The 121,896-nt window shown below is 39.4% G+C and overlaps 1 protein-coding gene across 4 annotated transcripts; it reads right to left on the reverse strand.

The window, feature by feature from the left end:
* Positions 1-20,775: 20,775 nt before the first annotated feature.
* Positions 20,776-121,508, reverse strand: tanc1b (tetratricopeptide repeat, ankyrin repeat and coiled-coil containing 1b). Of its 4 annotated transcripts, XM_041056934.1 has the most exons (26): positions 121,376-121,508; positions 110,317-110,410; positions 90,917-91,123; positions 81,275-81,379; positions 67,853-67,986; positions 65,027-65,216; positions 60,936-61,268; positions 51,509-51,631; positions 48,944-49,225; positions 48,541-48,695; positions 44,466-44,697; positions 43,986-44,152; positions 41,461-42,068; positions 39,652-39,760; positions 39,287-39,409; positions 35,811-36,047; positions 35,396-35,581; positions 34,553-34,631; positions 27,210-27,343; positions 26,846-26,969; positions 26,572-26,747; positions 26,241-26,373; positions 25,322-25,413; positions 24,671-24,817; positions 23,502-23,602; positions 20,776-23,387 (listed from the first exon to the last, which is right to left on the reverse strand). In XM_041056934.1, the coding sequence occupies exons 2-26, from the start codon at positions 110,375-110,377 to the stop codon at positions 21,800-21,802; spliced, it is 5,826 nt and encodes a 1,941-aa protein (XP_040912868.1). In that variant the 5' UTR covers positions 110,378-110,410; positions 121,376-121,508; the 3' UTR covers positions 20,776-21,799. The 4 variants fall into 4 exon arrangements, with proteins under 4 accessions (XP_040912868.1, XP_040912869.1, XP_040912870.1 ...); XM_041056935.1 differs by lacking the exon at positions 81,275-81,379; XM_041056937.1 differs by lacking the exon at positions 20,776-23,387 and having other exon boundaries at positions 23,498-23,602.
* Between the last annotated feature and the right edge of the window lie 388 nt (positions 121,509-121,896).

Raw genomic sequence — 121,896 nt, forward strand, 5'->3', positions numbered from 1 at the left:
CATAAAAAACGTCATAGTATAGTAAGGCGTTTTTTTCAGCCAAAAAAAGTCAAAAATTTATTTGACCTCCAAAAGTCATAAAAAACGTCATAGTATAGTAAGGCGTTTTTTTCAGCCAAAAAAAGTCAAAAATTTTTTCACCTCCAAAAGTCATAAAAAACGTCATAGTATAGTAAGGCGTCAAAATCGGACAAAAAAAGTCAAAAATTTTTTTCACCTCCAAAAGTCAAAAAAAACGTCATAGTATAGTAAGGCGTCAAAATCGGACAAAAAAAGTCAAAAAAAATTTTCACCTCCAAAAGTCATAAAAACGTCATAGTATAGTAAGGCGTCAAAATCGGACAAAAAAAGTCAAAAATTTTTTTGACCTCCAAAAGTCATAAAAAACGTCATAGTATAGTAAGGCGTCAAAATCGGACAAAAAAAGTCAAAATTTTTTTTGACCTCCAAAAGTCATAAAAAACGTCATAGTATAGTAAGGCGTCAAAATCGGACAAAAAAAGTCAAAAAAATTTTTCACCTCCAAAAGTCATAAAAAAGTCATAGTATAGTAAGGCGTTTTTTTCGGCCAAAAAAAGTCAAAATTTTTTTTCACCTCCAAAAGTCATAAAAAACGTCATAGTATAGTAAGGCGTTTTTTTCAGCCAAAAAAAGTCAAAAATTTGTTTGACCTCCAAAAGTCATAAAAAACGTCATAGTATAGTAAGGCGTTTTTTTCAGCCAAAAAAAGTCAAAAATTTTTTCACCTCCAAAAGTCATAAAAAACGTCATAGTATAGTAAGGCGTCAAAATCGGACAAAAAAAGTCAAAATTTTTTTTCACCTCCAAAAGTCAAAAAAAACGTCATAGTATAGTAAGGCGTCAAAATCGGACAAAAAAAGTCAAAAAAAATTTTCACCTCGAAAAGTCATAAAAACGTCATAGTATAGTAAGGCGTCAAAATCGGACAAAAAAAGTCAAAAATTTTTTTGACCTCCAAAAGTCATAAAAAACGTCATAGTATAGTAAGGCGTCAAAATCGGACAAAAAAAGTCAAAATTTTTTTTCACCTCCAAAAGTCATAAAAAACGTCATAGTATAGTAAGGCGTCAAAATCGGACAAAAAAAGTCAAAAAAAATTTTCACCTCCAAAAGTCATAAAAACGTCATAGTATAGTAAGGCGTTTTTTTCGGCCAAAAAAAGTCAAAAATTTTTTTCACCTCCAAAAGTCATAAAAAACGTCATAGTATAGTAAGGCGTCAAAATCGGACAAAAAAAGTCAAAAAATTTTTTCACCTCCAAAAGTCATAAAAAATGTCATAGTATAGTAAGGCGTTTTTTTCGGCCAAAAAAAGTCAAAATTTTTTTTCACCTCCAAAAGTCATAAAAAACGTCATAGTATAGTAAGGCGTCAAAATCGGACAAAAAAAGTCAAAAAAAATTTTCACCTCCAAAAGTCATAAAAAACGTCATAGTATAGTAAGGCGTCAAAATCGGCCAAAAAAAGTCAAAATTTTTTTTGACCTCCAAAAGTCATAAAAAACGTCATAGTATAGTAAGGCGTCAAAATCGGACAAAAAAAGTCAAAAAAATTTTTCACCTCCAAAAGTCATAAAAAACGTCATAGTATAGTAAGGCGTCAAAATCGGACAAAAAAAGTCAAAAAATTTTTTCACCTCCAAAAGTCATAAAAAACGTCATAGTATAGTAAGGCGTTTTTTTCAGCCAAAAAAAGTCAAAAATTTGTTTGACCTCCAAAAGTCATAAAAAACGTCATAGTATAGTAAGGCGTCAAAATCGGACAAAAAAAGTCTACATTTTTTTTGACCTTCAAAGGTTATAAAAAACGTCATAGTATAGTAAGGCGTCAAAATCGGACAAAAAAGGTCAAAAAAAATTTTCACCTCCAAAAGTCATAAAAAACGTCATAGTATAGTAAGGCGTCAAAATCGGACAAAAAAAGTCAAAAAATTTTTTCACCTCCAAAAGTCATAAAAAACGTCATAGTATAGTAAGGCGTCAAAATCGGACAAAAAAAGTCAAAAAATTTTTTCACCTCCAAAAGTCATAAAAAAACGTCATAGTATAGTAAGGCGTTTTTTTCGGCCAACAAAAGTCAAAATTTTTTTTGACCTTCAAAAGTCATAAAAAACGTCATAGTATAGTAAGGCGTCAAAATCGGACAAAAAAGGTCAAAAAAATTTTTCACCTCCAAAAGTCATAAAAAACGTCATAGTATGGTAAGGCGTCAAAATCGGACAAAAAAAGTCAACATTTTTTTTGACCTCCAAAAGTCATAAAAAAACGTCATAGTATAGTAAGGCGTTTTTTTCGGCCAAAAAAAGTCAAAAATTTTTTTCACCTCCAAAAGTCATAAAAAACGTCATAGTATAGTAAGGCGTCAAAATCGGACAAAAAAAGTCAAAAAAAATTTTCACCTCCAAAAGTCATAAAAAACGTCATAGTATAGTAAGGCGTTTTTTTTCGGCCAAAAAAAGTCAAAATTTTTTTTGACCTCCAAAAGTCATAAAAAACGTCATAGTATAGTAAGGCGTCAAAATCGGACAAAAAAAGTCAAAAAAAATTTTCACCTCCAAAAGTCATAAAAAACATCATAGTATAGTAAGGCGTCAAAATCGGACAAAAAAATTCAAATTTTTTTTTCACCTCCAAAAGTCATAAAAAATGTCATAGTATAGTAAGGCGTCAAAATCGGACAAAAAAAGTCAAAAAAATTTTTGACCTCCAAAAGTCATAAAAAACGTCATAGTATAGTAAGGCGTCAAAATCGGACAAAAAAAGTCAAAAAATTTTTTCACCTCCAAAAGTCATAAAAAACGTCATAGTATAGTAAGGCGTTTTTTTCAGCCAAAAAAAGTCAAAAATTTGTTTGACCTCCAAAAGTCATAAAAAACGTCATAGTATAGTAAGGCGTTTTTTTCAGCCAAAAAAAGTCCAAAATTTTTTCACCTCCAAAAGTCATAAAAAATGTCATAGTATAGTAAGGCGTCAAAATCGGACAAAAAAAGTCAACATTCTTTTTGACGTCCAAAAGTCATAAAAAACGTCATAGTATAGTAAGGCGTTTTTTTCAGCCAAAAAAAGTCAAAAATTTATTTGACCTCCAAAAGTCATAAAAAACGTCATAGTATAGTAAGGCGTTTTTTTCAGCCAAAAAAAGTCAAAAATTTTTTCACCTCCAAAAGTCATAAAAAACGTCATAGTATAGTAAGGCGTCAAAATCGGACAAAAAAAGTCAAAAATTTTTTTCACCTCCAAAAGTCAAAAAAAACGTCATAGTATAGTAAGGCGTCAAAATCGGACAAAAAAAGTCAAAAAAAATTTTCACCTCCAAAAGTCATAAAAACGTCATAGTATAGTAAGGCGTCAAAATCGGACAAAAAAAGTCAAAAATTTTTTTGACCTCCAAAAGTCATAAAAAACGTCATAGTATAGTAAGGCGTCAAAATCGGACAAAAAAAGTCAAAATTTTTTTTGACCTCCAAAAGTCATAAAAAACGTCATAGTATAGTAAGGCGTCAAAATCGGACAAAAAAAGTCAAAAAAATTTTTCACCTCCAAAAGTCATAAAAAAGTCATAGTATAGTAAGGCGTTTTTTTCGGCCAAAAAAAGTCAAAATTTTTTTTCACCTCCAAAAGTCATAAAAAACGTCATAGTATAGTAAGGCGTTTTTTTCAGCCAAAAAAAGTCAAAAATTTGTTTGACCTCCAAAAGTCATAAAAAACGTCATAGTATAGTAAGGCGTTTTTTTCAGCCAAAAAAAGTCAAAAATTTTTTCACCTCCAAAAGTCATAAAAAACGTCATAGTATAGTAAGGCGTCAAAATCGGACAAAAAAAGTCAAAATTTTTTTTCACCTCCAAAAGTCAAAAAAAACGTCATAGTATAGTAAGGCGTCAAAATCGGACAAAAAAAGTCAAAAAAAATTTTCACCTCGAAAAGTCATAAAAACGTCATAGTATAGTAAGGCGTCAAAATCGGACAAAAAAAGTCAAAAATTTTTTTGACCTCCAAAAGTCATAAAAAACGTCATAGTATAGTAAGGCGTCAAAATCGGACAAAAAAAGTCAAAATTTTTTTTCACCTCCAAAAGTCATAAAAAACGTCATAGTATAGTAAGGCGTCAAAATCGGACAAAAAAAGTCAAAAAAAATTTTCACCTCCAAAAGTCATAAAAACGTCATAGTATAGTAAGGCGTTTTTTTCGGCCAAAAAAAGTCAAAAATTTTTTTCACCTCCAAAAGTCATAAAAAACGTCATAGTATAGTAAGGCGTCAAAATCGGACAAAAAAAGTCAAAAAATTTTTTCACCTCCAAAAGTCATAAAAAATGTCATAGTATAGTAAGGCGTTTTTTTCGGCCAAAAAAAGTCAAAATTTTTTTTCACCTCCAAAAGTCATAAAAAACGTCATAGTATAGTAAGGCGTCAAAATCGGACAAAAAAAGTCAAAAAAAATTTTCACCTCCAAAAGTCATAAAAAACGTCATAGTATAGTAAGGCGTCAAAATCGGCCAAAAAAAGTCAAAATTTTTTTTGACCTCCAAAAGTCATAAAAAACGTCATAGTATAGTAAGGCGTCAAAATCGGACAAAAAAAGTCAAAAAAATTTTTCACCTCCAAAAGTCATAAAAAACGTCATAGTATAGTAAGGCGTCAAAATCGGACAAAAAAAGTCAAAAAATTTTTTCACCTCCAAAAGTCATAAAAAACGTCATAGTATAGTAAGGCGTTTTTTTCAGCCAAAAAAAGTCAAAAATTTGTTTGACCTCCAAAAGTCATAAAAAACGTCATAGTATAGTAAGGCGTCAAAATCGGACAAAAAAAGTCTACATTTTTTTTGACCTTCAAAGGTTATAAAAAACGTCATAGTATAGTAAGGCGTCAAAATCGGACAAAAAAGGTCAAAAAAATTTTTCACCTCCAAAAGTCATAAAAAACGTCATAGTATAGTAAGGCGTCAAAATCGGACAAAAAAAGTCAAAAAATTTTTTCACCTCCAAAAGTCATAAAAAACGTCATAGTATAGTAAGGCGTCAAAATCGGACAAAAAAAGTCAAAAAATTTTTTCACCTCCAAAAGTCATAAAAAAACGTCATAGTATAGTAAGGCGTTTTTTTCGGCCAACAAAAGTCAAAATTTTTTTTGACCTTCAAAAGTCATAAAAAACGTCATAGTATAGTAAGGCGTCAAAATCGGACAAAAAAGGTCAAAAAAATTTTTCACCTCCAAAAGTCATAAAAAACGTCATAGTATGGTAAGGCGTCAAAATCGGACAAAAAAAGTCAACATTTTTTTTGACCTCCAAAAGTCATAAAAAAACGTCATAGTATAGTAAGGCGTTTTTTTCGGCCAAAAAAAGTCAAAAATTTTTTTCACCTCCAAAAGTCATAAAAAACGTCATAGTATAGTAAGGCGTCAAAATCGGACAAAAAAAGTCAAAAAAAATTTTCACCTCCAAAAGTCATAAAAAACGTCATAGTATAGTAAGGCGTTTTTTTCGGCCAAAAAAAGTCAAAAATTTTTTTCACCTCCAAAAGTCATAAAAAACGTTATAGTATAGTAAGGCGTCAAAATCGGACAAAAAAATTCAAATTTTTTTTTCACCTCCAAAAGTCATAAAAAACGTCATAGTATAGTAAGGCGTCAAAATCGGACAAAAAAAGTCAAAATTTTTTTGACCTCCAAAAGTCATAAAAAACGTCATAGTATAGTAAGGCGTTTTTTTCCGACAAAAAAAGTCAAAAAATTTTTTGACCTCCAAAAGTCATAAAAAACGTCATAGTATAGTAAGGCGTCAAAATCGGACAAAAAAAGTCAAAAATTTTTTTCACCTCCAAAAGTCATAAAAAACGTCATAGTATAGTAAGGCGTCAAAATCGGACAAAAAAAGTCAAAAAAATTTTTCACCTCCAAAAGTCATAAAAAATGTCATAGTATAGTAAGGCGTCAAAATCGGACAAAAAAAGTCAAAAAATTTTTTCACCTCCAAAAGTCATAAAAAACGTCATAGTATAGTAAGGCGTCAAAATCGGACAAAAAAAGTCAAAAAAAATTTTCACCTCCAAAAGTCATAAAAAACGTCATAGTATAGTAAGGCGTCAAAATCGGACAAAAAAAGTCAAAAATTTTTTTCACCTCCAAAAGTCATAAAAAACGTCATAGTATAGTAAGGCGTCAAAATCGGACAAAAAAGGTCAAAAAATTTTTTCACCTCCAAAAGTCATAAAAAACGTCATAGTATAGTAAGGCGTTTTTTTCAGCCAAAAAAAGTCAAAAATTTGTTTGACCTCCAAAAGTCATAAAAAACGTCATAGTATAGTAAGGCGTTTTTTTCAGCCAAAAAAAGTCCAAAATTTTTTCACCTCCAAAAGTCATAAAAAACTTCATAGTATAGTAAGGCGTCAAAATCGGACAAAAAAAGTCAACATTCTTTTTGACGTCCAAAAGTCATAAAAAACGTCATAGTATAGTAAGGCGTTTTTTTCAGCCAAAAAAAGTCAAAAATTTTTTCACCTCCAAAAGTCATAAAAAACGTCATAGTATAGTAAGGCGTTTTTTTCGGACAAAAAAATTCTAAAATTTTTTTGACCTCCAAAAGTCATAAAAAACGTCATAGTATAGTAAGGCGCCAAAATCGGACAAAAAAAGTCAAAATTTTTTTTCACCTCCAAAAGTCATAAAAAACGTCATAGTATAGTAAGGCGTCAAAATCGGACAAAAGAAGTCAAAATTTTTTTTCACCTCCAAAAGTCATAAAAAACGTCATAGTATAGTAAGGCGTCAAAATCGGACAAAAAAAGTCTACATTTTTTTTGACCTTCAAAGGTTATAAAAAACGTCATAGTATAGTAAGGCGTCAAAATCGGACAAAAAAGGTCAAAAAATTTTTTCACCTCCAAAAGTCATAAAAAACGTCATAGTATAGTAAGGCGTCAAAATCGGACAAAAAAAGTCAAAATTTTTTTTCACCTCCAAAAGTCATAAAAAACGTCATAGTATAGTAAGGCGTTTTTTTCAGCCAAAAAAAGTCAAAAATTTTTTCACCTCCAAAAGTCATAAAAAACGTCATAGTATAGTAAGGCGTCAAAATCGGACAAAAAAAGTCAAAAATTTTTTTCACCTCCAAAAGTCAAAAAAAACGTCATAGTATAGTAAGGCGTCAAAATCGGACAAAAAAAGTCAAAAAAAATTTTCACCTCCAAAAGTCATAAAAACGTCATAGTATAGTAAGGCGTTTTTTTCGGCCAACAAAAGTCAAAATTTTTTTTGACCTTCAAAAGTCATAAAAAACGTCATAGTATAGTAAGGCGTCAAAATCGGACAAAAAAGGTCAAAAAAATTTTTCACCTCCAAAAGTCATAAAAAACGTCATAGTATGGTAAGGCGTCAAAATCGGACAAAAAAAGTCAACATTTTTTTTGACCTCCAAAAGTCATAAAAAAACGTCATAGTATAGTAAGGCGTTTTTTTCGGCCAAAAAAAGTCAAAAATTTTTTTCACCTCCAAAAGTCATAAAAAACGTCATAGTATAGTAAGGCGTCAAAATCGGACAAAAAAAGTCAAAAAAAATTTTCATCTCCAAAAGTCATAAAAAACGTCATAGTATAGTAAGGCGTTTTTTTCGGCCAAAAAAAGTCAAAAATTTTTTTCACCTCCAAAAGTCATAAAAAACGTTATAGTATAGTAAGGCGTCAAAATCGGACAAAAAAATTCAAATTTTTTTTTCACCTCCAAAAGTCATAAAAAACGTCATAGTATAGTAAGGCGTCAAAATCGGACAAAAAAAGTCAAAATTTTTTTGACCTCCAAAAGTCATAAAAAACGTCATAGTATAGTAAGGCGTTTTTTTCCGACAAAAAAAGTCAAAAAATTTTTTGACCTCCAAAAGTCATAAAAAACGTCATAGTATAGTAAGGCGTCAAAATCGGACAAAAAAAGTCAAAAATTTTTTTCACCTCCAAAAGTCATAAAAAACGTCATAGTATAGTAAGGCGTCAAAATCGGACAAAAAAAGTCAAAAAAAATTTTCACCTCCAAAAGTCATAAAAAACGTCATAGTATAGTAAGGCGTCAAAATCGGACAAAAAAAGTCAAAAAATTTTTTCACCTCCAAAAGTCATAAAAAACGTCATAGTATAGTAAGGCGTCAAAATCGGACAAAAAAAGTCAAAAAAAATTTTCACCTCCAAAAGTCATAAAAAACGTCATAGTATAGTAAGGCGTCAAAATCGGACAAAAAAAGTCAAAAATTTTTTTCACCTCCAAAAGTCATAAAAAACGTCATAGTATAGTAAGGCGTCAAAATCGGACAAAAAAAGTCAAAAAATTTTTTCACCTCCAAAAGTCATAAAAAACGTCATAGTATAGTAAGGCGTTTTTTTCAGCCAAAAAAAGTCAAAAATTTGTTTGACCTCCAAAAGTCATAAAAAACGTCATAGTATAGTAAGGCGTTTTTTTCAGCCAAAAAAAGTCCAAAATTTTTTCACCTCCAAAAGTCATAAAAAACTTCATAGTATAGTAAGGCGTCAAAATCGGACAAAAAAAGTCAACATTCTTTTTGACGTCCAAAAGTCATAAAAAACGTCATAGTATAGTAAGGCGTTTTTTTCAGCCAAAAAAAGTCAAAAATTTGTTTGACCTCCAAAAGTCATAAAAAACGTCATAGTATAGTAAGGCGTTTTTTTCAGCCAAAAAAAGTCAAAAATTTTTTCACCTCCAAAAGTCATAAAAAACGTCATAGTATAGTAAGGCGTTTTTTTCGGACAAAAAAATTCTAAAATTCTAAAATTTTTTTGACCTCCAAAAGTCATAAAAAACGTCATAGTATAGTAAGGCGCCAAAATCGGACAAAAAAAGTCAAAATTTTTTTTCACCTCCAAAAGTCATAAAAAACGTCATAGTATAGTAAGGCGTCAAAATCGGACAAAAGAAGTCAAAATTTTTTTTCACCTCCAAAAGTCATAAAAAACGTCATAGTATAGTAAGGCGTCAAAATCGGACAAAAAAAGTCTACATTTTTTTTGACCTTCAAAGGTTATAAAAAACGTCATAGTATAGTAAGGCGTCAAAATCGGACAAAAAAGGTCAAAAAATTTTTTCACCTCCAAAAGTCATAAAAAACGTCATAGTATAGTAAGGCGTCAAAATCGGACAAAAAAAGTCAAAATTTTTTTTCACCTCCAAAAGTCATAAAAAACGTCATAGTATAGTAAGGCGTCAAAATCGGACAAAAAAAGTCAAAATTTTTTTTGACCTCCAAAAGTCATAAAAAACGTCATAGTATAGTAAGGCGTCAAAATCGGACAAAAAAAGTCAAAAAAATTTTTCACCTCCAAAAGTCATAAAAAACGTCATAGTATAGTAAGGCGTCAAAATCGGACAAAAAAAGTCAAAAAATTTTTTCACCTCCAAAAGTCATAAAAAACGTCATAGTATAGTAAGGCGTTTTTTTCAGCCAAAAAAAGTCAAAAATTTGTTTGACCTCCAAAAGTCATAAAAAACGTCATAGTATAGTAAGGCGTTTTTTTCAGCCAAAAAAAGTCAAAAATTTTTTCACCTCCAAAAGTCATAAAAAACGTCATAGTATAGTAAGGCGTCAAAATCGGTCAAAAAAAGTCAAAATTTTTTTTCACCTCCAAAAGTCAAAAAAAACGTCATAGTATAGTAAGGCGTCAAAATCGGACAAAAAAAGTCAAAAAAAATTTTCACCTCGAAAAGTCATAAAAACGTCATAGTATAGTAAGGCGTCAAAATCGGACAAAAAAAGTCAAAAATTTTTTTGACCTCCAAAAGTCATAAAAAACGTCATAGTATAGTAAGGCGTCAAAATCGGACAAAAAAAGTCAAAATTTTTTTTCACCTCCAAAAGTCATAAAAAACGTCATAGTATAGTAAGGCGTCAAAATCGGACAAAAAAAGTCAAAAAAATTTTTCACCTCCAAAAGTCATAAAAACGTCATAGTATAGTAAGGCGTTTTTTTCGGCCAAAAAAAGTCAAAATTTTTTTTCACCTCCAAAAGTCATAAAAAACGTCATAGTATAGTAAGGCGTCAAAATCGGACAAAAAAAGTCAAAAAATTTTTTCACCTCCAAAAGTCATAAAAAATGTCATAGTATAGTAAGGCGTTTTTTTCGGCCAAAAAAAGTCAACATTTTTTTTGACCTCCAAAAGTCATAAAAAAACGTCATAGTATAGTAAGGCGTTTTTTTCGGCCAAAAAAAGTCAAAAATTTTTTTCACCTCCAAAAGTCATAAAAAACGTCATAGTATAGTAAGGCGTTTTTTTCGGCCAACAAAAGTCAAATTTTTTTTTCACCTCCAAAAGTCATAAAAAACGTCATAGTATAGTAAGGCGTCAAAATCGGACAAAAAAAGTCAAAATTTTTTTGACCTCCAAAAGTCATAAAAAACGTCATAGTATAGTAAGGCGTTTTTTTCCGACAAAAAAAGTCAAAAAATTTTTTGACCTCCAAAAGTCATAAAAAACGTCATAGTATAGTAAGGCGTCAAAATCGGACAAAAAAAGTCAAAAATTTTTTTCACCTCCAAAAGTCATAAAAAACGTCATAGTATAGTAAGGCGTCAAAATCGGACAAAAAAAGTCAAAATTTTTTTGACCTCCAAAAGTCATAAAAAACGTCATAGTATAGTAAGGCGTTTTTTTCCGACAAAAAAAGTCAAAAAATTTTTTGACCTCCAAAAGTCATAAAAAACGTCATAGTATAGTAAGGCGTCAAAATCGGACAAAAAAAGTCAAAAATTTTTTTCACCTCCAAAAGTCATAAAAAACGTCATAGTATAGTAAGGCGTCAAAATCGGACAAAAAAAGTCAAAAAAATTTTTCACCTCCAAAAGTCATAAAAAACGTCATAGTATAGTAAGGCGTCAAAATCGGACAAAAAAAGTCAAAAAATTTTTTCACCTCCAAAAGTCATAAAAAACGTCATAGTATAGTAAGGCGTCAAAATCGGACAAAAAAAGTCAAAAAAAATTTTCACCTCCAAAAGTCATAAAAAACGTCATAGTATAGTAAGGCGTCAAAATCGGACAAAAAAAGTCAAAAATTTTTTTCACCTCCAAAAGTCATAAAAAACGTCATAGTATAGTAAGGCGTCAAAATCGGACAAAAAAAGTCAAAAAATTTTTTCACCTCCAAAAGTCATAAAAAACGTCATAGTATAGTAAGGCGTTTTTTTCAGCCAAAAAAAGTCAAAAATTTGTTTGACCTCCAAAAGTCATAAAAAACGTCATAGTATAGTAAGGCGTTTTTTTCAGCCAAAAAAAGTCCAAAATTTTTTCACCTCCAAAAGTCATAAAAAACTTCATAGTATAGTAAGGCGTCAAAATCGGACAAAAAAAGTCAACATTCTTTTTGACGTCCAAAAGTCATAAAAAACGTCATAGTATAGTAAGGCGTTTTTTTCAGCCAAAAAAAGTCAAAAATTTTTTCACCTCCAAAAGTCATAAAAAACGTCATAGTATAGTAAGGCGTTTTTTTCGGACAAAAAAATTCTAAAATTTTTTTGACCTCCAAAAGTCATAAAAAACGTCATAGTATAGTAAGGCGTCAAAATCGGACAAAAAAAGTCAAAATTTTTTTTCACCTCCAAAAGTCATAAAAAACGTCATAGTATAGTAAGGCGTCAAAATCGGACAAAAAAAGTCAAAAAATTTTTTCACCTCCAAAAGTCATAAAAAACGTCATAGTATAGTAAGGCGTCAAAATCGGACAAAAAAAGTCAAAATTTTTTTCACCTCCAAAAGTCATAAAAAACGTCATAGTATAGTAAGGCGTTTTTTTCAGCCAAAAAAAGTCAAAAATTTGTTTGACCTCCAAAAGTCATAAAAAACGTCATAGTATAATAAGGCGTTTTTTTCAGCCAAAAAAAGTCAAAAATTTTTTCACCTCCAAAAGTCATAAAAAACGTCATAGTATAGTAAGGCGTTTTTTTCGGCCAACAAAAGTCAAAATTTTTTTTGACCTTCAAAAGTCATAAAAAACGTCATAGTATAGGAAGGCGTCAAAATCGGACAAAAAAAGTCAAAAAATTTTTTCACCTCCAAAAGTCATAAAAAACGTCATAGTATAGTAAGGCGTCAAAATCGGAAAAAAAAAGTCAAACATTTTTTTCACCTCCAAAAGTCATAAAAAACGTCATAGTATAGTAAGGCGTTTTTTTCGGACAAAAAAAGTCAAAATTTTTTTTGACCTCCAAAAGTCATAAAAAACGTCATAGTATAGTAAGGCGTCAAAATCGGACAAAAAAAGTCAAAAAATTTTTTGACCTCCAAAAGTCATAAAAAAACGTCATAGTATAGTAAGGCGTCAAAATCGGACAAAAAAATTCAAATTTTTTTTTCACCTCCAAAAGTCATAAAAAACGTCATAGTATAGTAAGGCGTTTTTTTTCGGCCAAAAAAAATTCAAAATTTTTTTTCACCTCCAAAAGTCATAAAAAACATCATAGTATGGTAAGGCGTTTTTTTCAGCCAAAAAAAGTCAAAAATTTTTTTCACCTCCAAAAGTCATAAAAAACATCATAGTATAGTAAGGCGTCAAAATCGGACAAAAAAAGTCAAAAAAATTTTTGACCTCCAAAAGTCATAAAAAACGTCATAGTATAGTAAGGCGTCAAAATCGGACAAAAAAAGTCAAAATTTTTTTTGACCTCCAAAAGTCATAAAAAACGTCATAGTATAGTAAGGCGTCAAAATCGGACAAAAAAAGTCAAAATTTTTTTTGACCTCCAAAAGTCATAAAAAACGTCATTGTATAGTAAGGCTTTTTTTTCGGACAAAAAAAGTCAAAATTTTTTTTCACCTCCAAAAGTCATAAAAAACATCATAGTATAGTAAGGCGTTTTTTTCCGACAAAAAAATTCAAAATTTTTTTTCACCTCCAAAAGTCATAAAAAACGTCATAATAGTAAGGCGTCAAAATCGGACAAAAAAAGTCAAAAATTTTTTTCACCTCCAAAAGTCATAAAAAACGTCATAGTATAGTAAGGCGTCAAAATCGGACAAAAAAGGTCAAAAATTTTTTTCACCTCCAAAAGTCATAAAAAACATCATAGTATAGTAAGGCGTCAAAATCGGACAAAAAAAGTCAAAATTTTTTTTCACCTCCAAAAGTCATAAAAAACATCATAGTATAGTAAGGCGTCAAAATCGGACAAAAAAAGTCAAAATTTTTTTTCACCTCCAAAAGTCATAAAAAACGTCATAGTATAGTAAGGCGTCAAAATCGGACAAAAAAAGTCAAAAAATGTTTTCACCTCCAAAAGTCATAAAAAACGTCATAGTATAGTAAGGTGTCAAAATCGGACAAAAAAAGTAAAAAATTTTTTTCACCTCCAAAAGTCATAAAAAACGTCATAGTATAGTAAGGCGTTTTTTTCGGACAAAAAAAGTCAAAAATTTTTTTGACCTCAAAAAGTCATAAAAAACGTCATAGTATAGTAAGGCGTCAAAATCGGACAAAAAAAGTCAAAAATTTTTTTCACCTCCAAAAGTCATAAAAAACGTCATAGTATAGTAAGGCGTTTTTTTCAGCCAAAAAAAGTCAAAATTTTTTTTCACCTCCAAAAGTCATAAAAAACGTCATTGTATAGTAAGGCGTTTTTTTCGGCCAAAAAAAGTCAAAATTTTTTTTCACCTCCAAAAGTCATAAAAAACGTCATAGTATAGTAAGGCGTCAAAATCGGACAAAAAAAGTCAAAAAAAATTTTCACCTCCAAAAGTCATAAAAAACGTCATAGTATAGTAAGGCGTCAAAATCGGACAAAAAAAGTCAAAATTTTTTTTCACCTCCAAAAGTCATAAAAAACGTCATAGTATAGTAAGGCGTCAAAATCGGACAAAAAAAGTCAAAAATTTTTTTGACCTCCAAAAGTCATAAAAAACATCATAGTATGGTAAGGCGTTTTTTTCAGCCAAAAAAAGTCAACATTTTTTTTGACCTCCAAAAGTCATAAAAAACGTCATAGTATAGTAAGGCGTCAAAATCGGACAAAAAAAGTCAAAAAAATTTTTCACCTCCAAAAGTCATAAAAAACGTCATAGTATAGTAAGGCGTTTTTTTCGGCCAAAAAAAGTCAAAATTTTTTTTGACCTCCAAAAGTCATAAAAAACGTCATAGTATAGTAAGGCGTCAAAATCGGACAAAAAAAGTCAAAAATTTTTTTCACCTCCAAAAGTCATAAAAAACGTCATAGTATAGTAAGGCGTCAAAATCGGACAAAAAAAGTCAAAAAAAATTTTCACCTCCAAAAGTCATAAAAAACGTCATAGTATAGTAAGGCGTTTTTTTCGGACAAAAAAATTCAAAATTTTTTTTCACCTCCAAAAGTCATAAAAAACGTCATAGTATAGTAAGGCGTTTTTTTCAGCCAAAAAAAGTCAAAAATTTTTTTGACCTCCAAAAGTCATAAAAAACGTCATAGTATAGTAAGGCGTCAAAATCGGACAAAAAAAGTCAACATTTTTTTTGACCTCCAAAAGTCATAAAAAACATCATAGTATAGTAAGGCGTTTTTTTCAGCCAAAAAAAGTCAAAATTTTTTTTGACCTCCAAAAGTCATAAAAAACGTCATAGTATAGTAAGGCGTCAAAATCGGACAAAAAAAGTCAAAAAAAATTTTCACCTCCAAAAGTCATAAAAAACGTCATAGTATAGTAAGGCGTTTTTTTCGGACAAAAAAAGTCAAAAATTTTTTTCACCTCCAAAAGTCATAAAAAACGTCATAGTATAGTAAGGCGTCAAAATCGGAAAAAAAAAGTCAAAAAATTTTTTCACCTCCAAAAGTCATAAAAAACGTCATAGTATAGTAAGGCGTCAAAATCGGACAAAAAAAGTCTAAATTTTTTTCACCTCCAAAAGTCATAAAAAACGTCATAGTATAGTAAGGCGTTTTTTTCAGCCAAAAAAAGTCAAAAATTTTTTTGACCTCCAAAAGTCATAAAAAACGTCATAGTATAGTAAGGCGTCAAAATCGGACAAAAAAAGTCAAAAAAATTTTTCACCTCCAAAAGTCATAAAAAACGTCATAGTATAGTAAGGCGTCAAAATCGGACAAAAAAAGTCAAAAATTTTTTTCACCTCCAAAAGTCATAAAAAACGTCATAGTATAGTAAGGCGTCAAAATCGGACAAAAAAAGTCAAACATTTTTTTCACCTCCAAAAGTCATAAAAAACGTCATAGTATAGTAAGGCGTTTTTTTCGGCCAAAAAAAGTCAAAATTTTTTTTCACCTCCAAAAGTCGTAAAAAACGTCATAGTATAGTAAGGCGTCAAAATCGGACAAAAAAATCAAAATTTTTTTGACTTCCAAAAGTCATAAAAAACATCATAGTATAGTAAGGCGTCAAAATCGGACAAAAAAATCAAAATTTTTTTGACTTCCAAAAGTCATAAAAAACATCATAGTATAGTAAGGCGTTTTTTTGGCCAAAAAAAGTCAAAATTTTTTTTGACCTCCAAAAGTCATAAAAAATGTCATAGTATAGTAAGGCGTCAAAATCGGACAAAAAAAGTCAAAAATTTTTTTCACCTCCAAAAGTCATAAAAAACGTCATAGTATAGTAAGGCGTCAAAATCGGACAAAAAAAGTCAACATTCTTTTTGACGTCCAAAAGTCATAAAAAACGTCATAGTATAGTAAGGCGTCAAAATCGGACAAAAAAAGTCAAACATTTTTTTCACCTCCAAAAGTCATAAAAAACGTCATAGTATAGTAAGGCGTTTTTTTCGGCCAAAAAAAGTCAAAAATTTTTTCACCTCCAAAAGTCATAAAAAACGTCATAGTATAGTAAGGCGTCAAAATCGGACAAAGAAAGTCAAACATTTTTTTCACCTCCAAAAGTCATAAAAAACGTCATAGTATAGTAAGGCGTCAAAATCGGACAAAAAAAGTCAAACATTTTTTTCACCTCCAAAAGTCATAAAAAACGTCATAGTATAGTAAGGCGTTTTTTTCGGCCAAAAAAAGTCAAAATTTTTTCACCTCCAAAAGTCATAAAAAACGTCATAGTATAGTAAGGCGTCAAAATCGGACAAAAAAGATCAAAAATTTTTTTCACCTCCAAAAGTCATAAAAAACGTCATAGTATAGTAAGGCGTCAAAATCGGACAAAAAAAGTCAAAATTTTTTTTGACCTCCAAAAGTCATAAAAAACGTCATAGTATAGTAAGGCGTTTTTTTCAGCCAAAAAAAGTCCAAAATTTTTTTCACCTCCAAAAGTCATAAAAAAACGTCATAGTATAGTAAGGCGTTTTTTTCGGCCAACAAAAGTCAAAATTTTTTTTGACCTTCAAAAGTCATAAAAAACGTCATAGTATAGTAAGGCGTCAAAATCGGACAAAAAAAGTCAAAAATTTTTTTCACCTCCAAAAGTCATAAAAAACGTCATAGTATAGTAAGGCGTCAAAATCGGACAAAAAAAGTCAAAAAATTTTTTCACCTCCAAAAGTCATAAAAAACATCATAGTATAGTAAGGCGTTTTTTTCGGCCAAAAAAAGTCAAAAATTTTTTTGACCTCCAAAAGTCATAAAAAACATCATAGTATGGTAAGGCGTTTTTTTCAGCCAAAAAAAGTCAAAATTTTTTTTGACCTCCAAAAGTCATAAAAAACGTCATAGTATAGTAAGGCGTCAAAATCGGACAAAAAAAGTCAAAAAAATTTTTCACCTCCAAAAGTCATAAAAAACGTCATAGTATAGTAAGGCGTCAAAATCGGACAAAAAAAGTCAAAAAAATTTTTCACCTCCAAAAGTCATAAAAAACGTCATAGTATAGTAAGGCGTTAAAATCGGACAAAAAAAGTCAAAATTTTTTTTCACCTCCAAAAGTCATAAAAAACGTCATAGTATAGTAAGGCGTCAAAATCGGACAAAAAAAGTCAAAAAAATTTTTCACCTCCAAAAGTCATAAAAAACGTCATAGTATAGTAAGGCGTCAAAATCGGACAAAAAAAGTCAAAAAATTTTTTCACCTCCAAAAGTCATAAAAAACGTCATAGTATAGTAAGGCTTTTTTTCGGCCAAAAAAAGTCAAAATTTTTTTTGACCTCCAAAAGTCATAAAAAACGTCATAGTATAGTAAGGCATCAAAATCGGACAAAAAAAGTCAAAATTTTTTTTCACCTCCAAAAGTCATAAAAAACGTCATAGTATAGTAAGGCGTCAAAATCGGACAAAAAAAGTCAAAAATTTTTTTGACCTCCAAAAGTCATAAAAAACATCATAGTATGGTAAGGCGTTTTTTTCAGCCAAAAAAAGTCAAAATTTTTTTTGACCTCCAAAAGTCATAAAAAACGTCATAGTATAGTAAGGCGTCAAAATCGGACAAAAAAAGTCAAAAAAATTTTTCACCTCCAAAAGTCATAAAAAACGTCATAGTATAGTAAGGCGTCAAAATCGGACAAAAAAAGTCAAAAAAATTTTTCACCTCCAAAAGTCATAAAAAACGTCATAGTATAGTAAGGCGTTAAAATCGGACAAAAAAAGTCAAAATTTTTTTTCACCTCCAAAAGTCATAAAAAACGTCATAGTATAGTAAGGCGTCAAAATCGGACAAAAAAAGTCAAAAAAATTTTTCACCTCCAAAAGTCATAAAAAACGTCATAGTATAGTAAGGCGTCAAAATCGGACAAAAAAAGTCAAAAAATTTTTTCACCTCCAAAAGTCATAAAAAACGTCATAGTATAGTAAGGCTTTTTTTCGGCCAAAAAAAGTCAAAATTTTTTTTGACCTCCAAAAGTCATAAAAAACGTCATAGTATAGTAAGGCATCAAAATCGGACAAAAAAAGTCAAAATTTTTTTTCACCTCCAAAAGTCATAAAAAACGTCATAGTATAGTAAGGCGTCAAAATCGGACAAAAAAAGTCAAAATTTTTTTTGACCTCCAAAAGTCATAAAAAACGTCATAGTATAGTAAGGCGTCAAAATCGGACAAAAAAAGTCAAAAATTTTTTTTGACCTTCAAAGGTTATAAAAAACGTCATAGTATAGTAAGGCGTCAAAATCGGACAAAAAAAAGTCAAAAAATTTTTTCACCTCAAAAGTCATAAAAAACATCATAGTATAGTAAGGCGTTTTTTTTGGCCAAAAAAAGTCAAAAATTTTTTTCACCTCCAAAAGTCATAAAAAACGTCATAGTATAGTAAGGCGTCAAAATCGGACAAAAAAAGTCAAAAAAATTTTTGACCTCCAAAAGTCATAAAAAACGTCATAGTATAGTAAGGCGTCAAAATCGGACAAAAAAAGTCAACATTCTTTTTGACGTCCAAAAGTCATAAAAAACGTCATAGTATAGTAAGGCGTTTTTTTCAGCCAAAAAAAGTCAAAAATTTGTTTGACCTCCAAAAGTCATAAAAAACGTCATAGTATAATAAGGCGTTTTTTTCAGCCAAAAAAAGTCAAAAATTTTTTCACCTCCAAAAGTCATAAAAAACGTCATAGTATAGTAAGGCGTTTTTTTTGGACAAAAAAATTCAAAAATTTTTTTGACCTCCAAAAGTCATAAAAAACGTCATAGTATAGTAAGGCTTTTTTTTCGGCCAAAAAAAGTCAAAATTTTTTTTGACCTCCAAAAGTCATAAAAAACGTCATAGTATAGTAAGGCGTTTTTTTCCGACAAAAAAAGTCAAAAATTTTTTTCACCTCCAAAAGTCATAAAAAACGTCATAGTATAGTAAGGCGTTTTTTTCGGCCAAAAAAAGTCAAAATTTTTTTTGACCTCCAAAAGTCATAAAAAACGTCATAGTATAGTAAGGCGTCAAAATCGGACAAAGAAAGTCAAAAATTTTTTTCACCTCCAAAAGTCATAAAAAACGTCATAGTATAGTAAGGCGTCAAAATCGGACAAAAAAAGTCAAAAATTTTTTTCACCTCCAAAAGTCATAAAAAACGTCATAGTGTAGTAAGGCGTTTTTTTCCGACAAAAAAAGTCAAAAATTTTTTTGACCTCCAAAAGTCATAAAAAACGTCATAGTATAGTAAGGCGTCAAAATCGGACAAAAAAAGTCAAAATTTTTTTTCACCTCCAAAAGTCATAAAAAACGTCATAGTATAGTAAGGCGTTTTTTTCGGCCAATAAAAGTCAAAATTTTTTTTGACCTTCAAAAGTCATAAAAAACATCATAGTATAGTAAGGCGTCAAAATCGGACAAAAAAGGTCAAACATTTTTTTCACCTCCAAAAGTCATAAAAAACATCATAGTATAGTAAGGCATCAAAATCGGACAAAAAAAGTCAAACATTTTTTTCACCTCCAAAAGTCATAAAAAACGTAAGGCGTTTTTTTCGGCCAAAAAAAGTCAAAATTTTTTTTGACCTCCAAAAGTCATAAAAAACGTCATAGTATAGTAAGGCGTCAAAATCGGACAAAAAAAGTCAAAATTTTTTTTGACCTCCAAAAGTCATAAAAAACGTCATAGTATAGTAAGGCGTCAAAATCGGACAAAAAAAGTCAACATTTTTTTTGACGTCCAAAAGTCATAAAAAACGTCATAGTATAGTAAGGCGTTTTTTTCAGCCAAATAAAGTCAAAAAGTTTTTTGACCTCCAAAAGTCATAAAAAACATCATAGTATAGTAAGGCGTTTTTTTCGGCCAAAAAAAGTCAAAATTTTTTTTGACCTCCAAAAGTCATAAAAAACGTCATAGTATAGTAAGGCGTCAAAATCGGACAAAAAAATTCAAATTTTTTTTCCACCTCCAAAAGTCATAAAAAACGTCATAGTATAGTAAGGCGTTTTTTTCAGCCAAAAAAAGTCAAAAATTTTTTTGACCTCCAAAAGTCATAAAAAACGTCATAGTATAGTAAGGCGTCAAAATCGGACAAAAAAAGTCAAAATTTTTTTTGACCTCCAAAAGTCATAAAAAACGTCATAGTATAGTAAGGCGTCAAAATCGGACAAAAAAAGTCAAAAAAAAATTTTTAAGACCTCAAAATGTTACAAAAAATGTCACAGCCGTAAGGCATCAAAAAATGCCAAAAGTTATATTTTTGTAAGACCTCAAAATGTCACGAAGAAATTCATACGCCCGTAAGGCGTCACAATATGTAAAAAAAAAAAGTAATTTTTTTTGTAAGACCTCAAAATTTCATAAAAAACGTCAAAATGGTGCAGTCTTTCCAAAAAGGCTGTACATCGTGGAACCTTTCTCTAGGAGGTTTTTTTTTCTCGTCTTGACGTGATGCGGCGTGTGTACCAATTTTCAAGTCCGGAGGTCTTACGGTGAATATTTTTACACTCTAGGGGGCGCTGCAGAGCCGTTTAGCCGTGCCCGGTCACGGACAGTGTCAAACAAGAATTTTTGTCGGGGGACAATTTTGCGCAAAGTTTGGCAACTTTTTGAGCACGTTCAGGGGGTCAAATTAGCCGACAAATGGGTGGAAGAAAAATAAAAGAGGAGAATAATAATCCCTTCAGTTACAATAGGGCTTCGCACGAATTTCATGCTCGGACCCTAATTATGCTGTAATTGCCACTTGTGGTCTGTTTAGCAAAACATACGTAGTCCTTTAAATACTGACATATTGCATGGACTGACTGTGGGCTTGTTGTCAGTGACCAAATAGCTATATAATGTTTAAGTAATTATTACATGTCCTCTTAAGTAGCATTAGTAGTCTTGTGTTTTAGAAAAAAAGTCGGCACATTTGTTTTTTCCTCACAGGGTCTTTATTTTTCTCTCCCATGGTGGCTATGGCAGTAATGTTCTATTACAGTATGTGATCACAGCTAATAAAGCTCACAATACTGAAAACATGGCAACAATTGCATTTAACGTACATATTAAAATAGAGGTGATGGCACGGAGCCCCAAAACCATTTCTGTTTTTATAGATTTTTTTTTTCTCTGTAATATAAACTGCAATTGTAGCATGCACTTAAACTCAACATTATTGAGAATCATAAAATGTCTTAGTAGATGTGCAAAAATAACTATATAAAATATATTGCTTTTACAATTAACCAAGCCATTGGCGCTGTAAATAAATTAAACTAGACAGCAACGACAAGCAGATACAGAAAGAATTTCAATTCAATGTTAATGGTGATTTATATAATGTACAAACATATTTAACAAATGCTTTTTTTAGAACCTTTGACACCATTTTAACAACATTGTGCATAAAACTCAAAATACACAAGTCTGAACTTGTCAATACACTTAACATAGACCTTCACTGAAAAGAAGGAAAAGTACATATTTATACAATATACACCAGGATCTATAACATCCTTCGTAAAACACAGGAATGCCCGTCCTTTATACTTTCTTACACCTTCGATGAGGACTTTCTCTTCCTTACTTCTCTCTCAGCGCCTTGGATGTAACATAACATAGTTCAAACCTCATTTCCATCCACTCAAAACTGTCCTGTAATAACATTAAGCTCTAACCGAATATGTTGTTTAAGCGGCCTAACTGTATATAAAGTGCTGTCACCGTTTTGTTTTGATGAGGGACTGTACAGTACATGTCCGAATACCTTCAGTGCAATGTCTCCAGCTTGGCTGAATGACGGCGGACATGTTGTCATGTAACAAGCTGACAGCCACAAGCGACAGGTTGGGAGGAGAGAAATCTGGAGCATTCAGTACACTGCCCGCGGCCTGTATTCACACAGGAATAAAAACAGCTTGCATTTTGTACTTCTTACATGGATTAAAAGTGAGACTGTATTCTGTCTAGGGCTGGTTTAAAAAAAAAAATCTCCTCACTGTACATTTCTGCTAGTGTGTGTGCGTTGCGGACTGTATAAGAGATGAGATAAAACATACATCTCTACACATTCGACTCTATAAATGATCGCTTTGGTTTCATTGACGCTACGTGAATGGCAGGATTATCTCTGGCTAAGCCAGGCTGCTTGGGCTTACTGTCCATGAAAGTGTGCGGCATAGCCAGCGCTGGCTTGGACTCTTTGTAACAGTTGGCGGCTTGGCAGAATTTCTCTGTGAATTCCTTGGCATGCGTGCCATTTTGTAAGCTACTCATTGCTATAGCACCCTGAGGTGCTGGAGGTTTGTGCTGCTCCTGGTAAGTGCTCACTGTTTTGGCGTAAGGCAGCTTGCAGTCGACAGGCTGCAGGCCCATTGCTGACATGTTGTGACATACCAGACCATCGGAGGAATGGTTCAGCCAGCTGCGGCCCGCAGACTGCAGGCTCAGGTGACTCTGCAAGCCATGGTGCTGCTGCTGCTGTTGAATTTGCTGCTGCTGTTGAAGCTGCTGCTGAAAGCGAGCCGTCTTGTCAGTTATGCCCATGAAGGGTCTGGGTTTGTACTCTGTCACAGAGCTGGCCTGTTGGCTGTGCTTTGTCTTGGTGCGGACGTCAGGTCCCAGCTTGCCGCTGTCTGACAGACTGCTGCTAGAGGCCAGGCTGCTGGTGGAACTGGACACATGCATGCTGCTGCTGCTTCCTGCTCCCTGCGATCCCACTGCTCCACAGATCCCTTCCTTTCCTGTGTCAGTGTGGTTCCCCTGGAGACCAGGACCAGAGCAGGCTAACCCATCCAGAGAAGATGCAGAGTGGGCAGACAGCCTGTCTTGAGCCAGGCTGCTGCTGCAGGATGTATAGGAGGCCTGGGATGAATGAAGGCTCTCGTTTTCACAACCGTGACCCATAGAGGTGGAGGCAGCTGCCAGCACCATGCGGTTCCCATACACAGGCTCGTCAGCTGGGGGAGGCAGAGGGCTGATGTCGATGCCCGGTCCAGGCTTCAGCATGCTAGACATGTGTCGGCTGGGTAAGGGACTAGAAGGAGCATACTGAGATTTGGGCCCTCCTGAGCGGCCCCCCACAGCCCCTCCCCCAGCCTGCATGGAGCTCAAATGCTGGTTGGTCTTGACTATCTGGGCCTGCTTAGTTGGCTGCAGAACCAGGCCCTGCTGGGCTAGCGGTTCCCGGTGCTCTCGAGGGTACCGGTGTGGGGGGAGCCTGCTGGGGCCTGGGGGTGAGCTGGGGGCCAGATTCTGATGTCCCATACTGGTGCTGACAGGCTCAGAGGGTAAGACCCTGTTGTAGGAATAACTGTTCTGTGACCAGCAGGCTTCAGCTGTCCTGTCGCGCTGCGAGGCCGCCTCCTCCTCCTCCTCTTCTTCCTCTTCCAGGATGTCTCTTTGGCCTTCCACGCTCCTGGCAAGGCTGTGCTCTGAAGGGTCCTCCTGTCCTTCGTCTTGCTCATGGTCAGACTCGTGTCCGCCTGACGCCTGGCTGGAAGCAGCTGCAGCCCCAGCGAGGACTTTGGTCTGTGTGCGCTGCATCTGTTTACACTCCTCCTCCACGCGAGCCAGCAAACGACGGATTTCTCGGTTATTGGGACACAGCTTGGCTGCTTCGTGCAGGTCAGCCAGGGCAGCTGTAAACTGCCTGTAGATGGGAGAGAGAATGGAGAAAGACATCATTACCAGATCCCAAACACATTTTTCAAAATCAACGGTAACAGCTACAGAAGCTGTTCTGGAGCTGTGCTGAATAGTTTACCTGCTGCTTCTTTTAGCTCTTGCACGAGCGTAGTAGGCCTCATAGGATTTGGGTTTCAGCTCCAGTGCTTTTGTTGCAAACTCCTCAGCCATCCCAAAATCCTACAAAATCAGTAGAGCAAATAAATTACAGTCAAGCAGTTGACATTTTAATCACCATATATTATAATTTTTAATGACAGGACAAAAGGTTAACCTTTAAAACAGATCATATTATTTTCAAACATACATGGCTGAGTTTGATTCACAGAAATTAATATATACATGATGCATATATTTATTTCTTATTGCTAATTATGTCATATTAATTCAGTGTTGTTCAGTGTTATTTTCAAACACTAAGCAATGGTTAAATTTGGCCCGTTTTACATCTTTCCAACACTTTATATTCCCTGTGTGAAGTGATGAAATACCTGGGCATGCATATTTTTACTGTACAAACAACCTTGCTCATATCTCCTCCTAGATTGCTGCATGTTGTTACATTAACAGCTGGATGGTTACAAAAGTCTTCCTGCTAGATTAAGACTTGCATAAACAAACCCTTTTTGCTAAAACAATTATTCAGAAAGAAACAACTCAAAGACACAACGGCTTAAAAATGAACATTTTCCTCATGTTCAGTGCCTTTTTTTCTTTCTTTCTTTTTTTTTTTTAACATTTCCAGTCTAGCTCAAATAGTCACCTTCATTCATCACTTTATTTAAAAAAATGGATAAAAACTCTACCAAACTAAAGGCACAGCTGCTCGGCACAGTCAAACTCTGACTGAATGTGGAGGCAGGCTGGCACATGCATGAACTGAAATTGTTTCACAAGAAGGTTTGTGGAGATTGAGTCCACTGGCCAGTACATCTGCAGCTTTCTCCCTCAATCTCCTCCCTGTTACTATCTGAACACTAACAAGCGTCCCCTGCCCACACATGCTCCAATCATCTCACATTTTCACATCCTAGACACAGATTTATTCTTTTGTCTGTAACAACAGGGGATCCTTCTCTGATGTTCTGTTTTACATCAAATATCAGTTTAACAATGCCCTATGATATTCATTACGCTGAAAAATAAAAGTTGGATGAGTTATTTAAAGTCATTAAGGTCGCATGGTGAAAATATAATAGGTAAAGAACAAAGAAAACAAAACAGTGGAGTGTCTCTTGAGAGGCTTACATTGGTTTTTCTGCGACAACGGGAGAGATTGAGGTACAGGGAGACCCGCAGGTCTTTAAAAGCCTTCAGGTCATCGCCAAAGCCTTCCCGAGGAAATTTCCTCAGGGCATACTGGTACCTCTGGGCTGCCTCTTTCATCTTCCCTTTCTGAAGGACACACGGAGGGCAAAACATGCAGTGAGGAAGAGGATGGATCGAAAAGAAAAATGAAAACTGGGGGGATATTCACCAGATACTCCCACAATAGCTGTTCTCTGGCTTGAGCCCTCCCTTCTCATCAATCACACATTAAAACACACATACACACACACGTTACACATCACAGGTTTGTCCTTTCTGCCACAAAACTCAATCTGTTAAATGTCAGGCATCAATAATGGCTCCTTTGGTAAGCAGTGCGGAACATACACATTTATTCATTTTCTACAGTTAACTAAGCAAGAAAAAAAAAGATCGCCCTTTTCACTGTTACAGTGAACTGCTTTTTCACATGTCCCTACTGTATATAAAAATGACATCATCTGATAAGTCCATTACAATAGCTAAGTTTGTCTGTCTTCTGTACAGCATGGCAGCTTAGGGAACATGAAACTTTTCATTAATACAGTGAAGTGCTCTTTGAAAGTCATTTCTATGTCAGCTGCACGTTACCTTGTAAAGTAGGTTTCCCTCCTCCATCAGCTTCTGAAGAAGGATGATCAGGATATCTGGCTTGGAGGTAGCCATGGCCCAAGCAGCATTCCCTGTTGGTGCAGAGAGGAAGGAGAGAAGTCGACGAAGGCGGGTTAAGCTGTTGTAATTGTTGCCAGCAGATGGTCACTGTATTCTCTGGAATATTGGTACAAGGTAAAGTTACCTAAAGATTGTACCTGATCGATCGTAAGGTGACGTTCTGTAGCCTTAGTTTATTGAAAGCAGTTAAAAGAAAAGTGAGTAGGGAGAGAGTGAGGAGAAAATAGGTCGTGCAACAAGAGTAGTCATTTCTAGTGACATGAAAATGTGTTACACAATGTGGTGTGACAATGTACAATTATGTGTCACTCAACTGAAAATAGCCTTGTATTTTCAGCAGTAAATGCATGCAGACTATTAACTATGCTGAAAGGAAATTTAAAGGTTCTGCCTGTGGCTAATTTTTATTTTTCTGAGACTGCAGAGTCCACTGCAGATAAGTCCCAGATACCTCTATGAATGTCACTTAGGTGATAAGTCACATTCTTAAATTAGCCACGCAGCACATGAGGGAGAAGAGGAAGGACACGCACATGTACTGACATACTAAGTAGAAGTGGACATAGACACACGTTGAACAGTGAGTGAAAAAGCAAGAATGGAAACAGGGTTTTTCCACAACATTCTACAAAATTACTCTGAGCTTATTCCTAGCACCATGAGATCCTGAACAAGACAGAAACACGTTCCACATAGAGACAAAACAAAATACAGAGAGTCTCCTGGTGTCTACTGAGACATGAACAAACTCTGTGCTAGAATTAGTGGGAAAGTGTTTGCACATTCTGCTATTTACATGTACAGTTGGTAATAAATGTATACTAAGTTGTCTTCTTACCCAGCTTGGCCCCTTTCTTCAGCAGAGTCACCACCACCGACGTGTTGCGACAGCCTATGGCCCGGTCCAGAGGCCTCATCCCACTGTAGTCCACATGCTCTATCACCGCTCCTCTTTCCACCAAGTACTGGACCTAAATGATCGCACAAAGAGTTAAAAACACTCAAACACTGCGTCCACAGTTATGAGCATGGCTAACGCACAACGGTATGTGCTCAATGATGGCACAGGGATGTTCTCAGTTAAGACTAAATGAAGTGTGTTTTTGTTTGCCTGGGAGTGCTGCTGTGGTGCATGTTGGGATGTTTTTAACAAACCTAAATTGACTTACAATCTCTGCATCTCCGTAAAATGCGGCGAGGTCAAGCGGAGTTCGTCCGTTTTTGTCCGTGTGGTCGATGACCGCGCCTTTCTCCACCAAAAACTGCACTACATTCTTTTGTCCTTTTAAACATGCCCAGCTCAGGGGTGTCAGTCCCTCCTTGTCCATCGAAGTTAAGGATGCACCTACGGGACAAGCAACAGTCAACACAATGTCTAATAAAACTGGTAAATGAGACTAATGGTGGGTATTCTGCAGTAGTTCTGATGTTGCTGTAGCTCACCTTTAGAAAGCAGAAACTCTACAGTGCTCAGGTGACCCTCACAGGCAGCCACCATGAGTAGGGTCCTGCCCTGCTTGTCGCTGATGTTGATGTCAGCACCATTCTGCAACAGCAGCTCTGCGATCTAAGAGACACACGAAAACAGTAAACAGTAAAGTCAAGTGCACAGAACTCACACAGAGCTACAGTCTGTTCATTTAGCAAGGGGCCATGACCCTGTGTCCAGGAACAGTTAGAGCAGAGCAAGCTGCAATACAACAAAATGCCACACATTGTTTGAAAAAGACCCAGAGGCCGAAAAATGTTGTAGTGGATATGGAGGGACACTTTCTCTGGGACAAAAGAGCCACTCAGCGTCTCTCACCTGCCAGTGTCCCTGTCTGACGGCGCAAAATAGAGGAGACACCCCCCGCCGGTTGACCTGCTGCACCACTGCCCCCTGCTCCAACAGGAAGCTACACACCTCCATCTTTCCCCGGCCTGCTGCCGCAGTCAAGGCTGAAGAGATGAGAGAACAGGACACACACACACACACACACAAACACACACAAACACACACACACACACAGAAGAACAAAGTAAGGATACAGTATAGTAGTGAGATAAGAGTGGAACTTAAACCATTCCAAGTAATAACACTCAGCTAAAGAGGACACTGCAAAGCAAGAAGGTAAGTGGACATGATAAGTAACCCACAAGTATGTGGAGGAAAGGCTCAGATATAAATAGAGTTTGCAATCCCAGAATTCCTCCTATTCTTCACAGAGAAGACGAGCAGAGAAATGCAGGCTAATGTTTGGTGCTAATTGAGTTTAAAAACAGACAATTATGTTATGCTTATTAAACTCATTAAAATCCTGCCTCAAGCTCTCCGGGTCTTGTAAAGAGAGATGAGAATTCAGTCGTTTTATGCATCAGCAGACAAACATTAGACAACAAAGTCAAACAATTCTGTTAAACACCCATTCTTGTTTATATTTTGTATCTTTTTCAGACCAGGATTAACTGGAATTAACTGTGTCTGGTTCAATTCTAAACAAAAAAAAGGGGGGAAAAATTTCTAATTTGTTTGCTTGTATTTGGGTCTGCAAAGAAAACAAAGACAGATTCTCAAAATGTTCAATGCTTACAGTTAATCAGCGGCTGCTGGTGTACGGCAGCAGATGGCTCGGTCTTAAGTGAGCGTTGTTTGTCCAAACAGAGAGAGATCCACCGCAAGAATCAGAACAGCCCTGCTCTCGCATTCACCTCTGAGAGATTTAAGGTGCCGCTGAGCCTCCATGTCTGACTGACATCAACTATCTGGATGAGCAGTGAGCAGAGCCAAACAACCCCACCCTCCATCTGCTCAAAATATGGATATCCTCAAACACGACACGGTAGAGAACAATGACTCTGAGCAGCTAAACTTAGGCTCCTGGGAGCAGCATTAGCAGCACCTGGGATGATCCTAGGTTACGAAGAACATACAACCAACAGCTGTGCTGTTTGTTGATGTTCCCTGTTTTTATGTAACTCATTTTATTCTTAGAAGTTCTCCATGCCCCAAGCTATTCAGGAAAAGGAGCTCCTTTTTCTCAGTTTGGTCATTTATTGTTTCAGTATGACTTGCTGCTTCAGTCTTATCGATAAAGTCTTTTATCTTATCTTACATTCTGTAAGCTATTCATCAGCCTTGCCTTTCCTCTAGCCCACCTACAAAGCTGCCTTGACAGTGTCTTGAGCAGACTCTAAATAACTATGCGGAAAAAAACAAAAAACTGATTTAAAAGGTAAATACATGATAATGCCCTGTTTAACCCTCAGGCTGGAGAAAGTTTTAATTTATTTTGGGTTTTCTGAAATGAACACAGGGTCAAAAGTATGCATGCACCCACTTAGATCATTAATTCAGTTGTGCTAAAAGTTCCAAAATGTCTTTAAACTTGCAAAGTTCAAGGCCTTTTATCTTCCTGTTAGTGCCCATGACTGACTACAGCTGGTAGCTTCTCTGTGCCCACATGAAAAGGGTTTGTTTGACAACACTCATTGGATTGGACAGAGTGCAAATGCAAAGTCCAAAGAGCTCAGTGCAGATCTGAGAAAGAGGATCATCAGTCAGGATTGTTTCTTGGAGGCATTTCTTATCAACTGCAGATCCCAAGATCATCAATTCAAACAATCACATGTAAATACAAGTTATTAGGAGCTTTAGCCACATTGCCACGGTCCAGAAGATAATCCAAACTATCCCCCCACAGCTGATGTACGGATGGTGAGCCACCAAGGGACAGGCCTCCAATAAACTAGAAGCTGCTGGGACACCTGTGACACCGTCTACAGTCAAGTGCGTTTTGCATTGTCACAGACAGAGAGGCTGTCATCCAAGAGAGAAGCCCCTCCTTCAAAATGGATTCCTTCAAGCTCGAGTAAGGCTTGCAGTTGATCATATGGACATGATGAAAGAATGGAAAGAATTATGAAGGAGGAGGACTACCTCTGAATTCTTCAGAATTACTTTAAATCATGAGCTAGATGGCTGAAACAGGGCAATGACCCCAAACACACATCAAAGCTGCTTGTAGTATGGATAAAGCAGGCTAACATAAAGCTTTTGGAATGACATTCCCAAAGTCCAGACCCGAACCGTGCTGGAAATCCTGGTGTGGACTGCCTAAAAGTCCAGTCCACGCCAGGAAACCAACACATTCAACTGAACTCGACTAATTCTACCAAGAAGAGTGGTCAAATATCCAACCAGAATTCTGCCAGAGGCTTGCTGATGGCTACCAAAAGCATTTGGTCGAGGTGCAACTTGCTAAGGGACATTCAACCAAATATTAGGCATGCTGTATGTATAATTTTGGCCCTGTGTTAATTTCAGAAAACCAAACATGAAATAAAAAAGTGCACACAAACGTCTTTTGTTTTTTTTCTAATAAAGATTCTCATTCTGCCCCAGAAATAGAACAGTTCAAAGAAATCAATGATGAGGGTACGTAAACTTCTGACCACAACTACACTTACCTAAGCAACTGCAGAGTGAAATTAATAAACAACTCAATTACATGTGATTCAGTAACTGCCTGGAGATGCGGCACATTTTAAATTACATAAGAGGTGCATTCACTACTGAGCACACCTCTGCTAAACAACTTCCTGCAGCTCATTAAGCAAAAGTTTGTGATTGAAAGTGTTTATAAGGGGCATTTACTCATGCACATTCCACTGCCTGTTTACAACCATAATAATAACTTAAAAGAAGAATCTTTTCTTCAAAACAACAAATAACGCCCAGAACGCGCTCATGCTCAAATAAAATCTATATGCTATCATTTGAATGAATTACTGCCATGACAACAAGTGCCAAAAGAGATATACACAGAAGTGCCCACTGGCTACTATATTTATCATAAAATGTCATGTATTCATTTATTTTTATAAGAGAATGGCCAATACTCATCAGTAGATACCACAGGGTAGAAAAAAAATGTCAAATCATATCATATGTCATATCATATATTCATATAAAATCATATATGAATCATGAAAGAGTACACTTTTGCAACACTTGCCTTGTGCTAATCCTGCTCAAGTGTGTGTTCACAACACTGAGAATGAATCTGTGCAGTTAAATAACCTTTCTTTGGATAACAGGGAAGCATTTTGCATCCTAAGAGTGGATTTTTAAAATATGAAGCTTGCACAGATGTGCAATCCAATTTGCCTCAGTTTAAGCACAGGAGACAGTGGGCCTATTTGCACAGAGACATAATATTCCATTGAATTTTATATGTGAAATTAATTTTCACAGAGACAGGTTCATATCAGAGAATATTTTCGAGAGATGACAGTGAATGGCTGGTTTTTGATGGGATGTTTCAGGAGCTTTGCGGGTTTTTGATATTCTCTGCACTGGCTACTAACAGGCTGGATTATTATATCTGCACACTGAGTGGCAGACAAGGGATTTGGGGTGAAACTGAGTTTTAAAATGTCACTTAGTTCTAATCATCTCTGTTGTTTGCATACAGTCAACATGAGCTGAGTCATTTTTACTACCTTGTAGTGAGCTCCTCTACAATGCTGCACGTCTACTTGTAATACACCAGTAAATGTTCATTTTATGTCTGCAGAAAATGCCTCTTTTTTTTCTAAGCACGACCCAGTGAACAAAATCTACATTATGGTTATAATTGTGTTCACATTACTGTGTTTACTTGCATTTCCCATGAGACAGGATCTCACTTTAAATAAGTGCCAGGTGGGAGCAGAAATATTTGAATATGTGGTCATGTCAAGGAGGTGGGAGTTAGTTTGTTTCAGATCAGTAGTACCATAGCTCAGCGCCTTTCAATTGCTACCTGTGACCTGCTATTTCATTACTTCAGAAGACATGCCAAGCGGTGCTGGTTGTGATTTAACATCCACTTTGTAAACAGTGCTGAGAGTCAAACACGGGACTGCAGCTACAGGTGGCTCCAATGTTTGTGAGAGCATGATTACTATTAGTATGAATAATATTGCTCCTCCTTCAAAGAAAGCAGATTTGGAAAAAATGTCATAGTATTTGTAGCTGTAAGTCAGAATGCAGGAAAACAGAGTAGCAATAGTATGGTAAAGAACACAAGAGGACAGTACTTCTTGGAACTTATCTTTGCCACTCAGCATAACTGCAAATCTTTATTTAAGACTGTTGATCAGCTGGTTGAGCCGACCCCTCCTGCTGAAAGTGATGCCAACTGCGAAAAGTTTTTATCTTACTTCACTGATAAAATAGAGTTCATCAGAGCTTCAGTTATTTCTGTCCATCACTTACCACAGAACACTTCAAAATCTATTTCCTCCCATTACCTTGTCTGAGCTTTTATAAATAGCATCTCTGATAAAGTGCCTTCCAGTGCAGTTGATGTAATACCAACAAAGTGTTTTCTCTAAGTCACTGAATCTATTGGACCCCATCTCCTGTCAGTTTTTAACAGTTCTTTATCTAATCATTGTGTCCTAGATTACTTCAAAACTGCCTGTGCACAACCTTTAAAAAAACACATGGGCTGGATCCTTCCATCCCTAAAAATTACAGACCAATCTTCAAGCTACCTTTCATATAAAAAAAATAATAAAAATACATGTAAAAATACACACTTGCTTTAAACAGCAGTTGCAGTCCAGCTTTCTCAAGTATCATAGGACTGAGACCAAAAACTATGGTGTCCCTCAAGGGTCAGTACTGGGACCAATTTGATTGATTCTGTACGTACTTCTCATGGGACATATAATGCATAGGGACAGCCTTTCTTTTCACACTAATGACACTGACATGCAGATGTACCTGCCCATTAGAGCCACTAATCCTGACATGCTTCGGTTCACTACACGAATAAAAACAGATATCGTCATAATTGGTTCCAAAGACTTTAGGTCTGGGGTCAATCGCAAAAGCCCTGCGATTGACCCCGCCTCTCGCCCACAGTCAGCTGGGATAGGCTCCAGCTCCCCGCGACCCTGACGGATCAAGCGGTATAGAAAATGGATGGATGGATGGATGGATGGATGGATGGACATGGCACAACAAATCCTGCCATCTGTTGGTTCCCTATTCCTTGTGCCTTGACTATTGCAACTGCCCTATCACCTGCCTCAACTAAAAATCTATTAATTGGCCCCAGGCTATACAGAACTCAGCCACCAGGCATGGGGAACTTCTAAGAGAAGTGATAGATTTTAAGATCTTGCTGTTGAATTGTAAGGCTCTTCATGGCCCCTCTCTGTGGTATATATCTGATATATCTGATATATCTGACCACTTAGTCACATAGGAGCTCATATGTAGCCTGAGATCCTTGGACAGAGGTCTTTTATCTGTTCCAGAGGCATGGCTGAAAACTAGAGGTGACATTCTCAGTCAGAGCCCCGAAGCTATGGAAAGAGCTTCCTGAGGAAATCAGGTCAGCAAAGCCAGTGACCTCTTTTATATCTTTTCTTAAAACAGAGTTTTATTGGAGAGCTCTTCCTGGTTTTACTTGATTTTTACTGACTGCCCTTTTGCTGGTGTCGGTGTAAATGGTTTTGTTTGTTTATTTGCTTATTTCTCTGTCTGAAGCTGTTTTTATGATATGCTTGTTTTGAAGTTGTTGGAGAAAACCAACAACTTATTGGTTTAGGAAAGTGGTCTATGAATAAAGATTATTATTATTATTATTATTATTATTATTATTATTATTATTATTCATTTCAATAGTCATGTAAAATTGCTCTGGTCTTGAAGCTAGGCAAATATCAGGTTCAGTAACATGAACCCAAGCTTTAGACAATGTATTATGTTTTAAAAACTGTGAAGGCAGATGTATTGATTGTACCAGAACACAGATTCTAGTCATATCAGAGGAAACATAACAGCAGTTCCACAGAGACATATTTCAGACGGACAACTCTTTGTCTTTGGACCATAATAAGGTCTGAAGTCCTGCAGTCATTTAGCAGGGTACAAGCACCCGTTAACCACACTGTGGACAGCCTCTCCACTAATAGGCTGACCTACATTCCTGTAGCACCAAACTTTTACTTTTTTAAACGCTGCTGGCTTACAACTCAGACAGACACAAAGAGACTATTATTAACATTCTTCTTTTCTATTCTGGTACGATTGTGCACAAAAAAAAAGAGCATCGAACACCGCTGTTGTCAAACAAGAATGGGCGCAATTTGAACATTTATAGCTCTAGACCACTGAACTCAGAATAAAAGCTCACATTGAAGATGAGGTACACAAATGTGTCCAACATTTTCAAAACACTGTACCCCAGAAATCATGTAACTCCAACACTAAATGTGTCTGAAACCTACATTATGTATCTGAAATAGTTTTAGTTTTAGTAAGCAAAGCACATTTGCACATTAATGTTCTTATGACCCCTTTTTGGTGTACATTGATAATGACAATATACAGTGTACAGCTACATACAGCACATTTACCAGCACATCACCTCTGCAATGACTCAAAATATCAAGACACCTGAATCCTTGTGGACTTGCAGTCTACTGTGTAATATTTCTCAAACAAATATTGATCTCTGCTACTTTGTTCAGTTTTCATGTAACCAGTAACCTGACTGCCACCTCCGGCTTTTAAACTTATATTGTTCTTTGCTGCTCCAAATGACTTTTTGCTATTATTAACAACATCTACTATCCACAACTTCTAGTCCTGACTGGCAGACTCACTTTAATTTAATCAAGGAAAAGCACAAACTTTCCAGAAGTCCCAAAAACCAACTAATATCAGTCTATGGTTACAGGCTAATAACAAATATGGAATGCTACAGCAATAGCCTTGCTATACCTACATATGAGTGGGAATGCATACAACAGATGGTGGAGTGACTTCAAAATGTCCAAACTGATGGCAGTATGGTAACATAGAGCACCACAGGGATGCTGTAGCTGAAATCCAGCAGCTTGCTGGAAAAATGACTGTTCATAGGAAAAGCTGTGTTGACCAAACTCTAAGTAGAAACCCACATGGCCACAATAATTAATGCTTTTACCAGAAAGTACAGCACGGGAGAAGTTGGAACAGCCAGCATTACTGAAAGCATTACTGTGGAGAAGAGAGATACAAGTCCTTCCACTGCAGAATGCAATTACAGAAGAGTGGTCCAGAATGCTAAAACAGCAGGTGATAATACAAGAGAGCCATGTAATGCAAAAAGATGGATGAAAACATACCTGTCTCTCCCCACAGAGTGTCGTGGCTATCAATTTGCACAGCATGCTCATTATTCAAAGCCAGCAAGCTGCTCACAACCTGCCAAAAAAGAAACTTAGATTAATGGCATACTGTTTCACCACAAGACATCAAATAAGGCTTCAAGAGGTTATGGAACATGCAAAAAAAAAAAAAAAAAATCTGATACTGCCTGAGCAAATTATTACTAATTAATCACAGCAGACTAGAGAACTGCTGCTCCCTGAACCATGGTGTGAGGTTATTTGAGTTGAGTTCAATCTGATTAATACTTGTCCTTTAATGGGGTCTCTTTCGACATGTGGGTTGACAGCTTAGCTTGGCCCAGTTCTGTTATTCTAAGCTGGGCCTGGGGATCCCATTCCAGCTAATGAGGAAGCCAAAATAAACCTTGAGCCTACATTGTACCTGGGCAGGTGAAGGCACTGCACTGTGATCCTTGAATTGTGCTTGCAGACATACAAGGCCACATAACACTTCAAATTTTTAAGCAATCATTACTGAGGACAAAATGTGCTCAGATTTTATCAAGGCTTCTCTCGACTCTTTGAAAAATCTGAAATTCCTTTTTGGAGGAAGTGAAAATACACAGGAAAGAAACGTGTTTTGTTACTGTGCCATAAATTCAAAGTGCATTTCATTTTTGCCCCCAACAGTGTTTTTTTTGTGTGAGCCAATATCAAGGTTATTTTTTTCTCTTTCAATTTTTCTTTTTGTTGAAAGTGTCTTTATTACATCTTCAGGTTCATTCCTGGTTTTTATGTTTCAGGGGACTGGTGAGGGTTAACTCTGTGTTAAAATATGTGCATGTGCGTCAGTCAGACCTGTGTGTGTCCCATGCTGGAGGCTGCTATCAAAGCCTGCTGTAGAGCTTTGTTCTTCAGAGCGCAGTCCTGCTGCTGCCCCTCAGCACTCCATTCCAGCTCCAGCAGGTACTGGATAATCTCCGGGTGTCCTCGAAGAGCGGCATGGACCAGTGCACACTGGCCGCTCTTATCCACATGATCAACCTGGCAGACACACAAGATGTTTGGAAATATGCCCCAACGCCTTGGGTGAATGTGCTGCATGTTTAAATAGCCACAAACACCATACTGCATGAAAGTGGCTAAGCAAAGTCCATGAAGGTACACATGGCTTCAGCCTAAAGATTTTTTCAATTTCTATGATCACAAAGTAGATTATTTCTAACTAATCTTTATTTATAGAAGTAAGTGGTTACAAAATCAGGCTTCTCACCTTGGCCCCCCTCTTGCATAGCAGCATGACTAGTCCCAGGTGTCCTGCGGCAGCTGAAAAGCAGAGGGGGCTCATGCCATTTTCAGACACCACGTCCACACTGGCGCCAAACTCGAGCAGCAGAGAGGCGATTTCCTGGTGACCAAGGTGGCACTGGACACAAAGCACCGGCGCATTGTTCAGGACCTCTGTGCGGTAATTCACGTTTGCACCACCCAGCATCAGCAGACGGCTCACCTGATTATACAAATGAAAATGCAAGCACAGACAGCTGTTGTTGGAGCAATGTTATCAAAGTATTACTGCACCATCTGTGCTCCTGTAGTATCTGCAATTTCCAATTTCTCCATTTGGAAGCCACATTATACCAAAGGCAATAAAAGATGTATTTTGATGTAATTAAATGAATGAAGTAAATGCAGAAACAGAAGACTGCCGTGACTCTGCAATTTCAAGGTGAAAATTAGGCTGAATTTAACCATGTAAATTAGGGATGCACCGAAATGAAAATTCTTGGCCGAAACCGAAAACCGAAAATGAGGAAACCAAGGCCGAAAACCGAAACAAATTATAATGCCAAATATTAGTACCATTGCATTTATGGCTATGACTGTGTACTAACCTCACTAAAATTGCAAGGCATTGCGATTACATAAATTAATATGAATGTTTCAAAGAATAAATCAATTTAAACAAGATTGTAAAATTAAATATGTTCTCTCATTAATACACAAAGTGCAAATAAGTCAAGTGCATTTTAAAATTTTCGCTGTAGGACTACAACATAATAGTGTATCAAAACAAAGACTGCCATAGCCCATATGTTAACCGTGGGCCTTTAACAACAACAAATGCACCATGACTTGCAGCGCTTTAAGTTAAGATTTAAACTTCCTTGCCTTTTCGAAAACATCCGCCACATACGGAGTGGGTGTGTAGCGATCGAGATGTTTGGATTTCAGGTGATAAATTAAACCCGACGTGGAGAAATTCTTTGCAGATGCGCCCCCTCTTGAAATTTCGACATTACATGTTTTGCAAATCGATATCCGTGTGTCTTTCTCAGATTTACTGAAATACGTCCACACCGCAGACATGTTGGCCTTTCCACACACACGCTCGTACAGGCCGCGGTTTTCGCTTGCGTCATCACAACATCCTGTTTCGGCCATATTGTTTCGGTGATAAAAGTCTTTCGGCCGAAACCGGAAATGCGCTTATGGGCCATTTTTGGCCGAAAATTTTCGGTGGCCGAATATTCGGTGCATTCCTAATGTAAACCCTTGTGCACCTGGTATTTTTCTTACAATCCCCCTGAAGTACCTTCCAATGCAGATAAATCTTTTATTCCTAACGCATCTGACAACATTACAGATGGGCATTACTGTACGTCTCTATAAAAAGGGAATTCAAATAGAATTTAACAGCATGAGTTTGTAATTACAAACACACTGCAACATCTTTGTGGGTGAAACTATTTTCTAAGGCCATACATTTTTACTAATTTATGATGTTCATGGATTTGCTGATACCGTGGCCGATGACTAGTTTAAACAGCAACAGAACCAAGGTCTCACAATCATACATACATTACAGTTTCCCCTTGTAACTCATTTAACTGCAAAGGTTCATACTGCTTCAGCTTAATCTTGAGGTTTTCTCCAAGCAAAGGTCAGACACCAAATGAAGTGGTCACATTCTACTGAATGCAATTATTAAGTGTGTTATTCTCTTCCATGATGAGGAAATCAATAATAAATGTTTAGTCAAACAGAACCACAGAGCCAAATGAGTATCCGACAACAGGAAATGAAACTGTGTCTTAGTTAGCTCGATCCTCTGTGGAATAAATTAACAGCAATTCTGTTTTTCCTCAGGACAGAACAAGGTCACTCTGTGAGCGTCTCTTCGAGTGACATTATACACAGCAACAACTCGCAAACAGACAATGAGGATGACGACGAGTGATGAAACATCACAGAGCCACTAATGAAAAAGAAAAATGTAGGATATTTTTGCTTCTAGCGAGAATACTCTGGTCAGACATAATGGCTTTTCCAGGAAAAGGCCAATGATTTTCTCACACTGAAAACATAACTGGAAGGTAGATCTAACAAAGTAGTATAAGCTCTACTAATAACATTAACGTTTGTGATATATAATTAGTGATATGAAAAGCTGGTTGGTAATTACAGAGCCTCCCTTGTATGGCGCTCCAGAAGCAACAAATCATTAATAGACTTATAGAAAAAAATTAATGAATAAAAATAAAAAGTTTTTATATAACTCTCTGCCTCCCATTCCTCTTGTACTGGCCATTTAACTCCTCACATTTCCTGTTTTATTCATCCTGGCACACACTTCATCAGTTATCTCCTTCCCAGTTTCCTCCAAACATTTTTAAATTTCCTTGTTGCTTAAATGAGACTGGGAGTGCCAGGCCAATATCTGACACATAATTGGCTAATCACTGTGTGTAACAAGAAGCTGACTATATTAATCTGGAAATTGAAAGTAATATTACAACAGACCACAGATGCAAACCCGATCTAATTTTTCAAATTCTAAATTTTTCAAGTATTTTTATTATTATTATTTTTTTGAATAAGCAAGCTTTTGTGTGTATAAATAAGCAATTGATGTCCAATGTGATAGGACAAGCCATTGTTAATTAACCAATGTTACACAGCTTTTATCACTGACACACTCTTTTCCTTCTGTCTAGTCTATAGTCATCATTATATTATTATTACTGTCATTTAAGCAACAAGGAAAATACTACAGGAAGGAAATACAGTACATTTGTAGGTGAAGGAGAAAAATTTAAGCTTCTATATATTTTTTTGTCCATTTACATGATGCAACTCATTCATTCTTAATGCTGCTGTTCAAGGTGGTTTCAATTATTAGTCTGTGCTAAGCTCACACAAGAAGGTTATGAGTAAGGAGCAGAGCGTGACAGTTCTTATAATTCACAACTTGATTGCCATGTGTGGGATTACAAAAGCATTGAGGGAGGGCATTTGATGATGTTACTAAATAATACTTTGTAGACTAATCATCACAAAGTGTGATTTGAAATGATTTGAATTGATTTGGACTGTAACATGCAGAGATTGTTACCATGCAGAGCTTGTGTTTGCAATTTTGGGCTGGGGCAATTATCAAGTAATCTACTGATTTATTTTGATTAATCAATTAACCAATAAGACCAAAAATCTTAATCAAAATCAAAAATAAAAATAAGTAACCAGGCTCCACAGTGATGTCTTCAAATCACTTATTTTGTCTAACAGTAAAAAAAACAGAGATTCTATTTATATTAATAAAAACTGAGAATGCTAGCTTTCGTATTTGAGAACATTTGGCTGGTTTCAAAATAATCATTAACTGATTCCCAATTTCATCATCTAATCAACTGATGGGCTGGTTGTTTCAGGTCCGAGTGACACACAAAAGCTGGAGTACATCTTTACCTTGACGTTGGGTGTGTAGAGGTTCCTCAGGGAGGCCAAAGCTGCAGAGAGGCCATCGGCGCTGCAGCTGATCCACAAAGCCTGAAGCACACTGGATGACACACCTGTTTTCTTACTCAGGCCCTGCACACACACACACACACACACACACACACACACACACACATATGAGCGCATACATGACATCAGTGAACCAGACCTGCACAAGCTGTCAGTGTTTCTCTTCACATCCCACGGCTTATCCTCTGGTGAACCATAGTCACAATACATAAATTAACAGAGAGTGAACACCATGAAATTCCAGTAAGGGACGGATTTCAACCAAAGATGAATGTAGAGAGCATGTAGAGGTTTCATAACTGTACCTTGAAGATGTGTGCTTTGAGGATGTGATGTCCCAGCTCCATGGTCTGCTGACGATTCAGTTTCCCCTCTTGGCGGGACAACATGAAAGCCATAAGAGCATGGCCGGTCCTGGAGTGGGAAACAACAAGACATTCAGCTGTACAGCAGAACAGGTAATGAATACGATGACGTTCCAGTACCTTAATACTTTAGTTATGTATTTCAATTTCTCATCTGGTTTCTGCTTCGTGGTTAACTAATTTTTTTGTCATTTAAATCCACTGGTGTATTTTGGGTTCATCTGCCTCACTTAAAATGAAATTACTTGCTCATTCTGGTCATGAAGAGCACCTTGGCATTGTCATTGGAGAAGGATGGAGAAGAGTGTGAAACCCCTGTGTTCTCCTTTCCTTTTTCACTGAGGCACTCTTGTGCTAATGAATGCAGAACTTCATTAAAAGGACATGCATGATTGCAGATCACTTTGATCTGGTTAAAATTCTGTCTATTCGTGTCCAGGCACAAACATAAGAGGCAGTACAGCAGGCTTTTGTGTGCATGTACATTCCCTGTGCCAGACTCTTGAGCCTTTGTGTTTTAATGACAGAGCTGGAAAGCTGTGAATGACCAGAATATGAAGCTCGGCTCTGGTCCATTTACAGACACCACTGTGCGAGCAGAGGTGATACTGACGAGCAACAGAGGGGGAAAAAAGCCAGGCCATAGTGACATCATCCAATTTATTAAGTGTGAATGACTGAAGGCTCTAATGTGGGTGAGGGGGGGCTCCATAATTACAGTTAGGTAACACTACTAAAGCAGATAAGCCTGACTAACAGGCAGGAAGGGTACGACTTGAAACAACGATAATATACTGCAGATTGAAGACTCCTCTGCAAATTTTAATAAATGTGGCATACACAGTAGATTCAGATGACAGTATGCATTATGTCAGATGTTTAGACTGAAAAAAAAGGTATTCACAGCATTGTAGTTTTTTCTACAGTATGTTTTCAGTTAACAGTTAACAGGAATACACACTAATAACATGATATTAAACACAAACCCATGGGAATGACTCTAGCACAACACATTTTCCCATTACGCAGTTCAAATTAACAATTCACATCTAGTAATTTCAAATCAGGGTTATGCCCCTTTATTGCTACTAACAGCCAGGGCTTTGGATTAAAGAAGAAATATTACTTAATAGCTTTTATTTTTCAATGGAACTATTCCGTCTACAGTAGAGATCTCTCTATGCCAGCATATGCATGTCCCCTTGCAACACAGTGCATTAGCAACAGCATTATAAATATGTTATTATGACTATAATAAATAGTTCCAACATCTCAAACTAAATTTCCTCCCTGACTCAGAGCTGAGTCACGCTGCTCTTCTTGATAAGACCGTACGACTCTGCACTTGCCTGCAAAACAGCAGCTATGACACTCATGTTACTAATTCAGAACCACACTGAATAATAAAAACTTCAGGGACAAGGAACATGATTATTTCTCAACCACCTATGTGCTTATTGTTTGTACTCAACAGGCTGATTTTCAAGCAGTGCTCTCAAAACTACTGTAAGGACATTTTGATTTAAAGTCTCCTACTTTTTGAAGACAACTTTTGACTATTGCCATGTAATCAACCTGTCTGAATTTCTCCTTTCCACGGTTTGTTTGAAGTATACTTGTCATGCATTCCAAGATGCCAGATCCAAAGCCTAGATACACTACAGTCTTGTCATGCCAGTAATAGTAGTACACATTCCTAAAGGGAGAGCTGCTGAGTTACTGCATTTGCTTACAAAGCAGTGGACTGACCTGGGGTCACAGAGGAAGTCCGTACTCTCTCCATCAGCTCTCCACACCAGCCACTCTCTGAAGGAGGGGTGGCAAAACATGCGAGTCTTGTCCCGCCGTTTGATGAGGAAGCATGAGAGCAACTCCATGCGTTGCTGGAAGTCCTCCCATTGCAGCTCCCCTTGGACGAAGCTGGCGTTGATGGCCTGGAACAGCTGTTCGTCAGTCATGGGGTGCAGCGAGGCGAGCGCCACATTGAGGATGGGCAGTGAGCGTTCAAAGGCTGAATTGGTCATGAACTTCATATTGCACTGTAGTTGGTAGAGCTCAGCCAGCGAGACGGGCACAACTTTGTAGCTGGCACTTTTGATGACCAGGTGGCCTCTCTCAAACAGATCCAGGGTGAGTTTGAGATACAGGTAGGACCCCTGGCTGCGAGAGATCAGGTGGCTACTGAGCTTGCCAACTGTGATAGGATCGGCCTTGCCATTCAGGCTAATATTGTTCATGATATCCTTGCTACCATTGATGCGGTACTGGATATAGGCATTGAGGTCGTTGCTTATCTCTTTGTTGTCAGAAAAGTCATCCAGGGAGATCTTGGAGAAGGGAAGAAGGCTGGTGATCTCCTATGGAAGAAGCCAGATGAAAACATTATGAGTCATTAGCATGTGAAAAATTGTATTTGAGCAATCATGTTGCTTAATTTGCTTCTCATTGCACATTAGCCTATATTAATGAGAAAATGTACCAATCAAATCTCAATACCCAACATAACAATAAGGCATTTTCTAGTTAGTCTCTGCAGTATGATCTGTATCCCTTATTACCACAAAAGAAAAATAGAGGAATTATGGCCAAAAGTATTCTTCACATCCTGAGACACTGCCATTTGAAAAAAAAAATGACTTATGTGGGATTACTATCAGAGGAGTGTCTCTGAGCGGTGAGCAAACACGCTGAGCTATCAGGCCGAAGCAGACACTTGTTACTGTTGGAAATGTGGCTATGAGGAAAACAGGACTGGGAAAGTGAGTATTAAGAGGCAGGGGATGGATGGAATAGCGGCTAGCAGGTAAGCAGAGGTCTGAGCCAGAGCTCACATTTCAATCTAAGTCCTGGGGGCTGGAGAAATCAATGCACCTTAATCCTCCTATCCTCTGCCTGTCTGAAGCATGAGAAACATCACCTCAGTGAGATAACACTTCTTTCCTCCTCTTCATGACAAGATACAGCAAACAAACAAACACACAATCTCACACACACTACAGGGAGCCAACGAACTGCAGCACTCATAATCCAAGAGACGGGTGAAGTGCTAGCAACACCTCACGGATACAGCAGATATTAGTCAAGCAAGCAAAGGCCAACACTATGACATTTTCATGACACTCCTGCACAAAAATATGGTTGCGTGGTTGCAAACTGAGAGGTATTTTTGATGCCTTCCTTTGCAGAAGGCTTCACCAATGCAATATTAATGCTTCATCCCATTTTATGTACAGTATGACGCAAGTCACTCACACAAAGTGACATGCAATACTGACAGTTGAGTTCACAGATTCTGACACAAATTCCCCCCATTTCACTAAGTCAATCAGAGTCTACCTACGCTCCTTCCACAGAAACATTTTAAGCAAATTGCCTTGTGTGCACTCAACTGTGACATCTTTCCACATCATAAACTGATACTGACGGATTAACAGATGTGAATAAGAGCTGAAGACAAAATATCACTGTAGCAACATACTGATTTAGCACATCCAGAGGAAAACCTTGCCATAAATCCAACTTTAAGTTTGGCACACATTTGCAGGATAAATGCAAATGGGCCGAACTGGGTTTGTAGCGTACTACATACTGATGGACAGTACCCTCCGCCTGGCTTCTGCCTGAGCATTAATAAATTGAGTTCTGGATGTCAGTCAGTCAGCATTCACATTATTATCCAGGATCACCCCTTTGTCCCAGGAAAGAGAAAATCAGCCGTCATGTGTCTCATCAGGCATGCCAAAGCTTCAGCCTTTGCCAGTGTGAGTTCAGCACAGGCCCAGCACATCTCATCAACCTAGTGTCACCAAGCTAGTCTGCTCCAAGTGACTGACTGCTCCTTCCCTGTCATGCAGCCTTGATTCCTGGGTCACTGATACTTCAACTGCTTCTTGAATGGTCCTGGACATGCTTGACAAAAAATGACTCTGCAGAGAGCGGAGTATGACAGGGAGGAAGGAGCAGTTCAGGAAGACCTTTCAACTTTCACACATGTCAAAATCTACACAGTCCGATGTCAATCAGCAGGAGTATCAAGACGTAACAGCAGACCCGGCTCATAAGGTGTTGCTTTTTTTTAATTTGGCATTGATACGTTCGATTATAGGAAGAGGTGATTATAACCCTCTTTCCTAACACAAGCAGGTTCATTTGAAATATTTAACATGTCTCAAATGATGATCCATTCTGCCATAGTCCAAGAAATCTACTTGTGGTAAGACACTACAAGCTCAGCACAACACTTTTTTTTTTTTTATTCATGAGTTCTGTCTTACCAGTAAGTTGACCCGGACAGTGACCACCAGTTTGAGCCAGGAAGGAAACTTGGCAATGATCTTAGTGATGAAGGAGGCAATGGTGTCTCCGTAGTCAGGCTTATGAAACTCTGCTTCGTTCAGCCCATCTATCAAGATGATGTAGTCCTCCTCTGGAATCTTACGCTCTGGAAACATAAACAGAGTAATTAACAAAGGTGCGAAGATGTGCAGTGAGGTACAGCTCATAACAGTTTTAGGTCAACTCCACTGCCCCGTGGTGAGAGTGCAGAGAAGTGCTTTATTTCACTGCAGTAACTAAACTCCGCTCTCTCAGTGGTGCAGTGAGACTGACTGGTAAGGGCTTTTCCTTAGACTGACCTTTACTTTGGGAAAATGAAAAATACTTTCTTCATTTTCATAAATATTTTCATAAACATCTAGCAGGCAAATAAAACACACTGACAAGTACAACATTTTGAAATATTAGCTGTGTTTTACCTTTACGAAGGCTGGCTAGCGGCTCCAGGACGCCCCTCCGGAAAGCAGCCATTGGGTCCTGAACACAGGAGCGTAGACTGAGCATGCTCTGCAGGTGGGGCTCTTTCAGCAGCAGCTCCCGGTATGCAGTGAGCTGGTGTGCTCTGCACAGCAGGGCTGCAATACTATGTACAAACTCTGGTACCAAGCAAGTGTATGTGTTATCCGCCTGACAGTAGTGATATGCCACCACCTGGAAAACAAAGGAGAGGAAGGAAAAACAGATGAGGGCAGGGTGACCTCAGACTTTAGTAATGAGTAATATGTAAAGCTGGGAACGATCAATAACCTCAAAGCCTTTGCAAAAGTCAAAATCCTTGTTGACTGATAAAACAAACTCAGTGGACACAATTTTGAATCTGATGCTTTTTGATATTCATAGCGCTCATGAAGCCACATACTAACTCTTCAGTCAGGTTGAGAACATGATTTGATCCAGACTAGTCCACACTGAAAGGACGATGAAGTAACTGGGCAGTGTCTGACCACCTCAGATAAACTCTATTATAAAAAGGAGCCAGAGGATCCCAGGTGGACTTCTAAAAGGAGGATCTTTGGCGTCTGAGCAGGTTGCTGCAGTGTTCTTAGGAAGTCTGATTTAGATGGAAAAAGAATGATGAGGAAGAAGGAAAGAGAGATGCCCCGGGGACGTATGGCTGTGTTCTAATTACAGGGCAACCTGGAGGAGCTGACACACTTCTAGGGGCAACAGGAGGAGGTGCAGGTGACCTGTTCCTCTGCCAGCTCTACCTGCCTATTGCTGCATCAGCAGTGATGACCAGCTTCAGGAGAAATTACTGACTAAAGCCTAAAGCTAAAATAATAACTTAGCAGACATGGAAAAAGGCTTCTGTGCTTTAAAATGTTTCAGGCCCAACTTTCTTCAAAGCTTTAACAAAGTGACATTTGAAAGTGCATTTATGTTTCCTTCATTTGTAATGGAGGAAATATAAACCACATGGGCTCATAAATCCACCATAAGCACTTCAGCTGTAACAAAGTGAGAGCCTCTGCCATGCCCTTAAGTCATATCTGAGAAAGCGCAGAAGGCTTGGTCTAAAGTGGGTTGCTGTGGTAAGATAAGGACTAGAGGCAGAGACATTATGTCCATTGTGGGACTACCATGATGGGTTCTTGCTCAAATGTGGGTGAAACCTAGCCTGATAATTAAACTGAAGTACCATTCTACCGAAACAACAAAGATATTGACGGTGATGTAGAGATCTGAAACAAGGCTACATATAAACAGTAAACTGTCCACACCAATTCAGAGCCTTGTGATGGCGGTCCTCAATGAGGACACTCGAAATTGCAGTCTCTTTTTGGAGCTTTGTCAGGGGCACATTTCCCCTCTAGCTACCACTATGCCCTCAACTTCTTGTCTCCAGGTATTCTTTATAAAAGCAACAAAAAATTGTGTCTCTGTAAAGCTAATGTTGTAATCATTTAGAAAAGTTATTCAGCCAAATCTGTAACTTTCTAGAAGTGAAGAACACAGCAGCCTAAGACTATTAAAACCCATGGAATTAAATTTACTCTACATATCATAATAAAGAATAAGAATTACAGTGGGAAAATAGGAACCAACTTAACAAAATAAGCCACAAAAAAACATAGCAACTGATTCCTTGATTCTTTTGAATAGATTATCAAATATTACATTACATCACACTGGGGGATTTGGAACACTTTTCTCTCGGGCCACTTTATGTGTCACACAAATTGAGGGCGACAGATGGGAGCTGTGAAATTATGCTCAGTGAATACAGTAAATAAAAGTTTGTATAAATACAATAACTCTGGAAAGGCAGCTGCCAAAGAGACTGCAGTGATAGTTATGGTGTACCAGGCAGGCACACTACTGCCTCATCAATGAGCAATAAGAATCTCAACAACTGATGATGCAACACTCTGCAGAGCGCCTGCAGTACTTCATCTACTGGAACAACAATGAATTCGCTGTTGGGAAACAATCCCTAAATATGTGTTTGTGTCATAGGAGTAAGGCACAAAACATGTGATAAACCATAAAATGTAATGGCCTCAGTGCCCCTGTGAGACCACTTTTAAATCAATGATTAAAAAGAACTGACAGAATCTAATAGAAGCTGCTCAGTGTTGTATCAGCATTCAGACATCACAGGAACAGAGCCCCTGTGAGAGCGCCTGTTGGAAACACTTTACACAATAATTGGCTTTGGGGGATACTGCTTGGGACACTACTGAGCCTCAGTAGCTTACAGCCGCCTGTCCGGTGCATGAACTTGAGCATTTCCAGTGACACAGGGAAGGTGTACAATAGATGCCTCATGCACCATTTCACTGCTAAGGCAGCATCCATGACGTGCAAAGAGTGCTAAACCCTGGAGGTGTAATCAGTAACATTAAAACACGGACAAAGAGTCTCATTAGAAAGCTGTGTCACGCATCAAAAGAGCTAACAACCCGCCATAACAAAGCTATGAACGCCTTTGTGAATCCAAAATATTCTTTGAATCACAGTGGTCCCACATCATCCTTATTAAAACTCTCAGCAGGCAAAGAAATGCCCAAGTTATTAAACGTCTGAGAGTTTCAGCCATCTATAAGATTTGCTGATACGAAAGTCATTGACAAAAGCAAACATGACAGTTTGAACAGCAGCGTCCCAAGATGTAGAGCTAATAATTATAAAACTAAAAGAAAGCTGCAGGTAGCACTTCCACAGACCACACCGGAGCAGAGATATGGTCCAAATCATGTTTGCGTCTTTGCTGCAAACTCTGACAAGTGGTCAACAATAATGATGACAGTGCGCCTAACTAATATACAGAAACATTAAAACTGTTCACTTGTTGCTACATGTATGACCAACTGAAAATCCTTATCGTTAAAGCCTTCCCAGACAGGCAGACTCTCATGCAGAGAGAAATGTGGGGGACTAACAATAATCAGTGGGTGGTCATTTGTTGCTTGGTTCCCTGCAAACTGTTTACCGCTAAATGTCAACAGTGAAGGCCTTTGAAGATTATGTTTAAAATCATAGAATGCGGGGTGTCCTGGCGGCCTATGGTCGTCTGTGCACAGAAAAAAAATAATGAAACGCTATTAGACTTTATGTATTGTTTTTGATGTCAAATCTATTTAATGTAGTGCAACTCAAAGAGCTGTTTGATAAAAAGTACTGAAAGCTACAGCAGCTGAGATGTAACCCCTAAATGATGTATACAAAAAAAAAAAACTTTACAGGTGCACTATAAAAAAATGAGCTTTTGCGTTCCCATGACAGCAGAGTGAAAGACCCTGTGGTAGTCCTCACCATTCACAATGCAAATGCCTTCTATGTGAGAGCCAAAAAGGCATGCTAAAGACCGAAGGCCAAAGTTTTCTATCTTCCCACCTCCTCCTTCATACTGCAGTGCTGAGCTGCTGTGGACATTAAGACTGAACTCGTTTTTCAAGGGCAAATCTTTAACTAACTGCTTCTCAAGTCAAACTGGCCCGTGATATTACAGGTCTCTGAAAGAGCTATGGTGGCACCGTCTTTCATAATCTCAGCAGATTGCCTTAGACTATCCATATTTCATAGGTGGGATATCAAACAAATGAACATAAACAATCGTAAATCGCATACAAACACATATGAACATAAATAAAATGAGCAGAGCCAGTATCAAGTTTCTGCAGGACATTTATATGTACTGAAAGCAACGTACTGCACACCACCAGCATCATTTTTAATAAGGGAGAGTATCACGAACACACACACAGGGGAAATTAAAGAAAGGTAGATATATAATTAATATATCTATCATTAATTATAATTAATTAATGTACACAACAGAGAGCAGATCCCAATGCATCTGTTTAAATAATCACTGAATCGCCTCTATAACACCACTTTTCTCTCAGGTGCCAGTTGTAATCAGACCAAACGTTTATTTTCACATTTATTTATTTATGTATTTTTTGATAGATCATCATCTATCTATTCTATTTGCTTATACATTTAGATTTTTTTTTTCTTTTCATGCTGAGGACATGGCTTAAGTCGTACCTTTGCAGCCAGACGTTTGACGGCCACCTCCCTGCGCTGCTGCATCTCGGGGGTCCCCGGGCAACTGTTGGTCCTCAGCGTGTTGCTAGCGCTGGAAGGTGGAGTCGGCTGTGGGGGCTGGCTGAGAGGAAGTTCTGTGCTTGGGCCCCCACCACCTGGCAGAAACATCGAGGATATATGACATATGACTTTTACAAGTGCAAAAATGATCATGAATGGACGCTGAAAATGCCAGACCCTGTTTTGTGAAATTAATATAACCACATCTGAATTTTGATGTTCATAGTGTCAGTAGATATACCCTCACTCCATTTTTACAATCTGCAAGCAAATATTAAAATACACACAAAAGTTGAAACTAATGTACTTCTCACATCCAAAGGCAAATACTAAAATTGATTACTTTTTGGGGAGGCGCTGGGACTGTTGGAGGCAATCTGACGCATACGGCCTCCGTGGCAGCTCAGTGCAACTAGTCGGGAGATGATGGCCGTCTTCCCATAACCCACGCTGCCCACCACTACAGCGCCATGGTTCTCTGTGAATTCGCTACCCTTCAGGACATCTTCCAGCTGCTGAAAGAGCCAATCTCGGCCCACGAACACAGAGTCCGTGGTGATGCTGGGCACCTCAAATAACAAAGGCTTGAGCATGATGTCCACAGGTTTGTAGGGAGCAAATCGAGCTGAGGAAAAGAGATAAGGAATGAAGCATATTGGAATTATAACTGTGTCATTACTTTTCTAACAAAACAAAACCATGCAGCGTCAGAGATACTGCTTTTTCAGACAAAGGCAAGAAACTTGCTTCAGTTTGCTTTTGGGATTAATACAGACAATCCTGGGAACGTCTCCATATAACTGTATATCAGTTTTGAAGGAATGCATAAAGATCATCCATTTTCATTGTGTGATTTAGCTTGAATGAATGTTACTTTAAATGCAATCACAATGTAAGTGGACTGGAGAGTGGACTCTTTCCAGTCCACTTCAGCACTAATTAAATCTCCTAACACTCACTCAGGAACAATCACTCAGGAACTCTTTTGAAGCTCTTATCCTCTCTGCTAATACTTGTACCAATACAACTACTAATAGTACTGCTGCTCCTGCTTTTACAGTCATTACTCATACTACAGATGATAGTTAAACTTACTGCTTTTATTGCTAATACCAAAATGATATTTTTGCCTACTTTCATATTGACCAAATAGCTACTCCTTTTTTAAAAGAAGTATACTTTTGGTCTGACTGCTTGTCTTAGCTCAACAATGGCTTAGCTTTCAGTTTGTATATTTTTATTGTTGCTGTTGTTGTTGATCCCGGATGCTAAACTTTCCTTGAATGTAAAAATACAGGAGACTTTTCAGCCCCTGTGCCAAACTTCATTACCATATGGCAGTAACTATATCATCATGATGGATTACTTATTTTTAAATACATTTTTATCTCTGCAAGTTGTTTTTATGTGGTAAAAATACTTTAAATACTTCAAATAAATCAAAAGTAATGGCTGCTGGGAAAGAAGCAAATTGATTTATTTATCATTCTACTTTGGAAAGCTGGTTGGCAGGATTCCTAAATATACAAGCTTTTAAGTTAATAGGACAAGGAATGCATTACCACCAGCATATTCTTTAACAGATTTATTACATCTTCTTCATCAGTGAAATGACTGATGTCATATGTCTCAGGTTGTCTTCCTCGTGACTTTCTCTAAACAGGACAAAACATCTGAATCACACAATCAGACATATATGTGCGCTTCAACAGACACAGCTATAGAACATTCTGTTGGCAAAGTTTGCCAAAATACTTCTGACCTGACCTACTCTACAGGCTGTGGTGGTGTCTCTTACCCACACTCTCACCACTACTACAAGAAAACAAACCACGCCTCATTTCTCTCTTAAGTCTAAATTACTGTAACAGTGACTGGCATACAGCTGTTTACTGTCCTGGGTAATAACGGAGGTGTAAAACTAAATATATGTATATACACATATAAAACATGAACTTAGTCTGAACAGACATGGATTGTTCCCCAGTAATGATTTAACACCCGCCAGGGATATAAAATTAACATGATGCTGCTGTAACAACTTCATGGTTAAGGAGGTGTGGATAAGGAAGCAGACATTTTCAAAGTAGGGTTAAATAGTTTTGAGTATCTAATGATGTCGTATTGAATTATTCATGTTCTCATCAAACATTTACACTGTGGGATTTCTCTCTGTTCTTCTGACGAAGTACTCAAAACATATAAGGAAGACATAGGCAGGCGAACCAAGGAATCTTTCCACAATTTCATCTGTAAAGTTGGCAAACAACCTAATTCTTCTAATGTGTTTTGATAGCATAGCATTAGTACCACTCAGTGCTGACAGTTTTGATTTTGGCTTTGCACTCAGACATATTGGATTGGAAATTAAACACGATTATGAGGTATAAGTGTTGATTCTGAGCTTTAATTTGAGGATGTTTAGATCAACCTTGGAACAACCATGTATGTCCTGCAGCTCTTTTTATACATAACTCTAAATGGTATAAAGAGTCACAATTCCTAAACTGTTAACCCAATAAGAATATAAAACCCCAAACACCACTAAAACTGAAACACAGAACTTTAACCTCATACCTACTGTCATTTTTAAAATTTATTTGCTGAGGTTGAGCAAGAAACAATGAAAATGTTACTGTTCACATACTATTCTTAGTATTTTACCATCTGCTGAATAACTACAAATAGTTAAATTGCTAACAGTACGACTGACATAAATACAACTCAAATGTATAAACTGTCACTATCTCTTGTTTTTGTGATAGTGACAGTTTATATGACACAAAAGTATAAAGTGTCACTATTTCAAAAACAAGAGAACTGGTAAATACGTTACGTGATGTGTTTTTTCCCACTTTGCCCTGGCTGGCTCAAGTGTATCTACAGCAGTAATGCATATTGCAGTCACCTTTAGAGTCCTGAGGTGGCCTTCCTCCTGTGTTGTGCCAGGGCAGGCGAATGGATGTCCGCAGGGGAGTGTTGCGCTGCTCATCAAGAAAGCTCAGATCTTCCAGCTTTGTAGAACTGGTCGCTGGAGACAGAGACACAGACAGAAAAAGAGAGAAAGTGAAGCACAGACCCTTTTGAGTGTATTTGACACAACGACATTAAAGAGCACGACAGAAACACACACACACACACAGGAGTAAGGTTTTTGTGGCACATTTGACATTGCTGAGAGAGGATGAGTGAAGAGGAGGCAAGCTAGTGCGCTCTGACATTTGAAGCTTGCTTGAGGCAGTGTGCACAGGTACCAGTATTCTATAGCAGTATCTGTGAGTCAAGACAGAAAGACTCCCTTTTTTCTTTGACCTGAGCTGACAGCTACACACAGTATAGCAGTGAGAGGTTTGCCGCTATCCTATAATGTAGAAGTGCCCACAATATTTGTAACTCAATGCACAACCATTCAAGAACAAGGCAAATAATACGATGCATTCCAAAACGCTATCCAAATTACTGTTAATGTTACGCTTGTTTTGAAAAAAAGATTTTTTTGCTACTACAGGTTGATCCTTCAACATTTTAAAATATAAAGGACCCAGAAGAAAACTCAGATGTTTGAAATTGCATTGTACAAATTGCATTGTAGAAAGTTTTGGTTTATTCAATTCTTCGTAGGAGGAGACTTCTCAAAGCAGGAGATGTTTTCAACCCCAAATGTATGATGTTTCCATCTAAATTTTGCAGGTGAACTACTTGATGAGCCACTGATTACAAACCAAAGTGTAGTCTGTAAACATCATAAAAGACGTTAGTGAATTAGTGCAACTAGGTCTCTCTTCCAATTGCTGCTCACTGTTGAACAATGCTATCTCCATGGTGATCCATGCTCTCTTGGCCCTGCTGAAGAGCAGATTCAAAGCTGCTGCTTTCTACTTTATCAGCCTCAGCTGGGAGAGACTGTCGCAAACACTCAACTCTTCTCTTCCCTCCCTCACTTGGTCGCTAACTTGCTCTCTGGAATGTCCCATTAATTAAAACCCGTCTGCTGACAACAGAGCAACGGAGAAAGCTGCCGTCAATACAATGTTGACTGGAATAAAAGAAGGCCCTTGTGGGTACTCTTACTGCAGTGGATGGTGCTTTCACAAGTAAATATAGAGGACAAAGTCTAACTTAGAACAAAGAACAAAAAAAAACAACAAAGGTAAACACATATATTGCGAAGTGAGTCAGTGCAGAGCAATACAGCACTAACACATCTGATCCTAAAGCTAGACTGAACAGCTACTTACATCCAGCAGCAGAGCCTGGAAGGATAATGGGAATTCTCAAAGCCCTCCCCTTGTCCCCAGCGTGGAATATATTTGGGCAGGCATACAGGCAAGTAGGCAGGGTGCAGACCCTCAGCTAAATCTGTGGAGAGTGCTCCCAGTGGATGAGCTCACTGAGGGCACAAAAGCGATTCCTCTGCCCCAGTGCTCCCATGCAGGCACACTGGCAGCATTCAGCTGCTGAGCTGACTGAGGGCTTGGTTGCCCCCTCTCTAGTGCTCAACCAGTCACAGCATCCACAGCATTAGGCACTCACTAAATGAATACGGAGGGGTGTCAGCCTCCCTACACTCACGCAAAGACCTCTGTCTATGTGCTGCTCGCACAGACACACACAGACACAGACACACACAAAATTTGGTAAGAAAGAAGCAGAGGGTGAAAAGGGAGTGAATTAGAGGAAATACAAATGGAAAACCAAGCGATTTAGTCTCCAGTGGCTGATTACAGTTTGTAATGAGAAGCTACTGTCGTATTAATCAAAGATCGTGGCTGGAGTGGGGTGAGGGATAGCAGAGAGGCATGCGGAAAAAGTGAGTATGTGAAAGAATATAACACGGATACTGTGGGAGGCAGGGGCAAGGGAGATGTGTTAGCAGAGGAGGAGGAGAGAGAGAATCAACTCTATGCAGCAAATCGCCACTAAAGCCCACTACTGACACCAGCAGAGCACAAGAGGACGTCTTTCTCTTTTTTTTGTCCTCTTTAGATCTTTTCAAAGTTTCTGAAGACAGGACAGAAAAAGCCACAGTGAACATTATTCTATACAAGACACATATTTTCCCCCAGTGGTCCAAAGAGCAAGTACTGGGAGTAATACAAATACTATGACTTGTTTAAGTAATTTAAATGCACACACTCCTTTATTCCTATCTGTGGTACTATATCCTAGACCGTCACAATTCTTCCTTTTCAGTAAGTCATATCTCTTGTTATCCACAATTCTTTCCAGGCCAAGAATTCCCACAAGATTCCTTCACATCCCTCCAATCCCCCTCGTCAATTCTTTTTCTACCCTCAGTGTCTGGATTCCTTCCCATTCTTGTGCAGCTCCACTCATTGATAAAACGTACATATGATACCTTGAAGTCTGTGCTTGAAGTGACTTCGAAGCTGCACAAATGTGTATTCTGATGAAAATGTTTTTTTTTTTCCCCAGGCATGTCTGCCCTTTGAAACCTTTCTGCGTTTTCCATGACAGGCCAGAGAAAAAGGCTGAGCTCCTCTTCTTCAACCACTGACCCCCTTGATACCCCTGACTTGACTCCCTTCTGCTCTTTACCATTAGATACGATCAGTGCTCTCATCACCTTGCCCACCGTCTTGCCTTTTCAAGCTGTATAAGTTCACTGTAACCATTGTGATGAGATAAGAGTGAGCTAAGAGTGAAAGACAGTTTTAAGAATGAGGCTGGAAGTCCTGCAAATTCTCTCTAAAATGCATTGCAAAATATTTGGAGGCTGTAAAACAGATGGAAGTCTGATTCCCACTGAGATGGGTGTGGGTGATAGGTACAAATTATTACTGTTACTGTTACAATTAAGCCAAGTATTCAAAAATCACATAGTGACCCAGATAAGCGGCAGATGATGACATGACATAGTGATCACATAGGCAAGGTCAGGGGTGTTTAAAACACGGAAAATTAGAACTATGACCCTGGAACTTTTGATATAAGGAAATTAGTTACAAAAAATCAAACGGGAAGATAAACTGTTAAAAAAATATATATTTATATATATATAGACACACACACTTAATCACCCACCCATCCCTATCTGTGGTGGTAAATTCTCTGTTCACCTTAACATCACCTCTAGCTCCAGCCCTCCTCTGATCTGTTAAGTCTGAATCCCTTTTACTTAAGATGAGTAAGTGCTAAGTGGAAATTAAGTGGTCTGCATGCAAATTTAGCTTGTTACCATGGAAACTTAAAAAATTCTCTGGCTGCAGTAGTCCACTTTCTTGATCAAAGGTGAAAAATTTATATGTTGAGGAACTACCCGCTCACTGTCAGTACTAACTTCAGTGACTATGTTTTTGTCATAGAGCTTTGTCTGGCATATTTTTCCATCTAAAAGAATTATGATTGTGAGGAATAATTTGGTTTATTTTGGAGTTCATCAAATTTACAATGCTTAATTCTGGAAAACTGTGTCTCACTGCAGGATTCACAGAAGACTTTCAAATTTTTTTTAGATTGTAAAAGCATCTTGCTACTTTGGACTGATAAAATAATTCCAAAGAAACAGGAAAAAAGTCCACAGCCAAGTTTCTAATATCAGTATGCTAACAATGAGAATGCCAACATGCCAATCTTTAGCAGATATAAATATTACAAATTTTATTGCTAACATCTGACAAGACAGATGTGGCATCTTCTAATTAGTGCTAACAATAAAGTACAACTGGACAGAGAAGTCATCACAAAACGAATTACAAATCATCCTGAGGAGAGTCAGTGCAAAATTTAGAAATGTTGTTTCTAAAAAGCATATAATCATAAAATAACTACAGACTGCACCGTACAGACCTAAAAGCAGGATATAGAAAGAGAAACTTTAAAGTATACTTTGTACACAGGAACTTCATACACAATAGGCAGGTCATACATGACTAACTATAATGAAGAACTACACCAAGGAAGAAGAGAGACCTGGAGACACTCTTGACGTCATAACGGCTGCATAGTTCCTGAACAGCTCTTACATAATTCTTAGTTGTGGGGTGCTGTTAATCAAACTTGACTGTTGTAGCAGAGAGTAGTTATCTAACACTCCGGCCCTTTGAGATTGGCAAGTTCTGATCTATCAAAGGAGTGCCACTGAGCAGAATTTTAAACGGCTCCTCAAAACTCAAGCAGATTGATCTCTGCAAAGGTTTTTATTTTGCTCCTGCTGTGACAGAGCGGCACTGACAATTTTCTGAAAATGGACATTTAAAAAGATATGACTGTGACCTTTTCAGAGAGCCGAAGGGTATGAATGGGTTATCTGCTTTCTTTTTGCTTTCTTTTTGCTTTCTTTTCAATCTCTGGTCTAAACAGATCAATGTCTACATCAAGCCAGAGGCGGAGGTGAATTCCACGGCTACCTGAAAACATCACAAAACACTGACAACATGCAGTCGTGTCTTCAAACAGGTTGCAAAAATTGCAGCAGACAGTACTGTCTTAAAAACTACAAGAAATGTTATGAGCTTCCAGCATTTCACATAAAACAGTTACATCACTCCTTCCTGCTCCAGTACAGGGTACAGAGAGACTACAGCATATTGAATTTAAAAAGCCATAACTCGTCTTTTGTGCAGCAGTACTGCACCAGTTTGAGACACATGATTTTGAAAAAATTACTGTCTCACCTTTGAAAACATCTCTGAGTCCCAGATTGTGTTCACATGGACCAGGTCTCTCTAATAAAACACAGATGTGAGCTGTGCTCACTTACCTTGATAATGTTTTCCAACGTTTTGATAGAGAAGCAACAAATCCTAGAATTTGGTTGTCACTGTCAAATCATTGTCACTGGTGACGGTGTCACACACCGTGACTTTTACCAGAGGAACAGAAGACTTTGGAGTACACACAAACAGAGAGCGCATACTGTACCACCATGGCTCAGACCACAAAGCTTTGCTGAATAGCTAAACACCACAGAAGCACTGCAGCACCATTCCTCAGCCACAATGACCCTAACTCAGTCTCTCTGTCTGAGTAACCCAACCACAAGTAGCTCAGGCTAAGATTTCAAAATCATGGAATTCCAGTGGCCAGAACTAATACGGCCCTTTGACTCTGTAAGCCTTTGTAAAAAGCTTAACTTGAATGACTCAAAAATAGATTTTTATTACTTAAGTATAATGAGGAGTAAGGATGGCAGAGAGTGCAAGACACATTGAAATTGAATTGAAATTCTGTGAAACTGCGTGTTTATAGATTCAACAGCTGACATTTGAAAGTATCAATTTAGACGAAAGGTTAGTTTTGTGAATGTGCTGAGCAGGCACTTGAAAAAAAGACCTAAGAGGCTAAATCCAACATGCCATCAACTGCAAGATTTATTTTCATACTCTAAAATGCTGGATTGAAAGAAACAATAATGCCACCTGTGCCATGGAACAAACTATCCTGCTTCTTATTAATACTGCTGAGGACAACACTATTTCCACCATAAGCATGAAATGGGGGCAATTATTGTACTTCATTCAGATTTTCAGCACAAAAAACAATATTCAATCTTTACCGCTGTTTAAACACTGTCTCTTGGTTTGACAACACCATTTAGCAATTTTTCACAATATTTTGAGGAACGTTTTCTTGTCTCTTTGCTTTTTTCACATAATCTGACTTGCATTACTGCACATTTATTTGGTGGTTATGGAATTGTGACTGATAGTTATTGAACTGAATTGTGATTTATAATATTGCACCACATAAAAAAATTAGATATCAATGAATCGGACACCATGAACCAAACTAAATCATCGTTAAGACAGCAGTTTATTACATTAGCAAGAAACGTTGCTCGTCAGTTGAGAGCTGTCTCAGCAGGCTTTTAATACTGGGCTGAGAAAAAAGGACTGCATTGCACTCAAGCTTACAGAGTGAGGAAGTAAAAGATCTTCCCATTGAGGTTCTCTGAAGACACAAAGAAGCCCAGGGAAAAAAAAAAAAGCCATTCATATTTCTTTCGTGCTCTCTATGTAAGCTATGACCTTTAAGACAGGATATATTTTGATATCAAATGGATGATAAATATCTGTGCTGCTGCTGTGACAACTTTTAAAGCTGCCTTACAAGATGGGGCAGGAACTATTTTCTGTGAGGAACGGTGGATGAAGATCCTTCCTTAGACTACCAGCTAATGCTACAATTACAAACTGCTCCTAAAGAGGCATCTGAATTCAGCCCTTTCTGCTGTGACAGGTGGCGTGTGCCAACATTTATGGAACTTGACATAGCACATGCAGGCTCCACACAGTGTTGCTTGAGCTCCCACTGCAGCCCAGGGAGAAGTTAGCCACAGTGTGAGAGTGTGCGTGCGTGCGTGTGTGTGTGTGTGTGTGTACACGCGCACGCACCAAGGCAGTGCAAATGACACTTCTCAGTAATATGCCGACATTCCTTCTTCATACATAGCTAACATTCTGGAGGTTCAGCTATACACCGGTTGACTGGCAATAGACATCTGGACAAAATCCATGTTGCCTTTAAGAAAATGTGGCCTTTGTGCTGCAACTCTCTGCAACTTCATGTCATTCGCTTAACTCTCTGTTGTAGTTACCCCAATATTCTAATGCTGAGTCAACTGATCCAATGAAATCACACTGCATGAACATTTGCTTTATTGTAGGTTTATTGTAGGTATCTATCTATCTATCTATCTATCTATCTATCTATCTATCTATCTATCAATTATATAGATAGATAGATAGATAGATAGACAGAGAGATAGATATAGAGAGATGTATCAATCGTATGTATGCATCGTATCCACCCATCAATCAATTTTCCAGTACATGTCACAATGTCACAGTAGCAACCACTCCCTCTGTGTCTAACACTCAGGGGCGCCTCGCAGCTGGATGCCTCCTGGACACCTGCAGGGATGTTCAAATAACCTTAACTCGTTTGTTTTGGCTTCAAGAAGCGGGAGTTCTACTTAGAGCTCCTTTCAGATGTCAAAGCACTTCACACTGTGCCTTAAAGTAAGCCTAGACTGCATAGGAAAGAAAATTAATTTTAGTTGTTTGTTCCTGCAATCTCCATCCTTAGATCACTTCTAAGAGCCCATGACCACAGTAACTGTTGGGATATGATAAAACTCTAAAAATAAGAGCTTTGCCTTCATATCCTGCTCCTTCATCAGCCTAAAACTCCAGTATAACCTCGACATCACCGCAGACTCCACTCCAAACTTTTAGGGAGAGGGAATCATTTATCTGCTTTTCTCTAAAGTTTAGCATCAGTATATTTAAGCAAACAATATCCAGCCATTATAATTATTTTCATATTGGATCATGTCCTTGTTTAACGTCAAGGACATATTGGTAAAAAAGCCAGACAAAGAAGACTAGTCACCAAGGTTCTGGCACACAGAGTGAATGCACTAATGATGAATACATTGTTGTTTGCTATCTACAATGATATCTCCTCCATTTAGTTCCTTCCTGCTTCAGTAATTGCTTCTTTAGAATCATTATTTTTTTTACTGAATACTATTTCCTTGAGTATCAACAGAAAAGAAGCTCTGTCCCTGGCACACCGTGACACCAACATAGATTGGTTTGGGCCCATAAATGTAGTTGTCTCAACACGTCGACGATGTCCTCTCGCAGGGCTTTTTCACACGGTGTAAAATCTGAGGTGTGATTTCCACAATGTCTCTAGAGGGCAACGCTGCATAACTATGACACCAGCCCATAAACTCTTGGAGCACGCACAGAGACAAGCACACTGGTGCTCAAACGCAAACCAACACAGAAAAACAGTCAAATATTTCCTGGTTTGTTAGCTTTATGAGCCAATGCGGTGTGTTTGCACTGTTTTATGTCAAGGGAAAATAATGACAATGCCTTGTGCAACTTTATGTTGTCGTAAGATTTTGCTCTAGAAACACTATCGAAGTGTTGTGAAAAAGAAGTGCACAGTGTGGGAAATACATACACAAGATATGGCATGTATTCTGTGTCTGAGACCAGGCTATGCACCAACCATGTACTATTTGTTCTGCTTCTGTTCAAGAAAATACTGCAAGGATAATGTTGACATTCAGGATAAGCAGAATACCTTCACCGGTTAAGTGGGCTCCTTGTTGCAAATTGTAAGAGCTTTGAGACAAGCATGGCCCCTTGTCGGTGTCTTGCTGACTAGTGTGATCAGAGTCCACTTATGTTTTCATGTTTTCATGCTGTCGTAATTTCTCTGTCATTTCACCTCACCAGTGGAATCATCTGCTAGTACAATGCAGAGTGACATACAGTTAATTTTCTCAATAATCTTTTTGTTTACCTGTTTGCTTCTGTCACAATTACCCACCATTTCGTACAATCTTCACCTTCCCTATAACAGTTTTTTCCATCCATTTCAAGTGTGTAGTTTGTAAAAGCCGTAACCATCAAATATATTTCTATTTGTCTTGCCAACCTAATAGCAAGCATGTGCAGTATGTTCCCCTGGGTATAGACTGATACAACTAGCATGAGCTTTCAAGAGGAGCTGCAGACCACACTGCTGGTGATCACAGCTCACTGACACTTTCAAAACTGTCCTTAGTAAATCTAAAAGTAAAACAACTGAAAATAATCCTTCTATTAATTAGTTTAACTATAGCATTCAGTGAGGACTTGACTTTTTCTGATTATGGCATCAACTTGGTCCCAATTCACCTTTGGACATCCCTGCAACGGTTTAAGTTATAAAGGAATATGTAAAACCTGTGGCTCAGAAACAGCAAAAACAGAGGGAGGCAATGCAAGGGAGACCTGGGAAAAGAAAGGGGGAGGGCTATCAACAACTGTGACAGCTGTATGGATATGGCGAGCTGAGCCACAACAGGGAGGTTCCAGGTCAGGAATGCAGAACAGATCAGCCAGACAGTGGCCTGTGCTTAGGTCGGACATGGCAGGCTGGGTCCAGGCACAACACGCAACAGCTGCCTAATCCCCACCTTCTGCCTTGATACCTCACTCCTCTTTAGAAAACACTAACTTTCCCTTCCCTCTATACCCTCACGATTTTTTTTCCTGTCTTCGTCTGTCACTTTCTTGGACAAGAAATGACATGCCACTTGTCAGCCTCAGGCACCGGTCGTATCATAGCGTCACAGTCTTGAACTGATTGCCAATGAAATGCAGGAAGACATCCAAGCACAGTCACAGTTTTCCTGTCACCATTACAAAAGCTGCTAGGTTCCAAGAAGAAAGCTTAAGTACAATGGTTCATGTAATTGCTATATTAAATCACAGAATCAATGAGTAAAGGTATACAGATCCATTATTTTCTACGTCCCGCACAGAAGACACCCAAATGTCTGAAGCTAAAAAACCACAGGCTCATACCTGCTACAGAGTTCGGCCTCGGCATCATGAGGGAAGATGATGTCTGGGGTGGGTATGGAACGGGTCCCTCAGGTGAGTGACTTGGAGGCTGTGGTGGCCCTGATGCCCCTGCTGATACGGTGGACTGCTGTTGCTGCTGGTCTGTCCTGGACGGGGTGTCGGCTGGTGTTGCTGTGGCACTGTTGGAGTCCTCTTCGGCCACAGGAGAGCAGGTGTCAGCCCGCACGCTCTGTGCCAGGCCATGGCGCCCGCTGCCTCTCAGGCTGCCATCCTTACTCCACTCCAGGCTGGAGCCGCTACGGTCATCATTCTCCGAAGAACTAGTGATGGTGGCTAAGAGGAGATGAAAACAGAGAAGGGAATTAGCGCAAGTGAGGAGGTAAGATGAGAGAAAAGGGAGAAAAGAAAGTGGAGAGATATGAGAATAATGATCTTTGTGTGCTCTGAACATGTTTCTATCTCAAGTGAGACACTGAGCTGTAATTGAACTTTTAACTTTGAATGACTCCCTGACTTTCCTCATTGCCCCTATCAGTTCACTTCCTGAATTGTATTTGCAGCGACTGGAAAGACATGATGTCATAGATTTGCATTTGTTTCCTGAGCACAGACTCCTCTAATGTCTTTAGTTTTTTCTTTTCTTCGGTTCAGATGAAGGATCCAATATCAAATCTTGTAAGCAGCAACAGGATGCTGAACTACGAAACAAAATTCAGTCTCTAACATTTAAAAAAATTTAAGAAAACAGTGAACAACTTGTGTTAAAAACTGCCTTTGGTATTTTTTTAAGTTTAGACAGGTGCTTTACTTATATGAGAATAAATCCTTTAATCCTCTCCCAGGTCAACCCAGCCCTTTAACACAATCCCAAAAGCTGAGTGGAGGGCCAGAGCTACACAATGACAGGCAGCTGGATACAGAGACATCAGTACAGTCAGACGACTGGACGTGACTGGCCAGCTGGCTGTGTTTGCATCACACATTACTAATCTGGGTTTCATAATGCTGCAACATGTTACATCATCATTAATATAGCAAAAACATCCAGGACCTGTGACTACAATGCTGTTTACCTGGACAGCAAATATGACATCATTCATAAGAGTAGTCACACCTAGCCCTGCTCTCAGCATAGCGGCTAACTTGTCTTTTAACCATTTAAAGAGCAGGTTATGGTCATTGCTATAGGCCTGTTATGGATCCTCCTCCAGGAACGTCATGCAAAAACCCGACTGATAGCTGTTTTGTAAATGTGGTGGAAAAATACTTTCCTCCTGATGAGAATTGAAATAAAATTCTTTAGAGTGTAATTGTCTTTTGATATTTTATTACAAAATAAGGTTTACAGAGTAATCAATTTCTGCAGAAAGATCAGAGCTCAAGCAGCACCAAATGCTACAGAGGTCTGATCCCAGGTTACAAGTTCCCAGAGTACTTATGCCTGTTTCTCACATACCAGGATGGCAGGGATGGAAGGGAGACGAAATAATCTGAAGGTCAAAAATTAGAGATAAAGTGTAAGTTGTGCTCAGAGGCACCAGAGACATAGCAGGTGTCTTCACAAAGTACAGTACATTAGGCCACTACAGGTCATGTTGTATGTACTCAGAATTGAATATACGAGTTTATGAGAATATACGAATGCTTGATAAAAGAGTATATGGTTATATGATAAATTGACATTACAGCAAACTCTCCCCAATTCCACCAAGAAGCTTTTAATGCAGTACAAAGCCAAATTAATGTGCTTTTGAAATCGGACTCAGAGCCAAACTTCAAAGAACAGGGAACATTAATCACAGGCTGGAATCTGACTTGTGGACACAACACAGCTTTGTTCTTTTCCATGTCTGCACAGTCTTATTAAGGCTGGTAGGTGGGATGTTGAAGACCAGTTTTTATTTGACCCAAGCAAAGTAGCTTTACAATGAAATGGACTACAACATGCTATATGACTGCATGTTTCAACCTGGGTGGCAGCTAGATACTCCATGCTAGAAGATACTATATCACAGCTTCCATAAATTATTCAGCAGCTAGCGATGATATTGCTCTGGGGGGACAGAATGACGGACTCTTGGTAAGTGGTAATGTGAACTCCACAGAATTGGAAATCTAAATTGTTGTGTTATATCTGGCCTTAGCATGCTTTGCTTTCTACTGGAGAACAATCTTGCCAGTCAGTTACCTCAATAACCACATTTCCTTCAGAAATGATTTAAGTTCATCCGAGGATAACTGCAGGATCCGCAGTACAAACATTCAAACCCCATTTTCGGAGTGAAATCCTGACATTTTATAGCCAATGGAGGCTTTGTGAGGGAAAACGGCACACGGATTAATACATGAATGGACGTCATCTTCCTGTCAGCTTGTGTAAATCCCCTGATGTCTTACAGGGCTATTACTAGAGATACAGTACAATGTCAAACTGTGGCAACTGTCACCCCACTGGTCCCTCATACCGGAACAGCTCCATACAAACCTAATAACTGACACATGGCAGAGGATGAATGCAATCTGACACAAAGGCTATTCAGTCCCAGTAGTTTAACATAATGATGAATGACTGATGAAATGCAGGTGAGACTTTTTGGTTTAAATCACAAAGTGCACGAGTTAACAATTCTCAGGTTACCAATTAAAAAGTAGAAGAGCTGTAATAAGCAATAAAAATACTGTGGAGAGGAATCTGTGCTGACGGTTATATTGTGCAGAATAAATGCCAAAAAAAAAAAAAAAATCGGTTACTGAGAGGTCAGCAGAGCCTTTGTCATCACTTATTTTATCAAACCTAGCAACTAATGCAGCCACTGGTAAGCCTGCTGCAGTAAGTCAGAGGCTGGGTGGAGCTTTCTGTCATTGCTCAGAGGTGGGGTACTACCACTCCTAACTGAGCTACTGATTCACTGTGACTGGTTTCCCACTGGATCTGCAGCTGACTTGGCTCATCACTGGCATTCCTTGCATGGTTACTGACTATTTTGGCAAAGGCACCACAGGTGGTTTCTAACTGCAGTGAAGTCCGTTTGTTGCTTTGAGGGATGATTGATAAGTTCATGGCCTAAAGTAGAAGGAGATGAGTTATACAGCTCTCACTGCATGTACATGCAGGTCAGCTCTGTGAGTGATTATGCATAAAGTTTGAAGTTAATAACATCTGTGGTATTTCTGGTTCAGGTATTTTAAAATTTCAAGTCAGCACTGTCTGAGAAAATTGACATTGGCCTTCGTGCAGCTATCCACTACTTCAGTCTCAAGGGCTTATCACCCAAAGATGTCCTTGACCTGACTTGGCACCTTCAGACTACAACCTCTTCCCTGAGAAGAAGAAGGAGCTCAGTGGTCACCATTTGGACAGTGATGATGACATCATTGTAGCAGTGGACCACTTTCTGGAGGAACAAGGTGCTGACATCTACAAAGAAGGGACCCACACGCTCCATGACCACTGGACTAAGTGTGTAAGTGTAGGAGGGGACAATGTTGAAACGTAAATGTGCAAAGTTTTCTAAAATTGACTGCTTCTATCTTAGGCCACAAACTTATCAATCGCCCCTCCATAGATATTCAATATGTTGCTTTATGTCATGTGGGTTGAGATATGAATATCAGCCAATACTGAATGTTTTTGTTTTGCATCATCCTGCAGGATTTGAGACAACTGCTTCAAATACAAAAACAACAGTAAAATGTTTCCAGCAGGCTGCTTTAAGCTGCTAGCATGAAAGCGAGTGGAGTTTTCTTGAAAACAAACAATGTTATGTTTACATTGAGTGTCACTCACATAAACGCGTTGTGTGCGGACTTGAGGCCTGACAAACATGTTGAATGCATTTGCTTCAACACAAAACATCCACCCAAAGCCAATTTCAACAAAAAAAGAAAGAAAGAAAGAAATCCAGTGTGAAACCTGTGACAGGAATGCATCCTCATGTGCATTCAGGATTCAAACAAAACAGGGACCTTCTCATAAAAACACTGCTCCATAGCAGCTCTACTATTGGTCAAAAGCTCCAGAGGGTACCTATAAGGACATGAATGCTACCTGTTGCTATTTGGGTACGAAGAAGGAATTGGTAATGTCTTACCTATAATCCCACTGTCTTTGCTCTCAAGTGTGGAGCTGGGGCTGGTGATGGTCCCACAGGGGCTGGAGCGGCTGAGAGGGGGGCGGCTGGTTGTGCTGTTGAGCGTAGAACATGGACTGTCAGTGCTGGGAGATGCCGTGCTGCTGGTGAGTGTAGAGCAGGGGCTGATACCCTGGCTAGTCACAGAGCACTGGGGAGAAGAAAGGCAGAGAAAAGGGTTAAGGTACGCTAGTGCACTACTTCAAATCAATTATGTCAATGAAGTATGAAGTCAACTCAATATAAACTATCAGCTGGCAATATGTTCACATTTTTTCACCATGAGCAGAACTAACTACAACAAAAACAAATTTCTAACTGATCTTGGAACAAGAATTAAAGACTTTTAGAGAACGATATGATCAAAGTTCATTGCCGATTTGATTTGTATCATGTGAAAGCAATGCAAAAAATTCCCTCACAAATACACAAGCCTTTCACATGTGAGCATGACATATAAATCGAAGGGCGTAAGGACTGTAAATGGAGCAGGGCTTGAAAATTACACAGTCATATTATCTGGAGGAACCAAAATAAGCCTGAAGAGAATTTCACGAGGGAAGAGCTCTCAACTTTTTTTTGTGACACAATAGATACCTTTCTCATGTCATCAAGCCTGTCTGACAAGCATACAGCGGCTGAATCTTTCTTTGAGCTAACTGACAACTGTGGAAATCCAAATTAAAGCCGGTTTGTCCTGTTCCTCCATCTTCCTTAAACTGTATTCTGATTCTATACAATGTACTGTAGCTCAAGACAGTTACTCTTGTCCCAGGGTAAGAAGAACCCAAGCCCTCAAACAGCTACACAGCACAGAAACTGAGCCTGATTATTGCTTCCTCAAACTGCCCCATTCACAAGTCCAATAAATTCAACAAACCTTACCGAGGGATAATTTTCTTTATCAGACACAGGACTTTACAGACAAGTAGACACCAAACAAAAATGTCCATAATTAGCTTCTATAATCCACTCTTTTGGGGAACTTGATCAAATCAGAGGAATGCTTGTTCATTTTCTCAACACCAACCTGTTTCCACATAAAATACCCCAATTAAAATCTAGCCTAGGTCAAATTAAATAAAGCCTCACTCCCCATAAACCAGCTTTGATGCAAATATTTTTCTGCCTGAGGGACTTTCACCCACAGTTGGCTTTTCAAGCAGCACTTACTACAAGGGTGTGTAACCTCAAACAAACTCCACCAATGAAACGCTCAACAAAACATCACAAACCATTTCTAACAATTATACACAACCTCACACACCCCCAAACATCCTGTTTTTTAAGGCTTTCTCACATATACACTAAAATCTTTGAGGATAACTCTTTACTCCAATTGGAATAGTATTCACTTCATTTATGTATTGATTAAAAGTGATTTCTCTTACTACAAACATTAATATTGTAAAATTCTGTTGTACAGAGAAACACAATATCACATGCCTAATTCTATAAATAATATAGTAAAGTCATAAAATCTAATGAGCCACTGCACTGTAGGCGCTACAGGCCACAGTGTTTGAGGTAAGTCGCCAGAATTAACATCACTTGATAGAAAATTAGTTGAGACATAGCTCGTCTTGTTCAGTCTAATCAAATAAGATAGTAAGTTCCACCAATTCTTAGTCAGTTTGAGAGAGAAGTGGACTAACCTCTCATTAAACATGTACTGACTGTTGCTGTCTAAAGGTCAAACAAACAGCATGTGAAAGAGTACAAACAGCAGAACAGGAGAGATGCTGCGTGTCTGGCCACATCATTAACAACTTCTGGAATGCTAGTTTTCTCCCCATCACATAACATTTCCTGTTTCTAAGTCTACCCTTGTTTTCATGCCGGTATCTTTCGCTTGGCAACTTCCAGCCTGAGGCTGCAGCCCAGAGCTGGTACCACCTATCAAGTACGAGCCAAACAGCTTACTGACATTTAATAATTTACCGCAAGGCAGATCTAAAAACAACATGCTGAGCTAAAGACATGTTGTAAAACAGCAGTATGGAGGGAAAGAGAATTGCTGGCAGATGACATTAATGTGCTCCTCCCATCTGAGCTCTGAAAGCACACACCTACATGCACACAAACAAACAAACACAAAGTAAAAAAACAAAACATTACACTTTCACATTGTCTGTCTCTTCTTTTGACATCTGAAATAATGAAAATACTTTGTGAGCTTCTTTCAAATTCCTAAAATTGCTGGTTCAGTGTCAAAATGTGTCCGAGACACGAGTTGAATGAGGCAAGCACAGCATGCTGGGTTCTGCTCTGCTCTTCACACAGCCCCAGCTTAATTAGTAGAGCCAAACAAACTGCGGCTCAGACCTAACATAACTCTATTTCTGGACCTGGGCTCAGACACTCTTGTTACATACTCAAGAGCCCCTGGAAGAGCACTCAAGTTACTGGGTGACTAACGCACCAAAATGGAGCGGTAGCACTGAAATAAAACCACTTTCAGCCAATTTTGAAAAGGCAGTCACTTTCTTTAGAACATCTTCAACATCTAAGACAAAACAGTTTGACAGTTACCGTTGCCTGTTGTGCCAAAAAAGTAATTCCAAGAGGTCCCTCCTAAATCCTCATTTTAGAAAAACAGTGTACAAGAGAAGAAAAAAATAATCAAGCTGCAACAAAAAAATCCATTCTTCTGTTACACTGCAACAACTCCTTCCTCCTCTCATCCTTTCCCTCTCTTCTCTATCTCTCTATCTGTGTGCTGCAGCAGCGGCAGCAGCTGCTGTTGGAAGAGGGAGGGAGATGAAGGGGAGGGAGAAAATGAAATACCTTCTTTTCATTCTTGTCGTCCATAGGTATGCGTGCCGTACCCGGGATCCCTTCTCCCAGTAAAAAGCCCAGCCTTGTCATCAGTTCCTGGGTGGCAGGGGAGGAGGAGCTTGGCTGTTTTTCTGCTTGCAGCTCTAGAGGAGAGAGAGAGAGAGAGAGAGGGAGAGAGAGAGAGATCGAGAGGGTGAGAGAGAGAAGAAGAGAAATGCTCAACATTAGCAGGCAGATTCCCCCTCTCTACTGGATGGCCCACACAGGGGCCACTCTGCCTGCCCTGCCCTCCTCAGCTCTGCTCTGAAATGCTATGCTGCACTCTCCAGCTGCTACTGATGTAGTGCAGACCTGGAGAGGGGGAGCAAAGAAGAGCGAGGGAGAGAGGGAGAGAGAGAGGGAGAGAGAGTGTGGTGCGGATTATAGTTTGTGTGTGTGAGGGTGTTCTAAAAGAGTCTGAATACATGTGAATGTCTAGCATTGTTAAGAAAGCAGAGACACTGTCTGTGTGTCTGTGCGTGTGCGTGTCCCGCAACACGCCTTGAGTGCCAATTCCAGGGCTTTCTGGTTGTTTACAGCTCTCACTCATAGAGCCTCTGAATATCAATGAGTGGACATGGGCTTTTTCGAACACAGCTTAGACAGTCTGCAGCCTTAACTCTCAAGCCTTAATACTTGTTTAGGCAGCAATTTCAAGGTTCGGGTGCCATCGACGAGGCAGGGACCACATGCAGTCTTTTTTTTTTTCCAGTTTAAAAGGTATTGCCTTTTTGCATTTACTTACAACCCTCAACACTGGAGATAAATATGACACTTTGTACAAATACCTGTGCTGAAACTCAACAGCGTTTTATCATGCATACGTGTAGATGCATGATAAAACAAATGTAGATGTGACAAATTAATGAAAACAAAATCACAGCATTCTCTTAAGAGAAAAATCTGATTACCAGACAAACAGATGGAGGGAGGGAAACGGACAGAGAGAGAGAGAGGGAGAAAGAGAGAGAACATCCAAGATACAAAAGCTTATTATACAGCTCTCTGTCAGCACCTTTTCCTCCTCTCCTTCATTTTCTCCTTTAGCCTCTTTCTTCCACAGTTATTAATAATGTTGGCAGTAAATCTGATTAAATGCAAACAAAGTCCAACGGCACAGTGTACTACCAAACCCTGCTGAAGTCAAAACTCAAGCTGCCAGACAGGCATACACAAGCATATACATCTTTGGCATGCAAATACCAATATACAGGTAAGGTAATGTAAGGTAATAAATTTATTATGATAATAATAATAATTGCTATTCCTTTTCTCTAAAGGTCAGATAATTCTCCAACATGATAAAATTATTGAGTCATGTTATATAGGACAAGACAAAATGAGAGAAGAAATCATCAAAAACACTGCTCTGAATCCTTCTACAAGTCACTAACTATGTCTCAATAGCAAAATAATCTTTGCTTTTTCCCTCTCTTTAAACATTTGACTGCCTTTATGGTGCAAGGCTTTGGGCTTACTTCTCTCCCCTATGGAGACAGCAGGGAACCCGCTTAAAAACTGATCTCCCCGTCTGTATCTTATTTTAAGTGCAAGCAAGCACTGGGAGCAATCGTGACTTTTTCTAGGATTTCAATCAAGCCTGACTCCGAAATCTTTCCTCTTAACTTCCCAAAACGAGGCACTTAAATGCACTGGGACTCCTCCGCCTTTAAGGCTACTCAATCTGAAAGAGTGCATCTCACTGGATGCCATCATATGAAAATGTCTCCACCCGCCCCATTATACTTCTTCAGTAGGTTTCTGCATGAAAATGTCTCATATGGGATGTGCCAGTAATGATTTCACATATAACAAGTATATGTTTAACCATCCTCACTCAGTGAAATATGGCTATATTGGCTTTACTTAATGGCCTTACTGGATCCAGAAGGCTGGCCTGCCCTGTCCACAGCCACATCCTCCATATCCTACTGTGAAACATTTCTTAATCTATGTTTGTGTTTTCTATCTCCAATTGCTTTGTGCTGTCTCTTTGTATCTATAATTGCTGTCAACAGTCATTTGGTGCAACATGTTTGACCACTGCTGTGTCCTAAATGCAATTTAGGGAGGCCTTTGTGGAATTTAGGGGAGCCTCAATTAAACGAGAGCAGTGTCATGTTCTTTGGTTCCTAAAATGATGCTGTCATTAATTTATTTACTTATATGTAAATAATTGTAATCAACTTTCAATAGCCTGTAAATGTTCTGACTTTCCTTTACTTGGCATGTGTCATGCATATCAGTGTCATAAGATCTGATCATCTGACTCTCTCTCTTTATGAGTAGCATCTTTATATGAATCAAAACAACACAGAAAAAGAGCAGTGTTTCTGGAAATTCCACTGAGTGGTTGAAGTACAGATGCAAAGTGCAGCAGTGACATGAGAGGACAGTAATTAAAGTGCATTCCTCAGAATTATGGAATTCATTTCTTAACCTGGTAGAATATTTTGAATGTAAACAAGAATAACTTTAAAATTTTGTCATTTTTTAAAAAGGTTTCCTCTATAAACCCTGTCATGTTAAGGTGAAAGGGGGGGAGGAATAATGATGGTGCATGGGAACCAAAGCCAACATGGACCTTAAGTCCTGACCCCCCTCCCACCTCCAGCTCATGAATATTTAGGAGTAGAGGAATACACCACAGAGGGCAGGACAGGCTTTCTATAATTTTGTTGACCCCATTTATATCAGTGAGGGTAGCCTACATAACAGAAACCCTTCTCTGTATAATGTGATTCAGTTTATAGCAGTAACACTGCTGGAATTCCATAGGTCAAAGGTCTGGTAGTGAGAATATAGAATATCAAACCAGCCAACAGTAGTAGAACTGACAGCAACAACTACAGAGCTGTTCACTGAATATTCAGTGCAGTGATTTCACTGGAGTGTCATATTTTAAATTGTATATTTGTTATATAACACACTCCAAAAGTCACATATTTTTGCTTTGTTGTCACAATAAGATCTACTGTACTGGAGCTTTTATTTTGAAAATTAATCTTATGCTTTTTCTGACCAGGGAGGGTTAGCCAAATTCACAAGCATGCACACAAAATCTCTAACTGAGAAAGGCCTGTTGTCACACATGAAGTGAAGTCACTTTGGCTTTGGGATTTGTTAGCAAATGGAGCATAGACACAACTGCTACAGCTGGATAAAATGAAAGAAACAATACATGGCAAATAATGTGGACATTACAGACACACAACCACCATGACTAATACACTTGTTCAATGTTTTTCTCAAAGACGCTTCACATGCAGACAAGAGGAGTCTGGGCTCCAACAACCAACCCTGCAATTAATGGACAACCCCACTGTTCCACATGAGTTGCTAACTACAGCAGCTTACAGTGCTCCAATGTTATTTCCAACATTGATTCCACTATTAGCCTTTTGAACAGCTGGACTGACAGTCTTAATGTTGAAAAGTAGGTGAATTTTTAACCCAACAGACAAAGCATGCCAAATGAAGCAAACTCAATGGAGAACTGATTGGCCATTGATTTAATAACACCAACAGTTCTTGGATTTTCATGTAAACTTACATGGGTCATGACTAAAATGCAAACAGCTGATGGTGTTTGCAAGAACAAACTGTTAAAGTTACTTGTATTGTAGGTAATGGCAGACAAGCACATATCTCCAAGTTGAGCCTGTGCAGAATGTTTACATTACCACTTTGACGTCTGCTCACTGAGTTGCCTGGTTTCTGATGTAATTATGTTTCTATGCTGGTACTGCCTTTCAGCCAGTTGCACCAACTCTTGGAAAAGTACTTGCCTTTAATTATGAGAAACTGAAATATTCTATAGACCTGAAAGGAAACATAGCAATACTCATTCAGGCCCGAAGCTTTCATGGTGAATAAACTGAAGCTTTTGTCTACACAAAAACAGATACTGAATGCTAACCTCACATACACTGGACTGCTTTCACTCCCTTTTCTCCACTGCAAATGCTGTGCAGTAAAAAAAAAGACCATAAGCTGACAATCAATCCTATATAGAGAATGTCACCCTGCTCATGTAAATGCTTGAGATGAGCCTTTTAAGACCACTGGTGCAAAGACAAAGCTGAGGCCTGAATGACAATCAGAGTGATTTTATAGATAGATTCAGGGTCACTGGATTAAAGCAAACATCTTTTTAAGTCTTCACACGGCAATATAATCATGTACAAGGAAAATAACTTTTTTATTTATTTCTCACTTATCACAATATGAACAAATCTTAATTAACTAGGAACAGGTGTCTGCGGGTTTGCTGGCTCTGACAGTGTGTGGAATATTAGCGTTCAGTGTTGTGTTGTCATTTCCTTACTTTACTGTATTTTTCGTCATTAATTCTGTTTAAGAACAAAAAAAAAAAGAAAATTTACATGTTATTATAATTTAAATCACATTAATGTAACATCATAAGGTGACAGAGTAGTATAACTGAGATTTATGTTTGTAATGAACATAAAGTTGTTAAATTCAACCATGCACAGATATCATCTTTGTTGAATGTCGGTTGTGGTTCAATAATAATTTGAAGTACACAACAACACATTGCAAGCTTCATCAACTTTTAGTAGATGGAGACAGATAATGGGAACTGGTCCCAGGTCCTTAAAAGGGGCACCTTGCACATCACACATTTATAGCCACCGTGCATTAGCAGACAGTGACAGGTTGTTTTTTATTATCATTGTCTGTCAGAGGCATGGCTTTTAGCTCTGGAGCTGCAAACAGTATGGATCAGAAACAGAAACTATGCAGAATCACACACAGTTACACTCCATTGCCATTAAATAAACTTAGGTATAATGTAGTATAATGTTGAAAATTAATCTAATTGTTAATGAAGTGTTTCTTTTGCATTTGTAGATGTTCCTGTTCCTGTTAGCCTTCTCACTGTGTGTGCTCAGACGAAGTTTATGGTTTGGGGGTAAATCTGATTAAATCCGTCAACTAGCTCTTTATTACTAGGCCCTGACAGGACCACTTCATCACTGGTTCTTCAAAACCACTTAAACCCACCTGCCTCTGAGGACCAATCAGTAGTCCTGGACCTGTGCTGGCGCTGTGAAAGAACCTCTAGGCATCTGACATAAATACACAGAGAGAAAGGCTGACACATGTGACACACACGGCACATAGACGGCAAAAACCCGAGGCGCATGTGCCACATCAATAACAATATCTTCAGCCGGTGGTTTATCTGCAAATCAATACACTATACCAACAACGCAAATTAGAAACACTGCAGCTGCTGCTAGACACAAAATCTCCACTTTGCCAGCAAATTTACTCAGTATTTTGTGTTCATGAATTTATGAATAAAAAATACAACACATGCACATGGAGAAATCTGTGTTTGGCTTATGGTTGTACTGCGGGTTTATTAATTACATTACTCTGGCTTTAGCTTGACGGCCACTTCTGAATGGATTTGGACTGTGTACACTGCTTGATTCATTAATCATTCTGTTTATACACATGATACAACAGGGCAATTGTCCAGTACAGCTAAACGGTTAACCCCAGGACCAGTTTCCTTTATGGATGTTGTCATCGCCTCTTCATCACTCCTTACCATTTTGCCATCTGTTGACAGCAGTGACGGCCAAATACATTACAGCTATAACAAAGATGACAGGCAGACAAAATCAAATTAGATTTGGCCCATGTAAAGCAAATAATGGTATTTATAATATAGAAGTTGCTCAAAACAACCACAGCCTTATCTGTTAACTGTCATGCTCCTGGGAACCTCAGCTGTGGTACTAAGGGACAGATGCTGCTCTGTCGCTTTCCTTTCTCCAGCCTAGTTGTGAATCAAATCGGCTAACTTTCAGTTATAAGCTTGCCTGTCTAACCTTTGGGCCATCACTGTTCCTACTAAGATCTCTCTGCGTTTAAAGTCTTCTTTATTTGGCAACCATTGCCTTCGCTGTGACATTGCCGATGCCAGTCAAATCACTGCTGCTAATTAACTGCTGTTGTTTCTCTGGTCTCCCCACTGTCACTGGTGACAACATACTGTAGGTTAGAACAGTATTACTCTGTGGAAATAATAGACTGTTTACCAGTTTGCTTTACTAGTCTTTTTTTTTTCCTCAAGGACCTTCTATGAAAGATGAGCTGCTTACACACATGCATTGCAACCCTGAACTTAGACTCTAGACAAATGCCCGAATCAGATGAACCAGACATCAAACAGACTTTTAGCACCCAGGTACAAGGTCCATGTAATTTCCGATTCATCAGATGTATGAGTAGAGCAGGTAACTGTCTGGAGAATTTACAGCAAGTGAGTGGGTGTTTTTTTTTTTTTTTTTTTTTTTTCTTTGTCTACCCAAAAGCCACTCCTCACCCAAACCAATCGGAGTATTTCCAGTACATGTGAACTCGGCTGACAAGGACAATCTACAGTTGTTGTACAGATGGTCAGTATTTGGGCTTTGTATGTCGGTAATAAATGTACAGTGCATTTATTGCAGATTGAACTTTATTTTACTATGGCATATGTCTTCCATTCAGTCTTGGACTCAAGGCTGTCTAAGTGTTGCAGTACTGTATGACTCCTCCAATAAATGGAGAAGAAGAGTATCAACTAGGGCCGTATTATAAGCCACTGACATGGCACGCTTGAGTAAACTGAGCTCACATAGTGGCATAAATCAAACATCAGGCAACCTTTCTATCCTCGTATAGCAGCAAGGCGGAGGTCAGCGTTTATCAACTTCTCAAGATGTTGTGCATTCCTAAAAAGGAAAGCATGAAAGAGGGATGCTATGGTTTAGTGTTTTGAAATGCTATCAGCAGTGGAGCACTTCTGCTGTCTTCCCTCACAGTTAGGTCTACTCTTGTTGCATGTCAATGTTCACTAGTTATTTCACCTTGCACAGCGGTTCAGTCACACACATGTAGCCGTACATATTTAATATACTGTACTGCAGATGCTTTATCTGTGGGTGTGTATATGTGTAGGCATTCTCTTTTTTTCTCTCTCTCATGGAGATATCGATATCAGTGTATTGTTGGTCAATAAGTACCAATTACGTTCAGTACAGAAAAATCAAAGATTTGTTGGGAGATAATTTGTCACCAGCAAACAGTATCTTGGTCAAATTGTTGTACTGACTAATTTAAAAAGCAGCTGCCACATTACACCATATGACATTTTATTACGGAGTGTTATCATGGTCCAATAATGTGTCACTGGAACAGTGAAGCACTATTACTATTATTAAGTAAGAACTCTCTCTCTATGGTCTAATAATCCCAAGCTACAGTTTCCTCTCAAAACTACAGTGACCAGATGACAGATTAGTTACATTAGCTAAAAGGCTCCAATGTGTCATTAATAATGAGCAGAAATATATTTTATGCAGGGTCGGAGGATTACAGCACAGTGGAGTCATTCCACTGCAATATAACCACGTAAATGGAAATTAAAAAAAAAAAAACAATTCAATTATCATTTCTCACGCACCAGGAAATGTGATTTGTGACAACTTAAACTGACCCATTTCGATTATTTATTTCACCAGCTCTGCAGAAATTCTGTGAACTATAAAAGCGGAATTAAAAAGTCTTTGGCTAACCTGATGGATAAGAGCCCTTTATACTGACATACAGTCCTAATTGTGCAAAGAGAACTAAAAAGCTGTTAGAAGAGTCAGTAAATGGACAGTTGAGCATTAGCTTAACTTTTTCAAGGCCGTGGACTGCCTCCATGTAAATGATTTGGTGAGAAGGAAAACAGGCTCGCACAGATGTTGTCTACTATAATACAACTTTAACTTCACACTGCATGAAACACTGTCTGAAAACAATGAATGTAGTCAATCAGGATTATCGCTCTAGTGGCTCTCATTTACTACTCTCATCATGATTAACCTAGATTATTAATTGGTCCCGTCTGAATGGACTTCACATTGCTCTCCGCTCGATTCAAACTATGAATCTGTTGAAGACTTCATAACTGACATTATTTATAATTCTGCAGCAGGGACAATGAAACTGTGGCAGTAGGGCAACAGCAACTTTGTCCCTCCACAAGGTAAAATTAGTGCATTTATCTGGATGGAAGGTTATAAAGTAAAATGCCTACCTGATGAAAATTTGCTCCCTGTTCTCTATACAGTATCTGATTAGTCTATCTAACACTATCCTGGAGATATGGAAAAACTAAGGATGTAGCTGGAACCACTTTGTTATTCCAGTAACTGTACAGCAAATGGAGGCAAAAACAAAACAACGTCGTTATCTGCCTCCTGAGGAAGTTTATGAGCAGGTGTGAAATAGCAGCCGCGGTGGTGCGGTGATAGAAGAATGGAGACGGAAGGAGGAGGAGCAGGAGAAGGATGGAGAAGGAGGGGGAGCACCATGAACAGACTGGCTCCACAGAGTTGTCTCAGCTCTTTCCCTGCCGAGAAAACAATCCAGCCGGTGCTCATTAGCAGCTGGAGTTTCATTACCACAACAGTGGAGCCTGTTTAATGAACCCTCGATGAGAACATGCATCCTGCTTCCCCATTTAAGTTCAGAGGTACGAGGTGACGTGCTCCCCTGAAGCACGTTGAGTGCTTATTGCACATTCCAGTGTCAGAACCGCAAATCTCCTTTGCTGCGAGCACAGATGGAGTGTCCAAACAGACATTACAGCATATAGAGGTTAGACAGAATCTCCAAGTAAAATGAGGTTCTGGTGGGTGGGGGTGGCAAGGTGATAATAATCACAGGTTGACTGACATCTCAGCTTGACACCATACTCCATTGGTGATTATTATTCGTGGTCTAATGGTAGATACAGATGGTATTTCATTAACCATTTGACCAACAGAACCAAGGCTTCTTTATGCGGAGTCAGAGTCAGCGTGCCCTGAGATCATTAAGGAACGAAAAAGAAAAATAAGCAAAGTGTCAACCTCCAGCTGTTGGTTAAAACAGGCAGTCAACAATAAACTTGATCTGCCTTGGAAAAGAACTAAACTACCACTCTGTTACAGCCAAAAAGAAATCACAGCTCATTCATCTCCACTGCCACAAAGCTGCTGCTTTCCTTCAGGGGAGATGGTGAATGAAGGCTGCTGAAATATCATCATATGTTCTTTAAACTGTTAACAATGGGCCTTGATTATTTAATTGGATCTGAGTCTCTATAAATGGTGAAAAATACAGTCAGTCTATAAAGCTGCTTCATGCAGAACTGACCGATCAGGTTCATTCTTTAGAGAGAAAACAATCTTACTCACATCCCACATTCTCCGTTTCTCAGTACAGTATCATACCGAGACAATATGAATAATTTGACATTATCTGTATCATCTTATGAATGGCTAATTCAAAGTGTGTAGAAAGAGGTCAGCGGTGACACCAAGGTTTCCTGCATTTGCATTCCTTGCATGCAGCCTGTCAGGACCCCAGCTGTGGCTGTGAGGTCTGGCATCAGATAACGTCTCTTGGATTAGATGTTTTCCATCAGGAATTAAGAAAAAGATCAGACCACATCCACCCAGTTTACTCATAGCCACATACAGTACACAAACTAAGGGACAACAGTGGGTTGCATCTGTTAAGTCCTGTACGGTGCCTTGGCTGGCTCTTTATTGTGCCAAAACAAATAACAAATAGGATGACGTGATCTCCAAAAGCTGTTAACAAATCAGTAACAGACGTTGTACGGGAACTGACAAGAAATGGTCACATTACTACTCACATTACTATTATGACACAGTGTTTAAAGTGTTGTAAATCCACTGAATACTTAACAATATAAGTTGGATAGTTTCAGCATTGACGAGTTAATCAGTATATGAAGAAACAGGTGTGAAGTGTGTGGGCTCAGGTTTCATTGGAGTTGTAACATGAGGGGGGTGCAGAAGAGAGACATAAATGTGGGAGAGGACAGGACCTGGGGTTCAGTCTTGATTGACAGAAACAGAGCCCCGAGAGCACAGCTGAAACAATTTTGACAGGAAGACTGTTGACTGCTTGCTGCAAACACACTCATGCACACAATGACCTACATACATAAACAAACATTAATGTGTTTCTGGACAAACAGACAAAGTAAAACTACACACTGCATTCACACACATGCACAAGAAACTCTATGCCTTGTCAAAGACAGAGCTGTGCGAGATGACTCTACTGTAGGTCAAACGCACATTTCCTTTCTTAGCCTACAGCCGTTCCTGGTTGTCCACAACACAGAGCACTGGAAAGCTGACAGTCCAACCCAAAAGAAGAACAAATGAATACATTCAAATCCACATGCAAGCTTTAATCATATCTGAGGATGGCCAAATGAAACACAGACAAAAACCGAATTGGAAAAAAAAAACTGCATTAAAAAAAATCTTAAAAACTATATTCATTCTGTTGCACTCAAGATGTGTCTCTGAAGACAGATGTGAAGCACTCCCACAACAAAAAGCCCCTTTTCAACTCCTAAGAAGAACTCACTTGATTTGTGCCCTAAATGTCACACAGCTCTCATGCTGCAAAACTTCCGATGTATTTTCCAACTCAGATTCTTCCGGCACTGTATCAATGCTGACGCTGACCTTGTTGCCAAAGCTGCAATGTCAAACAACCACCTCGCCCTGTTTCAGCAGTTAGCAAAGAAGCAAGCTTTGTTTATACTCTCTGAAGTAGGCGACAAAACAGGCTGAAAGATGCTCCCTATATTGACAAAAGAATGCTGGACACGTCCTTGTCACATTCAAAGTGTGACGCACATTGATACAAAGACGCACAGAAACTATATCTGAACTGTATCAAATCCCATTTGTGTGAATTTGCCCATATGAGAGAGGAAAGGAGAGGGATAGCATGTGTAGCTGTGTTAGATGTCAGCCGTGCATGGGAGCTCATCCTACTACAGCTGGGCTATTACAATTAGCCATCATTAGTGAAGAATTTATACAGCGCCTAATTGTACATAATTAGTTGAGCAAGTTGGCTCATTCTAAATTCTCAGTAGTAAACGTCCTTTATCTGCTAAGTATGGGCCGTAAGAAGACGGAGGTAGAAAGTTTCTCCTGGCTCATCTGCTTTCATTTATTGAGTATGAGTACACGGCAGCACAGGGCAGGAATAAAGGCCACAAGTAAGTAACTGTGTGACCTTAAAAGCATTTCTTCTGTCCTGTGGAAGATGAAGTTGGAGCTGTACAAGGAGAGACTTTTGCTCCAACAGTTATGCGGCATAAAAATGTCCCTAAATCGGGCTGGGTGCTACTGTCCTAGAGACTGCAGTGTCATGTCTTATTTGTCATAGATTGACCAGATACGTAACTGTTCTCTCCATCATCGGGAGAAGACCAGACATAACGTAACATAAAGCAAATTTCAGTTTATAACCTTAACTCAATTTTTGTGTATTCCCTGAGTGTTGAGACTGAAGTAGCTGGGTGACTCTCCGCAAAGATTCTCTGGGGGTTTGATCAGTAGATCTGTCACGTAGTCGTGAGATAGCTCGGTCTGTTATATCGCCTTAAGAGTAATTTTAGCTTAGAACGAAATTAGAGAAGAGGCAGCACTGGGAACACAAGGTTAAAACAATCACTACAAGAGCTCTTCTGTGAGCACCAGTAGTTTTTTTAACATTACGTACACTCACATTAAACATTATTTGTCTTTACTGTGTTGGAAAGCAAAGGAGAGTGAGGACGGAAAGCTCTGTAAGATGGCACAAGCATGTGAATGTTTATGTACAAGGAGGATCTCAGATCTGCAGATCAGGGCAACACATGCCACATACTAGAGAGGTGTTGAGGTACGGTGAGAAGGGGGTGAGGGGTGTTGTTTGTGCAACCTGCAGTAGATTTGCATTTATACTCAATGACATTGTGTTACTTGCCCAACTGCACATCTCCACATATGCAAACTAAGAAATCCAAACCAGGTGTCTCAAAACTTTTTTTTTCTGAGAGCACAGCTCATAAAATTAGCTTTGTCCAGACTACAGGCAAATCTGATTTGTTCAGATCTTTAGGACAGATTGTCCACACTCTTATTTGAAAGTGATCAGAACAGATTTGTGTGACCAGTCATCACCCACCTATCTGGATGGGTTGCTTTGGTAACGACATAGACACAGCTACACTTGTGACGCGAGTTTTCAGCGCAGAAGCATGAGAAATGTAAGTCCATAATATCATACAATTTATTTTGTCATCAGTCCACGGACAGCTGTTCTCACTGTCAACCAAAAAAACTACACTCTCTGATAGCGCTCTGCCAGCAGCAGCATGGACTCTCAATCTGTCACTCTGGATTTGATGTCGTCACTGCATGTTACGTTGCAAAGTGACGCAAAAGACACTCTGAGATCTGATTTGAGCGATCAGAGCATCCCGACTGAGACACATCTGTAGAAATCCGAATGTAGATCCAAATCTAGTTTGGACCTGTTTTTTTTTTTTTGCTTTCCAGACATTCTACAATCAATCTGGATACAACCTGAATATGCCTAAAAAGGATTTGGGCTGGCAGTCTGAACAAGGCCCAACAGTGCCAGTACACCAGCTGTCATGAGATAACATTTGTCTGGCGTCCGCTATCTGCTGGTAGCTTACTCTAAGCTGAAACACTGCTGTGTGCCAGCTGAATGTCAGACACGCCCTCGTGCTTTGGTATGCAACATCAACAGTGAGTGGGCTGTTCTGGGTTACTACTGTCTGCATACGTGAGCCATGTACAATCAGAGGGCACTCTTTCTGTGTTGCCTTTTGCTGAAGATAACGCACCCTACAGCTCCACTTAAGCTTATGGCAGGAATTTAAGAAATCCTGCTCCTGAAATCAAAACACAGCACTTAGAGGAACATTACCCCTACACACACACACACACATACACACACACACACACAGCTCCCAACATGGGAGAGAAAAGGCAGTAATAACACTAAAGAAACATCTCACAGAAACCCAAGAACACACACATACATACAAAGTTACTGAGCAATTAAATGTCTTGTCCTCTTTACACTCCCATGAAAAAAATCCAGTGCTTTGGTCCGACAGTATATCCTAACACAGTGGAAAACGGACTCTTCTGTAATCTAAACACACACCTTAAAATAAACACAGCACTACTGTTTGTTTGTATAAGGGGCATGGAATAGTGTTCAAATGCACTGGTACTTACATGGACCACTCACGCAGTAATTGATGTTACCCTTAAATTATAGAGGCCTATCCATGTTATAATATTCTCTAACACATGTGCAGCTGTGGAGACAGATCACGAATGAAGGCAAGGCTGTGGACTCCCGCTGACAACATGTATATTTTTTAACTCTGAAGCCAGTTTTTGCTTCTAACTTTTTCCAATGTCTATAAAGGCACAAGCCATCACATACAAAAAATGGACTAAAAGCAAAACTCACCATTGTGTGAGGACTCCTTGTTATCAGCCACCTTCCTCAGCGCTGACACGATGGCATCAGAAGGAACGCGAGGACTCTCCACATATTTGGGTTTCCTGCTTGGACCTGCCAGCACGAACCGAAGATGCCGGGAGAATGAGAGAGAGAAAGAGAGAGACAGACAGACAGAGGGAGAGAGAGAGAGAGAGAGTGTCAGACAGACAGGGAAGAAGAGAAATGCAAAAAACGAGCAAATTAGAGAACCAGAGAGAGAGAGAGACGGAGAGTCAGAGTTCTCCCTGGATTAACGTGTTCCAGATGGGACTAGAGATGAGAGGCGGTGGTGTCTTAGTTGGACAGGCTTGGCTGCACTCCGTAGCTCACATAAAACTCACACACACACACACACACACACATACACACACTTTCTCAGACAGCTCCCTGCGCTGATAGCAGCTCTGGTCTGTCTGACAACCCAGAATATTGTCTACATGGCTGGAGACTCCCAGTAAAACACTGCTAGCCAGCTCTGGGAATGTAAACTACAGCAGGAAACCACAACAATTAGCCTCTTAGTGAACTATAAAAACGAGTGCTCAAACACACACATGCACTGTTGGGGATCAGCAAAACAGACAGAGAGCTTACCGGCATATTTATCTGTGAGCAGTCCCTTGAAAATATACCCACTTATTGCTGCAAGGATACATAAGGATAGATTAAGGTCGATATATATCCTGGTGCAAGTCAGATGATGTATCTGGGACAGCGCTATAGTTCTCTAAAGGCTGTCTTTGTCTTTAGTGAGGAGTTGAGGTTAGCTGGCTGCTCTGTTCCCTCTGCTCACACCGTGACAGAATTAGAAAATCCCACAGCTCCACACAGAATGCTTGCTCACTGTGCTGAACTTTACGATAAATCACTGACACAGTCAGCCGACTAGAGACACAGCTCCTTTTGCATAATTTTCATGTTTGTGTGTGCAACAAGATTTGCCCCTACTGTCTACAACATATCCTATCAAAACTGCCCTTTAATCTGCGCTAAAGAGAGAAGAAACTAAGGTTGTTTATCTGAGTGATGGCAAAGGCCTACTAATTTTTCCAAAGACAGTCAATATAATTGTTTATACTTGCAGGAGATCCAGCAAAGACACTAGACTAAATACTAAGCCATGAAACAAACATCTCCTGAACTACTAGCCGTGCACATTTCGAGTCCTTTGCTTCTAGTCCACATTTTCCTGTGTAAAAAGAACTGGTCACATTCAAGAGCCAAACTAAGAGATGCAGAAAATAATATGAAAATAGGTGACTGTACTTAGATCCATAAATCCATAGAGAGCCGCAACAATATGCCTCCCCTGGCAACACTCCTCCATGCTACTCCAGCCTTGACCTACTGTAACCCAATCCAAACCTCCTCCTCCTCCTCCTCCGCCTCCTCCAGACTCCTGTTATCAGATGACTGTATGTGTAACCCCAGTCATAACATGAAGATTGGACTGGAGAGCAGAGATAGCCGTTTCCTATTACCACATCCAATACCAGTCACACCCACCTCAAACAAAACATTTCCCCTGAATCAGATTGAACAATTTCTTAAACCACAGCTGCTATTTTAGCCACAGATAATAATACTGGAGGTGTGGGTTATTGGGAGGGGGAGTTACAGCAGCAGCCATGTGAGGGGAAATGATCTGGAAGTGACACTGCATTAAACCAAGCATGAGAGTCAAAGTCAGCTTGATGCACAGTGCCATCTATGGATATGCAACTTGAAATGCATAGTGAGGAACTGTGCTTTTCATACCCCAAAAAGCTTCTGCCTCTTCAAACATCGTCCTCTATTGCTTGTTAGCAGAAGCCATGATATAAACCCAGTCAAAGAACTCAAAATAAAAGCTCAAAGCTAAATGTCAATTGTGTTTCAGAAGAGCTGGAAGCAGTAGTTGTAGTATGTTGAGATGATAGTGTTGTTCAAAACCACTATAATCTAAGGACTGGATTTCCAACACGTGAGACGTTACAGACCATTTGATTTGTCTAAGAGTGGAGGGGACTGAGCTGGTGAAGCATGTACAAAAGCAATCCAAGTCAGTCTGTTATTTGGCAGACAAAGCCAAACAGAGTCTGTCCTGAAAACCTCCATTCATCTGTGGATGGTCAGGCACAACCTATTACCCAGGAGTCACACGGCTCCAATTAAAGCAGGACTACAGAGACAGAGAGGGCTATGTGTGAGACACACTTAGTTCAGGTAAATATCTTGGACCAAAAGCAAACTGCCTAATATGTTCCTTTGAAAAAAAAACAAAAAACAAAACTGCAGGCATAGTTTGAGTAATCTAAACCATATGCTTAAGTTCACATTCCGTTTACACAAAGTGCCAGGAGGAACACAGGATCCACACATGAAATAACAAACATGTGGCTGCCTATCAGGGGTAATTTTAGGCCACATCTACGGGTTGATAATGCAGGGAAGAGGCAAAAGGTCTTTCGGCACGGCTCTGATGTCTGAGCATCAGACAAAGCGCTGAGGAGTTTCTTTTCCATTCAAAATCTCATCTCGAGATTTAACAGGGGGCCATTACCGCTCAGCCCTTCTAGATGGAGGCACTGACGAATAAGCAATTGCACTCTATAACAAGCATGAAAAGGTCGCAGGCGTGGAAGTGTCAGACATATGACACTTGAAGGACAATGAGAAAGAGGCAGAAATGAGATGTGCACTCATTCTCATCCCACCTTGGGTACAAAAATCCAGAACGTAAATTCATTCACATACACAATAATTAGTACACAATTAACAACAACATATGTGGGGTGATCGTCGTTTGCTTTCATTTTCTAAATTCTATACAAAACCATGGAGGGAAATGATAATGAGAGAGAAGAATGTGAGGATTTTCTAGATAGAAACATCATCCAAATATCACATCTCCACATCCTGTCTCAGAGCCAGATGCGACAAATTAAAATGCATTAAGTCTCAGTATTCTGAGCATACCCCACACAGAGAGGACAAATGAGAAATATCTCAATCTGATGTCCTCCAAAAAAGCAGCCAAGAGCTCATTAGAGCAGGAAAAAGCTAGAAGACTGATTTGAAAGAATGCTGGGCTTGAAAAGGGGAGAGAGAGAGAGAGAGAGAGAGAGAGAGAGAGAGAAAGAGACTGGCAAGGTGGGGAGTTGTTTTTTGCGTAGCAACGCCAAGAAATAACAACATAGAAGCAGACTGATGTCATATTTATTTATATAGAATTTGATTATTCTTCTCAATTCGTGATTAATTTTCATGTACTGTATTAGTAGTTGTACTAATAGTTATTGTTACTGTTCAATGTTATTATCCAGTTATACAATATCCTGTCGCGATACATAACACTGTAAAAACCAAATGATCAAACTTGACGGATGCTTACATAAGAGAAAAATCTCAACTGATGGATTGTTTTACTCTAAATTATGTGTTGTCGCCCTCAAAAGCCCAGCATCCAGCCAAGTTGCAGTCTTTGTTTGCTGGACAGTTTTCTTTTGGCTGCGGGGGCACTTGAAAGTTCTTGTCCTGTCTGCATCCTTGTCTCAGTCAACTAAAAGATGTCACTAACTCTTCTAAACCACTTGTACTGCTCCAAAATGTTCTAATCACTTCAACTAAAAGGATTATACTAGTCCTTATTATGTGCAACTGGAACACATGAAATATCTATAACAAATACCAAAGAAATAAAGTCAAGGAGAAAAATGGAGTGGCAGGTGAGACAAGAGCCTAAAGGAATAGATAGATGATGCTGAGAAAAGTACTGTAATATTTTCAGCTTGCAGCAGAAATGTCACCACGAGGACACTTTCAGCACTACCTGCTCACTCACTATATTACTGTCAGCTGCTCACCCTCAGGGTACAGTAAATATATGTGTAAATATGTACCTATGTAAATCCACATGTTGAGTAAATGGGAAGAAAAGCAAGCAAACAGAAGGTAAGGTGGGGGGGGGGAGGAGTATCTCTAGGGTAGAGCAGCCGGACGAGCTGTGACTGCAGAGGACTCTTTACTCACCGGTATTCACCGCAAGACTCAGGAATCCATGACCAGCGAGCCATCACTCAGCAAGTGCACACACACACACACACACACATACACATACCAAACAGTCGAATACCTATGACCAACAACTTGTTATGTCCAGTATATTCCAATGAATGGGAGGATTGTTCGTGGTTACAAAGTGATCAAGGAGTTTTCCCAGCATTCTTCAAGATGGACTCTGACACTCTTCACATTTCAACTTATCAATGAGACAGTGTGTCCTCTTTGTGCAGTAAAGGGGAATGGAAGCAGCTGCACAACAGCCCTCTTTATGCTCCGAAATGTCATTCTTCCTCTCAAAAGTGAAAAATAATATATTCCGGCCAACAAAAAAAAAGACGATAGATGAGACTGGTATTCTGACTGTTGCATGGCAAACCAGTGTTATTTACTGAATCTCCTAAGGAGAGTGTGAGATTTGCATGGTCTTATTAAAAGCTGTACCAAGCTTTTAATCATTTTGTCATTATGGCTGCAAAATAGTTGAGAAAGAGATTACAGCCATGGTTCATTATGAATTTAACATATGAATGCTAATTTATGATTCATTCCCTACTCACAGCCTGACATTTTGCCATTATCCTCTCTGGTTAATGCAATTTCTGCACTGTAACACAATGAGAGACTGGCACTCTTTTTTTAACACTACATGTTTAATAGCCATGACTAATTTCACACATGCTGTTTCACAAACTGGTATGAATTATGTATCAAGACTCCACTACACACATGGTCATACATTTTCAAAAGGTAGCACATGATAACTCCAGCAATGTCAATTTCTTCCTTTCCTTTAAGCATTTACAATCTAGTATGATACTCCATTATATCATATGAGAGTCCCGAGTCTAGTGACTGACTGAAGAAGTAATAACAGTTTATTCAGTATTCATCTCTGAGGCAGGAGGTGAACTGGGATCCCACTGCAGATGAAAAAAAGGGGGACTGCATGTGATAAGGAGCCAAAGCTGGAGTGTAGTGAAGTGCAGTGAAGTGGAGAACTGGATAGTACTTTTCACTGGGTGTCCATCAGAGGAACCTTTCAAAGAGTCCCAGCAGAATCACAAGGTCTTTTACAGCTCAGCTCTCAGAAAGGCATCAATATTCCCCCAGGGCTGTCTGGTTGCCGTCAATACCCGAGAGCTGACTTCAGGAGAGCTCACCTCAAAGGGGCAACAATTGCCTTTGAAGAAAATTCCTATCCTCTTGACAGAACTACAAAATAAACTGCACACATCTGGCAGCGTAGAAGAAGATGAAGAACGCTAGCGGAGGAACCCTGTGCTCATGTTTTCTCTGACATTATTTGTCACAAAAGTCTTTAAACTGTGGAAAACAAGTTACCAGTTAAGTATTTATATCATTTTGAATCCCATGACATACATTTCTGTCAGCAGAGGTGGTTTTAGTTAAAGCAAACGCTGTCCTTGAACTTGCACATGCTGGTAATGACTGCTCTGTGACTATGAGTCGTAAGGAATAAACTGAAAACCATGAAGAAATCTCCAAATGACTTTCTGTGTTGTTTTATGTGGTCTGCTGTGTTAATATCCTCCAAAGCTATTTGTAACCTCTACTCCATAAAAATCTCAAAGAACACAGGCATTTTACTAAATGGCTATGGTGCTTAATAACCACAGCAAAAACACACTTCAAGTCTGTACAGTGGCTTAAAGAGCTAACCACCACTCATGTATTCATGTATAGAATTCAATATGCTCAGAGAGAACAGCGGAGTCGCTGCCACAAAACAGAGATTATGGGAAGATAAGCAACAAAGAGGTCAAGGCATCAGACCACTGTTAGTAAGAATCTTCACCTGATCGGCTTAAAAGAAAAACTCACACACAGAGCTAGATCTGGCAAGCAAAAAAGCTGTGGGGTCCTTAGAAGTTCAGTTTCTGATAGAGAGATCATGACATAATAGTGAACTGTGCTCTCTGGTGGTGTTTCACGGACCTGCTCAGCTGATCGATAAGTGAATATACCTCTAAACCACTGAAAGCTCAAGCTCCCATCAAAGCAAAAAAAAATATCACTTAACTCACTTCAGCAAAACACAAAAGCCAACCAGAGACCACTCCCTCCTGTGGCCTCATTGTATACATACCAATTAAAATGATACACTGCTGATGGCAGCAATTCATATGAATTGCTGTTTTGTGATCCCTTGCAGGCTGGCACAGAGGAAAAGCAAGGGCTCGCTGTTTCGTCACGTGACTGCAGAAAGGTCACGCATCTCCTGTACATTCAGTGGCAACATTAGAATCGCCTCTGTATCCACCATCCTCCAAACTCTTTGTGGAAATTCACCTTCACTAATATGTTATATTCTACTATATCTGCAAGACGATGCAGGACCTATATTTCAGGGATGCACTGTGGTTGTGCAAACGTGTATAATGATGTGCGTATAACATGTATAATGACAATGGTGTTTATCCTTACATACCTGAACTCACTTGGCAGTGCAACCTTACGGACGACAGATGCTTTTAATCCCACAACAGCACAGTAACCTATTGCAACCAGTGGAGGTCACTGTGGAGATACCCAGGAGACTGTGGGGCCATTAAGCTCTATCAGTTCTAATGACTTCAAGAGGGCAAAAAATCACATTTATTGTGTCATCAACTTTACTCTGCCCACTTCAGATTGAGGGCCCTCACGTTTTTCAATACCTGATCTTTGACCTGCATTGGTTTGGAGCAAGATGGGTCCCTTCAGGCAACAATCTTGCAGTAAATGTCCCTCCCTGGGCCTTTAGAGAGCCTGTAAACTATTAAGACTGTAAAATGTAGGTGCTGTTCAACACATGTCAGGGTGCTGTGTTTCATGGTTAAGCTCTGGGCTTAGCTGATCAAAGCTGTGGCAGTCAACACCACCAAGGACTCTGTGGCTCAGGCATCCATCACACTCCTAATTAACTCAATGTTTCTCTGTTGTCCCCCTGTGAAGTTTTTCATGAAAAGAGCAACCACTAAGTTGGGGCCTTCCAAACTGCGATAGATTATCCAATGTGTCAGGAAATGAAGCCAAGCCACAAAAAATGCTTTCTGAATCTGTGAAACCACTTCCCCTCAAAGACATCAGTGGTGGCTGGATGGGAAGGAGAACAAATGGATGTGTGAAAGAATGCACCGATATATGTACTTTACGTATAAATAAATGATGGTAGTCTGAGTAAATAACTAAACACGTTATCGGGCCTTGTTGATGTAGAAGCTTTTGGGAAACATTCCTAAGAATATTTTTAATCTTTGACCTAGGAGTAAAAAATTCTTAGAAAATTAGAACATAGGCACATAAATATAAAATGTGCTTAGAGTAAATTACAGAAAAATGTAGGCACTCTAGGTGCAATGGCACCAGTGGTTTAAAATAAGAACTACACACGTTTACCCCAAACATAACAGCACACACAACATGTATTCTTTATCCTAGAATATAAACAAACCTGCATTTGCATAATACAGGTTTAAGCACAAAATAGTGAGTTAAACATACTGGCCCAGGTTTAATAGGACCAGCCAACACGGCTGAGCTAGCAAGACATCCATATGTACTTTACCCTATCAAGCACGACTGTGTTGAAATGGTATGGAGAACTCTTTACAGCACACACAACATGTATTCTTTATCCTAGAATATAAACAAACCTGCATTTGCATAATACAGGTTTAAGCACAAAATAGTGAGTTAAACATACTGGCCCAGGTTTAATAGGACCAGCCAACACGGCTGAGCTAGCAAGACATCCATATGTACTTTACCCTATCAAGCACGACTGTGTTGAAATGGTATGGAGAACTCCAGCTTTCCTGCTGAAAACCAAATTTGGTTTAGAACATAACATCTGCATAATAAGCCACAGCCTTGTCTCAATTGTATCCATTCTTGGTAGAGAGAAAACATGCTCATTTCAACAACAGATGAGTCTTAAATTGAGTGTAACACAATGTCACCTCTATGTCTCAGCAAGATGGAGAAAGAGAAAATGCAGAATGACCCGTGTTGTTTTCGTCGCAGAGCTGAGACATTTCCTGCAGTATGTGTTTATTAACTGGAGGTGTGAACTCTTCCCCTATGGGTTTTCACAGTTACCTGTGAGGACAGTGGAAGAGGAGAGCCTCCAGACCCTCCCCCAACCCTCACTCCCTGGTTGTCCTCCGTAGCATCCTATCTTGTCAGTCCATTTTTTTCCACGCCTCAGAGCACGCCACGAGGGAATATGCCTTTAATGAGTGTTCCCCTTCTCTTGTCCCCAGGGCCCTTTTCACCTTCACCAACCAAACCTCTTCTCTCTCCTCACCTCTCTCTCCTTCTCTGTTGCTCCCTTCTTGTCTGTAGATGTATATTTCATCAGTGGTCTCTGACGAATTTTAAACAGTCATCGCAAATCCTGTATCACCTGAGGTAAATTCATTTTAACTTGAGTGGGGGACTGAGCAAATGAAAATCTACTTAGCTATTATAAACTGTATTTGTCGTTTTCATAAACTAGAGAGTAACCATACTTGCAATTATGGTTCCCCTGCACATTTGCGTAATGCACTGTATGACAATTTCAGGCCAGCACATCAAATATTAGGTTCTGAATTGCGTGATGAGAGTTGTGGAAAAGGTGCATAAAAAACAGGTTTGAGAAGGAAAACACTGAAGCAAACACAATATCTCCATCCTAATCTGTAGCTGCAATTAGAGCATAATCCTCCATTTTCTAATCCTCCCTAAAGCTCACTCACAAAAAAAACTAAAATGAAGTGAAACACAACTTAAATCTAAATCTTAAAAGTGGCAGTGAACAGCTAAATGAAGAAATGTGAACTTGAACGACAAGTTTGCGTAAGGATCAAACCAGACCATCCCCCTCCCATCAACTCATCTTAACACTAAACAGATCAAAGCTGTAACCACTCTATACAAAGGCTAGATACCCCACAGATGAGTGCCACATGTGAGTGGGGCCACATTGGCCACTTAAAGGATTTCTCTCCTCTCTGCCAAATCTCCGGAACAGAAAGACTCAGGTTGAAACAAGTTCAGCTACAAAGGTATCCCCCGCTTTGAAGCACTCTGCAGCTGCTGACAAGCATGTTCTCAGCATAGTGGATAGAGCAAGCCAGGGACGACTCACAATTAGATCCAGTGTAAACACTCCCACATTACGAGCCAGTGAAGTGTAAACACACAGTGCAGTTGTAGAGGCCTGTACTTCAACACAAGGTGATCAAATATGGGGATGAAGTGACAAAAACAAATCTCTGTAAGCAAAATGAGCTCACAGTCTTACTGAAGGGACTCAAAAATGGTTCAGCTACCATTATTACTTTATCCCACCGTCTTCCCTATGACTTATATTTATAAAAGTCCCAGATGAAAGCTGGAGTATCAGTGTTTTAAGGATGAGAGGGGCTGTCAGATGTTCAACAATCATACAGAAGCGCCTGAAGGTAGACAGGAGTGATCACTTTTACAGGTGATTCATGAAGCTCCCATTATGGGACTGAAATAATGTACAAAAGAATTGCAATAACCCAACTGCTGGCAGCATAGCCGGTCTTGTACCTGGTGATCTCTTGCTGGGGCGTAGGGGCATCATGTAGGACTGTCGTGGCAGGAGAGGTGATGAGGGGAGGGACATGGACACTCCCTTGGCAAGACTTAGCCTGAAAACATCATCCTGTGCGTTAGGGTGACTGCTGCCAGGCCCCTGGGGCTGAAGGTTTCCCTCATATGGGAATCTCCTTTGGACACTGTAACTGTGAACGTCACCTGTCAGGGAGAATCACAAGGTTGTTACAGATGGAACAATTAGTTTTGGCATTACACATACTGACAGCACCGCAGCACAGAAAACACACAGTGTTATGTGGGCATATCTTTTTCTTTTACTGTGCTAGTGCTTTTTAAGTGTTCATGGCGCGCAGAGTTTTCAGGGCTGAATGAAGTGAAGCTCTTTGGACTTTTAAACCTGTTTACACCAAAGTGCTATTCTAGGACAAAGTTGTTAAAACTCAGAGAATTATTTAACAAAGCCCTTATGTGTGTTATGTGAATGTGCTGCACGCTAATCAGCACTGTGTGCATAATGCTGAATATGCAGGACTCTTAGGGCTGTGCACTGTTAACAAGAAGAAATATATGAAAAAGTAGAGAAAAAGTGCAGCTGTTTTTTATTTTCATTTTTCCTGTTTTATTTCTTAGTTAATATTGTTTCTCTTTCATGATGAATCAGCTGAAGGTAGAATTGGAGAATTGTGAGAGGATTTGTGCAACACACAGGGCTACAAATAAAGACAGTGTCACCATAGTCACCCAAGTGACTTTCGAATTCCCAATATGGCTCAGTGCCTTGAAACAAACTCAAAATTGCAAATGGATTAACTAACTCCTAAGAAAAAAAACTGGATCATTAGCTTGCTGGATACTTACGCACAATGTTTTCTGAGCAGTACAACATTGTACATTGTATTACATGTTCCTTTCCCATAGACCCACTATCTGAAGGGGTTTGATGCAATACATCTGACAGAAGAAACGGGTGGCAGTATTCAGTAGTGCTTTCAGTTAAGCTTCAATAGGGTAAATAATGTAATCATGTAAACTGGAAGAATGTGCCTGAGGAAGCCAAACTTTTCCAAGTCCACAACATAAACTGTATAATCAACTTTTGTGGTACTCACAGTGAGGATTAATGTCCTTTTTAAATGAAATGCATTTTGTGATGTAGTAAGTTTACTATACAACGCTTGCCTTATTTTCGAGGATTGTATTTATTACAGAAACCATGACTTGAAAAGGCCTTAAATTTAGTCTTCAGATAAATAAAGATGCCCAAGCTGACCTTGAGGCTGACCCAACTTAAACAATGTACCAAATCATTTTCTTTTACTACCATCCTGAGTCTGAACACCAGGAATGTAAAACACCAGAAAAAAACCTGGCAATGTTTTATCGTGCTGCAGAAAGCAGCTTGGTTCTGACAGAATGGCACTTTTGTATGTGTGTGTGTGTGTATATAGGCATGTAAAAACAGTGAAACCACCCCAAAACATCAGCTTTTCAAGAAGCTTAATGGCAACATATTTTTCAGATCATCAAATGGTAAGGTTTCATTCAAATATCTAAATTATCTACACTCATATAGTTTCAGAGTATTCAGTTATTGACTGTTATGCAACCTTGTAATACACGCAGGTGCCACCGGCTTGTTGTGAAATCAGCTTATGCTGGATTTCAGCATTCATTCAAGTGGTTTCTTACCAACATTTCCTGTAATGATTCAAACAAGAAAACCAAAATAATGAACACGCATCTATTGTTTCCATGACTCAACACCTGTTTAACCAAGTCAAATTACAATGCGTGTCATCTGTCACATGGCATATTCATCTCAATACAGTATTATACAGTATCCAAAGCACTGTTTGCAAATGAAGCAGTTTATTTAAGCTGATAATAAATCATCCACTTATGTGCACCTACTGCAGCTGCTGGTTCACTGCCAAGTTTGTAAAAGTTATTTGATCGGCCATGCCTCGATTCCAGCATTCACCTGAAGGCTCTCGTTCTTTCCCCAAGAGAAAGTTTACTGGCATTGTTTCTTCAGTCTCCACTTTGCCGACCTTGGTGCTGACGAGGGGCTTAACAGATGCCAAATATCAACTCAGTTCATTCTCTGTATCCCATAATAAATTTGTCCTACGTGAACTGGCTGACTGAAGTATGTTTACCCAAGTTAAAAATTCCTTGCAGGACATCGTATCAGAAATGTTTCTGACCACCCAGATGTTGCAGGCTGGTATGCTGTCAAGATTTCCTGTAAGGCTGCAAACACGGCGTTACTCAGACTCAGGGTGGAAGTATCTGTGAATGAATTACTGCAACAATTTGGAGATGTTAAGAACAAGTTTGTAGGTGTTTCTGAAATTAGCCAAACATTGCAGAATGTCATGCCAGGAAACAAGGTCAGCGATAAGTCTCTTAATAGGTTGCTAGGGACACAAACAAGGACAACTGGTACGGGTGGGAAAAGACCTGGATGCCAGAAAACACAGCTCCACATAATATGTATTTAAACCCAGGGTCATGGGCCAGTGAACATTTCTCATGCCACTGGGGCACATGAGAAGGACATCCAGTTAGTGGAGTAAACAAAGCTGTGTCATTGACCACTGACTTTAAGATAACACGTAATTCACTACGCACACTGGTTGGCTGTTCTTTGTACAGTGTTTTAAGGGGAAAAAAAATCCGCCATTCACAGGCAGGTAATTTTAAGAACAGTCATTCATGTTCGTCTCCACAGTGCTCCTTTTCTCTCTCCCTGCAGGGCTACGGCAGAATGTAGTGAATCAATCCCAACTAGGAAAAGAAGGTCTCCATTACTGAGCCTCACACAACTTTGGGTATACAATGTACATCTCACTGCCCACTCCATCAGTCGAGCTTCTCTGACCTGGGGCCATATAAAATTTGTCAAACTGGAAGCAGAACCTGGTCATATTGTTGTAGTAATGAGGCAGACAAAAGGAGTCCATTATAATGAACAAAAAAAGGGATATAAAGGCCAAAGAAAAGGACACAATGTCAGTGTGAAGTGGTGACTTCTTGAGAATCTCTGGCCATTACATATTTAGTCATCAACACTTATTTCAAGACGTGAATGGTAAGAAATGTGAGTAAAAAACAAAATCCTGCCTGGTATTCAGTATGGAGTACTTAAAAGTAGCAGAACAAATCTGAACTAAGTCCAACATATTTTAATTAATACTGAGCAGCTTGAGATACCAAGAGGAAAAGCTGTATCCATGTCACCACCTGGCTCATATCAGTTTCTTAACAGCTGCATAAAGGTAAGCTTGAAAGGCTACAGCTTGAAGGCGAAAGCCTCACCTGTGGGGGGGGGGCAACACAAGCCTTATGAAGTTGTGACGCATGCAGACATTCACATTTCATGCTTCCTCAAATCTATATGCAAGTTGGGGAAAGCATACTTAGACTGTGTCTCATGTAAAGACTTCACACTGTAACTAAAGTTCAAAGTTAAAGTTAAAGTTTAAGTTAAAACTACAGTATTCCCATAACAGAAAAAACAGTTGAGCTTGTCACAGAGTTGTACAATACAATCCAGCTGAAGTAAGAAATATATTGCAAACCAGCAGAGCTGTCCTGTGATGTCACTGTTCTCTAAACTACTATTAAACTCACATTTATGACTAGATATTCCCTACATTTTTCTGTCTCACCCATCGAGATGCAGTGATTTGTTCTCCTCACAGAAATGGTTCCCCACAGTCTCTACACGACTTAGCATAAGACTTACAAATGACTGTACCTGGCTACTGGTTTGCTCAGTGGTATCCAAGCCCTAGATGGAAAAAACAGGTTTTGCTTTGCTGAGAACCAATCCTGCATGGAAAGACCATTCTAGCCACGGAGCCGGCTAACAGCAAAGTACAGTAATCTATTCTGCGGCATCAAAGTTGCCCACTCATCATAGCCACAAATTAAAATGTATGAATTATCAACCTCAAGATAACATGTAATACCTAACTAATAATACGGACCCTACGTCAGCAGAGCCAGCTAAATCATAACTGCAGATGTGGGGAACCACAGTAATGACAATTAGCTTTGGTTCTGTTTTCAGGACTGCACTGCTTGGGAAGACCTCAGCAGATTAGCACTGACGCCTGTCTGCAGCCAGGGGTTTGTAGAAATCAATGCAGATTGAACTACAAGAGGCCAGCTACTATTAGAATCCTGGTCTCCTCAGGGAAATGAGTGTTGCTGGGCCGCCGGGCTAATCAGAAACAGAGACCCATTTTCTCCACGCCTCCGCCTCACCACAGGGGACACAAAGCTGCCCTGTGTTTTAAAGGGTTCCTAAACAAAGAAGAATGCCAGAGACAGGAAGCGGAAAGGTTGCAGTGACACCTCTCAAAGCTCTCAGACATGGAAAAAACCTGTGAATGACCCAAAGGTCACTCAGCCAAGGTCAGGACCTGCCATCACCCTGACCTGAAAGGAAAATACTGCATCCACATTGATATTGACACCTTAAAGGTTCTTTAGGGAAGTGTGTGGGTCGGATAGGCATGGTAACTGTTGCAGTGAGACACTGATGCCCTTAAAGGAGGGAGACACTGTACCACTACACTAATTTAAATAAAAACTTAAGCGAGTATACTTTACAAAGCTGCAAGCTGACTGTTCACTTGCTGCAGTCACAGCAGGTCGTGGCTGATACAGGTTTCGGCCATATTGCATGCTAAAGAGATTATGGCAAAGTTGTAATTTTGGTAGTTGGTTCTGAAAACAAGAGGCGCCACATAAAAGCCGGTCGTCCAAGTGCTGGTGAATGGGCTGCAGCGTGTCACAGTGACTGCACTGCCATCTGACCGATACTATATAACGCAGAGGGACACAAGGACAGAAACTCGCCAGTGCTATTTCAGTTACTTTCCTAAACCCTGGCTGGGGCAAGGCCTGCAATTTCAGCCCCTGCTGTGGTCAAGGAAATCAACCCTTTCTAATTATACAGTGCTGCCCCAAGATGATGTAAATATGATTACAGTCCCTTGCATGCTCCTTCCTCCTCATCAAAGTGAAGGGCCAGAGCCCATGTGGACATGCCCAACCCATAAAAACGGTTCAATATTATTTCAAGACATTGATTTAGAAAAATAAACATTAAAGCACAAATCAATTATTTGAGCAGGTCAACATGAGTCAATCTTAAAATGTTCCGTCTCTATGTCCCCTAACATTTGCAGTAATGTCATGAAGATGGAAAGTCTGAAGTTTGCATTCGAACTACATAAAAGGGAAATATAAATCTGGCTGAAAGCTAATGATGTTATCTTCATTGTTTGATTTTAATATATAGTGAACAGAGGTCCTTTGATTCCTTTATTCAAGCTGTTTGACTAATTTACCATCATCATCAAATAAAAGTCAATCACAATGAATTAACATCTGTTTCCTTATTGATGCATGACCTACACATCCTACTTTCCCCCTGATAGTATGGTGCTAGGCACTGTACACACAGCTGAATGCTTTCAAATGTCTTTCATGCGTGTACCAAGCAACAGAAAAGCCTCACAATACAGCAGCTGTGCTGTAAAAATAAGAGTGTTCTAACTCGTTGTTTTTAAATACTGTATGCACTACACCAAGTCAGTACTGTGCGCACAGTGTTAAGCAGTCACTGATAACTGAGACCACCAGTCCGCAGTATAGTTCAATGCACTTCACTACAGAATTAGATCACATGCAGTAATTATCAAATAAAGTTTAAAGTTTCACTTTCACGTCTCTCCTTACAGCACTTTATAAGAATGCACACCCACACACTCACTGGCTCTTTCTGTTTCTTTTCTGTCAGGCCAGTTTGTTGACCACTATCTCTCTCTGTCTGTGCTGGTTGGTTAAATTATGTATAAACACCAATAAAATTACATGAACCTTTACAAGAATCTTGTCACCAAAGATGGACAATGACCTGCGTTTAACCCAAGTCAAGAGGAGTGGAGGGAAGGAGTGTCCGCTGACGCACAATGACCTATTCAACCACATTACTGCATCTGTCTGAATGGTGGGGGGGTTAGATTTTTAATCTTGCTTAAGTGAGTTGGTAATGGTACTAAAACCCAATGATATCCAGCAGTAATGCAGCTGTCCAGTGCTAGATACATATCGCCATGAATTTCTGCCTTTTCCCACTCATACCAGAGTTGTAACCTCTCTATCATAATTACAAAGGCAGCTAAGTGACCGTAAGTTGAATATTAATTAGCAAGATGTGCCTACTGTAATAAAGATGTGACATTCAAATTTTTAAGAGGGTTGAGTCAACTTCTAAAAGCTACAGAAGCTAGACAGTCGCTGCCTGAACTCTGAATAAGTTGTCCAAACTGCAAAACTATGTAACATAGCAAAGTCTATAATGACATATGCCACAGACAGAATAACTGAATTAGCAGAACAGTGGTGTTTCTGTTAGTTTGTCCACTGCCTGTAGTATTCAATCCAAACCACCTCACTTTCCACAAAGAACACTATTTACAGTGCAAAATATGTTGGCAAATGCTGGTTTATACAAAAAAAAGTTAATTAAAAAAAAATATGAACCGTGATACCATTCTATGTTCTCTCCATACACATATACTGTATACACACAGAAACAACCAATACTCCATTAGCTTCTCACTAGTTAACTTCATGGACCATGGAGAGAATGAAGACTGAAGCTATAATTAATGCAGATTCTTTCTTTCGACACACAAAGCACGATGACCATGAGACAATCCACCAATGGGGGAATTCTCCCGCTAGACTGAGTGCCAATGTGGATTCCCTGTGTACTTCCGAGACCAGGGTGACAGTCTCACAAAAGCTGTCATGGTTAACACACAGCAACCCACAGAGAGGGGAGAGAGCCAGACAACAAGGAATACAGAGTGGGGGAGGGTCTTTGGTACAAGTCGTTGATGATGATGAAGGACAAATTAGATCTAATATGTTAATACGATGCAAATCTGTCTGGTTCAAAAATTCACTAAATAATCTAAAACAGAAATTACTTGTTAAAGCAAAGGCATGCAACTAGTCTGTGAAACACTGTGGAGGCATCAGTGTTTTTCCCATGAGGCCATTCTAAAATCAGACCACTTTACTCAGTCAGTTGTAGCCATAGGAACAGTCAAAATACTGTTTAAGGCAGCCTGACAAAAGACTGCGAAGCACAAAGTGATGTAACTGATAAATAATAAAGCAAACGGACTGTGTTCGCTCTCTTGCAAAACATTTTGTTTTCACTTGTATAACGTTCACCCAGCTCCATTTCTGGTGCACAATCAAGTATACAGGAAATAAAAGGCAATCGATGTGACATCTCTCCCTTGAAGCATCTAATTTTCTTTTCTTTCCACTTTTGTTTATTGTATGTTAAGTATATTAACTGCCCACATCCCTCCCATGAGAATTTTTTTTTTCTTCCACAAAATGTCAATTCAGTTTGCAACATTAAAATTCCATTAACTCATCATTGGCCCAGACCAGTTCTTTTGCTAGATTCAAAGCATTACTCATCTGTGCTGGTGGCCTCTGAGGAGAGAAAGCAACTCTGACAGCGTCTTTAGTTTTAGCTTGTCAGAAACAGGGACAGTTCCTGCAGCTCTGAAACCCTCAACTCAAATTCATATGCACTTGATAATGAAAACAAATTAGCTGCTTTATGCAAAGTTAAGATGCTGTAGGCAAGGCACCATGGCAGAATGTTTTGAATCTAAAACAGCAAGACTCTCCCTCTCTCTCTCTCTGAAGCATAGCTCTGCAGTGGCCTGAGCTCTAAAATGCCTTCCCCACTGGCCCCAGGGGGAGAAAGACTGACAAGGAGGGGTATGTGTGTGTCCAGAGGAGGAAGGAATAGAAGGAGAGGAGGAGGAGGAAGAGGGCAGCACTTTGCAGGCACCATGACATTTCCCATTCCTCTTCATAAATCGCCAATTTCAGTGGGTATGGGCCAGAAAGCATCTTTATCATGCTTTATTTCAAGAATCCTCAACAGGAACACAATAGGAATGCCAGTAAAGAATCTGATAGAGGAGCACTGTCTGTGAGAGAGGCTGCTCATAGGAATACTGATGAATTACTTGACGAACCAGAGAACAGTCTATACAGAGGAGAGCAGGTGTGCTATAATTGTGAAAACATACAATACTAGCTTGTGACTGCACATATTTGGTCAGACTACTTGGAATCTACAGTATAATGATGGTGAGATGTTATAAAGCTACTACGTGTGAGTTCACACCATCAATCAGTCTCAAGGTTGCTGCTGAGCACAGTGTTCTCAAAGTTAAACAAAATGTGGGAAGAGCATTACCGTATCTCTGCCACTGAAATGCAGCATTAAGAGATGTAGCATGAAAGTAAATCCTGAAAACTACAACGTAGAATAACTTTGCTGTGAAGAGAAAAAAAAGCTACAAATGAAGGTTCCCAGTCAGAAAACCCAACCACAGAAAATGACCACTTCTTGAGTGCTGAGGGTAGTTATATCACCCAACAAAAAATTAAAATACACACAAAATACGCACACTTGACATAATGCAAATGTTTGAAAATTGGTGGAAATCTAAATGAACCCAGTGAATTACCAAGGGCTTGATCTTGTTTCATCAGAGCTTTGGAATAAATTAGGGCAGATCCACTGTTGAGAATCCTGGCTGGAGAGTGGTTGATATTCATGCTAGCAGTATTGTGTGTGAGGTCCCAGTATGAATGTCTCTCCACAGGCTTCCTCAGTATCAGTCTCTTGCTGAGTGGGGCACACTGTTTACTACCACGCTGAAGGGCAAATTTCCCCTCTCACCTCTATCCATTCTGGTCTAACAACACTGTTCATCATCAGATCTCTTCAGCTGGTTACAGACAATCCATCTTTTTTTACTGTTTTAATGTTAATTAATGCTGTTCTTATGCTCTTTCTGGTAGTATCTCTGTTCAACAGTCCAGGCAAGAGTGGATGATTTATTAACTCAATGACAGTCTTTATTTGTAATAAAAAAGTACCACTACACAGCTACTTTGTACAGTTGTTGAGCTACAGATGCATTAACGCTTCTACAGTAAAGCCATAAAATGTCTAACACAGGTTGTACATGGGGTTAATTACAACTATGTCCTCTACACGTCATGGAAACAGCTGGTACAGTCCAAGCAAAGGACACATGGATGATGGATGACCGAGCCCACATCTGCTTACTATGATCAATCATCTTAACACTACGAACTCAGATCTGGGGCCACTGTGCTTCAAGGTAGAGGATTCACAATGCAGCCAGATGAGAAATGGACGAGCTTTCAGCTGCCACACATTCTCAGATTTCTCTGTTAACCTTGAGACTTTCTCCACTTCCAATTTTTGACTGTTCCACTTCCAATTTTGGACTTGGACTATCTGTTAGCAATATGGTCAAAGCAGCCCTGAGACAAAAGTGGAATTTATCTCCTGGCACAAGTGCAATATGGTCTGGAGTCCTGGGTTGCCACGGAGATCTGGTATAACAACAGATTTGGACTGCCATTAGCACAGATCATTAGGCAGCGCTTCTTCTGGGGCCAGGTGAGGTCATGAGAACACCACTAACCCCTGGACAACAGCCTGTTCACCAGTTAAATGGACGAGATATGGCACAAAGGCCGTCCATCCAATCCTTCCAAAGAGCCTAATCCCATAAGCAAACAAGGACAAAATCATTGTGAGTTGAGCATAAATCACATTTGCATCAGCTGATGCACCGGAGGTTTTGATAGGAACCTCTTCAACCATTAGCACAGTGATGATATGTTGATTTGTTATTTTCAAGACTGACAATAGAATTAAAAGTAAATTAACCCCACTGACACCGAACCGACATCCTCCACAACTCGTATATCATGGTCTTCAACTCACCTCCTTTCTATGCTCTCAAACCACTTTTGTTTGGTCTTACTTCACCAACAAAGTTTCAGATAAAGAATGATCTTTAAATACCACCTTTAAAATAAGAGAGATCTATAAATATTAAGAGAAGCACTCTTTGCAAACTGCTCCTCTTTGCAATAAGCACCGTTCCCTGTTCCTTTGAGGCCGGGCACAAAGGAGCCGAGGTCATTAGTTCAGCCTGTCTCAAACCCTCCTGAGCAAAGGATGGCAAGACATTCATCGACAGGCACAATTGCAAAAAAAGAGTCTCTGTGTTCTGAAATGCAGAACAGAGAAGCACAGAGCAAAGTAGGATAGAGGAGAGAGGAAGGGGCCCCAAGGCTCAAGCCTGAACGGAGGTCTCCACAGACACCCACACAGACTTTTCTGAGAGTCAGACACTGTGACCGCATGGGCTGGTGTCTGCATAGAGAGATGGTCATAGATGAGAAAAGCACAACCCTCAAAACTCCTGAAAAAATATCAAAGTAAATTAAAGCCGTAATGAACAGTTAGGACTTTGTAAGTCCTATGGGTGACAGGATAGTCTTCTGCATAAAAAAGGGACACTTAAAGCCGTCATTTAGATCACAGACAAAGGATGGTAGAGGTATGAAAGAAAACCGGAAAAATCAGACAGAAGGAATGTGTCTGCATGGGCAGGTCACGCTGTAATTAGAAAAACCTGTGGCCTGCTGACCTCTCCATCCAATGAACTGCCATGACAGCCACTATCACCCGCTTCAAAGACCATCTAAAAACACCCTGGCATGTTAACTGATAAACTGTTTTTCCTCTTCTTTGAAGTACCAAAAGGAACTATTTGCCCATGGACGGAGGGGCAGGATAAAGCAGGACCATGACTGAGTGTGTTGCTGTGGTGTAGATGACATCAACCCCCCTGCTTCTACCGAGTCCTCATGTATTTGTTTGGCTTTTTGTCCGTTGCTGAGCACACCATTTCCAAGGTCACAAGCACCGTCGACGCTGAGTGTGTGAGAGCCAAATTAGGGGAACGGCGAGTGGTCACTGGCTGCCACAGCAGACAGTGGGACTCTGGGAACCATGGAAGCATTTCTCCAAATTTCCTCCCAGCCAGAAGCCGCTGGGCAGGAAGAGCAGTGCCAGATTTGACCATCAGCTACTGGATTTAGCTTTCCTCCATGTGTTGTTGGTTGGACATCACCAAAACAAAGAGCATGGGATGCAAATTATAAATGATTTTCAAATAGAAACAATCTCTATCACAAAAAAAAAAAATCAACCAATACATTAATGAGCCATAACAACACTTCAAACACAGTGGAACAGTGTAATTCTCAAGTAATCTCTCTGCCACTTCATAGCAACTATGAAACTTTGCTGAAAAGAAACAGGCACTGTTTCCTCATTTGACATGAAATGAGATATTATTTGCTTCTAGCAACTGTAACTGTGACTTTTGTGTCATCATCAAGTGAACACAGTGTCAGGCTGATTAATGAAGTGAAAATGAAAATGGTAATTCAGGCTGATTATCAGGGTAGATTTCACCAACTCATTATGTGATGCGATGTCGCCTTCAAGAGGAACTCATGAGGTCGATTTCTGACATGGAACTTCAAATATGCAATATGCTCTGCATTCAAGTTGTGAGAACACTGTTATGCAAATTACAACAGAAACTGATGCTGCCTTACTCCTTTTTCAAAAGTGCTCTGTCATTTTGTGTTTTTCAAAGCAATGCAACGGAAGGAGGAAAGTGACAGACAAAATAGATAAGTGTTACTCAAGGGTATAAGAACATCTATAACTTTGTTTAAATAAGCTTTTTTTTTTTTTTGCACCATAAGATAACATGCACCATAAGACCTGTATAAATCATTATAATTTGATTAGGCTTTCAGGATTGTATGGCCATACGGATGTGATCAGAAATTTATGAGCATCATAGACTTTCTTCTCAGAAGTCTTTAGTTATGTGATGTCAAAGTCAAATGTAGCCAAGGCCAGTGTTTGTTGTAAGAGTCAATGCAGACAGAAAACAGTGAGCCTGAGTGACCAGGTCCACAGTTTTCCCCGATAGCCCTTATTTTACTTTTCAGAAGGAGGGACAGGGAGTGTCTAATGTGGATACACCTGAGGTTTGTGGGCGTGTGTGTGTGCGTGTGTTGTGTGTATATTTGTATATGACTGTGTGTGTGAGTGAAACATGTGGTTTGGGCTACGCCCTGCTAATCGTTGCCTGCTGGCTGCACAGTGCTTTGATAGCCATGCAGGTCTGTGCACTCAACTCAATGGTCTCCTTTGTAAACCAGGTGCATTCTTTTCTCCACCATTTTAAATCCTACCCCAACTGTCTGGACATGAAAATCTAGACAAACATGACTGGGAGCAAAAAAATAGCAAATATGGGCCAAAAAGCCATTTCAAAATTGTCAGCACAGTTTTCTTTTAATTAAAGCCAGAAAAACAAAAACGGACGGTAACCTAGATGTAACCCCATGTATACATGTTTTTTTTTAAGTGAAACTGATAGAGTGAAAACATCCAAAGTGAAAACATCTATTTGTCACAGAATGTTCAGTCTTAAAAGCTCAAGTCGCAAACTTAAACAAACCCCAGCTTCATAGATGTATGAGGTTGTCCAGTACGAAGTGTTTTCCAAAAGGAAAACCATGAGCTGATGATAAAGGAGTCAGTGGTTCTGGTCTGAACACTAGTTATTATGGTTAATCAAAGGATGTTAATAATGTATCTTGAGGTTGCCTGCCTCTCTCTCTGTTTTTCCCTATCTGTGTGTGGCATAACATGGAGTCTGTCTTTCTGTCCTGTATAGGTCACATAGTGTATGTAATCTGTGGTCTAGACATCCTGTGGCTGACTGTGTGCATCTTGTTTGCCCGTCTTTTTTAATTCTTTTAATTCTGCAACATCGAATTTATGAAAAGAACAGTTTGTCTTTTTCACTCAACAAACCTCTGTCTCTTCTGTGCTTCAGGATCAAAGCAATTTAAAAGTACACAAATGTGGCCTGTCATCAACTAAGTGCTTCCCCTACTCCCCCAGACAAAAGTTTCACCCCACAACTTCACCAGATCTACACCATGCATTCCTAATTCACCTGGAGCACACACTTATCCTTTGTGTAAGAGCAGTTTTCCTAATACTTCCACCCACGGCTGAGGAACTCTGCGAGGGAGTTTTCTTTAAGTTCCCTAACAAGCCACAGGACAAGGAGGAAGCATGTCTCAAAATGGCTGCGGTAGATATGGCTGGAGAGGAGGCTGCCACCACAGCTGTTCACAGAGAAGAACCAGGATAACACAGACCGGTCTGACACTGGAACAAGTGGGCAGACTCAGTCCTGAGCGGTATTTGTTAATGTCTGTGTGGAGGGTCGGCCACTGTGTGTTTGTCAGTGAAAGAGTTCACTGTGATCCTGAACTCAGTGCACTGCATTCCCTTAGAGGGGTTGGAAGACTTCACCTATCCAGCAATAAATAGACACCTCAGACTAGAAACTAAGTTCTTACACGTCAGTAAGATGAAACACATCCTTTGGTGGATGAAAGACCATTACCGTTTCCTGAATCCACTGTGGTTAGCACACACAATATAACCATGTACTGAATCTCAGCTGAGGAAGAATGAAATCTTTCCATTTCTAAAACCCCAGATGAAATAGATAAATTATTCCTGAGCAACCTAAGTTGATGCAAAACAGTGTTTTAGCTGCACTAACTGTCCAAAGCAAGAGAACACATGAAATATTTTCTTTCACTGAAAGCTTTATGGTTTTAATTTTATATTTGCCCAGTAAACAATAAAAAAAAAAGCTATTTTTGTTTGGACAAACAATGCTCCATCAAAAGCTCCCCCTTTTTTTTGTTGTTTGGACAAATAACTGCTCAACCACCTGTGGTTATTGTTTATTGAGGGAAGTCTTCCCATAACAGTAAAAATTCCTGATGTTAAACCCCTGAGGGCAGCTGAAGGAGAAAGAACACCAAAAACAGGGGAGGAATCTCTGCAATGTCTGCTCTTGTATTTAACTGTATCACCACAGCGAGGGAATTTACAGTACAATACAGAATACAGAAGAGAGATTACAGGAATCAGAGACCCCTTTGTTCAGCCAACATAAAATGCAATAAACAATAACACAGAGGCAGAAACGACTGCTTCAAAAATATTATTAGCTTTATCCACATTTCACTGATGGGCTCAACAAAACTGAGCACTGTAAGCTTCACAAAGTAAGTCTTTATTGCAGGGCTATTGAGTCCCCTTGTAGAAAATTCAGCATGAAGGGTAAATCTACTAACTCTATCATCACTGTGGTAGTGCCAATTACAAGAACCATAAAATCCTACAAACACAACAAAGTCCTGCCTTGTAGTCAATTTGCTGTTGCCTGACCCTTAGCAACAAATCACTGTTTCATGTCAAAACACCCAAGAAACTCACAGAAACTGCAGAGACAGCATGTACCAGTCACCACCACAGCTGAGGCAACACAGTGCAGTACTTAATGGTCCCTCGCTCGCTTGCTTGCGCACGCAAACGCAAACACACACACACACACACACGCACACACACACGCACACAAAGCAAGACACACACCATCTGTTTGTACATGGGTCCTCTACATTATGAATATTCCCTTTCACTTTATCTTTCGGAAATCTAAATGAGGTTGCTCCCAATCAGAAATTGCCCCTTAAAATTAGCATTACAGACTTAAATAATTCTGCAAGTCAGCAAACCAATAACTCATTACATTCTTGTCTATGTCGGCTTATCCTCTGTTGTTTCACCCCCTGCTGTGGGAGACCTTGATGATGATAAAAGCAACGTGGCAACATGCTCGCTCTTCAAATGCAAGCCAAGCTGCATTTGAAGCTGCACGTAAATGAAAAGTGCCAGCATAAGAGCTGCACCTATCCTTCGCTGCTCTGTCATGTTTTAATAGATCTCTTGACAAATCTGAAAACTGTATCCTATGTCATTGCTGTGAGCGCGCCATGCAGGGCAGCAGAGCTGACCCCCCTTTTCTGTCCTTGTAGGTCAACGATGGGGCTGCTGTCTCCCATCCAGCCAGGTGCATGAGTGGCTTCTGTCTGCATAATGCCAAACAGACTAAGAGAAGCCCTGCCAGCTGGTGGTGGTTGCATATCTGTTTGTGTGTGCATGGCTTTGTGTGCGAGAATGTGTGTTGTTGGGGGGTTGGGGGAATAAACAGCTGAAACCGTTATCGGCCTCAAAGAGCGCACGCCTATGCATCCTTGTGTGATTAACACTGCGTCACCCACAACAGACAGACAACTGTCTGGCAGCTGCCTCTAGCAGTTTAGCTCATTGAGTGGGAAGCGCAAGTTGGAGGGTCTTCAGAGGTATTACACAACCCACACAGTCACACTCAGCAATTAAACCTGAGTCAAAAAAAGCGCTGTTTCTCAGGATCACATTATGAATTGATTGAAGATTCTCTGGATAGCAGGGACAGTCAGCAGCAGTATACTTTACTGAAGAGAGTAAGAGAGGTACTACTCTCCTCTGTGAGGAAAAATAAGGACAGAAAACAGGCCAGATTGGCAGAAAGAGCATTAAATCTTTGTGGAAAAATGCAGACTTGTCTTCACATGTCCATTAAAGGGACATGGCATGGCTTAAATAAACTTCAACAGAGTGTAGCACAGCCAAAAACGTGCACTAATTACTTGGCCTGTAATCAAATTTAGTCAATATTAACTCTCATTATTAGATCTAAAAATATCAATATTAACTTCTACAGGCCGGCAAAAAGAACCAATTGATTACATGTGACTTAATTATCTGCACTGTGGACTGTCACAACCCACTCTGCCTGAATTTCCCAGTCTGTTGCACTTATACAAACTTTACAGGGTGATACTGAAAAATAAAGAAGTGGGCTTAAACCAAATACTGTTCTGGTTAGCTGTTCTGAAGCTGAATTCACCCTCTGGCACCCAGAGGAGAATAAGAGACGTACACAAGGCATCCTCACCCTACAATAAATCTAGGTTCACCATTGCTAACTCAAAAACACTGTTGTTGAAGGATGTTCACATCAAGAGGAAAACAGAACAGAACACAAACGTACCTCATGGTATGATGCAGTCTGAAAACTAATCTTCCAACTTAAAGTGAACTACAAACCAGACACTGCTGTAAATTCATAGGAAGTCACAGGTGAAACCTGCAGTAAAATCTGAGGGGGCTGCATCCTGAAAGCAAACACCAATTAAAAACGCTGTTTGATTTTTACAATATAATCATCTTCTTGTGTCTTGGGTTCTCAAGTCTATTAACAGTGAGGCCTATATGCAGCGCAACCTTTCTCAGAAAATGTTCACATCAAAGGCAACGGGCCACGGCAAACAAGCATCCCACTTCCAGAATGACATGGCCCCATAAAGAAAAGTACTTAAAAGGGATTCAAATGGTCAATTCCAACCAGATTCCTCACAGATTGAGTCTAGAAAAGGCAAGCAAGGAGGACAAGAAGGAGGAGGAAGGATCTAGGAGGAGCGCAATATGGAGAGGACTAAATTAGCAAACTGTGAGTTTTTGTGGTCTTGGCAATGGGGAGATCCCAAAGGAGAGCTAATGACTGTAGTGGTATCTGGCATGGAGGCCAAGTTTCCTTGACTGCTTTAAAGTTTCCTCCAGTCCACAGCCACCATGTCATGAGCAACATATGCTGAGCTATCTTGCAATTATACCATTATCAAGGTCTTTCTTCCCACTGATTTCCATTATATGTTGCTGAGCAGATTTTACAGGAACTTTGTCCTTCTGGTCCCTCTGAAGCAAGGAAAGCCTGTACAGTCAGGCCCTGTATGAACGCAGGTCGGGAAAAAAAACAACAGGGTTGACAAATAAACACAATTTTCACTAATCTACAAAAAGCAAACTCTGCCAAGAACACAATAATCAGGATTACCAAACAAACTTCCAAACACCAACATCCTGGTATAAAACAGCAAGAATTACTGCCCCAATGCTGATAAAATCTCAACCATATAACACTGATGCTGCATTAATCAAACTAAAGAAACCCTGAATCCAATTTGAATACGGCAAGAAAATGGAAATCCATATAATAAAGTGGATGACAAAACTCTGCCGTGCCAGACATTTAATTTTAACACAGGTTTCTTTTCCAAAACACTTGGGATCAAAATGAAATCTTTTTATTCAAGCGGTGCAGAAGATGCAGTGAATATTTTATGTGCAATATGGTACTATCTTATCTCAGAAACCATTAACCATACTGCAGAGTGCCCAATTTGATTAATGCAGCCTTCCCCATCAGGGCTTCTTGTGTTACTAACTTCATTTCAGGTCCCAGGATGGATGTGAATTTACAAACAAATTCTCCTCTTCAAGTAAACACAAAGTGGTACAATATCCAATTCAACACTTTCAATGCAGCTCAAAATTTGAAATGACAGTATGATGTTTAAACTCATCAAAACTTTACCAACATCTATCAAGAGCCATTTCACAGGAAATTACCCACACTGCATTGTGTCTGACCTTCAAAAAAAAAAAAAAAAACTCTTATAGCCTGGAAAAAAAAAAAAAAAAATATATATATATATATATATATATATGTTGTCTGTCCCATGCAGGACCAACAGTGTGGCAAAGTGACACTGCGACCTGTTGTGTCTCTGTGACCTCTCATCTGTCTTAAGAGCTCTAAACAACGGGAGAGGAGTGGCCAGATTTTATTGTCCCAGGATGAGAAAAGAAGAGAGAGCCGCTTAGGTTTGATGGATGGGCTCCAACTGGGAGAGCGAGGCTTGGATAAAGGAGCTGTATCCCGCCATAAAACTCTGCTGCTCCCAGCATTCACGCACACAGAACCTCCTGTATTTAAGAGTATATGCGAGTTTGTATGTGTGTGTGTGTGTGTCTGGAAACGGGAAAGCTGTGTTACCAGGGTGATTCATACATGCGAGACAGGTTGCAACAACGTGATAATAAAAACAATAAATACAAGCCGACAATACCAAATTCACCCTCTGCACTGTAGTGGAAAGCAGTGGTGGTGACTGATGTGTAAAGCAAAGCCAGACTCTTTCCCCTTTAATCTTCGCACTGACTGTTGAGTGAAACAATCACGTCAGACAAAGGCGCAGAGAGCAGAAGTATTAGGCATGTATCTACTGTACGCAGTGACTGTTTGAACCACACTGCCTGCTGAAACCTGTCCTGAGGCGGTAAAGCAAGTCTAGGCTGGTAGATGCAGTCTAAGCATAAATGGTCAATTTGCTATGTCAAGACGAAGAATTGGAGGGGGCCATTGTATGAAAAAGAGACTTAGTCAACAATGTATTGCTGACAGTGACTCATGTTTAGTCATGTTGGAAAAAGGCTTTAGATTTCCAAAGGAAAACATCTGTTATGACACAACAGCCAGGCTGTCTCTACAGTCAAAATGAAATTAAAAAAAAAAAAAAAAAAAGGAACGTTTCACACTCTGAGCTTAGAGCTATAGACGTATCAGTGACTGATTGCTATGATTCCTGACTGACTAAAAGACACAGTGGGCTGGTGCTGGGGTGTATCCCTGGTGGCACGCAGTGTGTCATCCTACACAACTGTAAGTTTCCCCACACCATCCCTTCATAGACTCTACAAACCCTTACCATTACAGCCAGAGCCTGTTACTTATAGGACCTGTTGTTCCTTTGGTGTAAAGCTTCATGTTTAACAAAATGGATGGTAATGTTTTCATGTGCACTGCGCCAAATGCTTTATTGAAGTTCCATCTGTGTTATGGTGACAGTGCTTACATTAACGTTATAAACAAAGCACTGGAAGGATCTTTTAACCGGGATAAAGAGTGAAACCGTGTGCATGATTCGTCTTTCTGTCACATTTTTACCCCACCGTTTACTAATACTGTGTGTACTCCACTGGCTCTAGTGATGCAGCAATGTTTTTGTTTTGTTTTGTTTTGTTTTGTTTGGTTGTAACAACTAACGTGAACCGTACCATTTTATTTTATTTTATTCCTTTGGAAAGGGTCTTTTCCAGCTCATACTGTGGATATTTAAATATGTGTCAATCACTTACAACCACACAGCCAGTCACAGACAGCGGTGGTAAGGCTAAATTATTGGCCATATATATATTTAGGCATTTGCTGTGAATGATGGCTTAGACGACAGTATGTTTGCCAGCTGCACAGTTGGTGTTGCTTTTGAGCTTTCATCTTAACTTTCTCTTCCAAACACAACTCATTTTAACATTCACATTCAGAAAGAAGAAAGTCTGAAATTCACATCATAAAGTTTCCAAAGTCAGGAATAAATTTATAAACCAAACATAAACAACATAAAGAGAGAAAATGAGATGATCAGAAGAGTTTGTACATCCGCCTCTAAAACAAAGTTTGCATCTAAGTCTTGGGCTATGTTGACACTTGTTTTTTTCAGGTTGTCATTTTTCCTCTTGCTACTCCACATACCTGAATCCTTCTTGCTCCCCTTGCCTCCATCTCTGTTCTTCTTCAGCACTGCTTTGAACATGGCAAGACTCCTGGAATCCTCTCTGTAGAGCCCCTGGAGGAAAGGGGGGAAAAAAAACAGTTACTCACAGCCATGACAAGACAACACAAGTATATCCACTGTCACTCAAGGAAAACCATGGAAATTATCCAGCAACACAAACAGGTCTATTTTTATTCAGGGGACAGAAAGGAGGCCGTTTCTTCTTTTCACCAGCAAATAACACAACCATTCAAACACTTATATACTTAAAAAAAGACTTACAGTTCTTTTGTAAGTCTCTAAAAAAAGACTTACAGGTCTTTTTTAAAAGCAAAAAATACAAAATGTATCCTCGAAAACCAAACATAGCAATGGCAAAATAGCGTATATCCGCATTTCATACTGATTAGCTGGCACCCGCCTGGGAGTTTTCCCACAGCACTCCCAATCCTGCAGGTCATCAGTGGCGGGCACATGGAAAGAATGCTCTAATATTTAAACAGAAAAGTTCTGCTATCTTGTTATGCAGGAAAACACTGTCGAATGCCCTGAATTCCACATGTAATTGATGCTATGTGGCTGAACTTGGGTGTTTGCAATTGCTTTCCGTGGTTGTTCCCAAGCTAGTGCGCATTTTGAATCCTCAGAGTTAAATGGTATAACATGAACTCAAGGTCTGGCCTGGATGTGCTTGTTTGCTTTGTAATTATTTATAGTCTCACGTAGTTGGACAATGGTAAAAAAAAAAAAAAAAAGAAAAAAAAACACCCTTACCAAAAAACAACAGCAGCAGCTAAAGCAGTTAATTGTGTAGGATTTTTGGTTTCTGTCTCCTTAAATGCAGTATAGGCTGCTTTAGTGTTCACTGCTGTATTAATAGCAGCAGATCTTTCCAATGAGGGGAAAAGAATGGTTTCAACCAAATAAGGGTATGCCTTCTGCAAACAAAACACACAGTCCTTGCACTGAGTCCTTAACCCCAAAGACCAGGCTTTAAATATCTTGGTCCACTTACTTGCTGCTGAGAGAGGCTATCGATCCACCCTTTTTCTTCCCTGATGGTGTCAAATGAAACACCGAGAAGTAAAGTTTCCACTCAATCAGTCATGGGAGGTGGAGGTGTATGGGGCATATCCCTGATGAGTCTGCAGCTCTCAACTCAGCCTTGACTGCTCCAAGAATTAACTTTTCATGGGGTTTTACTCCACCAAAATATAAATCAGTGTAGTTTCAAGGTAACACCTGGATATGGGTTTCATTATGAATACCCAGGGAAACACACACACATACACACAAAGGTTCAAGGATCAATTTTCAAATAACACCCCTAAAATAATGTATTTCTATACTGTATTCTGGAGCTAGGAGTACAAATACTAAAAACACAGAAGATACAGTAATAATTCATTCATAAGAATGTGTAATAGTGAATCGAGAAAGATAAGACAGTAAAGCTGCAAAATATTTGCAAGCACAATCCATATCCACCTAAGGATTTCATCAAGTCAAGTGAAATGCCCTCTTTTTGCAATTTACTAAGACTGCATTACTGTAAATACCACTGCATGATTGATGACAATCTGTAATAAATACAAAAAAGAACAAATCAGCACAAGGGAAAGATCACAACAGTTTTTGCACTTATTCACTTATTTATTGCTTTTTTCTCTGGCTGGGGATGACAGTTAGTGACTGATCTGGTTTCAACCCTCTCTATGATATAGGGATCAAGTTAACAAGTGTCTGATAAACATTCCTTCAGAATTTAACACTACCTTCCCTCAGGTATACAATACGTTCAAATTATGTACAGGACAGACAACAGTGTTACTTTCTAATAACACTAACAGACAACTAACATTAAAGTAACACAAACACAATACGCTATTAATGTAAACTAAAAATATGTGGACAACAACCAATCAAATGACAGTACTGAAGCTGTAGCAGTAGGATTAGACATTTCTGCAAAGCTCTGAACAAGACAAGTTTTAACAACAGGCTACGAGTCTGCATCCATGCCAGCGGCTCTGTGAGGCACAGTGATGCTTTGAAACAAATGCTAATGTCACCACACATGTTCAGAATAACAATGCTAAAATGCTAAGCAGGTGTAATGTTCACCATGTTATGGTACCGTGTTAGCATGCAAACACTGATCATCAGCAGCAAATGCAAAGTACCTCTGAGGCTAACAGGACAGTCATTAGTTTTACTGGTATTTGGCAAAGTATTGGGCGATATTCAAAATTCTGACCTGATGATGGTGCTAGAGGAAATACTGATATTAAATGATCACATAAGATAAAAGAGAAGCTACAGAATATTTGTTATGGGAGTATATTCTGTATAATGTTTAAGAAAGTGGTCCCTGGGTTCCTCTGTTCATGATTACAAATAGCATGGCATCTGGGTAAACACCAAATGTGATGTAGTAAAAAAACAAATCTGTCTATATCTGTGTAGCACAGCAGCATAGTATGATATAGCCCAGTTGAACAGCTGACTGATGTGTGGGAGCTGGCTGCTCATCTCCACAGTAACAATAAACACCGCACCAGGTTAACCCGTAGGAAATGAAAAACGCCCTCTTGAAAACTCTAAAAGCCAACATGACAAATTCCTTCCACCCCACCCCCCCATCACAGTCACCAGACACACACACACACACAGCCAATTCCCACTCTGAGAATGAGACACCACCTCTTCAGCCATCATCTATAGTGCATCACTTTTTATGTTGAGATATGTTTCTGTTAGCCATTTCTATCCCCAGGTGAGGGATTAAGCCCTGAACACTACTTGACTGAAAGCCAAACATGTATTGTTGCTGTGTTAATTCTGATTTAACGATGACAGTGATCATAACATACACTGTAAACAAACCTATCTCTTGGCCCCTGGGCACCACAATATAAAACCGGTGCTACATACTTTATATTACTCCCGACAAGACACATAGACATGCTCTCGCCAGACAATGATGACACTTGACTGCAGTAGCCACAGACGTTCACGAATAAAGGTGATGTTATTACACTACAATATTTAGGAGGAGGTACAATTAGTAATGTTACTTGCTCTTTGCACAAGTTAGCCGTAGAATAAAACCTAAAACCTACTCCATCCACTCCAGATGTTTCAAGGTTTCTAAACAGACAGAGTCACAACAGCTCTGTGTATATGTTAGGAAATCTCTGAACTTTCAGGTCCCAATACAATCCTGCTAACATTTTACTAACATTACAAACATTACTTCTAGCTATACTATAAAATGACAACTTAGATGAAACTGAGTATCAGGCACATTTACTTATACATTAAGAAAGGCTCGATATAACACTGTAGAATAAAGTGTGCATGCCCTACAGAAACAAGCCATTTAATTTTCATCAAGTGTTCTGTATATTTGAAAAAGGTAGAAGGACAATATGTGTGGATTTTGTCTATGCCTTAGGCTATTTTTATTGGAAGTGAGGAATGCTGGGAAAAAAAGAGGTTAATGAAATCAAACTGTGGATCCTACAATGGCAAAAGCACCACAGTCAACATCAAATGCAGCTAAGCCTGAGCTGTAGGTGATATAACTGTGACCTTTGAGGGAAAGTCTCCTCACAGAGGGGTCGTGGACTGCAAGGTATGCAGCAAGACGAGCATCAAGATTCCTCAGAGCCTTCAAAGTCAGGTCCATCCCAGCGCATTTCAGCTTTGTTTGGTTATTAGTCTTGAACCAAGGGCCCCTCAGAAGGGGCCTTTCAATATAACAACAGAGCAGTGAAAGTCCCACAGTGGCACACAGGTGTTCGTGCATGTGATGAAGAGACACAGCATTTTCAATATTCACATCTACCCAGAGAAACACCAGAGTATGGTGCCTGTGGTACTCCCTATTTATTTTATTTTATTATTATTTTATGTGATTAATCATCAAAAGTCTTCATGGGGGCTTCAAAATACACCAAGCAGCTGAAGGGATACACACCAACGACCATCACTGTATCAGTGTACCTGGGCAATAACATGTGGCGTTAAGACTGCTTCTCCCCTGCTAGCATTTTCAGCCAGGCATACGTCAGCTCTATGACCTTCACATGTGGGCTGTCTGTTACCTTGGAACAGCTCAAGGTAAGCAATAAAAACGACTCCAGTCTACTGCACAATGCAGGGACGGTTCCCTTTCAGACAGGGGAAACTGAAACCCAGAGTGGTTAAAAGGTGCCTCAGGGTGCCTTAACATGTATGTTTTCCAGGTCACCACTGAATTGATAGGGTTCAGATCCATACAGGTTGTGAAGTAGAAAGGATCCTCACCTGCACAATGCTGACGTGACATGTGGTTAATGGGGCCATCTTGCGATACCACAGTCATCTGAGAAGACAGCTATATATAGAACGGAAATAGGGTTGTTTGTCCTAATCGCCTCTGGCAGGGAAGCATTTCACACACATCGGCAGCTGGTGAGTTAGAACCTGCTTTGTCCTCCGTTAGGTGGCAGACAATAGAGAGGGCGCCCTTAAGCTCAGATCAACTGCACCACTCTTCCAGGACGGCTGAAAACAGCTATTTTCCACCCCATGCGTTCATCTCTTTCCTGCTGAAACGCCCTGCCGCCTCTCTTCATCAACTGATTCTACATGAATAATGACTCTCGGATTTCCATACCACTGTCATAGCAACCTGGAAATTCTCACCACGGGCCGACTTTCATGTTTGTTTATTACACGCTGCCCGAGAGTGATCAGATATTTTTAAATATTCCTGTGAACTTCGTAATTATCAGTTCGTTTGTTGTCCTTTCACCGAGTGCAGGAAACAGACCCAGCCTGGACGGTGAGTTCAAGTGGTCCATGAACAAAGGGAAGTTCGCTAACAAACCCTTGAAGGAGGAAGTGTAGGGAGTAGGCATGGAGGACAACACAATCTCAGTGTCGGCCATTGTAAGCAAAGGCTGTTATTCACACTAACCTGAGTGGAAGGGAAATAACAAAAGAACAGACATTTTTATGTAACGAGTCTCCCGGTTTGACTCAAGTGCTTCCTGCACAGCCCTCCACCTCAGAGCCTATGAGAAGCACGCCTTCGTCTTATAATGAGCAAAAAGGGAAATGTCCTGGAACACTAATAGCTGAGTTTAAACGGCAAAGACAATGTTTAACCTGTGACACGGTTTTTCAGGCCCTTGTTCCAGTAATCTACCACCTGTTAGTTTTGTTGCGCACTGAAAAAACATTATTTTAACGAAAACAGTTTCAGTTTACACATGAGGTAGACAAAATGGTCTGCAGGTATGGTCATACCTCTGGGTCTGATGTGGGTACTGTGCTATCAATCATCAAACCATGCTGAGTAGGCAGCACCATTATTCTATCATTCTTTTAAGGAATCCTTGAACACCAATTAGCAGCATTTGTCAGCAGTGAAAGAGGTTTCTCAATTGAAGAGGACCCGAAATATAGCAAGAAAAGTGGTGAGCTTAATGGATACTTCTGTTTAAGAGTTTCATGTAAGATTATAAAAAAGAAGGACACAATCATTGGCAGCATTGTGTTCACTAGTTGTTTAGACATGAAGTGGTGTTATTCATAAACACGATCATCTAGCTAGCTCATCTGAGAGAATCTAAGAAATTTCAGGGGAAACAGGTTTAAATTTGACCTCTGTGATTATTTACCTTTACCTCGTGGGAAATTGTCCTGTCCCATCACAGACACACGCAAATTCAAAGTTCTAGCTTGAGGCGAAGCTAGTTTTTTTCTTTTTTCTTTTTTTACACTGAGGAGGACTAGATGCATGGCTCAGCATGAAATTAAAAAGGATAACAAGTCTGATCTACTCCCTAGACTGCCATGGGAAAGGTACTGTCATTTTGGAAAGACTGATTCGCCCTCTGTGGCCACTTGTCCTTGATCCTCTCTAATTTGACTGATCAAATCCAGACACAGGCCTACACGCTGGCTCAGCAGTGGCAACAGTGAACCTGTGTCTTTTTTTTTTTTTTTTAATCCCAGTTGTGTTGCCCTAGAAGTGTCAAGGCATGTTTTAGAGGACAATCATTGCTCTGAATTTACAGTTACACCCCAGGCTCAGGAAACTGACTGAACCTGAAACTAAAATGTTGGAATAAGACAAGACATTGCACATCCTCTGCAAATAAATATTGCTCCCCCTGCATCACACAGATTAAAATCAAAACTAGGTTAACCATAGGCTTACATATAACCGACATATATATAGCTTGACAGATCAGTGTGTAATGTGGATTTATGGAGGAGTTAACATGCGAGGTGGGCCTGCCTTTTAAGCCTTCACAAAACAATTTCTCCACTCTGAGTTTTTCCTTTTCTGTAAAATTAGTTAGAACTGTCTCCACTATAATTACACACTCCTCACAACACACCAGCGACCACCTCTCCTCTGAAATCATCAACCAGCTGCAGATTTAACTGCATACTGTGTTACAACAGTCACCTCATCAGAGTTACAGTCATTAACTCCCGTTATCTCTGCTGATTAAACTTTATCACACTGTTACTGATTCACCATAGCAATCAAGTGTTAATGAACATCTGGAGAAACAATAAATAATGCTGTATCGTTGTTGCTTACACTTAATTCGACATTAGCCTCCCAGGAAGCCCGGTATTTGACTATGGGTAAAACATTAACAAGTAGTGTTTAAAGTCTACAGGAAGTTCCTGCAAACACTGGGAGAGATTCTCCTCATGTTCAGATTTGTCGGTCAGAGGGTCAAATAAATGAATCAGCATCTTACCAAGTCAAAAGACTCACTTTAGAGTTATAACAATATGGCAGACTTGAATCCGCTGACAAAACAGCATGCCCAGTAAGCCAGGGTTTAAGCCACTACACATGCAACAGGGCTGCAGACCAAAAAGCACTTTGCAGATAAGATGTCACTGCCACTTGTCAATTTTGGAGTGCGGGTTTATTCTTAGCCAGTCTCTCTTTAGCTACACAGAGTGAAGTAATTAGGATATCATTTAGTGTATAAAAAAAAAAAAAAACAAGTTCAAGCAAGGGGGAGTTATCCATTTGTAAGCCACAACTGCACAGAGAGGGGTGGGGGACAACTAGCCTTGCAAAAAAATACTCATACTCCGTTTAGGTACAAGACAAGCTACTATTCAGTCTTTCACGAGCACTGAGTTTTACACACTTGGACACAGTTATAGCAGACACATAAAAGTTGACATGTCTGACTCAGAGACAAACTAACATCCAAAAAAGGATCCGTTTCAATTATTCATTGTTATGACAGGAATATATCAAGCTGGGTACAACAGTCTTACACCCACTTCCTATGTCCACCTGTAAAGATTCACAGACTCTGACAGGCATTCCCGCAAAGTCTACGAGGACCCAGGGCTTCTCCCCGCCGTGAAACCGTAAAATGCTTGAGGGCTTTTCTCAAGGAAAGAGTCCACAGTGCATACAAGCTGTGGCATTCAAATGACAATGGCAATGTAATTTTGAAAGAATAACTAAAGTTTAACAAAACATGGAAGACGTTAATGAGAAAAAATTGTCCCAGGAGTGTAAACACGTCACTAACTACAACTACTGTACTGTACTTAAGTTTTATGATAATGACTTATAAATATGCTGATTTGGTCCAAAAGAACTATTTTGCTTTAACCAAGGAGTGAAACACAAACATTTTGCAAGTATCTTTGGTATGTCAAAGGTGCTCTGCTCCTCTGAAATTCTCTCTCGCTCTCTGTCTCTGGGGTTTTCAAAAAGGCTTGACAAAAATGTAAATCAGTAACAGCTGTTACTAAGAAGCGCTTCCAAACACACACGTGCTTTAGATACACACATGCAAGCATTAGTGCACACAGACACGTTCACAGACCCTGGAAACATATACATGCCTGTTCACCTGGACTTTCAACTCATGCTACAGAAAACACTGTACTTTTGTTGTGAGAAATTAATTATTGGTATGTAACTCAGAGGAATGCCTAATACTAGAACCACAGCCAACACCATCACTGAAAAACAGCTCAATATGCACGGCTGTCATTTTGTAACGTTTTAATAGATGACCTGAGGGAAAATGGGGCATTTAAATGGTAAGGCAAGCATGCTGATACATAAATTGTAAGGAGCATTTAAGAAACTTGAGCAAATTCAATTACACAAGCCAACTTTGCCAGAAGGCTTGACACCAGATAATGCGTATGATCCTTCATCCAACACTGAGAACTAATGGGAACTGATAGTGAGTAATGTCTGGATGATTTAAATCTTAAAGACTCACATACGATGTCCATGAAATGCACCTTCTCTAAGATAAATAATAACATCATACTTTGATTTTGCTTCATTATCCCAAGTTAGCTTTTCATGACCACTTCAGGTACCTTACTGAAGGAGAATGTGTCTCTCCTGGCATGGCATGAAACACAAAACAAACCAAGCTTTGATCAAGTTCCAGGAGCACAGGGGGGGTGAGTGCTTCTGCTAGTGTTACTGCACCATTATTTCACAACACTCCCTAAAACCACTTCAGTGATTTTGACACGTAAAAGTGGCTTTGATATGATATAGAAATCCCACTTCTAATACATCAGTGCTTAGGAGATAAGACTTCACTTTGAAATGGACTAAGATTCACCAGAGTTCGCACAAGAGTTTGAGTGACAGCTTTCACGCCAACAACAAAATGGGCAAATGCACCATGATTCATGTGAAACACACCAGGGAGGTTAGACAGAGTGATAAAGGTCATCATGTTGATGCTTATATATGTGTGGTAAGGTTTGGTTTGTGGTTATCAAGTGCCCTGGGATTCCAAATCCACTGAGTCACCATACCGTTACATTCAGGATCCATTCAAAAACAACCTTGGTTAAGCAGTTTGCTGACAGTAGGGGTCCTGAACCAACTGATCCAACTAATCCCTAAAAATCTGGCTTTCCTTTTGGAACCCTGAGCTTCTACAGTGAGTAGCCCCTTTCAAAAGTACACAATAATGACCATCATCATCAACAACAACTCAGTATGTGCTGTCTGTCAGGTCACTGGCTCCAATAACTTTCCCTCCTCAGCCATAACAATGCAACTCTGATGCCAGCATCTGTTACTGGCCAACTGGCTGGGGACCATGGGAACCAGGCTCTGTAGAGACTGGGAGGCAGACTCTTGTGGCAATTTCAATAAGATGAGTGCTCTGTAGTACAAACATCTCATAATACTGCAGTTGGTGGACAACTGGGGTAGCTCTAGCCTTGGCATGGAAGCATGCAAATCCACTGTAATGGTTCCATAATCTGCGTATAATTGCCTGAAATTATGTTGGAAAGTTAATACTGAGTATCTCCAGGTTAGCAGGCAGTCAGCATGATTGTCAGCAGCTAGGCCTGTTCCACCTGTTGAGTTTAAAATGGAAAATCAATGCTGTACATACAGTGGAATTGCCATGGAAGCTAGATTGAGACATCGGCAGAGGAAATGGCAATGCTCTTTCAAGACTGAACACCAAGAGGCTGTGAGATACTGAAGACTTCATAACACCTGCTCTGAGAGCACAATGAATCAATGACTTCATATGCCAACAATGATCAAAGGTGCATCTTGGCATTTACAAGGCAGGTGAAAAAAAGAGCTTTGATTTTCAAAGCACCTGGCTGAGTTACAAGAGGATTCCTCCACTGAAAATATGCTGAAAACAGCAAAAGTCACATACAGCCAGTGGTCAGACTTCAATGACTCAATCTATGTGGGCACACAAGATTACAGTCCTTCAGCCTTAGGTCTATCTGGGCTGGGTTTTCCTTTCAAAACCACCGCATCCAGTCACAAAATACAGACTAACATTAGCATCAAACAAGACCACATAGCTGTAAGAAAAGTAATGAACTACATCTGCATCCCACTGAGCAGGATGCTACTCCACAATAAGGATTATTTACCTTCGAAAAGTTCATCTTTAGGGAGATTATAAATACAAGAAAACTGAAATTTAGGATATTCTACATGATGTGAACCGACCATTTTATTATTATCAATATCTATAAGAGATTCTTTTTTCAGTGAATCAATCAACTGTTCAGTATATTAAATGTAAAAAGGAAAAAAACTGAAAAAAACAGCCCAGATCCAAGCGTGACATCTTCAAAGGTCTCCTTTTGTTCAACAAACAGCCCAAAACACAATATATTTATTTAAATCTAACTAATGTTTATCTAAAAATCTGATAAATGTTAGTCAATTGGACTGATTATAGTAATCAAAAGGAAAAATATTTTGGTTTTGGACTGTTGGTTGGACAAAACAAACCCAGATGTCAATTTGGATTCTAAAATTAACACTATTCACTATTTTCTGACATTTTATAGATTAAACACTTTAAATAAAGAATAATCATTTGTTACAGGCGGAGGAAAGTGCTGTTAATATAAAGTAATAAATTTAACTGCACTTCATGAATCCTATGTCTGTGGTCATTTGCTTACTTTTCAGAAGTTCCGTTAATCGACTAATCGTTTCAGCTCTAAGCCCTTCAGCAATCCACCCTCACGAATCTGAACTAAAATCCAAGTCAGGGTGCACACAAGACAAAAGTGAAACACAAGCGCTGAACTATTCTGACCAGCCGGGTCTCAGTGGGGGACTGGTGTGTGCTCCGTTAACTCCGGTTCACACCAAACCAAACTTCACCTGTGGCCAGAAGTCTTCGTTTTAACCTCGTCGACCTCGTAGCAAGCGAGCTCCACAAAAGTTGAGCTGACTAAGCCTGAACTGCGGTAACGCTTAAGAAAGCGGCCACACACAGGTTAAAAAAAACCCGAGCACAGATTCTAAATAACAACGAATAACTCGAAAATTAAACACACACATTGCTGACAGTGCCGCCGTTCAATGGGCATGTCCCGACATTCCTCCCAACAAACACACCGCCACTGAAACTCTTTGACTGTCACAACTTATCCGGACTTTCCCGAACTGTTCAATCGACTCGGCCGAGCTCACTTCGTCGATGCAGCCTTATGAATGATTTTTTAAAGTCTTACCTGATAAATGTCATGGATCTTAAAGTACGACCAAAAGAGAAAAAAAGTTTTCCAAGTCCTCCAGCGTTATCTCCACACGGACTCACTCCTACACTTGGTCCACCAAGGTAGGCTACGGGACGCTGGGCTCCTCCTCCTCCTCCTCCTCCTCCCAGCATGAGGTCATTTGTGAGGGAGGCACATCAACACAGACAGGGCAGGGAGCCAGAACTATCCCTCCATCCTCCTCCTCCTCTTGTTCCGCTTCTTCCTCATTGCTCTTCTGCATGCCTCATGGACATGTTAGGATGCCAGATACATGAATTAGGACAACTAAGCTGCATGCTTGCAAACTGGGGGGGGTTAAACCATGTTGAATCAACCCCCTCTAAGAAAGTCTAGAAACTGTGCTGCTACTCTGATTTTTCTGATTTTTTCATTCATTTAGTTGTCAAATACCAACCCCTAACCTTGACTTTTTGCTACTTCTATTTTAATGAAGCTGTTCTTTCCAGGTAAAGTCCACTGGAAATCAACAACTG

Source organism: Toxotes jaculatrix, chromosome 15, assembly GCF_017976425.1.
Source record: "Toxotes jaculatrix isolate fToxJac2 chromosome 15, fToxJac2.pri, whole genome shotgun sequence".
Taxonomy (NCBI): domain Eukaryota; kingdom Metazoa; phylum Chordata; class Actinopteri; family Toxotidae; genus Toxotes; species Toxotes jaculatrix.

Excerpts from the sequence above, each read along its gene's own strand:
- tanc1b (XM_041056934.1), bottom strand. The coding sequence starts at position 110,377 with ATGTTCAAAGCAGTGCTGAAGAAGAACAGAGATGGAGGCAAGGGGAGC. Across the intron at positions 34,632-35,395 it reads CCAGCATGGGACACACACAG|GTTGTGAGCAGCTTGCTGGC; the intron begins GTCTGACTGACG and ends CTTTTTTGGCAG. Across the intron at positions 26,748-26,845 it reads AGAGTTTCTGCTTTCTAAAG|GTGCATCCTTAACTTCGATG; the intron begins GTGAGCTACAGC and ends CTTGTCCCGTAG.